The 144,179-nt window shown below is 34.0% G+C and overlaps 2 protein-coding genes across 2 annotated transcripts; one reads left to right on the forward strand and one right to left on the reverse strand.

Annotated features, from left to right (window-relative positions):
• Positions 1–24,627: 24,627 nt before the first annotated feature.
• On the reverse strand, positions 24,628–90,697 carry LOC114336641 (zinc finger MIZ domain-containing protein 1-like). The gene is made up of 11 exons (XM_050651623.1): positions 90,486–90,697; positions 82,364–82,582; positions 49,274–49,502; positions 47,211–47,707; positions 45,785–46,209; positions 45,366–45,709; positions 43,148–43,476; positions 41,437–41,581; positions 41,036–41,335; positions 39,147–39,437; positions 24,628–35,292 (listed from the first exon to the last, which is right to left on the reverse strand). The coding sequence occupies exons 1-11, from the start codon at positions 90,506–90,508 to the stop codon at positions 35,152–35,154; spliced, it is 2,943 nt and encodes a 980-aa protein (XP_050507580.1). The 5' UTR covers positions 90,509–90,697; the 3' UTR covers positions 24,628–35,151.
• Positions 90,698–131,433: 40,736 nt separating this feature from the next.
• Positions 131,434–132,511, forward strand: LOC126885187 (uncharacterized). The gene is made up of 2 exons (XM_050651624.1): positions 131,434–132,354; positions 132,412–132,511. Exon 1 carries the CDS (start codon positions 131,529–131,531, stop codon positions 132,075–132,077), a length of 549 nt encoding a protein of 182 aa, XP_050507581.1. The 5' UTR covers positions 131,434–131,528; the 3' UTR covers positions 132,078–132,354; positions 132,412–132,511.
• The last annotated feature ends 11,668 nt before the right edge of the window (positions 132,512–144,179 follow it).

Raw genomic sequence — 144,179 nt, forward strand, 5'->3', positions numbered from 1 at the left:
GTGCTGTGACCGTTCCAAATTTTTAACCTGTTCCACAATTAAAACTACCCCTGTTCCAGTGTTCACACATATCAAAGTTTATTCGACTAGACACCCTTAAGCTATTAACAAATTTTCAGCTTGCTATTAATCAACTTTTTTTTTCATACGCGGGATCCAGACCTATCTACTTATATCCTAATTCAAAGTCTACCCTATGCCGACGTGCGCTTTTATTTTGGGGGCGGTTCCCACCTCTCCAAGGGTGTGGAAATTTTTTTGGTAAAAATAACCACGGAAGTCGCTAGAGAACCTAATTATATTCTATAATTTTTTTTTGAAAACTCAATACTTTTTGAGTTTTTCAATTTTCAATGAAAATTGGCCATTTTCATTGAAAAATGACACCTTTTCGGACGGTTTTTTGCAAATACCTTAAAAACTATGCCTCTAATTAAAATAACTATATAAAACATTTTTGTAGCTTATAAGAAAACGAACAGACTCGTTCATAAATCTTCTAGTTATAATACAAAAAGAGGTAATGTGGTAGGTGAAAAGATTTTGTTTTTTGGTGCATGCTCAAATCAGTGTATTCAACTTGAAATAACAGAGAGACGGTCGATTTTAGGTGTATAATGCTACCAATACCAATAGTGCTTGAAAAGATCTTTAAAATGAGCAGTATTAAATGTCAATTACATTCAAACTAAGTAAGATAGGCTGCAAAAAATTGATGACTAATGTATTTTAAGAAAAAATGAGAAGTATATTTTTAACCCTTCATCCACCATAATTTAAATGCATTGTTTTCCTTATACCATACCTTTTATTACAGTGTTATTTCTATGTTCAAAAAGTTGAACGGGTTTAAAATAAATGGTTTTTGAAAAACATAAGATAAAATTATAGAGTACATTTTAAATTCTCTTAAAAATCTTTATTTTTCTCCATGTAACTGGTAAATGATAAGAGGTACAGTAATGAAAAATAAAAACAAAATTTTTATCTAAAAAACCCTACATTTTTGTAAAGTATCTTATTTTCGTATCTCTTATTATCATTTTCGAGTTATATGGAGAAAAAGGAAGATTTTTAAGAAAATTTAAAAATGCGCTCTATAATTTGATTTTATTATTTTCAAAAACCATTCATTTTAAACCCTTCCAACTTTTTGAACATAGAAGTAACACCATAAGAAAATCTGTATGTACAAGAAAAACGATGCATTTAAATTCTGGTTGATAAGGCGTTAAATATACTTTTTTCATTCATATCATTTTTTTTTCTTAAAATACATTAGTCATCAATTTTTTTGCAGTATATCTCGCTTAATTTGAATTTTATAGACATTTAATATTGCTCATTTTAACGGTCTTTTCAAGAACTACAAAAGGTATTAGTAGAATTATACACCTAAAATTGACCGTTTTTCTGTTACTCCAAGTTGAATACACCGATTTAAGCATGCACAAAAAAACAAACTCGTTACCTTTTCTTTTGTAAATTACTCTGCGATTCAAAAACATATTTCGATGTGCATTACTTTACGCTTTGACAGACAAAAAAAGAAATTGGAAATAAAAGTTGTCAAAACTTTAAACGCGATTTTCTCAAAAGTACTTTTTTCAACGGCGGTGGACATTGTAACTCAAAAGCTACCTACTTGACAGATCCACCTGAAATTTTTCATAAATTTTCTTTAGACATTTCGTGAGGTAACTCTTTTTTTAGGCTTATTTTTTGTTTAACGATAATAAATATGTTCTATTTACCCTTTTTTACAAAAAAAATTCGTTATTTTGACTTCTGGGTGATTTAAAAATCTCAAAAATCGTTAAAACTAAAAAACTCGAGAGCGTTACCTCAAGAAGAAACTCATTCTAATAAAATATTTTTGAATTTTTTGTTTCATAAAATATGATCCAATTATGAGTTCTGCTGTATATCGCAAAACCTTTTTTTTGAGGTGTCTGTAAAAATTTGCCACCGTTGGCTTATTTTTCAATATTTAGTCTTGAATTTTTTTGAATATTCTTTGAATTAAACTAAATATGTTTATTTAATTTAAAAATAAAATAATTCTACCATAGTTTCAAATAAAATTCAAAAAAAGGTGCTTGAGATGTTGATTTTAAACCATACCCCCACCCCCCTAACAAAATTAGTAAAAAGTTAAAAATTCGAAAATGTTAAGGTAACAAATATTGCGGCCCTCGGTAATAGACAAAGAACATTTTGTGGCCCTTTCTAAAAAAAGTTTGACCACCCCTGATCTAAAGCATCAAATGAACAAGAGTAAGCCCCTTCACTCGCAGTTACTTGGTATAATTTGTGTCGTTGTTCAGAAGTACTTTTCGATATTTTCCGTCCTCTTATAGCAGAAAAACCCATTTATTGTGCGGTACGCTGTAAAATATAATATATTCTCTTCGATCCAGTATCAATAAGTGCCCTTACTTGTTTAGTACCTTGTGCACTTCTTATGTTTACTCGCAGAGTTTGTAAAAAAACCTGTGTATTATTGAAATTAGCAAGCGTCTGATCCTCAGTTCTATTTTCTTCCGAACGGCTAATACCTGAGGTCGATCTATCAATGGTAATAGGTATCCTGTATTTTGTTAATAGGTAAATCAGGACACATCAAAATAGCATGGGATTTACAACACAATACACAATTCAAACGTCCCCTACATTTTTTCGAAAAATGCCCTACTTTCAAACATCGAAAACAGACTTTCTTTTCTAACAATGTTCGTCGTTTCTGTTCTATAGATAATTTTTGTGCTCTAAAACAATTGGTACTGTCATGCTGTCCTTCACAAAAAATACACCTGCAAACCACATAACTTATTAACCCAGCAGCGGTCGCTAAGCTCTGATCAGTTCCTTGCTTAGGTAATTTTGCATTCTTTTTATCAACTAGGTTATTGGATTTGTTTTTATTTTCAGTCGATAAACCAAAACCTTCCGTTTCTAAATAATTTTTTGTTCATTTTGAACTTCACTTTGTAAAAAACTCATTAGCCCACTCAATCTTGTTTCTAAAGTTGTATTTTCTGCAACTTCATCGATATTGTGCATGGATACGGAAGCAGAAGGCCTTAAAAACTGTGAAGATCTATGCCATAGTCTAATCATATCCTCCGGTAAACATGAATCAATAAGGGGATACAATATTGCCGCATGCCGCATACTTGTCAGCAGTTATGCCTAAGGTCTCAAGTGAACGAAGTTGACTCTCTATCATCTCATAAAGTGCAGAAACATTACAAGGACTACTAGAAACTCGACTCAAAATTAACTTTGAGCTCCCTAATGTATACTTCAATTTGGAGATTCTCTCTGCCAAACCTAGACTTCAAACTATTAATAATTTTTGAGTAACTATCGGCTACTGCAGGAAACCTCTACACTAAACGTCTGGCCTTACTACCTTCTACAGCGGCTTGTCTCAAATAAGCTATTTTATCGTGTAAATCAATCGATGGATCTTCGTGCACTACTTTGAACTGCGGCCAAAAGGGAAGCCAATCTTTTAACTCTCCATTATATTTCTTGAACTCGATTGGAGGTAATTTAAATGTGCGCTTACCTTTTACATTTGGTGACTCTGAACTTACTGAACTGGGTCTGTCATCGTATTCGTACTTGTACTTAAGTTCACAGTATCGTGTGCTGTATCTATCCCTTGACTCCATCTCACTGATTAACAGTGCTTCAGAAGCTTTTTGGAACATACTTTCAAATACCATACTTTCACAAAGCTCATTGTACTTTACTTGTACAACTTCTCACTTTACACTAATTTGTTGCCAGGTTCGAGTGTCCACCGATTCAGCTAACAAATTGTCCAAAACATTAGTAGCTTTCGTAAAAGCAGTACGAAGCACTGTTCGGCGTTTTATATCTGCTTCTTGTTCCATATTTTCTCGCTTAAAAAAATGTAAAAACTTCGGCCGAGCCTCACGACAAACAAACTTATTCTTCGGATAAAGTTTTTACTAAAATAAGCGATAACAACTAACTTTTAAGCACATCCGTATAAAAGTCCTCTGTCACGGTCGCCAAAAATGTTACGTATGGGATGTCCACGAGATACTTTACGTGAAGATCCCTAGGTTCATTAATATAAAAATACTCAAGTGCCGCTTAAAAATAAGTTTTTATTCCTTTTTCGGTGAACTTTACAAGATCGACTAACTTTACAAAAATGATTGACGTTATTTAAATTAACTGAAACTTTTTTCAATTTTTTGGAAATATTAATATAAGGCATTCATTTACTCGACAATGTAATTAAAAGGTAAACAATTGTATGTAGTAAATAAAATGAATTATTAAAATGCAGTACTGCAAGCAAAATACAAATAATTAAATATACTTTTATATAATAATTGCATATCATATCAATATTGTGAGCAACATATAATTTTTCTTCTTCAATGACATTAGGTATGAAATATACGTCTATTTGACAATTGCAATTGACAATATGGATTATTTAAGAAAGTTGCAAGATTCCTCCGCTCTTCGCTCACGATCGTTTCTCGTATCCCCTCCAAGTACTTGCACACCGCGAATACCAAATGATATTGTAAAAATAGTGTGACGATCGATTACTTTTGTGTCAAATTATCTTTATTCGCATCATTGATTGGTTATATATTTAGAGTATTGTAATCACCAACCATCTTATACATCTTTAAGTATAAGTCGTTTTAATATGCAAATACCTGTCAAGGAATACATAATTTTCTACGTTCAATGTATAATAATCACGGACGTACGTTTTTTTCTATCACTTCCAACTGTAATGCGTTAGGGAGAATTCGATAATCTGTGACGCACTGAAAAAAGGGTTTGGGATGATCTGCACCTCTGTAACTTTCACACTGAGATTTATCTCCCTTTTTAAATATCGAACATATTACAGCCTCACTCCATTGTTTCGGCATTTCTTCCTGATCCCATATCATCTTTAGTAGGCTACATATTCTCCCCTATTTTACCCCCACGTTTAATCATGATTATAATTATGATAAGTTCCGGCACTGATGATCGATAGGGTCTGTTGTTTTTGTTTTATGGGCTATTTCTTAATTTGGGATTCTGTCTCTAATGTTGGCCACTCACTTACGGATATCGAAGAGGCCGGGCGACTGACAGGCGGTTAATTGAAGCCAAAATCACCACATACACGCAGTTTTCGTAAAGGCGTTGGCACGCTCGATCACAAAACTGCATGTGTGTGGCGTCTCAACTGCAGTTCATTATCCTGACTACTCAAATAACGGCCTTCAGTCCTGGCCTGCATGCCACGGCCTCTTCGATATCCGTAAGTGAGTGGCCAGCATAAGAGAGACATCCAACATCTGGCGCAGGCACGTAGCCAAGGGAGGGGTCCATGGGGTCCGGACCCCTCCCAAAACTGTCTCGGCTTTGGTACCAAGGCAGCAAGTTTATCCCCAAGTCATTATTATTTTTTGGAAAAGTGAACGAAATTATTATTATTTTTTACTAGGATTATTTCTATTTTTATTATTTAGTGTACGGATCAATTTATATCCAATTTAAACATCAGATTTACCAAAAACGAAAGTATTCTATCAGCATTTCAAATTCTTTTACCTTTTCCTTTTTATAGAAGACCAGGTGTATCTACTCTTTTCTATGGAATCCCATATTTCGTTAGTAGTCACTAACATCGCCAGAGACGCTAAACTGATATTAAAGATACAATGGTGAAATTAGGTATTAAAAACAACTTACTAGGGTGAGATTGTCGTCATATATGTAGATATTATATCTTACCCTAGTAAGTTGTTTTTAATACATTAATACCTAATTTCACCATTGTAGCTTTAATATCATTTTAGCGTCCCTGATGATGTTAGTGACTACTAACAAAATATAGGATTCCGTTCTACATTCCGATTCCGATTTCGTACATTCTATCTTGCACTTAGTCAAAGTAATTTGAAAAATTTTAAAAATGTAAGTTTTACATGGTTAAAATACAGTATAGCCCAAAATAAACAGTACTGAACTTGTAATTATTTTATTGTTTTAGAAAATACACATTATTGACACTTTATAACATGCTCTAAATGAGATCCTTCTCTCTCAAGACAGACTTCATACCGACATTCCAGATTTCTCGTAATGTTATGAGATAAAGGTTGGGTCAAGTCCGCGAAGTAGGCTCTAATGGCATTCTTTAACTCATTGATGGTTTGTGGTGTCCGTTTAAAAACGGCAGTTTTAGCCACGCCCCAAATGTATGCGTCTGACTGAAGAAATTGACTAACTGCGACAGCAGTATGGCAACTTGTCCCATCCTGCTGGAAAAATTGGTCTCGAAATGTTAAATTACGTGCACGACAAAATTGACGTAGATCAGGGATAAAGCGTGTTAAAATTTGTATGTACCTTTGTTGATTAAGTGTGACTTGCCTAATATTTTCTTCGATAAAGTATGAACCACTGATTCCGTGTCCCGAAACTGCACACCAGACACTCACTTTTGCGCTATGTAAAGGAACTTCTTGAACTTCATCTGGTCTGGCAAAGCCCAGAAATCGATTTGTGCGACGATTTACATGGCCTGACAAATGAAAATGTGCTTCGTCTGAAACCCACACATTTTTCAAAAACTCAGGATTTTCATACTGTAATGCAAGAATTCTGGCACAATATTCCACTCTACTTTGATAATTCCTGGGATGTAATTGTTGATGTACATGAATCACATACGAAAATGCACCCAGCTCCTTCAGGATTCTTTGCAAAGACGTTCGTTTTAAGCCAAGATGCAACGCTGTTCTTGTCTGGCTGGCTTTCGGATTTTCCAAGATTCGCTAAAAAGCACGTTCATGGTTATCGTTGTTGTTAACTGTCCTGGGACTCCCTGAGTTTCCTTTTCGTTGGCACAATACATTACCCGTATTTCTAAACTTTTTAGCAACCTTCAAAATTACAGCATTACTTGGAGAACGTTTATTAAACCGTTGTGTGAATTGATCACACACGTATTACAGACTTGCACTATTAGGTTGGCCGATTCCGTATAAACGAAAATAATGCTCCATAAGAAACACTTTCTCCTCTGCACTTAACACTATTTTTAACAATTAGGCCTTAACCTTTAACTACACGCGCTGGCGTATTTTGTACGCCAGATATAATAATTCTACTGCAAATATATTTAAGAATTTAATTTTTGACCTTGTTTATGTCTCTAACCTATCACTGGAATCTGCTTTACAATTTGGTTTTAGTTTCGTTATAATCGGGGTTCTGGGAAGATCGTAATTTACAGTTTATTATTTGTTGTTTCCGGTATTGGACAATATACGCCACGATTATATTAATATAAGTAGTAAAATAAGTACATATTTCAATTGTTTGTTAGTCATTATGGCACAAAATATATTTTTCTTTATAAACAATACTCTTTCTCCCGTAAAAAATCACATTTCAAAAAATTTTTTATTAGCAATTTTATTTATCGTGGATTCCAGTTATTCCATGATTCCAGTTATAAAACCCAATTGGCTTACTAAGAAGGAACTCCAAGTATTTACTGATGTCGAATAAGGTTTATAACAAACAACTAAGTGTATTTTTCAAGAAAAAAATAAACAAATCCGCTGTTATTGTGTATTTTCTTGTGGCGTATAAAGTACGCCACGCGTGTAGTTATGTCATAACTTGATGCGCGGGTAGTTAAAGGTTAATAATTACCTGTTTAAGGATTACTTGACAGGTCTATACTAGTTAATTTGAATATGACAGCGCGCACAAAGAGACATCTATGTTTCAGTTTCAGTACTGTTTATTTTGGGCAATACTGTATTTTAAATTTAGAAATATTTGTCCGCAGGTTGCTCATTTACACTGTACACAAAAGTTTGTTGTCATTCATCTTAGACGGCTAGGGCATAAGTAGCATACTGTCCGTTTTCTTTCGATAGGATTATTCGGTTGAGAAACTGATTGTGTATATTTAGGATTTCGTTTATGTCCTGTCGAATATTGCACCTTAAATTTAATATGTTTAATCTTTTGCGTATCTATGACTCAGCAAGGCTTTTTAGTGGAGTCACTGAAGGTTTTCACCTCCGATTTCGTTGAGCCTTCATCGATTTTCATGGAAATTGGTGAGTAGTTAGAAGATACTTCAAGGAACAAAGGTGACATGATGCCAACTTGCGCTTTTACCCTGGGGGTGGATGCCACCCCTTCTCGGGGGTGAAATTTTTTTTAATAAAAAAATACCAGAAATCGATAGAGGGGCAACTTCTAAGCAAAATTTGTTTTATAAAGTTAATAACATAAATCAATACTTTTTGAGTTATTAAATATCTAAAATTTTATTTTTTCTTAAAAAAATGCATGTTGTTCTGAAGCTATTTCCTTGTGGCATTTTTATGATTAATTATTTATATGGGAAATAAGCCACAATTAAAATGAAAAAAATAATTTTATTAACGTTTCGACGCCCAAATCGGGTGCCGTTGTCAAAATACAAAATATTACTGTATTAGTAATATTTTGTATTTTGACAACGGCACCCGATTTGGGCGTCGAAACGTTAATAAAATTATTTTTTTCATTTTAATTGTGGCTTATTTCCCATATAAATAATTAATCAAAAAAATGCATGTTTTAAAGCTGTTTTTCACGTATTACTCAAAAACTATAAGCTTTTGTAAAAAAAAAACTATTATTGCCAAAATTAAAGAAAATAAAAATTTAATACACTCCCCACTTAAAAAACAAAACTAATGTTATTTCAAAGTGAGTTATGGGTAATTGAATGTCTATTTTTTTAAATAAGCCACAATTAAAATGAAAAAAATAATTTTATTAACGTTTCGACGCCCAAATCGGGTGCCGTTGTCAAAATACAAAATATTACTGTATTAGTAATATTTTGTATTTTGACAACGGCACCCGATTTGGGCGTCGAAACGTTAATAAAATTATTTTTTTCATTTTAATTGTGGCTTATTTCCCATATAAATAATTAATCAAAAAAATGCATGTTTTAAAGCTGTTTTTCACGTATTATTCAAAAACTATAAGCTTTTGTAAAAAAAAAACTATTATTGCCAAAATTAAAGAAAATAAAAATTTAATACACTCCCCACTTAAAAAACAAAACTAATGTTATTTCAAAGTGAGTTATGGGTAATTGAATGTCTATTTTTTTCGACGAATACTCAAATCTAAGTATTCAAACCTACATAACGGGAAAACGATGCATTTCATAGAATATACTTGTTTAACACTTGTCAAAGTGCTTCGGAGTACCTATCAAATGAGCTCCACTAGAAGTTAATAGCATCAAAATTAAGCAAGTTATGATGAAAATAAGAGAACCCTTTCGATTTTTTAGGAGAAAGTGAAAAATAAAACATACGCCATTTCCACAAAAACTAAAATTTGTAGTAATATTCACAAGAATTTCTTTAGGTTAACATAGTTAATGATTTCAACAATTTTCGCCGGTTTAGAATGCATATTTTTGAAAAAAGATACAATTTAAAAAAATCGGAATTTTTAAAATTATCGTACTTTTCATTTTCTTTTGATAATATCTCCAAAAATACTCCATATACGTAAAAAATAATTAATAACTAAATTTTAGTTTTTTCTGTTCCAAATATTTTACCCATTTTATTATTTCCGTAGAGTAAAAAATAACCGAGATAGAAACGTTTAAAATATCAATTTTGCTGCGAGAACCATGTAACCGGGACCATTTAACCTTTTATTGTTAAAAAAGTGAGAGGTTTAAAAGACTAATTTTGACAATTTTTAATAGCTCTTGGAATCAACATTTAACTACTTTTTAGGTGAACCTGATATCTTAAAAATTAACGAAGTTACTTACAAAAAAATAATAACATTTTTTGGAAAAATTTTTAAAAGATACAATTTGAAACATCTTTGATGCATAAATTTTAATGCTATCAACTTGTTCGAGGGCTTATTTGATAGATATTTCTATGAACTTTGACAAATGTTTAATAAGTTTATGTTATAAAATGCATCATTTTGCCGGTATTTAAGCTTGCATACTTAGATTTGGGTACTCGACGAAAGAAATATACATTCAATTACCTATAACTTACTTTTAGTTAACACAGAAAGGTTTTTCTATAAAGGAGATTATTTGATTTTTTATTAGCCTCAATTTTGATAATAATAACTTTTTTGTAAAAACTTACAGTTTTTGAGTTATTTATAAAAAGTCGGTTAAAAACATGCATTTTTCTCACGAAAAATTAAAATCTTTGATCTTTAATAACTCAAAAAGTTTTTATTTATTTTAATAACTTTTTATAACAAATTTTGCTTATAATTTGTCCCGCTATCGAACTGTGGGGTTATTTTTAATAAAATAATTTTCACCCTCGAGGAGGGGTGGCATCCACCCCAGGGTAAAAGCGCAAGTTGGCACCATATCACCTTTGTTCCTTGAGATATCCTCTAACCACTCACCAATTTTCATGCAAATCGATGGAGGTTCAACGAAATCGGAGGTAATAGCTCATATCCACCTTCAGTGACTGCACTATTTGCCCAAATCAAACATAAACTGAGAGTGGAAAACTGGCTTCCTATTTGTTTTGCGCGAATTGTGGAAATATATCACATATGATTGATAGTACTTATGTTTATTATCCCTTAAAAAACACACAGTATCCATGGTAATGTTACGGTTGCTACCATGGACCGATTTTGTCAATTCCTTCACATAAAAATTTGTAAGAGGTAATCCTCCGGTATCGAAGTTTTTGCCAAGATAGGGACTGGCATCAATCATATATTTGGAGAATGAGTCGCAAAGTATAGCAATATGTACGTAGACGGCTTATGTTACTATAGTTAACACTAAAGCGTCGTAATATTTACGACAGGATACCTAATTCACACACTTCTGCACAAAATTTAACTGACGTTTATACACCAACGTTACTCTAGTACTAAAGAACTCTGGAACTCTAGTTCTTGGGATTTTCCGTTGCTCAGAAATTTCGCAGAAAGAGTATTAGTATTCTAGGGTTAAAATAGATTTTTCAAATTTTGCCTATGGATCTAAAATTTATTCTGAATATTTTTTCAATACATTACCGCCCAATCGAACGAAAAATTTGAGTTGTGTTTGGACCCCCCTCAAGCACATTTCCTGGCTACGTGCCTGATCTAGCGCTCCATAACCCTCTGATTCACGTCAATCTTCTTCACTACCTTTTTGTGAGTATTAATAATTCCACTCCATAAGTAAGTACAGGTAACTCACAATGGTCAAAGATTTTTCTTTTGGGGCGTATGGGTGTAGGTCCAATTTAAATAACATACATGGTTTAATTTACCGCAAGCTAACCAGTGTAATCCTAGGCGACGTGCAATCAACCGACTTTCATATCCTAAGTACTTATAATATTCGCCATTAGATTCGTCAGAGGGATAGATATTTATTAATAGCTATGAATAGCTATTCTTCTAGAATTTAATGATGCCTATGGAATTGGTCCAGCTGAGGTGGAAGCTGATCTTGCTGCTTATAGGTCCTTTCTAAGTTCAGAAAGAATCATACATCTACAAAAATCAAGGGAATGTCACCGAAATTATTATTCTACTAGCTCTCCGAGACGAAATTTTTAAATAATACGACGTGTTCTGAGGAACTAGAAACCTCGAATAATTTTAGTGGTGAAAACTTTGGTATGGTTCTGATTAATATTCGTTCTATAAGAAATAAAACTGACGAATTATTTTTGTTTCTAGAGGAATTAGGATTTCCCCCGATAGTTGCGGTTACAGAGCACTGGCTTGAAGTCAACGAGCCTTTTTTTTGTAGAAAAATATACCACAATTGCTAGGTATGATCGTCCAAGTTCAGCTCATGGAGGCACCCTAATTCTTTCTAGAAATAATGATTTTTCTCTGATAACAAAATATGACTTTCTGTTAAATGAAGCCTTCTTTGAGTTTTCCCTAGTTTATAATAAAAATCTTAATCTTTACATTATTTGCATCTATAGATCACCTGACTCTCCTGTGGAACTATTTTTTCAGAACCTGCTAAATTTGTTAGATGACTTGCCTCATAAAAACAGAAAAATTCTATGCGGGGACTTCAACATTAATTATGATGCTGCTTGTGCTACCCAAATGTCCTTGGTCAACATATTTGAATCGTATGGTCTCTCAATGCACGTTAATTCTCCTACAAGGATTACAAAAACTTCATCTACCATAATTGACTATATTGTCTCAGATTTCTCACCCCTTGATATCTGCTCTACAATTATTAATGCGGGATTATCAGATCATGAAGCAGTATTTACGAAGTTTAACATCTTCAGCAAACCCTCCTCGAAAACCCGACGTTTAGGTAGGATTTTTTCCGCTCGGAATTTTCATAAATTTCAAAATTTATGCTTAACCTCTGAGTGTCATTTTCCTTCTGCGGACGTGGACTATAATTTCAACGATTTTATAGAAAAGCTTGTCTCTATCTTCAATAAGGCATTTCGTTTAATTTCAATTAAGCCAAAACATCGCAAACCCTGGGCTACCAAAGGTATCCGCATATCAGCCAATAATATGCGCTCACTATTGTATATCAAGAAATTTGCTACCAACGTCTCTGTCACTCAATATATCATCAAGTACAGCTAAAAAAGCCTACTATCAAAATCGTCTGGGAAGCTCTAAAAGTGTTGCAAAAGAAACTTGGTCCATAATAAACGATCTTCGAAACAGAACTCACGCAGTTCAAACATTTGCCCTTCCAGACCCGCAAAACCTAAACGAATACTTCGTTAATGTGAGCAAAAATATAACTTCTACTATTTTGCCACAAAAAGATCCCATTTCCTATTTCCCTATTCAGGAGTGTTCTCGAATTCATTCTTTATAAGACCAATGGACTATCCATAAAAATCTTCTCAAATCTCACAGAAAATGTGTTAAAAATCCTCGTCTCACTAATTAATGATTCCTTTGAAAGAGGCAAATTCCCAGAGTGCCTAAAGATAGCCATTATTATTCCCCTTCATAAGGGTGGTGAAAAATCTAATTCTGGCAACTATAGACCTATTGCCTTACTACCGGTACTTTCAAAAATTATTAAGAGACTCATAAAAACCCGTCTTATGTCCTTTCTCATTGATAACAACATCTTATCCCAAAATCAGTTCGGCTTTTTAACTAATAAATTTACCACTGATGCCATGTTTTCTGTGCTTCATGAGGTTTCTTCTTCTTCTTCAGGTGCCATCTCCGCTACGGCGGTTGGCAATCATCATAACTATTTTAATTTTTGAGGCAGTAACTCTAAATAGTTGTTTTGAGCTGCATCCAAACCATTCTCTCAGGTTCTTCAGCCATGAAATTCGTCTTCTGCCGATGCTTCTTCTGCCATATATCTTTCCTTGCATTATGAGTCGCAGGATGCCATACTTCTCGCCCCGCATCACATGTCCGAGGTACACATGTACACATGTATGAGGTTTACCAAGCACTAAACAATAATCTTTATACTGCCACTGTTTTCTGTGACTATGCCAAACCTTTTGATTGTGTAAATCACGACATTTTGATTAAAAAACTAAATTTCTATGGGATTCGAGGTATTTCTTTGAATTGGTTCCAATCTTACTTGAATAATAGGAAACAACTAGTTAGAGTAAATGATACTGACTCTAGTCTCAAAAACATTGTATGTGGAGTACCACAAGGTTCAGTATTGGGTCCTCTACTGTTCCTTATCTTTATAAATGACATCACTAACTTAAAAATCCATGGAAAATTTTTTCTTTTTGCTGATGATACCAGTATCACTTGGAGCAACTCAACTATTGCATCTCTTCATGCAACTATAACTTCTGATTTGCTTACGATAAAAACCTGGTCTGACTCTAATTTACTCTCTTTTAACGTGGATAAGACAGTAGCATTATCCTATAAAAGTGCTCTTCAACCCCTGCTTGTTAATAACAGCCAGATCTCTACCGTTGATTCTGTAAAATTTCTTGGTATTTTTTTAGACAGCAACCTCAAATGGTCCCTTCATAATATCGATTTGTTAAGTAAGAAACTCGCCTCAGCCTGCTATGCTATAAGATCTGTTTCGAAAGAACTCAATTTAGCATCTTCTAAACTAACATATTTTTCCTTGTTCGAGTCTCATCTTCGATATGGTCTTCCTTTTTGGGGTTCTAGTACAGCTGCCCAATTAGATGTTATTTTTAAATTACAAAAAAGAGCAATAAGGTATCTGTTTGGCCTCAGAAGAACAACACATTGCAGAAATTACTTCAAAGATCACGGAATTTTAACCCTTACATCTTTATATATTTTAGAAACCGTTTGCTTAATTCGTAAACACATGCATGTCTTTCCAGCAAGGCCTCATCATGACTACTCCACCAGAAATTCAAATTTTGATGTCTATTTACCGATCTCGTCCTCTGAGTTAGTAAAGAAATCTATAGTATATTCCGCAAAAAAATTATACAACCATCTTCCTTTACAACTCAAATCTTTCCCCAAGTTCCGTAAAATGACAAAAGCTCATCTATCTAAAAGACCATATTATTCAGTAGAAGAGTTTCTTAATGACTAACTAAGAAATTACAGTAATGTACTAGTAACCAAACTTATCTATATTTGGGTGTCACATGCAGCAGCTTAAACTTATTAGTTCCTATGTCTATAGTTTACTTTGTTGTATGTTCACTTTGCAATTTCTATAAATTGTTGCAATATATCGATTTTGTTTTTTTTTCTTTACTTTATTAACTTATATTTTGTATTTTTGTATTTTTTTATATTGACGATTTATCAAATTTCAGAAAATTGTATTTGTTATTGTTATTGTTAGATATTATTTATTTATTTATTCTGACTTTATATTAAGCTTTGTCCATAAAATTTGTATAATTTTCAGTGACAATAAAGCATATTTCTATTCTATTCTATTCTATTCTATTCTATTCTATTCTATTCTATTCTATTCTATTCTATTCTATTCTATTCTATTCTATTCTATTCTATTCTATTCTATTCTATTCTATTCTATTCTATTCTATTCTATTCTATTCTATTCTATTCTATTCTATTCTATTCTATTCTATTCTATTCTATTCTATTCTATTCTATTCTATTCTATTCTATTCTATTCCATTCTATTCTATTCTATTCTATTCTATTCTATTCTATTCTATTCTATTCTATTCTATTCTATTCTATTGTATTCTATTCTATTCTATTCTATTCTATTCTATTCTATTCTATTCTATTCTATTCTATTCTATTCTATTCTATTCTATTCTATTCTATTCTATTCTATTCTATTCTATTCTATTCTATTCTATTCTATTCTATTCTATTCTATTCTATGGACAGAAGATGTCTCCTTGCAATGCACCTAGAGAAATCTTCTGTCTATAATCTCCTTGCAGTACTTCTGTCTTCTGTCTCCTTAGACAATTTATTTGTTTCTTGTTCAGTCTTCCGCTAGCCATGGCATTTTGGTAGATATATTTGATTGTTAGTGTAGCGATGGTCTATTCGGCATGCTGTCAATGTTTTTAATACTTTTTGCTAGCTTATTGTATCAAATGCTTAATTATTATCGAATGAAGGTTTAACACTGTCGCTAGATATTTGGCAATATTTACATATTTTGCTTTTGGCCGACAGTCGAGCGTTGCGTTAGTAGTGTGCCTGTGTTAATTTTGCCTAATTTACTGTTCAATAGAATGAGCCTGACCAAGTGGATTAGTTTTTCTTAGATCTCTTTTAATGGGGTAGTATTTCACTTTCTCGTAGGTATTGGTTATTGGTGTCCAGTAGTTCTTTATTGTAATTTTATAATACTCGGTTTTTAGTACCACAGTGGCGTTGCCTTTACCAGCAGGTACAATTAAAGTGACCTTCTTCTTCTTCTTAACTCAGGCGAGACTCGTTAGTCTCTGGCACTTGGTCATAAGACCTTTGTACCAAACCCTATTCTTCTCCTTAAACTTTAATAAGTCATGTGGCCTCAACGAAGGCCAACAGTTTTCTTATTGGTAGTTTTAGGATCTCTTCTGGTTCAAACCTCATTTGACCAGTGAAGTCCTGCCTTACATCACCTAGCACACTGCAATGGCATAGTATGTGTATGGCAGTTTCTTCTACCATTTCGCACTTTCTGCACCATGGTTCATTCACCTTACCTACTTTGTATAGGTGATTTCTTAAACGGCAATGTCCAGTCACCATTTCAGTGACCGTTTTGATCTCTCGTTTATTCAGGTTTATCAAACTGTTCGAGAGTTTTTTATCAATATTCTTGATTATTTTTTTAGTCTGGATTTGCCCTTGAGTGGTTCTCCATTTATTTTGATGATTCTTTATCTCGTTTTTCATAGCATCTTTAGTGATGCCACAGAAAGGTTCTGGGCCTTCAAAAGTTTCTCTCGAGCCTTGTTTCGCTAACATATCTGCTCGTTCGTTCCCATGCGCCCCTTCATGACCCGGCATATTAAAGACACTGTATTTTCTTTTGCCAGGTTATTGAGGAGATCTTTGCAGTTTCTCACCAGCTTTGATTTGGTGAGAGGGTTCTTTACAGCCAGAATAGCCGAGTGGCTATCTGTGTAAATGTTGATTCTCTTAGCTTTAGGGTCTTCATCAATGATTTCATCAATGCAGGCGACCAAAGCAAACACTTCAGCCTGGAACACAGTTGTATGTTTACCTAGGCTGTAAGATTTATTATAGTTACATGTTTGCCCAAAGACTCCTGATCCAGTACCATGGGCAGTTTTAGATCCATCAGTGAACCATATTAAGTCCCCATTAATGTTTGGGACTTTTTGTTCTCTAGATGGTATAATTGTGTTAATCTTCTCAGTGAAGATTAGTTCTGGTGTCATCATATCTGAGTTCATCATAAAGATGGATTCCTCAAGTATAGTCCCAGTAATGTTTGTGTGGCTATTCAATGCATAATTTGGCCTCCAAGTATTGTTTGCTTTGAATCTCAGGATGATCATAAAGGCTACCGCCGAAATATATAATTCCAGCGGAGGGAGACCTGTGATAGCCTCTAGTGAAGCCGTTCCTGTACTATTCAAGGCTCCTGTTATATTTAGAAGCGCTTGTCTCTGTAGGGTGGTGAGAGTGGTCACACAAGATTGCAAAGCCGTCTTTCTCCACCAGAGTACTGACCCATAAGTGACTGTCGGTCGTGTCACTGATGTGTACAACCAACATACCACCATTGGTTTCAATCCCCAGGTTTTACCTACAACTCGTCTGCAGTTCCAGAAGAGTCGCTTAGCCCTATTGGTTATATTGGTAATATGAGTATTCCAATTGAGTTTCGAATCCAGGGTTACCCCTAGATACTTAACCTCATTGGTTCTTTCCAGTACCTCTCCAAATAATTTCAGCTCACTCAGTCCAGTAAGCTTCCTCTTATTTGTAAAGGCTACCAGTTTAGTTTTAGAAGGGTTCACGGAGAGGTTCTCTTTCAGACACCAGTTCTCTAGGTTGTGAAGGGCATATCGCATCTGATACGCAACAGTGCTGGAAAATTTTCCCCTAGTTACTATTACGATATCATCTGCGAAACCCTGGACCCAGATTCCTTGGGCGCTTAGCCCATGAATCAGATCATCGACAACTATGTTCCATAATGACGGTGACAATACACCGCCTTGAGGGCATCCCTTAGTTGCCCTCAGATTTATGGTATCTTCATGCATATCTGTGGATATTATTCTGCTCTGAAGCATCTGAATAATCCACTTGCATGTTGTATTGTTGATTTTCTTCCTCACCAGTGCGCTTTGTATAGACTCGATCGAGGTATTATCAAATGCACCTTCTATATCTAAAAATGCAGCAAGGGCGACTTCTTTCTGATGCAGACTCCTTTCGAGTTCCGACTCTAGATTGTGCAGGGCGGCTTCACCTGATTTCCCTGCCTGATACGCCCATTGCCGTTGGTGCAGTGGATTTTCATTTAAATTGTTTTTCTTGATTGTTCATTCAAGATTTTTTCCGTGGTTTTTAACATGAATGAGGTCAGACTTATAGGCCTGTAGGATTTAGCTAAGGTGTAATCTGTTTTTCCTGGTTTGGGAATAAAGGCCACCCTTGCCATTCTCCAAGCTTTGGGAATGTATCCCAGAGCATGGCTAGCTCTAAATATTGCGATCAGGGGACCCATGATTATTTCCTGACACTCCTGGAGAAGCTTAGGAAATATACCATCCGGCCCCGCAGTTTTATAAGGTTCAAAAGTTTCAATAGCCCATCTGACCTTGTGAGAACCAAAGATCTCGTCAGAGGTCAGCCAGTCCCTTTTGGTTGGGCTATTGTTTGCTTGATGATTATTATTACCAGTCAATTGCGTCGACCCTGGAAAGTGAACACTTAAAAGATGCTCTACAGCCTCCTTCTCTGTGTCCGTATACTTCCCATTGAGCAATTTCATTGACTTGGGTTTGTTAATGTTATCTCTTTTGAGAATTCTGTTAACCCTGGCGCTTTCAGGTACATTTTCAATGTTTTCACAGAATTCTCTCCAGGATCTTTCCTTAGCGGATTGGATTTTCTTATTATAGGTTTTCAGTTTAGCCTTATATGCTTCCCAATCACCTGATTTCTTCGCCCTATTGAAGAGCCGTCTTGTTTCTCTTTTGAGATCAGACAGCTCCTTATTCCACCAAGTTACTTCTTGTTCTCGCCCTGGGAGGGCGACTTTCTTTTAACGGGCAGTTTTCCTCATATGAGACGACTATTGCATGCTGCAGCCAGTCTACTGCCATTTCAACCTCAACGTTGTTTTTTGGCCTTTTAGGATAATTCTGTACCCTTGTTCCAAGATCCCTCTTAAAGGATTCCCAATCGGTCACCTTAGGGTCTCTATAGAACCTTGGTTCCGGTTTGATTGAATTTATCTCAAAGCATATGTATGCATGATCCGATAAGGATAACGCATCCGACACATGCCAGTCAGATATCATGTTCCCAATCCCCATAGAGCATAGGCTTAGGTCGATTAGTGATTCTGCTCTTGATGTCCTGAAGGTGGGCTTATTACCCCTGTTCAGAAGATCAAGTTCAGTAGTGCAAAGGTACTCAAAAAGTAACTTACCTCTATTGTTTGTATCTCTGCTCCCCCAAATGATGTGGTGAGCGTTGGAGTCGACTCCAATGATAAGTTCTGTGTGCTTATTATTGGTGTATTCTAGAAGGTTCTCTAGGTTAGTCCCTGGAAGTTGTTCTTTAGTGTCAATAGGAAGGTAAAGAGACGCAACAATCAACTCTGTAACCAACCCATTGCAATTCAGTTTAATTCTGGCAGCTGTCATATCTCCCCTACAGAGCTCCATAACTGGTACCAGGTTAAGGTCAGATCTACAAAAGATACAAGTTCTGATTTTATTGTCAAGGCCGCGTCTCACCATCAAATAATTTGATCAAACAGTTTGAGCAAACTCCGGAAGTACGTCAAAGTGACGTCACAATTGCAGTTTTTTTGAAATTCTAAAAATCTGTGCTCTCACTATCAGTCTAGTTTGATCAAATTTTTTGTATTGAGTTGTCTAACTTGTTTGTCATCATCATAGTCATTAACATCTTCATTAACATCTTGTTTGTACTTTATTTAAAATTAAAATTTTTCATTATTATCCACAATGAACACTCAGGATGTGACGTCACTAACTGTCACTTTCAGTTTGCTCAAACCAGTTTGATCAAATTATTTGATGATGGGGCGCGGCCTTCAGGTACTCCCAAAATTAGTTCCCATCCCTTAACATTTAATCCCCGTATCTTACCTTCATTTATCCACGGTTCTTGAATAAGCACCATATCAATGTTCTTCTCAGCTACTTCCTGGCACAAAAGTGCCGAAGCTGTTTTTTTGTGCTGCAAATTGATCTGTAAGATCTTAATTTTGCAGTTTATTCATTTTTGGGGTCACTAACAGGCCCTCTTGTAATTTCTTCCACCTGCATAGATTCCTCTTCGGCCTCCTGCAGTTCGGAAGTAATTGTTGCAGGTTTTGGTTCCCCAATGTTCCCTGCCTGTCTTGCTTTACCCTCTTCCAACGGTATAATACTTGCTCGCTGTAGAAGGTAATAAGGCTTCCATTGAAGCCTTTCGAGCTGTGCCTCTGACTCCTTATCAGTTCGGAGACTCACATGCAGTCCTCCGTCAGCTGCTGGTTTGGAACTCAGAATTGCCCAACGACTGGTCCTTAGTTCAGGATTTTGTTTTCCAATTCGTGCCAGTGGCACTTTCAGATCCTCATTTTTAGTCTCTGGAAGGTACATCAGTACACGCTTCGATTTTGGGAGTTCTTTAGCCTTAATGACCTTCCACTCCGTCTTTTCTTCCAAGAAATCCTTTGTGATCTTAAAGAACTCCTCGTCAGCACATATCAACCCATAGTATCCATCCATGAGCCGATTTCCTTCGTAACGAGGTGCGCAAGGAACCTCATCGATATGTATAATTAGGGCTTCTTTAATTGCCCCAACGTCTTTTTCCGTTACAGATATGTCTGGATATTCTTTGGGAATTATTGCTGTCTTTATTCCCGTAAGAGCAGCTTTGTAGTTGCTGCTGAGCTCTTTGAAAGAGGCAGCAGCAGTTCTGCTCTTTTTTGTTAATTTCTACTCAGGAGTGCTTCTATCAGACACAGTCCGCTTGACAGCTTGTGTGATTTTGGCATTACCAGGAGTCTTATTTTGAGGTCTAGGAGGTAATTTGACCTTAGAAGTGTCAATTCCCTGCTCTCTCATTTTCCGAAGCATCCTTCTCTGTGCCCCAGATATTTTTGGCCGAGAAACCTCATCCTTCTCAGCATCTTTTAAAGGAGTCCGCATTGCGTCCTCAGTATTTTTATTACCCGATGTGGTGGGTTTATTTTCTTCCAGATTCTGCCGAGCAGCCTCAGTGGAAGTTTGATTATTTGTTGGGTCCTCCTGCGAGACCCCTAGGGTTAAATCTGTTAAATTTTTGCATGGTTCCATATCGATCCCACGAGTATGGGAGAAATAAACTGTCCATACCAGCAGCGCTCCCTGTGCCGGTACAAGGCCTTAAATGAAAGGGGGTGTGGCCTGGTTCCCCCAGTCGACCGTTTGAGACAGTTCAATTTAGACACACAACTGCCATGAAGGCCTGGGCACGGTACAATTGCACCTTTACCTTGTGTGTTGGGGGTGTAGGTTTAGCGGGAAGAAGGATGAAGGAGGGATAGAATTTTCTGGTTGTACTCGGAGTGTAGGATAGATACAACTGGTAGATAATATCGTGTCGCTTGACTATATATTGGCGATGTGAACAGTGCCGTAGAATGGAGATGTGGCAGTGAAGACCAGAGGGTCTTCTACTTAAATTTACGCCAGGGTAGTGGTACAACCAGACATGGGTGGGTTAACTTAGGGCGGGCTACTTCTTGGTCGCTGAAGCAGTTCATGCATTCCTAGTCTCTCGAGTACCTAGGAAAGATTCCCAGATACTCCAGAGAGCTAAGTCGTGATAGGAACCGGTCTAGCGAGGTTGTTTCATATCCTTTCATACTTACCATGCACCAGGCCTTGCCCGTTTATAGGGGGTGCCTTCATTCATCGGAGAGCTTCTTATTAGGGAGATCCCATGCATTCGTACACACATACTTGATCCACTTCCTGCGCCAGACTACAGCCCTATCTGAACAGTCAGCTTAAGCCCCCGAACCAACGTCAAGGTCGTGAAGCCCCTATCGGGGGTAAAGTGACCTTATCAGCATTTAGATTCATAATTACTTCCTCTTCCAAATATATGGGGCTGATTTTAGGTGATTTGTTCGTCATAGTGTGCTACCATTGCCTTATTGCCTTTGATTATACCATTACAAACCTGGAAACGTCTAATGAATTTCTTTGATAATGAATTTGTATTTCATTTTTTAATTTCATCATTATCAGCAATGGCGTTACAACTCTTCATGGGTCTTTGCCGCGTTTTCTATTGCATTTCATGATTGTCGGTCCTGTGCCACTATTTCCCATTGTCTCACTCCCGTTTTCTGCAGATCTCTGACTGCATCTTTCCACCTTTATATTTCCAATACCCATTACAAACCTGGAAACGTCTAATGAGTTTCTTTGATAATGAATTTGTATTTCATTTTTTTATTTCATCACTATCAGCAATGGCGTTAAAACTCTCCATGAGTCCTTGCCACGTTTACTATTGCAGTTCATGTTTGTCGGTCCTGTGCCACTATTTCCATTGTCTCACTCCCATTTTCTGCAGATATTCTCTGACTGCATCTTTCCACCTTTATATTTCCAATACCCATTAACCCATTACAAACCTGGAAACGTCTAATGAATTTCTTTGATAATGAATTTGTATTTCATTTTTTAATTTCATCATTATCAGCATTGGCGTTAAAACTCTTCATGAGTCTTTGCCGCGTTTACTATTGTATTTCATGTCTGTCGGTCCTGCGCCACTATTTCCCATTGTCTAACTCCCGTTTTCTGCAGATCTTCTCTGACTGCATCTTTCCACCTTTATATTTCCAATACCCAGTGGCTACACGTGACTTTTTCTAAAGTGGTACCAAAACCAGATGCAAAAAAAATCTTATTTAAAAACAATGAAGATATGGCTAAATGTATATATACCTAGCTTCAATAATATCATTTTGTATATCACTTGAAACTCTCGAAAAAACAGTTGATGTTTCTAGATGTTGGCTAAATTTTTGATATTTTTTGGTAATTAATGTTAACAATTCCCTGTAATTGCCTCGATTGTCAGAGCCGTCGCTTCAAAATGACCAAGAAACGCTAATTCCTGTTTGGCCAAAAAACATACGGTATCTATTATAAGTGTGCTAAGGGTATACCTATCTATTTTTTTAACAAACTCATTATGTTTAGCAATATTTGCTTTAAAAGATTGGTTAAGAGAATTTTCGATTCTTGTTTTGCCAAACTGAATCAAATTGGGTATACATCTTACATGTAAGTAAAGGAGAAATTTCATGTGTCCTTTTTAAAACTCTAAAACTATTTAAACCGTGAACCCGGTCCACCTATTTTTCTGTAGAAACCAGAAGACATGGCCAACAATACAGTCTATTTTTCTTGCAACCACATAACGAAGGATTTTCACTGTACGAACTAAATTTAAAATATCGTAAAGTATTTAAAAACTACTTTTAATTTTTTTATCTCTTTTTTAAATTGTTTAAAATAGGTCTTTAATTTTCAATAATCTCATTTTTTTCTTCAAAATTATACAAGGAGAATTACTTTTCAAGTTGTTGATCGATTACGCAGAGACACTCATCCATGGTTAACTACACGCACACTTTTTATAGGTAGGTACTGTAACCAGATTTAAATCTGGTGATTAGCAGGGCTACTGATATACACAGTGCGCTTACGCCCGTCGCTCCTTCAAAATTTTCAGACACTAGCCAGCCGGTGCCGAGCGACAGCGAGATAACCATTGTAACCACAAATGAGACTGGTAACAGAGTATAATAAAGTGCAACTGAGTCACATAAACTCGCTAATATTTTCGTGTGTCTACGAGGAGTTCGCTATTTACTGAATTAGGTAGGTACTATTAACACATAATATAATAATATATTTCTATTAGCAAAAATATAGGTAAATGGAATTATTCATCGTTATAAAATAGTTATTTGCAAGATTTTTAACTGTTACCAATGGTAACAGTGGTTACATGGACGCTTCGCCATTGCCAATACCCATTACAAACTTGGAAACATCAAACGAATTTCTTTGATAATTATTTTTATTTCATTTTTAATTTCATCATTATCAGTAATGGCGTTAAAACTCTTTATGAGTCTTTGCGAGTTTACTATTGCATTCCATGTTTGTCGGCCCTGTGCCACTATTTCCCATTGCCTCACTCCCATTTTCTGGAGATTTTCTCTTGCTGCATCTTTCCATCTTTTTCTAGGCCGTCCTACAGACCTTCTCCTATCTGGCCTTTCCCAGAACACATTGTTTTATAAGGTGATTGTCGTTACTGCGTATCACATGCCCTGTCCATCAGAGTGTATTGTCCTTTATATATCTGACTAGATTTTCCTTTTCGAAGAGAGACTCATAACTTTTTATTGTATCTGCAACTCCATTCGTTTGCCACGCTATATCTAGAAGGGCGATATAACATTTGAAATATCTTACGTTCCCACACCAGCAGTTTATTTACTAATCTTTTGTTAGCGTCCATGTTTCGCTTCCATAGGCGACTGATGGTCGTATCATAGTATGGTATAACTGGATTGTGGCACCTTGTGAGACAAGTTTTAACTTCACTAGATGGTGCATTGCAAAGAAAGTCCCCTTTCCTGCCATTATTCGCGTTTGAACTTCTCGATCAATTTTTTAATTTGTGATTAAATTATTAATAGTTTAATCAAGATATTTGATAAAAACTAAGATGCCAAAAAAACGTTTAAAAAAATGTTAGCTATTTTTTATCAAAATTAATTTTATTTTAAGCAATTTTGTTATGAGTTTTTGCAACGAAGAATTAGAGTGTAAGGAAAAGATGAATCGTTAAAGAAAACACAAATTTAGATGCATAGACATAATATTTCTTAATTTAATGTACAATATATTTACATTAGCAAAATCATACATAGTTTTCTTTACTACTGAATAATTTATCCTATACTTATAAGTTTTCTTCATACAAAACGAATATAAAAATGCCAATAATTTAAGTTATCGGTAAATACCAAATGTTGTGAAATGTGTTCTTAGCAAGTGCGTGGAGGAGTTCTGCTGTCCAAAATAAGGTTTACTTGATTTGCGCTCGAATTTTGTAAGGGCATGAAAAAAATTAACAAAATATAAGCCGTATTCGTGCAGCATGTCCCGAACTTACCCAGAGGGAGAACGCCTGCGCATTACAAAATTGATGTTCAATAAGGTTTAAGTTTTCCCTCTGAACGCCTAATGAGTAGGTGATCTCCCTCTGGGTAGGTTCAGGATACGTTCGGGGTATGCTGCACGAATACGGCTATAGGTTAAGCAGTTTCAAAAAAGCTACAGCTGATAAAGTATGATATACCAAGAAGAAATTCTCACAAATTAGCTTAAAGCGTCAGGAACTAAAATTCGAGATTGTTGTCCTCTGATTCAATACAGATTGATGAATTAGTCAACAAGAGGATCTATAATTTCATCAACGACCTGTCGTTCATCGTGATACCAATCTTTAGCGAAATAGTTCCTTTTACACTCACAAAATTGAATACAAATAAAATGAAAGTAAAGATGATTCAGACTTGATTACAGAACAGTGCATCTACTATGTATTTCGGGATTACCTTACTCTCATCGCAGCACCGATATAGAGTGCTTCTACAGAGGTGTTCCGAAGAGGGTAAGGTTAATCCGAAATACGTATAAACACATAGTAGATGCCCTATTCTGTAATCAAATATGAATCATCTTTACTTTCACCTCACATAATTGTTCAATGATTCAGTTTATCTGAAATAATTCATTTACTCCAGAGTAAAGTTTTGGATATTAATAAAGTGACAACATGATGAACGCGTTAGAAACGCTAGGCAAAAAAAGAATTATATAGCCAAAAGGTATTATATATATATTTAGCTTTTTTTGAGGCCTTTTACGCCCAGAGCTTTGTTGTTCTTTTCCATAGCTTTCTGTTACTTGTCCAGTTTGTTATTCCCTTTTCTTTTAGGTCTTCTACTACCGCCTCTCTCCATCGCTTTCGTGATCTTCATCTCTTTTTTTTTTATAATCTGGTACTCTCCATGCTATTTTCTTCACCACTCTGTCATCGTCCATTCTTTCTATATGGCCCAGCCACTGTAACCTTCTTGATAAATTTCCTCATTTGTCCTTCTTATATATCCTTTCTTTGTTCTATTCCCTCCTAATATTTGTTTCTTTTGTTGTTTTGTTGGTTTGGCAAAAAGGTATTATGAATACATAACATGTGAGAAATTGATGTAGAAGATGCATGGTTAGAGAGCAATAGCATAAGTAAACGAAATTCAAAATAGCGACAAATAAAATCATTGCCAGAAAAACGGTTTACATTCACTAATGGATATATACCCGAAGAAAAATAATAATAAATCTCCCTCGAGCATAAAATTAAAAAAATTTATATGTGCTTGAAAATGGTATCCATGGTAAGATACAAATTATATTAACATACTGACTCACGTGGCAAAAAGAAAGTTAGTAGACATAATAAGAAATAGCAAGAGCAACTACAAGAAATAAGGAAGTTCATAAAGTTTTCTTAGTTCCCAAATAAACCTTCAAAAAATTACATAGGTCAAACAGAGAAAACGTTTAAACGATGAACATAAGAACGCAAAGTTTTGGAACAAAAAATGCTCCATATATACAAAAAGTTTTACATGTACAAAAGAAGAGCCTAATTTGACTTTGATCAAAAACCGTGAAACTAATAAAATTTAAATAAAAGGAAAATATGAATAAACAGCATATTGTGAATAATAAATGTTATACTTAATTTATGTCAGCACTTAAACTGTTATTTTTTACATTTGTTTCTATTGTTTGAAAAAGTTTTAATTATAGGTGTTCCAAATTTATTAACAATTCAAAAAAAGTAAACTTATTTTTTGGACAATAGGCTCCATCAATTTGAATGTAAATGTATGACATCAGGGATGTATTGCACCCAGCTTTTATTGGTCCAAATTTTAACAGTGAAACAAAATGATATGTAAAATGTGTTGGTCTGGTTTAGAGCATCAATTTGATACATATGTATATTTTTTATTTGTTTCGAAGTCTTTAAAACAATTTATTTAAACGAAAAATTTATATATTGATAATATAAACCTGTAATACATATATTTTTATGAATGATGAAATAAAATTCATACATTTATTCTGTTGATCATGCCGAACGGGTGTAGAATTAACACTCAAAAATGAGTTGTTATTATATGGAGAAAAAATAAAGGAATAATGTTCATGTAATATTTAATTTGGATAGTAAACAAAGGTCCAGTTGAAGTAATGACCAATGGGAAGCGCCAATAGAAAATATATTGAAAAATCAGAATTTTAGCATGGTAGGATTAGAAAGAATCAGAAGTTCAGAAATTAACACGTGGATATACTACTTGAGCAGACATGAAGTTCACCAAATGAACCCAAAAAATACCAAAGTGGGCAAAAAATAAATTAAAAAAAAAATACCAATCACAAAATCATCCACGTGGCGAAAGAACGATGTGGCATCAGCAAGACAAGAGATGAGAAGAGTAAATAAATATTTTTTCTTTTATCATACACAATCATCTAATTAAAAAAAAGTGTAAAAAATAAGCGTTTGAAACTTAAACGACAAAAATATTTTTACGTTTTTTACTTGACCAATATTAACAAATTCATAGAAAAAAGGCCAAATAGGGAGAAAGGTGAGAAAGGAGAAAATACCAAATGACATAAGAAACAAAAATGTGACCATAATCAGGAGACAACACAAACTAAGAGAAGTACTTCTTAACATAAAAGCACATATCTATCTGAAAGGAATCGGTCTAGAAAAATTCTTAATTTTGAATTTATCATCAATGAAAGAGATACAGTATCAATGAAAGAGATACAGTACATATAAAAATTCGATTCTGTAAAATACTCTCTCTGGAGTCCTAACTTTTAATATTTTTAACATCAGATCTTTTCAAAATAGCACAATTTAGACCATTCAAAGAGAACCAGGAAGATGAAGGATTTCCTGGTTGAAAAATCAGCGTACATGGTTCAACACAACAACCATAAAAACTCCTTTCAGGGCAGAAGTGTGCAAAGTACAGATTGTCATGATGGTCGCCAACATCTGAAACGGATAGGCACTACAAGAAGACGAAACAGAAATCCAACATATAGTCATGAAACTGATAGCTCATAGTGCAGCATAGTTCGGAAATGAATATTATGGAAACATAATTTGGAGACCCATGGACAAGCAGAATTAATAATTATATAGAGGAAGAACAAAAATTTGGAGACTGGTTTGACTGACATCACGTTAGTAAGACGAAAACTAGATGTATTGGCAACTAAACTCCAAAGAATATGACTCAATAAGAATTTATCTTCATTGTATTAATAAAAATTTCATTATATGAAACTACGAATCGATATCTTAACATTTAATGAAAAAAAAAAATTCAACTTCTGAATTTCGTGTGGAATAATGACAAAGAAATGTAGTTTTGAAACGTATTTCAGATATAAAGATTTTCACAGACCAATAAGTAAAAATATTTTGATGAAGTTTGAATTTTTGATACATAAATTAATCTAAATCGAAACCAAATTATTGGCATAATTTTATACTGATTATTTATAAAAAGTTTACAGCTGGAAGCAATTGTTGTGGTATTTTTTAATATTTAATTGTGTATTAATTTTTATAATGTAAACTTTCAATAAATATTTTTCATCTCTACTTATAACATACAACTTATTGACATCTATTCTCTTGTCTAAGTTTTTTAGAATGAGTTAATGTTTTCTTGGCAATTAGAAGTAGAAAAATTCGTGTGAACCTCGTATATAATATTGTTAAAACGTTTAAAATTATTTTATGTTAGGAACTTGGACCCTACATGAGATAATGATACAGACAGACACATTTAAGGTTACTACACAGCGGCGCGTGGCAATTTGGACTTTATCTCGCGTCAAAGATTCATTTCTAAAACGAAATAAGCCAAAACGCCGTAACTAGGTACTGAGCGTGTTTCTAGTTCCCCAAAAACTCACATGAAAACGATGCCTTTTGGTGCAATATAAGTGAGCGGAGTTATTAAAATGTGCGCCATCAACACTGTATGAAATGTAGGTACTAAAGATTTTTTTAAAATATGAGAGAACAAAATGAATAAAATATAATATACATGGAGTTTGTAAATAAGTGCGACAAACGTAAATGTTAAATGACAGTTTGCTCTATAAACGTATGTCTGCAAATGCTTCGTTTCCGAGATACGGGGTGTTGAAATTTTTCTTACAAACTGATGATTTATTTATTGTTCCAAAACCGGTTGAGATATGCATATGAAATTTGATGGGTTTTGAGAGGTAGTTATTGCGCATTTTTTGACATACAATTCAGATTTTCAATATAGAATATTTAGAAAATTCATCATTGCCATGAATACGGATAATGGTCTGAACTTATTTAAAGAAAAAAAGAGTACACCATTGAGATAGTTCAAAATAAAAATCATTTTTGAATGCCTCATAAATATGTGACAAAAAATCTCGAATAATTTGTAACCGTTAACATGTTTTATTTTTTGTATGAAAACGGCGCTTTGTATGAAAAAAAGGAAGATATATTTTATCACAAATTCAATGAGGAACTCCAGAAATGATTTTTAATTTGAAATATCTCAGTGGCGTACTATTTTTTCCTTAAAAAATTCGGACCCTATAAAATTCTTAATTGATGTCAAAAAATGCGCAAAAGCTACCTTTTAAAACCCACCAAATATCATTTGCATATCTCAACCGGTTTGACAGCAATAAATAAGTTGTGTTTCTAAGAAAAATTTCAACAACCCTTGCCTCGGAAACAAAGCATTTGCGGACATACTTTTATATAGCAAACTGTCATTATTTTTCTATGCAGAATTACTCCTTAAAGTCTGTCGCACTTAGTTACAAACGCCCTGTACAAAATATAAATTTGAATATAATATAATCAATATATACACTGAAATCAATGCATTTAAATATGTCAAAAACTCTTAATTAAGCTGTATATACGGTACTAAACATTTTTTTCAATATAATATTCTCGCACATGCTTTTACTCACATAAACAGCAACTAAATGTTACAGTTTTTGACTTAGCCAATAATAAAAGTTGTTCTACAATTAAAAACTGAACACTATTAAAATCAGATTCATTTAAATAGTTTTTACGATTTGTTTAACGTAACTTTTCTGAAAAAGGTATTCAACGTAGACGTCGAAACATTGTCCAATAATATACAGGGTGTCCTCGAAAATAGTGCGTTCCTTAAAAGTACAGGTAGAAGGCACCATGTAGAGCAAAAAAGTCTTATAACATTTTTTTCTAAATGCAACCGTTCGGCTAAAAAACCAAAATACATTTTGGTATGCAAATTGAAATCTGACAACTATGTATACAAAAATCTAAACATAGACAATCACAATTCAAAAATAGTTGCAGCATTTTAGCCATAAGTATTTACATTAAACCCTGTCTTCATTCTAAACAAACAACCACATTCTTGTTTTGTTGGATTTTCAAACATGGGGTGGTACACTTGTTTTGCAGGTGTACCTGTCTGACCTACATTTGTGGTGTCAATAAACTAAATCACAAACAGTTCTTGTACAGTGATGACAAATTAGTTAATTTTATGAAAATAAAAGTTCGCTTATATGGCGAACAATGTAATAAACGGTTAACTTTAGAAAAAAATGTTATAGGACTTTTTTGTTCTACAATGTGTATTATATCCATACCTTAAAGAACCGCACTATTTTCGGGGACACCCTGTATACGTAGATACTTCTTGGACTACAGCTTTTAATGGCACTTCCTACACCAAAAAATTACAACAGTGTTGCCGTGCATCTTGCCTTGGTTTTAGGGAAATAGAAATTGAAATGCTGCATTATTTTTAGATGTAAGTCCAAACTGTCACAAAACCTGGCAATTAAATAAAACGCTTCTTCGAATTTTTTCACCAAAATATATTTTCTATCACATCAAATTTTAACTTAATTTACACAAAGTCCACTATATAACATAATATTTTTCGCTAATTTTAATGTTTAGTTAATATACAATAATTGAATTATGTTAAACTTACTTATAATTAAACTTCATATCACAGTCTTATCAGAGTTCTCATTAAAAAATATTATATGTGGTGTTTGTGTTTTAAATACAAACTACATAGTCAATATATAACAACGTCCGGTCATGTGCAAAGTTCTCGATTGCTACTAAGTACAATTTTTATTGTGTGAACAGTTTTACTAAAATCGACATTTAGTAATAATTGGTGTAATGACGAAATTCAATAGACTAGTACTAAAAACTTATAAATAAGAATGAATAAATTACATAAAAAACTTTCGAATGGTATCTATACGAGGTATGTCCAAAAATTTCCAACTTTCGTTCATAACCTCAGGCCAAAATTTCAGAAGTGTTTTATTCCCATTAACATGCTTTTGTTTAAATTGTGTTTTGCAAAAAACCGTTAAAGGGCAGAAAGGTCGACAGATATTATTAAAAGGGTCACTACTGATGATGGGTCTTCTTAGTGAAGCATCCATACGAGCATCTAGATATATTGATTGTGTTTTTTCTATTAAGGTGTTCCTCTCCAAGAGATCAGACAACCAATTAAAAACCTTACGTTGCGTGAGCACATTGATCAAATCCTGTGGTAAATCCTTTTTGGTAAAACACAAGATGACAAAACTTAGTCAGTCTCCCTATTACTCCGGCATGGCACCTTTCGACTTTTTAGTGTTTTCAAAACTGAAATGCCATTCAAAGGTCATTCAAATTTGGTATTAGATGGAAGTCTCGAAGTCAAAAACATTCTAAAGCCATTGTCAAATCCAAATAGCATTCAAATAACTCGCTTCACTACCTCGAAATAACATTTTTGAAATTTTAGGTTTTTCAGGGATTGTAGCGTTGCAATGCATCTGTTTTCACGACTGGTCAAACAAACAAACATTACTGGTAAAACTAGTCATGCAGAATATTAGCTTGAGGACAGAGAGTAAGTTGAACTTTACCTACTTTTATCTTGTCTTATTCTCTTGTGTATTTCCCAGTTGTGTAAAATGGCAGCTTTTAAGGTAGAGCATCTATTAGCTCCTGAATTAGAGTATGAGTTGAGAGTCCGTCAGTTAACCGATCCATCGTTAACAACAGTTGATGAAAAAAGGGTAGTGTTGAGAGGTGCTTTAAAGCAAACTTCAGCGAATCGGAGTCATGCTGTTCTGTCAGCTTCCTTAAATTTAGTGATAGTGATAAGCTTCCTGAAATAGAAGCTACTCTTGCAGATCTGAAGGTCAAAATTAGTTCATTTGTTGGTTCCCATGCTGCAGGTAGAGTCCATCTGTTAGAATCTACAACAGAGGAAGGGGATGCCATAAAAAAGGCTCTTACCTTCAAAATTCTGAATTTAGAAGGTGAATTTGAGTTCAAAGTAACTCCACAGGCACATTCTACTCCAAACACTGCTAGTGTTTCTGTAAATCCCTTTCCATTTGTTAAGTCTGCTCCTATTCATAAATGGGGTGTATATTTGTCTGGTAAATCGGACGAAAATGTTGTTAGTTTCTTGGAGAAGGTAGAGTGTCTGCGTATAGCACGCGGGAACACCGAGGAAGATTGTTACTCCTCTGCTGCTGATTTATTTAGGGATTCAGTCTTCACGTGGTATCTCAATAACCGACGTAGTGTTGCTTCAAGGCAGTTAGTTGCTAAACTTAGGTCGGATTTTCTTCCTTATAATTATGAGGACAACCTTCTACATGAAATCAAGTCTCGTAAACAAGCTCCACAGGAGTTACGATTTTTATTAATGAAGTTGTTAGTTTGTGTTCAACGTTTGGAGGTTCCTCTTTCTGAGTCCCATATAGTGAGAATTATTAAGAAGAATTTGTTGCCGTCTTATCATTCTAGTCTGACACACAGATGTCAAAAAAACTTAACAACTGTTGATACAACAAACAAAATACAGTTTGTTGAAAACGGTTTGACAATAGGGAACTTGCATAAAATTTTAAATTCGAAAAAAATGTTATAAATCACAACAGAACATAATTTAAATCATGTATCAAAGATTAAAAAGTTTTGTTTGGGTTTCGTTTGGCCCCTAAAGATGATTAAAAATTCAAATTAAAACAGGTGGCCCAAAACGCGTCGTGACGTCATTCGTTTAAATTATGTTTACATTCTTCCAAAAAAGTAAACAGAATTTAAAATAAGACATTTAAACGTCACTAGCAAACACACTTATGTAACCTCACAAGTGTTTTTGATCGTTTGAACTATTTTAAATTGACTAAAGGTTCTCTAAACCAAGGCCAGAAAACAAAAAAATGTATATAGATTTTAAATTTGTACTTGTTATTATGAGGTTTTAAGGCGTGAAATTTTGGAAATCTTATTTTTAAAGGAAACTGAATATTATTATGCAATAAAAAAATGTGCAAGTTCCCTATTAGGTTTGGCATTCGTTTTGACACTGACACTATTAAATGACATTTAAAATAGTTCAAACGATTTAAAACACTTGTGAGGTTACATAACTGTATTTTCTACTGACGTTTATAATGTCTAATTTTAAATTCTGTTTACTTTTTTGGAAGAATGTAAACATAATTTAAACGAATGACGTCACGACGCGTTTTGGGCCACCTGTTTTAATTTGAATTTTTAATCATCTTTAGGGGCCAAACGAAAGCCAAACAAAACTTTTTAATATTTGATATATGTTTTAAATTATGTTCTGTTGTGATTTATAACATTTTTTTCGAATATAAAATTTTATGCAAGTTCCCTATTGCTTCCAAATATACTTTTATGACAACTACGTTTTGACTTCGTTGAAATAGGCGTTAACTAGTATTCAATTTCCCTACTTATGTGATAATCTTTCCATATAATGATTATAATACTGAAAATTTGGGAATTGCTAAATTTGAGAAAATATACATTTTGTACCGAGAGTCAAGACCATTGCACAAGACCAGTTTCTGTATTCCCTTGAAGGTGCCTTGTCTGATAGTTATAAAAGGTTCACGGAATTCTTTACAGCATAATAATACTTGAAGCCTATGCACATTGAGATGCAAAAATGACCGACACAGTCCTAAAGTAGGTACCTAAATTTTGGTTCCAAATTTTCTACTAAGTATATTTTCATTTTTTAGTTAATACTATATATTTAAACTGGCCGTCCTCGTTATTTTTTACGTTTTATTCCATTGGTTGCGATTGTTTTCGAATTATACCCGGTTTATACCTGGCGTTAAGAATTGCTTTATTTTCTTTATAAAAGAAATATCCTAATAAGATACCTAACCAGCTCTAAATACTATAAAAACGAGAAAACTACTTCGTAGAGTAGTAAAATAACAGTTTGTCTTAAATTTATAATTGAGACAGCATTATGTTACTTCAGAACTCTACTTTTTTTAAATATATTTTTTTATCAATTTGGACAATTTTCAACTTCCCCAAAAGTTCTCACAATTTTTTACTGTTTACCTTTACCAGTATCCCCCACATTCCCGTTTTATTTATATTGAGCTGATTATCAGAACTGGTTTTACAGGCCATTTTATATTGACTTTTATTTCAGTAAGTACTCAAAGATTACTACTTCATTGACACAATGATAATACTTGGAAAAAAGTCCTAGAGCATAGTACTCACACACTTATGAGCAGAAAGTCATAGACCGATAATTGCACAACAAATTTTGAATTTAACAAATATTGTTAAATTGTGCTCCCGTTGCGTTTTCCCTATCCTTCAATTTCAAGAATAGAAGTGCCATTTTCATAATGTGCATCAATTTTATCCATCAATCTATAATATGGTCAGCTTAAAATCAATTTAATAAAGAGGAACAATGCACTCAATTCAAATAACTACCTTTAAATGATAATTTAACATAGTATTTGTGAAGATTTGTACATACATTTTTTGGTTATTAATGCCCACTATTTAAATTTAAACGAAATAAATAATATGTAATGCGTTATGAAAATGACACCTTTTGGTCTTGAAAATGATTCTTTCCCATCTAAATCATAGCTATCTCGAACCAATAGAATAAAATACTTCTGCCACTTATTCTCTTCAACACTATATACAAACTATACAATATAATTTGATTTAGACCTTTTTCATAATCAAATAACACGATTGTTGTCGTCTTTAGGTATCACACTTGTTCACTCACTTGTGTCTGATGCGCGGAGTACTTAACAGAGGAGAGAGAATGAATAAGAGAGTGAAAGACAAAGTTCTCTTGACTTTCTAGGCTCATTCGAATAGGGCTAAAATGTCGTCGTTCGTCGACGTATTGGCTTGACCCGAACTACTGCCGCTAGACGGTGGAGTGTTCAAATCCGGTGGGTCTAGATAAGACAGCAGCTCCATTGGATCCACACTGTCTGGTAGTAGCTGGAAATAAACATAAGACAGGGTTAAAATAAAATTCAAATAAAGTTATGTATGAAGTTTCTACTTAAATTTTGACACTGACAAGTAAAAACGTCTGTATTACGAATTCGCCTTTACGGTTTTTATGGATATTTTAACTACATAATCTTAATAATCTAAATAATCCATAATCTGAATATTTTAATTACTTAATCAGATTAGATGTATCCGAGATGAAAATAATAAAATACTAGGTCACGAAAGGGATGTCAAAAAGAGATGGAGAAAGTACTTTGACAGCTTATTAAATGAAGAATTTGACAGACAGACTGTAGAGTCAACGGAGACAGTAGCAGCAATGGTCACCAAAATAACCAACGAGGAAGTGGCTCAAGCGCTTCAAAAAATAAAGAAAGGAAAAGCGGTCGGACCAGATGATATTCCTGGGGAAGTATGGAGAGCATTGGGAGAGATAGGAACAAGGTGGCTAGCAGGTCTATTTAATAGAATTATGGAAGTTGGACACATGCCAGACGAATGGAGAAGCAGTATACTAGTACCTGTTTACAAAAACAAGGGAGATATGCAACAATGTACAAACTACAGGGCTATAAAACTGCTTAGCCACACCATGAAAATATGGGAAAGAGTAATTGATAGACGGATACGTGAAGAGACCGAAATATCCGAGAATCAATTTGGCTTTATGCAGGGTAGATCAACAACAGATGCAATTTTCATTATAAGGCAGTTGATGGAAAAATACAGGAGTAAAGAAACAAACGCTCATATGGTATTCATTGATCTTGAGAAAGCATATGATAAAGTTCCTCGAGAGATTCTATGGTGGGCACTCAATAAGAAAGGAGTCCCTGGTGAATATGTAAAGATTGTGAGGGATATGTATAAGGGAGTAACGACTAGTGTTAGGACAGGTGTGGGAGAGACTGATAAATTTCATGTGAAAGTAGGATTGCACCAAGGCTCTGTGCTTAGTCTGTATTTATTCTCATTAGTTTTGGACCAGATAACAGCGAAACTACAGGGTAACATTCCATGGTGCTTAATGTATGCTGATGATGTCGTGTTAGTAGGAAATAGTGAAAGAGACTTAGAACAAAAACTGGAACAGTGGAGACAAGCTCTGGAGGAAAAAGGTTTAAAACTTAGGACAAAAACAGAGTATTTGGAATGTTCATTTAAAAATGGAGCTACTACAAATAAAATGGTATCTTTGGATTGTGAAATGATTGTGAAAAGCAATAGTTTTAAGTACCTAGGATCGGTATTACAGAGTAATGGAGAAATACATGGAGATGCATGCTGTAGAATTAGGGCTGGATGGATGAAGTGGAAAGAAGCGAATGGTGTGTTGTGTGACAGAAAAATTCCAATGAAGCTGAAGGGAAAATTCTATAAAACAGCCATAAGACCGGCTATGATGTACGGAACTGAATGTTGGGCAGTGAAAAAGAAAGAGGAACAACGAATGCATGTGGCGGAAATGAGAATGCTTAGATGGATGAGTGGAGTGACAAAGAAGGATAAAATTAGAAATGAGTATATTAGGGTAAGTCTAGGTGTGGCACCAATTGATGCCAAAATTAGAGAGAGCATAGGTTAAGATGGTTTGGTCATCGAGACATCGAGACGTTAATCACCCAATACGAAGAATAGCTGAAGTGCAGATTCCTGGAAGGAGTAGGAGAGGAACACCAAAAAAGACCTGGGGGGAGACGATAAGGCAGGACATGTTGGTAAAGGGGATAACATTGATATGACCCAAGATAGAATTGTGTGGAGAAATGCAATTAGGGAAGCCGACCCCGCATAGGGATAAAGCAAAGAGAATGATGATGATGGATATTTTAACTACAAAACAACAATCAACTGAACTTCGTAAGTTCTAGGTTTTCACCCAACGTGACCGACAGTCGACATTTGAACTGTTCTTGTATCTCTCCGTCGCTTGATATACAATTTGACTAATTTTGAGTCATCTTTGCCAAACTTCCGGTCATAACTTTTTAACCGGAAATGACATTAAAATCAGAACTAAATATTCGAGCTCGACTTTTCAATACGCGTCGATTGATATATCACATGCACTATATCTGCGAATATATTGTTCTACTTCCGGTTACAAGTTTTTTTTAACCGGAAGTGATATAAAAACCGAAAGCCTTTCTAAGGCGCGTCGAATAATTATATCATTTGTGCTATTTCGGGGACTTTAAAACAGTACTTCCAATACAATAAGAACAAATTTCATAACTTCCAATACAATCTTTGGGATATTAGCTTTCATTCGGCCCCTCACTTGTCATTATATCGGTTTTAATAACGGAGGAGTTGTATATACGGACGGATAGACAGACATCGATAATTCAAGGTTTTCACATTTTCTTCTTCTTCTTCCTCTTTATAAGCAATTCTGCTTGTTCATTGGCGGATTGATACCCCTATAGGAGGATATCACTCCATCTTTTGTGCGGTCGGTCGATACTTCTACTAACGATTGGTGATATCTCTTACTATTTTGACCACACGTGTCTCTCCCTTCCTGCTTATGTGGTTATTCTTTTCTTTTTTTTTTTCTGTTTAGTGTCCATTCCTTGTATGTTACATTGTCTTCTAATGTCTTCAGTCCTCTTTCGATCTCTCAGCGTGTGTGTTTCCTGTAATTCTTCTCAGTACTCTCATCTCTGCCATTTTCAGTAGTCTTTGTGTTGTGGCTGTATCGGGTCTTGTTTCTGATTCATATGTCATTATAGGTCTTACACTGGCTTTATAAATTCTTGACTTCATCTCAGTGTTAGTATGTCGGTTTCGCCATATAGTGAGTGTTATTAAGACATCATGTCAGTTTGGATCCTGACTATTTGCTTTTTGTACTTGATTTTTCACTTCTTTGTCTGTAGCTTTCTCCGGAGCTTGACAATGTAATTCCAAGGTATTTTATCTCCATTACTTGTTCAATACTGATACCATCAATTTGTATTTTACATCTTATTGGTTTTTTACTGATTACTATTGTTTTATTTTCCTAAGATGGAATTGTGATATTGAATTCTTTTGCTCTTATGTTAAACCTGTGGGCTAATCTTTGCAGACTATCTTCATTTTGAGCTATCTAGATTGCGTTGTCTGCGTATGTTTACTTCTTTGTTTCCCAGTCTGTATCCACTTCCTTTGTTGATGCTTTTGATAATTTCATCCATGATTAAATTGAAGAGCCTAGGATGAGTCTCCCTGTCTTATTCTGCTGCCTATGTCTATAGGTTCTGTAAGTTGTCCATCTATTCTGACGTCAATTTTGTTGTTTTGGTAGATGTTTTCAATAGTCCTTATGATATCTACGGGGATTAATAATGATCAAATAAGTGACTTATTTGATCCAACCTGAAGGTTATTCAAATTATCGCGGTAAAGAGTGACATGTTGTCAATTACTGTTTTTCCACAATTTTCTGATTATTTGTGTCAAAAAAAGTTGTATATTTTTCTAATGGTAGGCTGTGGACACTTTTTTTTCGAACAAAATTTGTTCTTGATAGACCTACACAGCTGACTTTTGTTTTGTCAGTTTTCACCATATTATAGAATTTTTAACATTTCCCGATCTAGTAAATCCTTTTAGTGACACATATTCCACCACATATCCGATTTTGGACGACCTTCACGAAATTTGACTAAGCATGCAACTACATACTACATTTGGAGGATCAATGAAACACTGTCTGCTGGTTGGTGTATCACGAAGTCGAAGCAAGTTGTTATCAGATTTGATGCCCCGTCAGTAATGTTGCGATAGCTCAAAATTTAAATAGCAGCCCTCGTAAAAAATATTTAGCATACAACCATTTCAATACTTACATTAAGTGCCTCTTGTCCTGTTCCCTCTCCGTCAATAACAGCCGCAGGATCAAAGTTAAGATCTGAAGGTATTTCTGGTACTGAAGTATCGGCATTCGTTCCACTTCCCGATACCGATCCGGGACCTCCGTTGTTTGAGCCACTACTGGTATTGTGGGTATCAGTAGACGGTGGCGGTACACTCGGTGGACCCGTCGTACCACCTCCAGGTGTATGCGCCGATCCAGGGGTACCTCCTCCTGGAGTGTGTGGCGTGTGTGGTGTATGAGGAGTGTGGGGTGTGTGCGGCATCTACAACAGGATAAAACATAAGTAATTTACAAATCAAGTTAGTGTTGCATATTATAATTAAAGAAAGCAGACAAATTTAATACAAACTTTGTATTGAAAAAATATGCCAATAGAAAATAGAATGCGCTGATGATATTCTGCCTCTTAGGACAAAGGTTCCAAGATGTGGCTGACCAATTGCAAACACTTTCCAGTGAAGCCAGTAAAATAGGTTTGAAAATCAATATTAATAAAATAAAATCCATGAGAATAAATGCAAGAAAAACAACATACTATTTACTATTAACAATATGCAGATTGAAAATGTGGCAAATTTATGTATCTTGGAAGTGTCATATCAGAAAGGAAGGTACAAAAGACGATATTCGTATGAAGATGCGAAAAGCTCAACAAGCATTCAGAATGCTCATACTATCAAGATAATACTATTGATAGTATACAAGTTTACTTGTGTATTGATAGATACATAATCTTGATAGTATACAAGTATACTATCAAGACAAAGATCCGAATATTCCAGTCAAATGTTATGTCTGTTCTACTCTGCGGATGTGAAACCTGGAAAGTGACAAAAACCCTTACAGACATAATGCAGTGTCTTTGTCTACGAAGAATTGTTCGTATTTTCTGGGCTACCATCATCAGAAACTGCTACACCTGACCGAACAAAAGTGTAGAAAATGAGAGTAGAATGAGAGAAAACACACTTCGAAAAAGACTCCAGTATTGCAAAGACTGCCCTAGAATGGAACCCCCAAGGAAAAGGAGTAAGAGGTCGCCCAGCACAAACTTGGAGTAGATCAATAATGGACGAGATAAGAAGTCAACGAAAGTCTTGGGAAAGCGCGCCCCGGACGCAGAAAAATGTCTTGGCTTAGATACAGCTGTGGACAAAGCAAAAATCATGCGACTGATCGCCAATGTTCTGGAAGGACAAAGCACTTAAAGAAGAAGACAGTGTTGGAATGAGGAGAAAACAGCTGAAAATAGGGGTCGATGGCGCGTTTTCAATGAAGCTCTATGCTCTACTTAGGCGTTCAAGAACCTTATATATGGACCAAATATCGATCAGTAATAAGTGGTCCAAAATTTGTACACCAGTGATATATAGAATTTAATGTAATTAATTTCACTTTTAAGATCTTGGAATGATCGTTACTAGTAAAATAAACAACATACAAATAAATGTAAAGAGATGCGACATAGGTTTCTAAAAAAAATTGGGAATCTATAATTAATTAATTATATATAAAATCAAAATAATCACCTTTCTTATAACAAAACAAATGATACGTTAAAGATATATTAATCCACTAGTACATAAAAAACTAGGCAATTAGACAACAATGCGAAATACATAGAATGTAGTAAACTGAACAAGTATAAGGGTATGCAATGATTGTGCAGTTAGATAAAGTAGAATAAAAACAGGAGAAAACGTGTCTGCATAAAAAATTGATATTTCTCTGATTATTTTAAATACCTTCAAAAATAAAAAGACTTCAATTATTGAAAAAAAGTTTTTGACAAAGTGTATCAAACAAAAGAAAATCGAATCATTTCAACACTATGTCACAGCTATTTTCACATTTCCTCACCTGCTCATTTAGGCTCTTCTCCATCGCATTCAATGGGTCCAGGGAATTGACAGATTCGCTGAGGTGTGAAAGTGGTCCATTACCGCTCAAGTACTCGTTAGTACTCGAATAAGTATTATTGTACGACGGTGGTCCACCATTCATCATCGAACCACTGGCGATGCTATTCATATCTGGAGGTAAATAAGGTGACATTGCTTGCATATCCCAGTTGTTCATGGTCGGTAGGGTCATACTTCCTGGTGACATGGCTTTATTACGTTTGCCTCCACTACAGGAATCATTACCTTCATCTTCCATCTGGAGAAAAATATATTATGTTATGACAGTAAAGTTGTAACTACGTTGAATAGAGAGTAACATAACTACTAAGAATGTTGTGAGATTACAAAATCATTTACCTTGATTCCAGGCATGTTTCCTTTGGCAGCCTTCCAGTTTGCAGAGCTGTCAATAGTGACTTCCTCCACTTCCTGTGTACTTAAGGTATTCAAAATGCCCCACATATACTGGTCAACTTCTAAACCTTCCAATTGTGCAGGTTTACTAGAAAGAAAGAGTTTATAAGTAACATGGAAGTCGTACAAAATGTGATATATAAGCAACAGGCAGATCCGACTCAATGCGCAATTTTACCTCCAAAACAAAAACTTCTATAGACGTTTTTAAACGGTTTTTCACAAATAACTCAAAAAGTAAGTATTTTATCATAAATAAAATATTGAGTAAAAATATAGCTTATAAAAAAGTGAAAAAATGGTGTGTATACGAAGTTTGTAGGCCCAGTAGTAGCGGAGTTGTAGCTAATGAAAAGTAGGTTCTTATTCATCAAATTGCAAATCGAATATTTCAATATGAAATAACCAAAAAATGAAGCACTTTTCGGGGAAAAGTCTCACGATGTTTTAAATTTAAAGTGTTTAAAAAAGCTTTATTTCTGTTTTTTTTTTTTGAAGTTTCTAGTATCCAAATAAGTAAGTTACGCTCAAAATAAAGTCTCTTTTTTTTTGGTAAAAAAAAATCGTACTTCTAATTAGCATTCCAAATGAAATTAATCGTAATGGCTTCACAAGTTACTTTACTTATGAATGTATTGTTTATATGATCTGTAAGTTTCATGGGTTCAAATTGATCATTTTTGAAAAATATTGGTTTTGAAGTATGTATGTACATATTTTTTTTTTAATTTGCAAAAAATATTCATGTTTTTCAAAATAACTTAAAAATATTAGTAATACCAAAAATCTCAAATAGTAAGGTAGGCTTTGCTTTTCTGAATATTTTGGGTTTTTTTGGTTTCCCTGTAAGACAAAAATTGGTTAAGATATGGCTGTTCAAAATTTGCATACACTCGTGATTAGTGACTCGTTCAAGCCCTTTTAACAACAACCTTTTTAAAAATAAGCACCTTGAACCGATGGAACTTACAGATCATATAAACAATATATAAGTAAAGTAATTTGTGAAGCTTCAACGATTAATTCCATTTAAGATGCTAATTAGGGGTTGATTTTCCTGATTGCTTTTACCAAAAAATAAAAGGGATCAACATCATTTTGAGCGTAACTTACTTACTTTTGATGTTAGAAACATAAAAAAAAAACAAAAAAAATAAATTTAAATACTGTAAAAAAGTTGTAATGAGTTTTCCCCGAAACTGCTTCATTTTTGATTATGTCACGTTGAAATATTCGTTTTGGAATTTGACGAATAAGAACCTACTTTTCATTAGCAACAACTCTGCTTCTACTGGTTCTACAGACTTCACATAATACACCATTTTTTTCACTTTTTTATAAGCTATATTTTTGCTAAGAATATTTTTTGATAAGAATCTATTTTTCAATAAAATACTTTTTGATTTATTTGCAAACAACCGTCTAAAAGCGTGGTGTTTTGGTTAAAAAATAAACAAATTCACTTGCAAATAACTCGAAAGGTATCGACTTGGTGAAAAAACTCTATTTTAGAACAAAAGTTGCTTAGAATTAGGCTGTTTATCCAATTCCGGATTTATTTATGTGTATGCCTTTCATGTGAATCCAAGCTGTTGCTTAAAATTCGGAGGTTTTACAATATTTTCCCGTTACTGATATTTTTATAGAAACTTACTTGCACACCGGACACCTCCAAGCTCCCCTTTCACAGTTTAGCTGCAGGTACGACTCCAAATCGAAGCATTGTATGTGTTTGCACTCGTGTCCCCTGGCCGGTAGAGTTATCCTCTTGAAAGTAATCGGACATTTCACAGAAACTTTAAGCGCCGTCTGCTCTACTGCGTCTCTATCACCGTTCCCTGTGGCTGAGCTACCGGTGTTACTGAAATTCCTCTTGATCTTGGCAATGCAGTGGTCGGCTGTTAACAAACGTTTCCTGAGCAAACCTTGAAGAACAGATCGAACACTAGGTCGATGAACAAGTTGAAGAACGAAAAGGTGGGACTGAAATAAAATGAATACTGATTAAACTACATGTGTATTAAAATAAACTTTCTGCTTTTATTCACTCCATAACGTGGAAGCAGAAGTATATGCTTCGGCATTCTATCCACCTACCTCAAACTGATACGAACCAAACTAAGTTTATAACGGTACCAAAGTTATTTTAAATTCCGATGCAGTTTACATTTGTAACACTTTCGCTACGCCCTGTATATTGAATCGAAGAATCGTAGTTCCTAATGGATCTTTCGTATGACGTGATTCACTTCTCACGACGTTGGATGTTTGTTTCGTTGTTCGTACGATTCTCTGAAATTTTGCGTGGATGTTGTTCGTACGATTCTCTGAAATTTTGCGTGGATATCTAAAGTGCCTCAAATTGTTTATATCCTACAAGAGGAGGCGGCAATGCTTCAAACAGGTTCTGATGGTTTTCGGAGATCATAAATTCTCTGATAATGTATTTCTGCCGGCTTTGAGACTGAAAAGTGTTTATTTTATAGAGATAACAGCTTTGAGTAAACAACAAGTGTTACCCATTGAGCACACGTGCGAAATTGCTGACTTGTTAAGACCTTGAGTTTGTCGTGAGAACGGGCTTGCCATGGGAACCTAGGGAAAACTGCTTACAGGGAATCTGGTTTCTTATTGGTGGAAAAATTTTGCATGGCGTCAAATTGGTGGTTTGGCGTAGTATGATTTAGGTTTTCTGATTGGTGAAGATCTGATTAATTAAGAATTGGAATCTGTAATTGGTCGATGGGATGGATCCTGTGATGATTTTGAGGGGGGCGTTGATTTTTAGAGATTATAGTTTGAGGGGATCAAGTTAGATAGTTCCATCGGAGAGTTCAGAGGTAGAAGTTATCGAGCGGTTGCCTCGGAGCGCGAGATGTGGTTACCGGCAAATAGTTAGCACCTAGGGCAGTTTTGTTGGGTCCGTTGCTTGCAGCGGCACCTGAAAGGTGGAAGTTCCAGTTTAGTTTCGAGTATTATTGTGCAATTTTATTGCAGAAGTCTTAGTGTTGGAGTAAAGTGTTTGTTCCAGTATGGTCTAGCAAGCCGCAGGCCACCGCGTTCTTCGCTGTTTTTAGGCGAACGCGGCCATTGTATACCAATGTTGGTATAATAATCTTTTCTTACATGCAAGCAGGAGTTAGAAGTTTCCTTTTGTGTTACTAAGTTTAACATTACAGTTAAATCATGAAGTTTGCTTATATATTTCATTTTGATCCCGTTTAATAAACTTTTAAATTTTTGTTCAGAGTAGAGCTAATTAGTGTTTTTGAGAATGCAGAAAACATACAAAGCTGAATTTTTCTATAAACTATGGATAACCTTATGTACTGTTGCTGTAGCTATTAACATTGTGAAGTGACTTTCGCGTAGTGAAATAGCGTCTTGGACTTACAAACCAACCAAGAAGAAACCAGAAAAATAATACGTAAAGGTATTATTTTTATGTATGTAGAACTTTTCTTTCATTTTTTTTTTGATTTGGTAATCTCGATCTCAATCTGTAATACCGAGAGATCAGAAATTCTTTTTTTTTCGTTTTTTAATAAATAATGTTTGATTTGCAAAATATAAATTTATTATTTCTTTCCTTCTCTCTTGAATCGTAAGAACAATAAAGAATTGGCTGAGTATAGAATATTGAATAGGTATAGAGTAAATAAGGTAAGTTACATTATAATATTTTGTATATTATGTATATTTTCTGTGAGACTATTTATTTTGTTTTATTTTGATTTAGCGATCTATCTATTTTTCTTTCATATTTCTATTTTGTGTAAAGTTTGGTTTCCTTTAGGTAACCAGTGGCGCCCAATATTTTATTTTTTTTATTTTACATCCTTATTTCGATTTTTCTAGTAAAGTTGACTTACACAACAACACGCTGATACAGTAATCTGTATGGTGTTCCGGCCAGGCTGACATACATCTTTTAGGTACAGGGGTTTGTGTGATGTCTTATTCTCCCCTCTGTCGATGATAAGTGGTGTAGCATTAACAGAAACTTGGACTGATGCAGGCCAATTGGTATTCATCTGTCTATCCTCGTGATGGAAGCACTTTAACTGAAGCTCCAAGTCTTGCCGCCACATCAATGTTTGGTGAACAGTAGGCTTAAGTTGGAACACGTGATTGCTGACTGCTAGGTTATGCTCTAATCTGAAAGGTGGGAGAATGATGCCGTCTCGTACCGGGAAGGTTAGCCTCAACTCATCATCTGAAGTAAAACAAAATTAATTAAATAAAACTCAAGATTATCACTGAAATTTTTAATGAAGAAAGTAAAACTTACTCTGCATTGGTAGTGGTGGTTTCAAGTCATTAAAATTAGGTTTAACATCTGGATTAGGACTAATGTATGGTGGCATACTACTGGCTGGAGTCAGTGGAGGTGTAGGGTTCCCTGGAATGGGACTGTGCTGGTAATTCATGTTGTTTCTCATTGCAACATCTTGCTGAAACTGTGCTGAGGAGGTGCTGCCATATTGACTGCTGGAGTTAGCGTTACTACTCATGTACTGACCAGAGTTGTTTGAAGGAAACTGGCTTATAGAGCCACCGTTAAAATACTGTCCTTGATTAGTATAAGGAGGCGTGGCCTGGCGCATTTGTCTGGGATTCCCCATTGACATCATGGTACCAGGTCCAGGGCCAAAGTTACCTGTGGGACCTAACGTCTGCTGGGATGGATACTGATTGAAGTTAGGCTGCCTCGTGCTAAAAGAAAATCAATAACCCCTATAATTATCTGTCGACGAAAAATAAAATAAACGTTAGTAACTAATGCCTGTTTTCTTTTTGTTTGTCCGTAAAGATCACTTCTTTGGGGATCAAGTCTAGAGGCGATATTTAAAGAGAAAAAACAGATCCAACACATAACTGCAAAGTATGACATCTAACAGGAAATTTAAATTGAACGAAGTACAAAACAAATAAAATAAATAATGAAGATGGAACAATCATGAAAGGAATAAGAATAAGTCCAGATATGAAGTGAAAGAGGTTAGCACAACAAAGAAAGATTGTGATTTAGAATTGAGAGGCATTAGAACCGGTTTAATAGTGGTACTAGTGTACTAGTAGTTTATAGAAGTCTTAAATTTAAGGAAAAGCAGAGCAGCTTTGCTGTTCTGAAGCTATTTTCTTTTCGACATCTTATGTAATTTATTATTTTTATTGGGATTAAGCCACAATCTTACCTTAGTCGTTCTCAGAATACAAAACAATAATGTTTATGTGTAAACGATTTCTGAAGTGGAAATCGAAACGCCAAAATAAACTTATTTAAACTAAAATTGTGATTTATTCCCAATAAAAATACTAAATTATTATCAACAGTTACCATAAAGGAATATATATATTCCACAACTGTATGAAGAAAATATGTAACATGTAGGTAATATGATAATTGCAAAAAAATTGATATAGAAACCTGTGTAAATAATAATTGCAGATACAGATTTTACTAGAAATGCTCGGGTTAGATGATGGTTGTCAATAGCATAAAGTTTAAAAAGGTTCTGAACCTCTTTTCTTGTGGCAAGTTTAAGTTAGATTAGAATTAGAATTTTTTGAAAACGATTTCTGGGTTGGAAATCGAAACAAAAACAACTGTAAAATCTGATTTTCATTACATTCGATTGTGGTTTAATCTCATATAAAATAATATTTAGCATAGAAGTTGATAATAATATAAAAAAATGATATATTCAACTTACCTATTATATGGATACTGGCCGCTAGGATTAAAATTAGGATTCATGCTGGCAGCCATACTAGGATTCATACTGGGGTTCATGTTTGGATTCATATTAGGATTCATCGAGGGATTCATTGAGGGATTCATTGAAGGATTCATTGAGGGATTCATTGAGGGATTCATTGACGGATTCATTGATGGATTCATTGAGGGATTCATTGAGGGATTCATTGAGGGATTCATTGATGGGTTCATTGAAGGAGACATTGAAGGAGTCATTGATGGATTCATAGGACTCATACTGGGATTCATACTAGGATTCATGGTAGGACAGGTGTTTGGATAGCTTTGTTGAGTGCCACGTTTTTGATTCATATGCATTGCTGGCGAGGGATATGGGGTCATTCTCCTGGGGTACATGGAGCTTGAGTTAGGTCCGGGTCCGGGACCCTGCATGCCCATTTTAGGCCCCATGCTACTCATCATGTTGTTGTGCATTCCTCCCATATTCATACCCTGAAAACAATTTTCTTGTTATTTATTTTATCAATTTTTTTTTTATTTTAGTTATGAGATTTTAAAATGTGTAGAGTTTTTCTACTGCACATACGCCAAGTGGCGAATTTCGAAGTAGTAGACAGATTTGTATACTTGAGCTCCCTGACAGTCAACAATGGCGATTTTTCTTTAAAAATAAAGTGTAGACTAGCAATGGCTCGAAACACAACAGCTAAATTAACTAAAATATGGAAAGACCCAATAACAACAAGGAATACTAAGCTCAAAATCGATAGAAGCCTTCGAAATATGGGTCTACAGAAGAATTCTAATCGTGTCCTAGACAGAACACAGAACCAACCTACCAATTCTGGAAGAGCTTCCTTACTTACTCCGTGGCGTTACAACCCTTCGTGGGTTTTAGCCGATTCGACAACATGCCTCCACTGGTTTCTGTCTTGAGCAACCTCTATCCAATTGTCCACGCCAATAGCTTTCAGGTCTCCTGCTATATTAACTCGCAGTCCACCGCAGTCGAGAGCGTTCGCGTGGTCGTCTTCCAGTTGGAACTTCCTCCCATACCAGCTTTACTGTTCTTTGGTCACAATGTCTTCTGAGGTGTACTGCCATTGGCAGTACATTGTAAAGTTCTTCGTTGTTATCCAAGGATACCTACATTACTTAGGTCACATGGCGAGAAGAATGGGCACCATAGAACTATTGGTACTAAAAGTAAAGGTAGAAGGCCGAAGATCAAGAAGAATATCTCTAACACAATAGGCAGACCAAAAAAAGACTCTGGTGTGAAAGTCCCAACATGAAGACGTCCATCTAGCTCAGAATCGCAGCCAATGGAGACAGCAAGCTACGAGTGTCACCAGCTCTGACACTGTCTCAAGGAATGATGAGGAAGAAAGTTTAACTATTCTATAAGTAGATATAAAAATCATTGAAATATAAAAACCTCGAACAACATCTTCTGAGACCAAACGTAAATTACTAAAGATCATTTATTTCTGTCTACTTCTGTGCATAACAACAAATTGATCCTGCAAGATTGCGTAATAAATATCAATCTTTCAATATGAGCTGCAAGAATATTAGCCCACAATAGATTATTTCTATGAGATTACTTGCCAAAATAAATAATTATGTACAATTGTACACAAATATCTGAAATCGCGAAGGTCACTCAGGTAACAAATCAAGGAGAGGGGTTTTCAGTTGAACGCTTTAGTGCAAAGAGTAAACATCCATTTAAAATGCATTGTGCGCGAAATCAGTGGTTTTGCGACATTGCTAGATAAAATCGTCGAACAGTTGTTTAGTAAATATGAATATTACAAGTTCCGTAAAAATAGGCCACTAAGTGCACAATCCTGTGATTGTGATTATACACAATGTTTTAAAATTTACGCAGCAGGAAATTTTACTGTGAAACAGGTAACAAATAAAAACCGAAAAACCTTTGAAAACTAATTGATCTGACAACGTCGCGTAACAAAAGTTTTCGATCGGTCTGACCTTGTCGGTTCAGATATTTCTGTCAACTTGTAATTGCAGATATAAATATAGGGATCTTACCATGGGACTCATGCCATTCATTCCGTTCATGCCCATCATGCGTTGCTGATATCCCTGTTGGTATTGTTGATTATTGAACTGGGAATTATCTTGCAGAGCAACAACACTGGCTGTAGCTGTAGCTGTTGCCGTTGCTGCGGCGACCATAGCTGCAGTACTCAAGGCGTTTCCGCTTCCGTAACCCTGATCACTACCATTCATAACATTGCCTGCACCATAACCACTAACACTGAAAAAGAAAACTACAGGTAAAAAAAGGTGTTAAATTTTTCACATGCAAAAATAACAGTATATTTTTCACTGTATCAAATCCTAAATTCTCAACTCAGTATTAAAAACTGTTCCTTAATTCAACCCTGAATAATAATTCGTAGTACCTACTATCCCTATTCAAGTACAGACATTATTGAAGACAATGTAAACGAAAATCCCTCTTTAAACTGTTTACCCCCAAAGGCAGCAGACGTGCAAAGAACTCTCTCTCCTGCTTCGTGTCAAAGTGAAAGGACGCAACTGTCTCTGCTTTGCCCCCGTACAGTATAACATGTTAAAAAATACCGTGAATGTACCGCTTTAAAGCTAAAAACAGTCCACTAAAGACAAACCTCGTTCGAGAAACAAGCGCATGTGAAACCTGCATATGTGACGAGAAACAAGCGCGTGTGAAACCTGCATATGTGACGATTATCGATGAGCGAATGAAACAGTGACATTGGTATTAATAAGCTTTTCTACAAACTCAATTTAGATATTGTCTGTATAACATAATTGTCTCTTTCAATTCCTTTAAACTACACCCTATAATACAGTACACACAACTCTGAACTTATTCAAATTATTTCACATATTAATTGTACAAATTTACGCTATTTTGTTATGTTCAAAAATTTAAAAATCAGAATATTTCACGTTCTCTAAGGCAAATGTTTATTTGAGAGTAGTGCTCTCCTTGGCTTGAATGGGTTTCTCTCAGTTTTTCTTTTTCTTCATATTAGAAAGCGATAATTTGTCAACCTCCGACAATTTTTGGTCTCACTGAGGAATATGTTTTGAAGGATTTATGACCATAATTTATTTCTTTTGACATTGTGTATATGAGATGTGAACACATGACATTATGTTGAAGAACTTTTAGATTATACGTGACAATTAGTTTAAAACCGATGTATAAATGTAACTTTTATATTGAGCAGTGTATTATTCGATTAGTTTTTTTCAAAGCAAATTATCGAGTTTTCCATATTAATCTTTTAACCCGGGAGCAGTTCCGCCGTTAGAAAAAATCTAACATTTTATCCTTTTCCATGATAACTTGATGAAAAATTTTGCAACATAACTTTCCACTCATAAGTGCCTCGAGGAATATTGAAGTAATGTGTAGGAATTTTTTTAAATATTTTTTTATTTTTTTTATTTTTTTTTGTGGAATTTATGGCATTGGTGAGAACCAATTAGCTTTAGAGTTGTTAGAAATAGATATTTTTAACAGAACAAGTAAATTAAATATAAAATAGAAATTTGTTTTTACTTCGTATTTAAATTCGTATTGTTAGATTTTTTCTCTACGCGCGACTGCTTACGCGACAGAAGTGAGCGCGACTGCTCCCGGGTTAAATATACATAAATTAACAAAATTAATTATTAACATCTAGCTTTTAATAAATGTTCACTAATATATAGTTCTCCCCCTGTAAAAAAATGGAATTATTGTCGGATTGAAAAATCAATTCCTTGGGAACAAGCTCCTACAAAATCTCAAAATCCAGTGTGTGAACAGTGACGAACATTTGCGTACAATGGTGAAGGGTGGGTCGCGGCTATATAAAAAAGGGGGAGAGCAAACAAATAATACAAGCACTATTTGTGGAGCACAATAGAGCAGAAAAGTAAGCGAGAAATAACCAGGAACGGATTAAGGCTCCAACTTTTTGTTACAAAGTGTTTATCGATAAAACTGCGAAGTATGAACAAAGTAGATAGGCAGCGTTTAGACACAGCGTTAACTCGCAGCAATTTATAGATATCAATCGAGTTGCTTCAATTTATCGTTGTGTGTAAACGGTACATGGCAGCGATTTATCGGAATTGGAATTGGATTGGAGTTGGTATCGGATTGCATCAATTTGTTATAACGATCAAGTTGTTTCAGTTTATAATTATCGCAGCGTCTAAATAGCTTTAAAATAATTAATAAATCGCAGCAATTTATCGTCACAATAAATTACTGCGATTTATCGCGGCGTCTAAACGCCAATTAAGTGATATTTTTAATTTAAAGACGGGTTGACACGATCCAAGTGTACTTGGTTAAATTATGTTTGGACGCTGCGCGCGCAACACTTGGAAGCTACCTTGATCGTGTCACTTGTTCCTTTAAGTACACTTGTATCCACAGGTTCTATCCAAGATAAGAAGGACACTGACCAACTTTTTTGGATCCAAGTAGTGTCGAATTTTAAAATTAAAATAGTGTCGTCGTCGGAAAAACGAAAACGAGAAGTGTAAATACAAAAAGGAAATGGTTTAAAAGGGAGAGAGTTAGATTAATGGAGTTATACGAAGCTGAGGAAGCATTATGGTGGAGTAAATAAAGAATACAGTAAGAAATCGAAAAATATCTGAAAATAAAATGAAAAATAATATTTTGATAAAAAAATATTCCTCTTCTTCTAATGCCATGACCGTTACCGATCGTTAGATATCATGTTCGCTACCATATTCGCTATCGTGACTTTATTAACAGCAGCTCTGAATAATAATATAGTAGATTTTCCGTACCATTGTCTTAGATTTTTGGCCATGATGTTCTTCTTCTACCATGAACACGTTTACCCTGGATCCTTTCCTCAATGATCAACTGCAAAAGTTCATATTTTTCAGGGTGCCAAAGAATTCCAGCTTCCGGAAATCATATTTTTATTTCGGAAACCGTCTTGTTATAACCGATCAAATAAAAAGGGCGAAATAACATCAAACAGAGAAGATTTACTAAATATCGTAGAAGAATTTTATTCGGAACTATATAGGAACCAAAGGCTAAATCAAAATAATCTGAGGGAAGCGGTTTCAAAGAAAATAATAAACCAAGGCTCCGAAATACTACCAGAGATAACCACTAGTGAAATCCATCAAGCACTGAGAAAAATGAAAAATGGAAAATCACCAGGCGAAGATGGAGTCGTAATAGAGGCCATTAAAAACGGAGGCCACATTCTTATAGGTAAAATAAAAAATCTCTTCAACTTATGCCTTCATCAAAAGTCGATACCTGAAAAATGGAAAAACGCCGTAACAATACTTTTGCATAAGAAGGGAGATAAGACAGACTTAGAACATTACAGACCCATTAGCCTGCTAAACCACTTATACAAACTCTTTACAAAATTAGTGACATCAAGAGTACAAAAGAAGCTAGATTTTTATCAGCCAAAAGAACAAGCTGGATTTCGATTTTTCGATTTTTTGGAACAAACGGCAATCTGCAGGCAGTAAAGTTACTAATTGAAAAGTCAATAGAATATAATAAGCCCCTTGTCCTAGCATTCGTGGATTTTCATAAAGCCTTTGACACGATAGAGGCTTACGATAGAGATTAGAAGCTCTAAATGAATGCCGCATTGACTATCGTTACAGTACACTCATCTATAATATTTATAAAGAGACAACAATGAGTGTTAAGTTACATGATAAAACCAAACAAATGAGCATAGAACGCGGCGTAAGACAAGGCGACACACTCTCGCCAAAACTATTCATAACTGTTCTGGAATATGCCTTTAAGATGTTCAACTGGGACAATAAAGGCATCACAATAGACGGAGAAAAGTTAAATCATCTTCGTTTTGCAGATGACATAGTCCTTATAACTGATGACCTAGGAGAAGTAAAGGAAATGCTAAATGAGTTAGATGTTATCTGCTGGAAAATAGGCCTGAAAGTGAACTTATACGTGAACAAGAAGTAGAACTAGTGGAAAAGTACATTTACTTGGGTCATGAAATTAGAATTGGCAGAGATAACCAAACATGCGAAATAAAAAGAAGATTAACTCTTGCTTGGGCAGCCTACGGAGCTCTGAGAGATATATTTAGGAGCAATATACCGATCGGTTTAAAAAGACAAGTGTTTGATCAATGTGTGATGCCGGTAATGACATATGGAGCAGAGACACTGACTCTAACCAAGGCAACAGCGTCGAAAATGCGGGTTGCTCAAAGGCGTATGGAAAGATTCGTGCTGGGCGTAACCCTACGGGATAAAATAAGAAATGAAGATCTCAGACAAAGAACCGGTATCGCAGATGTTATAGAACGTATCACCAGGCTTAAATGGAACTGGGCAGGACACGTCGCCAGGCTGAAAGATTCAAGATGGACACGAAAGCTGCTGGAATGGAGACCAAGAGAAGATAAACGCAGTAGAGGAAGGCAGCCTACACGATGGACAGATGATATCAGGCGGATTAGTAAAAACTGGCAACAATCAGCACAAAACCGTGAAGTGTGGAAACAATTAGGGGAGACCTATGTCCAGCAGTGGACGTGAATTGGTTGGATGATGATGATGATTCTTGTACCAATTAAATTATTCTACATCTTCCATTCGTGTAACTTCTGGCTCAGGTTTTAGTGTTAATGACTGCATAGTTTAGCCATGACCGATGGCTGTATTGTATATGCCCTCTCGTGCAGGGAATCGAACCCAGGCCGCCTGGCTTATATAAGCCAATACCATAGCCACTGAGCTATGGCCGTCACGGAAATCATGTTAGTAATATTCGATTTAGCAAACTGCAAATAGGATATTTTCAAAAATTTGAAAGGGACAATATATTTGTTGAAGTCCATCCCTGATCAAATTGAAACAAACGCAGAGTGGAAGCCAAAGAGGAAAAAAAGCTTTTTTTTTCATTTGGTTTAAAACGGTGGGTAAAAACACTGAGCGAAACAAAAGGCGTCGCAGAGGGCGATCATCAATTGTCACGGAAATTTACACTGGAGGGAGATGACTGCATAGGGAAATAGTTCTCTACAGTTATAATAACTGGAAAAGTAAGTTCCAAGGAGCACTTTGTGTTGTACAATTACTAACTACTAGATCTTGAGAATAGCAAAAGGTAACAAAGAGTCAATACCCAAAAAACTCAAAGCAATGAAATGTGAGGAATAGAGGACAGAGATAAGGTTGATGAACCATGTTTTAAAGGTATTCTTGCGTGTGATCCATGTACGTGTCTACAAAAACTAGACGATAGCAAACACGAAACCAACTGGGATTTAGAAAAGGCTTTGGCACTAGAGAGGCATTTTACTACACAACCACTCATAGAATGGTGTCGAGATGTCAACTGTGTGTGACGTATTCATATGTCAGGTTGACTTTGAGAAAGCCTTCGACAAAATATAACACAGAAGACTTCCAAACATAATTATTACGGAACACGGAAATAGATGATCAAAAATGTGTACTATCCCCTCTCATCATCCAGCCTCAAAAGTCCACTGCTGAACATAGGCCTCCTCCCCTCGTTTCCAACCCCATCTATCCTGCGCCGCTCTCATCCAGTTTTTATTTACCTTTCTTAAGTCGTCAGTCCATCTTGTAGGCGGTCGACCGACGCTTCTCTTGTCTTCTCTTGGCCTCCATTCCAATAACCTCTTCGTCCATCTGTCATTCTGGCTATGTGTCCTGCCCATCTCCACTTCAACCTGGCTATCCTCTCGATGACGTCAGTCACCTTTGTTCTTCTCCTGATTTCTTCGTTTCTGATTTTGTCTCGCAGAGTTATTCCTAGCATTGACCGCTCCATTCTTCTCTGCGTGACTCTTAGTTTGGTAGCCGAGGCTTTTGTTACGGTGAGTGTTTCTGATCCGTACGTCAAGACTGGGAGGACGCACTGATCAAATATCTTTCTCTTTAGGCATGTGGGCAACTCACTTTTAAAAGTTTCTCTCAGTTTTCCAAATGCTGCCCACCCAAGACCTATTCTTCTCTTCAGTTCATGAGTCTGGTTATCCCTGCCAATCGTAATTTCATTTTTTCCCCTCTACTTTGACTATCCCTTCTACTTTTTTATATATGCTCAGAAGAAATGTTTAAAGAGGAATTAACGGAACATTAGTGAATAATCTCAGATATGCAGACGATACAATACTCATTGCGGGTAGCAGAGAAGGGCTACAAATTTGGGTTGATCGTATTACTCAGTACTGCGAGACGTATGGAATGGCTTTGAACACAAAAAAAAAACAAAAATCATGATTGTCAGTAAGAACCAGATTGAAGAGACGAAACAATCTACGTTAAAGGAGAAGCTTTAGAGAAAGTACCCAAATATAATTATTTGAGATGTGAACTAAATGAACAATGGGTCCGCAGCCTAGAAATAAAACGACACATTGAGGTGGCCAGAAGCGCTTTTAATAAGATGAAAACAGTATAATGCAAAGGAAAACTGGGAATAGAAATTAGAACTAGAGTATTGAGATGCAAGGAAGGATCAAAGGAAGAAGAAGCATAGGAAGAACACGCATCTCCTGGCTAAGGAACCTTAGAGAATGATTTAACTGTAGTTAATTACAACTGTTCAGAGCAGCAGCCAACAAAGTAACCATAGCCATTATGATATCCAACCTCCGATAGGAGAGGGAACTTTAAGAAGAAGAATTGAGATGCTACGTGTTCTCTGTCCTTTTATATGGAGTTAGAAGCCTGGACAATTACGTACGCAACTGAGAAAAGGCAGCTTCGAGATGTGGTGTTATCGAAGAATGTGGAAAATATCACGGGCACAACACGTAACAAACACAGAAATATTAAGAAACATGACAAAAAGGAGAAGAAATGATTTTCTAGATGTTATTTAGTCAAAATTCGATTCTAGGGAGTTGAAATTTGAACATTAATCGATCAAACAATTAAACCATTGATAATAAAGCACATAGTGATGACAACGTATGGCTGAATCTCAGGCGGCTCATTAACTCGGTGTTTTGAAGGATCGAAAAGTAACATTTATCAGACATGAATAACGATCCATCTTCGCTAGTTAGTTTTCATCAAACTACCAGAAACACTTTCGGAAATTGTTATGCAGACAAATGGTTATGCATCATACAGAATTTAGTTTTATAGATTAGTTTAATGGTATGATGGCAATATGATTGATTTTAAAATAAGCAGGTGGGACTCTTTATGAAAGATACTTTACTGAAATTCTGTTGGTTTATTTCGGATTCATACTCATATATCCATGGTTTATCACATATCAAAAACATTAACTGACGACTGGTGTTTTTACACAAATATTTGTTGAGCGGTGGACAAATTATGCTGTACCAGACAGGAATAAAATATTCCTCTTCTTTTTTCTATTCTTTATAAACAATTCTGCTTGTTCATTGGCGGAATGATACAGCTCTTGAAGGCTGACACTTTCATCTTTTGCGCTGTCGACAGATACTTGTTCTACCAAATGGTGGTTTATTCCTTGCTACTTTGACCACACGGGTCTCCCCCATTCTGCCTATGTGGTTATTCCTTTCTTTTTTTCTATTTAGTGTCCATTCATTTATGCACTGTACGTTACATTTCCTTCCAATGTCTTACTCCTCTTTCGATCTCTCGGCGTATTTTCTGTAATTCTTCTCAGTACTCTCATCTCTGCCATTTCCAATATAGCCGCCCAGTCGGGATAGCATTTGACCTTGCATTAGGAGCTGCCCCAAATTTTATTTTTCTAATCTTTAGGGAGGGTCAATATTAGTATAAATTTAAAATCTCGACTCAATTCCGCCGTTGCGTTAGCCGCCATCTTGATTTTAAACGAAAACCGTTTTTGCTCAATATCTCCGCCATTTTCAATTTTTTGACAAAAAGTGTACAAACTGAAATTGTTGAAAATGCGATTTTCTATAGTTTCATTTATTATAATTTTTTTCGTGCGGTCGATATTTTCCGAGTTATGAGGGGAAAATAGTGACAGTTGTAGCATAATTATTGAATTATTGAATTATCTCGTTTATTATTAGTTTTACAACAAATATATACCAATACAAAAATGAAGAGAATTAAATTTTGTATAATTTTGATGCCGTACATTTTTTTGATAAAATCAATATTTAAGGTAGTACGTATGTGGTAAAGGTGCGAGCGTAAGACCTGATTGATTTTGTAGCAATTGTTTTTGTTCAATATCTCCGCCATTTTCAACTTTTCGACAAAAAGTGTAAGAACTGAAATTGTTGCAATTACGATTTACTACAATTTTTCGAGAGAACCAGTGGCGGGTCTACAAGGGGGGGAAATGGGAAAATTCCCCCCAACAGGGTCCAAAATTTAAAAAAAAAATTGTTGAAACATCACGATATATTAGCTGACATAAAACTTAAAATATCGACAGACAAATTCAACCAATCAAACCCGCTAGTTAATAAAATTAAGTGAACTTAATGCATATAATGTCTTTTTATGTCTTTTATATACTTAGTTTGGTTGATGTTTCATTGGAAGTTTCAAAAATTGTATAAAATATAATTCTCTTTATTTTTGTTTATGTACAATTATCTCGTTAAGTTAATAATAAATAAGACAATTCAATAATTATGCTTCCCCTCCGCTTCCATTATTTTCCTCCTTAACTCGGAGAATATTGATCGTATAAAAAAATTGTGCCAAAGAAATTGTAGGAAATTGCATTTCCAACAATTTTCTTTCCCACCATTTAGGTTGAAAAGTTGAAAATGGCGGAGATATTAAGCAACAACAGTTCTCATTTAAAATCAATATGGCGGCTAATGCAACCGCGGAATTCAGTCGAGATTTTAAATTTACACTACTATTGATCTCTGCTAAAGGATAGAATTATAAAATTTGGGGCAGCTCGGAAACAAAATTCAATTCAATAATTATGCTTCCCCCACCACTTTTTACTATTTTCCCATGTAACTAAGAAAATATCAACCGCATGAAAAAAATTGTTAAAAAGAAATTGTAGGAAATTTTATTTTGAACAATTTTAGTTGAATTTAGTAGATATTTAACAAAAACAATTGCTATAAAATCAATCCGGTCTTACGCTCGCGCCATTGCCGCATACGTACTAGCTTAAATATTAATTTTAGCAAAAAAATGAAAGAGATCAAAATTGTGTAGAATTTATTTCTCTTCATTTTTGTATAGGTACATATTTGTTGTAAAACTAATAATAAACGAGATAATTCAATAATTCAATAATTATGCTACAACTGTCACTATTTTCCCTCATAACTCGGAAAATATCGACCGCACAAAAAAAATTATAATTAATGAAATTATAGAAAATCGCATTTTCAACAATTTCAGTTTCTACACTTTTTGTCAAAAAATTGAAAATGGCGGTGATATTGAGCAAAAACGGTTCGCGTTTAAAATCAAGATGGCGGCTAACGCAACGGTGGAATTCAGTCGAGATTTTAAATTTATACTAATATTGACCCTCCCTAAATATTAGAAAAATAAAATTTGGGGCAGCTCCTAATGCAAGGTTAGGCCTGTTATTCGTCTAACCCGACTGGACTAATAGTATTTGTGTTGTGGCTGTGTCTGGTCTTGTTTTTGATGCAGTCATTTTTGGTCTTACATTATGGCCTTTATGGCATTTATGGAATATATTCTTGACTTCATCTCAGTGTTAATATGTTGGTTTAGCCTTATAGTGTTATTATTAAGGCAACCTGCCAGTCTATTTGCTTTTTGTACTTGATTTCGCACTTCTTTATCCAGGTCTCCATAGCTAGACAGTGTAACAGCAAGGTATTTGTATGTCTCCATGAAAATAAAATACCTTGGAATAAATGTCAAATTTTCTTCCAATGTTAAACATTAGCGTGCAGAAATACCGCCAAAGCTCTAATCAGTCTAACGGTAACAGTTCTTGCAAAGCGTCGATAATTTCTGATTAAACATCTGATAGAACCTCCAAGAAAAGTACAAAAATCTAGAAAAACTGGTTAGAATGCGAACCAAAACATTCAAAAATAAAGAGATGGAACAAACGAATGGAGAAAGATAATTGTGGAAAGTATTTTATTAGAAAATAATTGTGGAAAACTATTGCAGTCATAGGCGCCCATACCCATGGGCAGGGGGGCCGTGGCCCCCCTAGCTTTTCGGGTACTTTAAACTAACTATATATTGTTATCCATAGTGTACAAAATGTAATGTGCAAAATCTTTACGTCTGCCCCCCCCCTGAAAATTTTTATATGAGCGCCCATGATTACAGTGACGTACACTGTCCTAACTTAAAGATAATGCAACATACAAAAAATAATAATTATTGATACGTTACAAGATTACTGTAGTTATTACTGATATTGTTGTTTTCTCTATAACGATCTTGACAACATTTTACAGCCTCCAACACCACAAAAACCGTTTAACAATACTCAAAACACGAATTAATTCATCGTTTTCTTTAATCCCTATCAATGTCGTATCGTATCAGTTATGAAAATAAAAGTCTGGCTGTTATACCTTCTATTATGAGGACATTTTTAAAGAATAGGTACAAATACAATAACAACAGTACAATAAGGGTAAATTCATTATTGTTATATGGCTGGCAATCTGCTTTCCTCGTTCGTCAACCGAAATATCAATCCCTCGCTCTACGTACGCATATAATAGACAGTGGCGGACGCCAATATTTTTTTAATTCGACTGAAGTTGACATTAAAATTACGAATAATCGATGGTGAAATGACGCTGCCAAAAGCCAAGAACCCCAACACTGTAATAACTATAGATCAATCAGCTTAATCTCACACTTATTGAAAACATTTTTAAAGCTTATACATGCAAGAAAGTGTGAAACGGATATGAGTAATAGACAGTTTGGCTTTCGTAATGGCCTCGGAACAATAGAAGCTCTGTATAATTTCACAACTCTTGCCCAAAAATGTCGAGACCAACAAAAAGAACTTTTCGTTGCGTTTATAGACTATGAGAAAGCTTTTTCTACAAAGTTAAATACAGCATTCTCATGGAATGTCTAAAGTGAAGAGGATTCGACAAAAATGACATTAACATAGTGGAAAATCTCTATTGGAACCAACAGGCTGTGGTAACATTAGATAGAAATAGCACGGATGCGCAACAGATAAGTAGAGGAGTGAGACAGGGTTGAGTACTTTTACCATTACTATTTAAAATATACTCCGAAGAGTTATTTACCAGTACTGGTGCTAAGGTATAAGGTGCCCGCCTGCAAAACTAGCATTGGCGCCCTTCGGTTTTTTAAAATTATTATTTTGTATAACCCAGCAGAAAAAAAAGCTCATTGTGGCGCCCCCTAAACAGTGCATCCCTTGCAGGCCCGTTATCGCCGGCCCTGTTATTTACACAAGCACTTGAAAACTGTACAGGGAGGATCAAGATAAATGGTGAAAATATAAATAACATCCGATATGCTGACGATACATAAACACAATTTGTGATACTGGGGAACAGTTTGGTTTAACAATAAATATAAGAAAACAAATGTAACTATAAAATAAAGTAAAGAAAAGTAAAGAAAATAAATGTAATTACGTACCATGGTACGTAACGCGATTTTTGAAGATTTTAACCCCCCCCCCCCCACGTACGCACTCTTATGGGAGTTGAACTAATGCGTAACGTAATTTTTGAAGATTTTTAACCCCCCCCCCCCCAACCTGCGTTACATAATACTTAAACGATCCCTAAGAGGAACAAAGTGATTACAAGGATCCAGATAAAAAATGAAGATATTGAACAAGTGGATAAAATGAAACACTTAGGAGTCTGGATTACGGAAGATTTACATCCGAAATCAAAAAGTCGATCATCAAGAACAGAGCAATCAAGAGCAGCCTTTTTGAAGATGAGGAAATTTCTGAGTAACCAAAGTCGATCTGCAAATCCGATATCGGATGGTAAAATGCTATATCCACTAGAGTTGCACAAGTTTGACTTGAATGTTTGAAATTGACTTGAGTTTGACTTAATTTCAAGTCACACTCAAGTCAAACCTTCTGACAAATAATTCAAGTCAAGTCAAACTGGTCAATGGTTACAGGTTTGAAAATTCAAACTGTTTGTCAAACTAGTTTGAAAAATAATTTATGTAGTAGATATACTTTTTTGTCGAGATATAAATGTTAGTTGCCAATTAAGATAACAAAATTAAAAATACAATGAGTCCCACATAAAAATAACTTGATACGGGACGCTATTTAAGTCAAAATAGAGTCGTAAATTCAAGAAAATGATTCATTTGCGTGTCAAATTGCTTGCTGGCAGTTTTGTTATATCGGTAATCGGTGATAATTTTATGCATTCTATCCACTTTTTTATACTTTTATTTGAGTGTTACTAAATTACAACAAAAAATTCCTTGAATGGTTTTTTTTATCATACCAAGTGTAATTTAATCTATTTCAATAAAAATTTATGAAGGAACAACAAAATATAAATAAATTTTTGACAGAGTAGGTTCAATGAATTGTTTGTGCCTTTGCATCAGATGTCGTTTTAAAGAAATAGTTCCACAATTTGTCATTTTTTAAGGCTGTTCTTTATTTTTACATAATATGCACTTTGCAATTTTTATTATTTTGCATTCGCCTGCAACATCAAATTAATAAATCAGTATAATTCTTTCTCTTTAATTAATTCTGATTCGTCTACAGAACGAATTCCTTGAAAATTAGACTCAATTTGTTCTGATACGTATTCTGAGCCGAAGAAGGTTCAGGTTCAGATATTACCGCACAAAGCACATACTTCAAAACGAACGTAACAAACAAGCCAAGTATATACTTCTAAATATGAACTATGTACTTATAACTAATTTGCGGAGTAGCAAAGTACAGGTTCAGATCTATCCAAATAAGTCAAAACCAATTAGAATTGGAAATATACACGTTGCGCATTATGATATTCAAACTTCAAACTGTTTGAAGAAGTTTGATTTCAAGTCAAACCTAAAGATATCGAAATCAAGGCAAGTCAAACTTTTTTACAAAAAAAGTTTGGTTTTCAAGTCAAGTCAAGTTTGTTGAGTAAAATCAAACTAGTTTGACTTGACGCATCTCTAATATCCACTCTCCACTCTATTCTTATTTATGATGCCGAAGCCTGGACTGTTAATGTTGACTTACTGAAAAAGCTGGAAGCTTTTGAGATGTGGCGTTTTAGGAGAATTTTAAAAATACCATGGACCGATCATATTACGACCCGTGTTGAGCTGCCCCCCCCCCCACTTGCAAAAATCAAAAAACAAATAGCCCTGATTTATGAGCTCTCATATTCCGCAAACTAAAAATTTTGAGCTCCTTCCACTGAGCAGGAATTTGATACTTTAGTGGGGGGGCTGACTCAGCCCCCCCCCCACCACTTAAAAATAGGAATATTGAATCGGTTTTTGCGGCAGAATTACGAGCTATTTATGAGCTCTTGAAATTATATAGTTTCGATTTTTGAGCTCATCCCCTTCACCCCCAAACAACCCTTTAATTGATTTAACTTAAGAGAAAAATGCTGAGAAAACCTAAAATATATAGTATTGCAGATATAATTCCTATAACTTGTATACTCTAAGAATAAACTATTAAATCACGTGCATTTCGATTATTGAGCTACAACCCCTTCGCAAGAAAACCACCCTATCTTCCCGGCTTAAGAGAAAGTTGTACTTAAAATGCATTAAACTAATTATTTGGCTACTACATATCATTGAATTATTTATAAGCTTCCAAATTACGCGCATTTAGATCAGTAAATTTTAATTTATTTTGTATAGTGCAGTCACTGAAGGTAAAAATCAACGATTACCTTCAATTTCGGTGAACCTTCATCGATTTTCACGAAAATTGGTCAGTGGTTAGAGGATACGTCAAGAAACAAAGCACGGTACCACCTTGCGCCTTTACCCTGAGGGTGGATACCGCCCCCTAAGAGTTTATTCTTAGAATATAAGCTATACGAATTAAACTACTATTAACTTTTTTGTAAAAACTTACAGTTTTTCAGTGATTTACGAAACCGCTTCATAACATGAATTTTTTTCACGAATATTTAAAATCTTTGATCTTTAATAACTTAAAAAGTATTGACTTATTTTATTAACTTTAAATAATAAATTTTGCTTTTAATTTGTTCTTTTATTGATTTGTGCAGTTATTTTTAATAAAATAATTTTCACCCCCGAGAGGGGGCGGTATCCACCCTCAGGGTAAAGGCGCAAGGTGGTACCGTGCTTTGTTTCTTGACGTATCCTCTAACCACTGACCAATTTTCGTGAAAATCGATGAAGGTTCACCGAAATTGAAGGTAATCGTTGATTTTTACCTTCAGTGACTGCACTATACAAAATAAATTAAAATTTACTGATCTAAATGCGCGTAATTTGGAAGCTTATAAATAATTCAATGATATGTAGTAGCCAAATAATTAGTTTAATGCATTTTAAGTACAACTTTCTCTTAAGCCGGGAAGATAGGGTGGTTTTCTTGCGAAGGGGTTGTAGCTCAATAATCGAAATGCACGTGATTTAATAGTTTATTCTTAGAGTATATAAGTTATAGGAATTATATCTGCAATACTATATATTTTAAGTTTTCTCAGCATTTTTCTCTTAAGTTAAATCAATTAAAGGGTTGTTTGGGGGTGAAGGGGATGAGCTCAAAAATCGAAACTATATAATTTCAAGAGCTCATAAATAGCTCGTAATTCTGTCGCAAAAACCGATTCAATATTCCTATTTTTAAGTAGTGGAGGGGGGCTGACTCAGCCCCACCCCCCACTAAAGTATTAAATTCCTGCTCAGTGGAACGAGCTCAAAATTTTTAGTTTGCGGAATACGAGAGCTCATAAATAGCTCATAAATCAGGACTATTAGTTTTTTAATTTTTGCAAGTGGGGGGGGGAGGGGCAGCTCAACACGGGTCATATTACGAACGAAAGACAAATTGTGTTGCAAAGAATGGGAAGAGACAGAGAACTTTTGACCACCATTAAAAGGCAAAGCATATTTGGGTCACATACTTAGAAATGAACGAGCTTTGCAGCTGATTATGAAGGGTAAATTCGAACGAAAAGGGGGTCCTGGTAGACGACAAAATATCCTCGCTGAAAAACATTCGCGATTGGACCGGGTTAAACACACAGACGGTTTTAAGAAAAGCAGAAGATAGAGACGAATTTGCAATGGTTATAGTCAACCTTCATTAGTGTAGACGGCACTAGCAGAAGATGATGAAATACAAACGTTACGTGTCTTCTTCTTGGGTTCTTCTTCTCCTTTGGAGGTTACCGATCAACATGGCAATTTTAACTTTAGGATACTGTCGCACGGAATAATTCCACTGGCAACAGTCCAAAGCATTCTCGCAGATTGCGCAGTCAGGAATATCTACTACTTTCTACACTTCTTGGGTAACTACTTTACCTTGCATTATAAGTTGTAATATATTATAAGTTAGCTGTGCCAAGAAACTCTAGCTTGTTTTCTTGACATTAAATATAGTTTCCATTTCTTTTCTTATTATCTCAAGCACCTGTTGGTTGATTACCTCGGTGAAACATATATTCCTTGCTTTAGTTTTTTTTATTACTCTGTACTGTATTATCTTCAAGAATAATTTGTGATTAATGATATTGTTCTGTATTCTGTATGCATTGTTTCGGTATGTGTCCTGTTTTGTACACTGTGTTAAACAAGTCTACTATAATGTCTATGCTTTCATCAATTATGCATTTTAATCTTTCTACTGGGATCTGGTCTGGACCTACTGCCTACTGCTTTACGATTTTTCATTCCATTTTAATTTCCTCTTTTAATATCTTTAAAACTATACCATCTTCTATTTCCTCTTTCTTCTGGCCCTTTATATTGTCTTTGCACAATTGATTGATGTACTATAACCTAAAGTAATTTTTGTCCGCCCTGTATCAATATGTTCGTTAAATGTTCATTTAGTTACTGTAAATACTTGTAGTATACTAAAACCACCGGGTCGTTAAAAACGTCCACGTGATGTTAGAAATTGCACCTACAATAGGAAAATAATAAATTTTATATCCGAAATAAATTGCTGAAACCGCATAAACGGTACCTGAGACCAAACTATTTATCCAATTCACCATATAATTCCACAAACCGTTCGCAGCAAACAGTGAATATAACAGCATTATTATTGTGAAAACTCGTAACGGTTGTTTAGCAAAGTCAAAAAATATCAGTGTGTATATATATTTCTGTCTAATATAATAATTCACATGAAACCAGCAAGTTACCAGGTAGGGTGGTATTTTTGGCCGTGTAGAATACACTATTAGGGTCGGTTTTCGATTTAAACAAAGGTGACCTACTGACAGAACGAGGGGTATGACATTGGGAAAAAGGGGGTGGAATCGAGTATTGTCAATAAACGTATAGAGAACGTTATTTGGTTATTAATTAAGTAGGGAAGCATACGAGGTGTGTAAGATAAGTTCTTATAAAATATGTACTTTAAAAACCATTTTATTATCTTCATGTAAAACAGATTCTTTATGACTTGTGAAAACAGCTTACGTATCTTTCGCAATTTCTGGACCAATTTAAAATGTACCAATAGACAGGGTTGATAAATACAAATGCCTCAGAACCTGGAAATAGTAAGAAATGTGTTTGTAAAAATGAAAACAATTATCTGCAATAATGACCTTAGATTAGAACTGAGAGTAAGAAAGAGGTCTGAAATGCTACGTGTTTTTGATACTTCAATACGAACACTGAAGCAAGAACTCATAAATAAGCTACAGTCATTTGAAATGTGGTGTTACAGAAGGATGCTTAGAATAACATGGACAAGGAAGAAAACGAACACGCAAGTATTGCGATCAATGTAACACGTAATGAGACGACAGCGATATGAAATAATAAGACTGATAATACAGGGGAAATACGAGAAGGAAGGAGTGTAGGAAGAAGGAGAGTGTGATGGTTGAATAAGGAACTCGTTTAAAGGTAGTTCCATAGAACTTTTCAGAGCAGCAGCGGTAGATAAAGTAAAGGTGGTGTTGATGATATGAAACCTTCGATTGGGAAACGGTATTTATCAGAATAGTCCAGGGCGCATATGTAAAAATATGAGTAGACTTGGATGTTGAGAGGTGACTCATATTTTTTTGCAGAAATTGCTTGGAAATAACTCATATACTTATGTTTGTAGCCCTATAGGGCTTTTTAAAATAATATACCTTTTACCAGGACCAAAATTTTTTATTAAATTTTACTTGTAATTAATGGTATACAGCCAGCTACAGGAAATTCTTCCTAGTGGATTCATATACTTAGGTAATAATAATTGAGTTATCCTCACACTCAAAAAGGTCCGGAACATTGTTTAAATAAGCAAAATGTCAAAAAATGAAGAAAAAATTCGATTTTTTTCTTCGTAAAAGCGTTCATCTCCGAGAAAAGTTGCACTGACATAAAAGTTGCATAATTAAATGTCCTACAAGATAGGATTGGTTAAAAATTTTAAAAATCGTCACCCTTGTTGTAAAATAGCAGTAATTGCGAAAAAAACCCATAAAAAACAAGTATTTGAATTTTACTTTTTTCAACCATTTATGCTACACCTAGGACCTTCATATTTCACCCAGAAAAACTTTATGATATAATAAAATAATACTGTAAATTTCATTAAGATGGGTGAATAGATTTTGCAAAATAATTTTGCAATTCAGCTTTCGCAAAAAAACTGCAATTTTTCAAATTTTTGCAGGACTGACAATAAAGCAGATAGCAAGTTGAATTTTTTTTACATGTAGAAGAACACTGTAACTTTCATTTGCAATTTGCAAAATTAAAATCGGTTATTTAGCACGGCATCAGTAATTTGTTTAAAAACATTAATTTTTTTGCTTGTAACAAATAAAATATCTTTTAAACTACGCAATCAAATTAAATTTATAAAAGCTCATTGGAAAGGTCTTAAAAAATGCATCTTTAAAAAAAGTTAGGTTATGTTCGGTAGTTTTCGAGATACAGACTTTCAAAGTTGAGCGCCATGTGCATTGGGGATCGAACCCGTGTATATTAGGTTGTGAGTCAAGCACGTTAAAATGTACCCAATTAGATATGCGAACTGAACGTTTTAAAGTTTTTGACAGATGATCATCATATTTGCTTATTGTCTGAATTAATCTAATCAAATTAGTTTGATTTTTGTGGAATTAAAATATTAAAATTCAACGAAAATAGAGTAAGAAAATAATATATTTAATAAAGATTGGTAGAAATTTTGTTGGAAATCAAATTGTGTAAACCGAACATTTTACATTTTCCAAATAGGAAAAAACAAGCGGGAAATTAAAAGGAACAAAATGGTTCGTGAATGAGGATTACCCAAAAACCATCTTGGAACAAAGAAAAATACTTTTAAAGCACATGAAAGAAGCAAGAACAAAAGGATATATGTAATGCGAAGATTAAATATGACAAGCTAATAATAAACGAAGATGAATTTTTCATTACAATACTAAAATATTTACACTTAAGTACCTGTTACTTTTGAATACTATTTAAAAAATCACTACAAGTAAGTATAAACTTACTTTTTTCTCACAACAATAAAAACTAAAACACCAACTTAACAATTATTAACAACAACACATTTGTTTGTCCACAGCCGCAATATTCGATAATTTTTGACGGGCCATTGGAATGCCCAATCAGAGCAAACGAATCCGCTGTCCTGCGCGTAGCACCAAAAATTAATGTTTATTAAAATATTTCTGACGTCGCGCGCGGTGCTAATTAACCGATTTTAATTTTGCAAATTGCAAATCAAAGGTACAGTGTTCTTCTATATGTAAAAAAAATTTCAACTTGCTATCAGTCCTGCAAAATTTTGAAAAATTGCATGTTTTTGCGAAAGCTGGATTGCAAAATTATTTTGCAAAATCTATTGAACCGATGTTAATGAAATTTACAGTATTGTTTTATTATATCATAAAGTTTTTCTGGGTGAAATATGAAGGTATTAACGTAGCATAAATAATTGAAAAAAGTAAAATGCAAATACTTGTTTTTTTATGGTTTTTTTCTATTTTGCAACAAGGATGGCAATTTTTAAAAATTTTAACCAATCCTATCTTGTAGTAAATTTAGTTACGCAACTTTTATGTCAGGGCAACTCGGAAATGAATACTTTTAAAGTTATAATCAAAAAACGAAGAAAAAAATCGAATTTTTTCTTCATTTTGATTATTTAAACACTGTTCCGGCCTTTTTTTAGTGGAAGGATAACTCAATTATTAAATATGAATTATTTCCAAGCAATTTCTGAAAAAAAAATATGAGTCACCTCTCAACGGCCATCGATACCGTTGTTGATAAGTAGTTGTGCTAGCTAACAGCACATGATACTTCTACAAGTCACGATACACTCAACCAGAGATAGGATGGTACACATTTGTGGGCGGATCCTCCTTGGCGCGAAATACGTCACTCACAGAGTTGTTTTAAAAGTTAGCGTGCAGTACACATATAGTTGACATACGTTTTCGCTTATAAATTCGTTTAATTGTGTTTTTTTGGGGTTTTTGGCTTCTTTTTTATTAAAATGAGGTGTGTTGTGTGTACGGTGTAATTCTGACAATCAGTAAAAGAAAAATCCGTGTGATAAAAGCGTCAAGTTTTACCGATTTCCCAAAGACTCCAGTTTGTGCAAGCAGTGATTAGGTACATCCTACAAAAACAAGAGACAAAGTGAACGTTAAAACCGCTGTTATTTGTTCCAAACATTTTCTGGAGAGTGATTATGAAACCAATTTAAGACATAAGCTTCTTAGTTACACTTCCAAAAATTATCGTGGTTTGAAAAACGATGCGGTTCCTACCCAGAATCTACCCCTATCCCAAGTTTGTTTTGATACATCTAAACTGAATCGAAAACTTCTTGCCAAAAAGAGGCAAACGACTCAACTTGTGAGTGAATTACTAGCCTCAACGCCCTCAACCTCAAGAGGAACGTAAGTTACTAAAAATGTTACAAGGTGTACCGTATTTAAAATGCCTATACAGAAATATCATAAATTATACGTAGAGGTCCATTCCCGGGAAATCAGTAAAAAAATGGAAATCCTGATCTGATACCCGGGTATTCTTACAGATTTCCAGGGATTTTTTTAAATATTTCATTTTAAATAGGACTTTTCCACACTTCTTATTTGTTGTGAGCTTCCGTCATATTATTATGTCGTATATTAATATTATACACAAATTATACGACATATGGCCGAAGCTCGAAACAAATTCCACTTAAAATATTTCATTTTTTAGTTACATTTTTAAAGCATAAACATTCTATTGTTTATGCAAAAGATCTGATTCATTTTGAAGGGTCCAGGATTATATTGTAAATATTAATTTTTAATTAAATTTATGTTTATGAAGAATGCGATGAAAAATTATAAACGGTCATTAAAAAGGAGGTCACGTTGTACAACAATTCAAATCAGCTGACCGGACATTTACAAAATTACTCACTGCACTAAAAAACATCAGACCTTTCTGACCTTCATCAACAGAAAGCGAAGGTGTGTTTATAATTTCAGCAAATTTCTGTACAAAAAAGGAATCAGCTGGAAAGATCAAACACTGAACAATTTATGTTTTCCTAAAACTTATTTCAATAATAAAATCAACGAAAATTCAGATTAAACACAAATTTATAATTTTTCTGTTTTTAAAATTTTCTTTTAAATTTTTGAATGTTTCTAAATATATTCAATATTTAATCAATATTATACGTTTTAATACTAATTGCATTGAAAAATAATGAAGATAAAATAGAAAAGTAAAAAAGAGAGTGAAAAATAATTAAAAACCAATTTCTTCTCTTCATTTTTAAATTTCCCGATTTCCGGGAAATCATAGGGGGCGGGAAATGGAGCTCTAACTGTAAAAGATACAGAATGGAGTTAAATGATCTGGCAGGATTCATTTGCCATAAATTTAAGAACGACTTATCATTGCAAAGTTCGTCGAGTGCATCATTTACGTGGATAGATCATTTGAGAGAGGGTGGTTTGTCAAAACCATCTTCTGGCATTCATGAATGTCGTTGAGAGTCTCAACAGGGTATTTTTTGCTGCACATAATAAAGATGGATTAGTATGTGTTGAAAATTTCATAAAAAGTCTTTTGTTGCAAAGTGTAGATATTCAATGCCCCGAAAAGGCAAAACGCTTGTTCTTTAGAACAAGAATGTTCATTCGCATAAAAGAACTAAATAGATCAATTACCCTCCAGAGAGCTACCAAAAGAAAATGGAAAAAAATTTTGGCCTAGAAAACAATAAAAAACTCTTAACAATGTGTATATGGGATTGAGCCACAATTATTGTTGGTGTAACGAAAATTACATTTCTTAAATACTACCGTTTGAGTTTCGATTTCCATTCCGGAAATCGCCCTCAGAAAATTAAAAGTTAAAAGAAAATTAAGTGTTGAAAATTCTGGGAAACTGTAGTAACCGTCTCGTAACCTCGTTCAGGTTACAACAATTTTCCCAGAATTTTCAACACCTAATTCTCTTTTAAATTTTAATTTTCAAAGATTCAAGCTCGACTCTTCAATACGATTTGATTGTTATGTCAGAGGTACTATTTCTGCGATTATATTATATGGCACTTCCGGTTAGAACTTTTTAACCGAAAATTATATAATAACCAAAAGTATGTCTACATTTATTCTCATCTTGCTAAGGCACGTCAAATAATATATCGCTCTAAAACGGTAGGTACTTCCGGTTGCAACTCTAAAATCGGAAGTCCGATGTCAAATGCCTTATCTTTAACACCATCCCTGGGTTATAAGCTTTCATTCGACATCTCATTTGTCATTATATCTGTATTAGTAACGAAGGAGTTATATTCACGGATGGACGGACAGACAGTCATGAAACCGGAAGTATATATTTGTTCTCGTCTTGCTAAAGCGCAACGAATAATATATCGCTTGTACTATTCCGGTGACTTTAAAACAGTACTTCCGGTTGCAACTCGAAAACCGGAAGTCCTAGGTCAAATTTCTCATCTTTAATACCATCCATATGGATTATAAGCTTTCATTCGACACCTCACTTGTCATTCTACCTGGTATAATGACGGAAGAGTTGTGTCTACGGACGGACGTACGGACAGACATACGTAAATAATTCAACGTTTTCACATTTTTTCAAAATTGGGTGAAAACAACATGCATATTTTATTTAAACTACTGCATATGCGCATATTTCATACGTTTTTATTAGCATACTTGCCTAAGTTTAGTAATAAGTATAGGAATAAAACTTTTATTTATACAAACTTTAATTCGAAAACAGCACTTATTTATTTCATGTTCTCTATTCAAACCTAACTAAATATTTAAAATAATGCTCGAACATATTTTGTAATTATGTCCTTGTTTAGTTTTTAAGTTACTTATACAAATTTATTTGGTCTTCTAAATACCCTTTTTAATTTTAATTTGTGGGTAATTATTTTAAAATTTCTTGGACAAAAAGTTGTATTTACTTATATAGTAACTTCTGTGTAAATTTCAGATTTTTACCTTTTGTAATTTGAATAAAATAAGAGAAGTTTGACGTTATTTATATTGGTTTCCTTATATCCCGCCAGCGATTACTCTGTGAGTGACGTCATGCGCTCGGCAGACGAAAACTCGTTTTTAGGAACATCCGGGCCTGTCTACAAGTAATATTCGGAAGCTGCTTATTTATGGCATCTTAGATTTACAATTCATAAATAGGGGACTATTATATTCAAATACGTATTGATATTCTGATTCCTAAAAAATTCTTGAAATTCAGTACATTTTGTTCACCTTCGCCTAACGATTGAACAAGAAATAAATATTCGAAAATTTTAAAGGAAGCATGACTAACTTTTCAAGATAAAAATAATATGGAAAAAACTGACTAAAAGACAGTTTCGAAAATTGTGACACAAGTCACTTTCAGCAACTTAACAAGACGTGACTACTTGAATCAAGGAAATACCTGAATGTCCCTGGTAAAAAAACTTCCGAGAAATCTTCATTTCGGCTATTGTGACGTTCTTTTGACATATTCTATTTAAACGCTTTTAGGGGCAGATAACAGCTGTGAATGTTCTAAAATATTGTAAATCTGTTTTGAAAATAAGTGCATGGGTACTACCTACCTGAGGTACGGTGGAGTATGATTCCTTTGTTGATATGGGTTAACTATAATTGCTGAGATTTAACGTTCAAGTGATGATCTGACGGTAATTTATGACAGACATTACAAATTGCAATGCTTTTTATCATTCTTACATTTTTGGAATACCCGATTGGACGTGTTTAACTCATGTTAAAGACAAATATTTGGAGACAAGTAAAGAATGTTGACATTCCTACTGCGTTCCAGGGTGAATTCTTTAAAGTGAATGTTGCGATAATATTGAATCAGAAAATAAATTATTGGAGTAAGCAAGAATTTGGTGTTTTGTATTTTGTTGTGATACTTAAAAAAATGGCATACACAATACAAGCGTCGATGCAGCAGAAACATAAAGAATACCTAGAATGTTAGAAATTAAAACATAGATATCAATAGCTGCTTAAAATCTAAAACGGGCTCCACACTCTCGGCGAAGTTACTTCGCCAAAGTTGCCGAAGTGCCTCTCTACACACGAGTTCTACTTCGCGAGGAACACATTCAAGCGGTGCGATACCGACAAAGATCCCTTTGACTCGGACGCGCCAGACCGACAGATTTCGGAAGCAGAACGAAGTTAGGCAAAGTTACACAAGGTGGCCGTCTACACTCTCGTACTTGTTGAACCTCGATCGACTTCGAAATATCAATAAATAACGAAATACGAAATCTCTCTAATAATTTTTTTTTCGAAATTAGAACAGCAAAAAATGTATCAAAACTGCAAAAAAGCAGAATACTGGAAATGTTTACTTGAAATGCTGATAAAAATACGAAATTTTCTTACTAATAGAAGGCCTAAACAAAAATAATAAATATCAATAATGTTTAGTATTAATAAAAGGGGCGGACTTAAATAAAGAAATTACTGTGAAGCAGTTAGCCTTCTAGCCTTTAACTTTTCAATTTTTACAGATTTGGTTCAGTTTGTGACTAAACTTTTGGATAAAATGAAGACATCTTCTTCTTCACGTGCCTTATCAGAATTACACAGAAGTACACACCAAACATAGCAGTTAAAACATTATTTGTCTTAGTTCTAAACTGGGATGCTTATTGCAAAGAAATGACTTCATTTTCATAAAAGTAGTTTTAGTCATTGTATTCTGTCTGGATCTAGTTGGTTCGTTATGAGAGTTCCCAAATATGTCATTTAGTGTTCCGTGGGTGGTTTACGAAAACAATTAAATGAAATTAAAATAAGTGTAAGACAACGAACAATAATATATTTATTTATTTTTGGTTAAAAAAGCGTTCTTATATCTCGTAAGAGGGTTTGTTATTCTTTGCGAGACGAGGGTTTGTGTCAGACTGGCCGTGGATGAACTAAAAAACATTAGTTTTACATTTCTGTGATTTTTAAAGAAGTTGAAGACTGATTTATTGACATAAGAAGGCTGGTCCTTTATCGTCCCGTTATCATTATCGAATTTTTGCGTTTCCCATACATAAACTGAACAGGCCATCAACATCTGGTGTTTTAAAAGCTGAGAAGGCATTTTATCTATATACTGATGGGTCTAGGACGTTTCATCGCCGCCAGTTCTTCACCGCCGTTTCGATTCCGCCAGTTCATCGCCGGCCGATTCATCGCCGGCCCATTCATCGCCAGTTAATCGCTATCTGATATATTTCCGAATTTTCGACAGTTACATTTATTATTTATTTTTAGTATTAATTAGGAATTCTAGGAAATGACCATTCCCGTTGCCATACTTAATCTTTTAATAAACTTTTATAATATAAAATATATTATAATGATTATAATGACCTGAAATCCGGGACTTTTTAAAGAAAATCGGGACATTTTTTTAATACGTATCATTTTATTCATTATTTAACATTTTTATACTGACAGTGCTATTTTTGATGTGATTAAGCCACAGTTGGTTGTAATGATTATTTCATTCATAGGAGATTCTGACAAATAGAAAGCTACAGAAATCTGAATTAAATCGATAATTTTTAATAATCTCCCGTCGTTAAGTATATTACGTCAGATGCCTTCGTTGCTACGAAAAAATACATTCAGTGACATTAATGACAATAATTAATGTTTTAAAAGTTATAAAAGTGATGACTTTCAATCGTCAAATATTTATAAAAACTGTGTGTTTAATGGTACTTACATACATAAATTACAATAAAATTTTGGTTTTGAACAGTTTTATTCATGAAATAATCGCAACAAATTGCACTCGACCTCTGAAATTAATATAGAATTTTTGCTCTCGTGACACTTTGACAGTTTTAATTTCACGAGCCGAAGGCGAGTGAAATTATGTCAAAGTGTCACGAGAGCAAAAATTCTATATTAATTTCAGTCGAGTGCAATTTGTTGCGATTATTTCATGAATAAAACTGTTCAAAACCAAAATTTTATTTACTCGGGAAAAATTCAATAATTTCAGAGCTCTTGTGCAATTACTACTGATTATTTCATTTATAGGAGATTCTGACCAATAGAAAGCTACAGAAATCTGAATTAAATCGATAATTTTTGATAATCTCCCGTCGTTACGTATATTACGTCAGATGCCCTTCGTTGCTACGAAAAAATACATTCAGTGACATTAATTACAATTAATGTTTTAAAAATTATAAAAGTGATGACTTTCAACCGTAAAATATTTATAAAAACTGTGTGTTTAATGGTACTTACATAAATAAATTACAATAAAATTTTGGTTTTGAACAGTTTTATTCATGAAATAATCGCAACAAATTGCACTCGACCTCTGAAATTAATATAGAATTTTTGCTCTCGTGACACTTTGACATAATTTCACTCGCCTTCGGCTCGTGAAATTAAAACTGTCAAAGTGTCACTCGGGAAAAATTCAATAATTTCAGAGCTCTTGTGCAATTACTACTGATAATCTTTTAAATTTCACGGTCAACATTTCCAACCAAGAGAAACTGTTTCTTAAATTCGAAAAGAACTCAAAATTTCTGTACAGAAATTTAGGGGAAGTAGAACAGTAAATAATAATATTTTTTATCTTTTTAATTGTCAAAAGTTTTGAACTGAATTTAACAGTAGCAGATGTAATCCAAAACATTGCCATATTAAAAAGAAACTGGGTCGGACACAGGAAGAATGAAAGACAAACGTTGGACGAAGCGAACTGTTGAATGGAGACTCAGAGCAAACAAGAAAAGTAGAGGCAGACCTCAAACTAAATGGACTGGTGACATCAAGAGAATGGCTGGTCACGAATAAACAGAAATGAATTGACACACGACACGCCAAAGGAGGCTTACATCTGACGATGGATGGAATAGCTCTTGAGATGATGATGAATTCACCTTTATTTAAATTCTCCATTTTTTAAATCAATATCTCACTTTTCAATACCATGTTGAGAGCCATTTACCTTGCATGCCTTCATGGTTCATTATTTTTGTCATAAGATAAGCTATAGATCAAAAATGAATATCCATTTTCAATTTTGTTGCAACACGAAACTACAGCCGCATCATTATTCCAGTTCAATAAGAGCGTGCAGCAAGCACCTCTACCGGTTTCGAAATTTATTAGTCTCTCATCAGGAGGCACATATGCTGCTCTCTCTAACCCAACTAGGACAAACCCCGGCGTGCAGTCACGGATTGCAACAAACGAAATAGCAGGGATGCCCTAGCGGCAACTGCTATCAAAAAGCTAAGTTTTCAATCTAATAGCACATAAAACAACATCTAAAAATGTTATTCTACATCCTACCAGACTGAAAACAATGGGAACCTTCTCTATTTAACACCTCCGAGGCTTCTACAATTTGCAAGTCATAACGGATGCTGAGCCTAAGGAAGATGAGGGAAATTTACAATTTATAATTCACATCCCATCTGCTCAGCGCGGTAAAATTCCAACGATGTGCCTCCTGATGAGAGACTAATAAGTTTCGAAACCGGTAGAGGTGCTTGCTGCACTCTCCGATTGAACTGGAATAATGATGCGGCTGTAGTTTCGTGTTGCAACGAAATTGAAAATGGATATTCTTTTTTGATTTACACGTTTACTCCGAATGGAGTACGAAGTTAACCATTCTCGTTGGAACTTTGCCGCGCTGAGCAGATGGAACGTGAATTATAAATTGTAAAATTCTCTCATCTTCCTTAGTCTCAGCATCCGTTATGGCTTGCAAATTGTAGAAGCCTCGGAGGTGTTACCAGAGAAAGTTCCCATTGTTTTTAGTCTGGTAGGACGTAGAATAACATTTTTGGATGTTGTTTTATGTGCTATTAGATTGAAAACTTAGTTTTTTATAAGCTAGACTTCGTACTTTAAACATTATACTTATTCATTTACATTCTCAAACTCGTTTTAATTCCGTATGACTAAAAATCTAAATATAATGTTCCAAGATATTGCATGGCAATGTAAACAAATCGATATTTTCGCAAATATTGTTATTTTTCATTTAGTAGTGTCTGTCTCGTATTCACGGACCCATGTTTGTTATTGAGAGTTCAAAACTGCCGCCATTAAAGGTTGGTGCAAACACCGGCATAAACAATTATTCGTTCACGTACTGTATTAAGGTATGCAGTCGCGACAAAAAACAATAACAAATTAATGGGACGATGATATCGCCAATGATATGTACTTTTTTCATACTTTTTAAAGGAGTTAATATTTGTGCAGTCAATCGGTCAAGGATATCTTCAAGAAATTACTGACTAGAACAATGACTTAAAATAGATGGACCTGAATGATCCTTGATATGTAAACGATATAATTCTTATATCTAATGCAATAACTTATCAACACAACTGATGCATGAAGACTTAATAATATATCGAGTTATAGGTTTATGAGTTATTTCATCCTCGAGCTGTTTTTTATCAGATAATTCCTTCAGTTGTGTTTCCTTTCCTTGCTTCTATTTTTCTTCCGTTTTATTAATTCACCTTATCGTTATCCACTTTATTGTTTCTATTGGACCAATATTATTTTTTTTTTTTTCATTTTGGTCTTGTATGCACTAGCTCACCTGCTTCGTTAGGTTAGTGTAGTAAGAAACCGTCGTATTTCTACTCTTACAGTTTTCTCAGTCTTTACCGCTTTTCTCATTTAATTCCATAGCGTTTCCTATTTTTTCTAATTTTCTTCTTTAATCAAGCTACTTTTGTTCTTTGTTTTGTTTATACCGGGTGTCCACTTATATTTTCCATTTTAACTGCCTATAACTTCTAAACGGCTCCAGATAGAAATATGCGGTTTTCGCTGAAATGTTTTATTTTAGTAAAAGTTTTGTCTGAATGGATTGAATTTTTTATATCACTTTCAAATACGAAATAACAAATGGCGGGTTTTTGAAAAAAACCTTGTTGACTTTTTTTTAATGGAACACCCAGTATATTTTTTGTAAATTGAAAGAAAGGTCATTTACCTATCCAGAGATGTAAAATTTTTCAAAATCGGTTGTCAAATTACTGAGTAATTAATTTTTAAAATGAGGGGTGCAACGTGGATATCACATACCTAAATAACATAACTGAGCAAAATGATATTACATATTTTATGTGATTTCCACATTGCATCTCTCATTTTAAAAATTAATTGCTCAGTCATTTGCCAACCGATTTTAAAAAATTTTATATCGCTGGATAGGTAAATGACCGTTTTTTCAAGATACAAAAAAATATACTGGGTGTTTTAATAAAAAAAAGTCAACATTTTTTTTTTTTTCAAAAATCCGCCTTTTTTATTTAAAAGCGATATCAAAAATGGTCACTTACCTAAAAACTTGAAAAAACGGTCATTTATCTATCCAGCGATATAAAAATTTTTAAAAGCGGTTGTCAAATAACCGAGCAATTAATTTTTAAAATGAGAGATGCAATATGGAAATCACATAACTTGGTTGGTTATGTTATTTAGGTATGTGATATCCACGTTGCACCTCTCATTTTAAAAATTAATTACTCAGTGATTTGACAACCGATTTTAAAAAACTTTATAATGCTAGATAGGTGAATGACCATTCTTTCAATTTACAAAAGAATATACTGGATGTTCCATTAACAAAAAGTCAACAACGTTTTTTTCAAAAATCCGCCATATTTTATTTCGTATTTGAAAGAGATATAAAAAATTCAATCCATTCAGACAAAACTTTTACTAAAATAAAACATTTTCGTGAAAACCGCATATTTCTATCATGAGCCGTTTAGAAGTTATAGGCAGTTAAAATGGGGGAAAATATAAGTGGACACCCGGTATATAGTTATATTTTTCAATGTTTCTGTGACGTATCAATTCCAGCTAAACAGTTTTTTTGAAGATTCACAAATTTTATTTTCCATTACTCCGCTTTTAGTTGGTCTCTCCGTTTTGTTTGTTATGACTCTTTTGTTTAATATTTTCTTTTCTTCCGGCAGGATCAAACTTACCTTTTTCCACGTAGAAACCTCTAAACCAGCTACTGAGTGGAGTGATCAGCTGTAAGTACAATATGAAAAAGTGAGTCTACGCTGAAGATGATATGTGTGACTGCGGCGCTGTAGAAACCAATGATTAACCTCTGGTGTGCGAACAGCACACCAGCACACTTGCACTCAGGGAGGATTTAAAGCAAATCAACTAAAGAGCCCTGAATGACGTAAAGCACTGGAAGCCGGCAATTTGACTAGAAATGAAGAGGCCACGGAAAGTAAAATAAGTAAGGGTAAGAACAGAACAAGTGGGTCTCGGTGGAGGTCGCGGTCGATATCCATGTAAAACAAACACATTGTAGTGAATGGAAGAGAACAGAGCAGGTAAGTCGCGGTGGAGGTTTAGCGCGATGCCATCCAGGAGGTTTACATCGATGCTTTTGAAAATAAAATGAGTTTGTTTTACACGGATGTCTACTGCACGGCCTACAAGAATGCTTCCCTGTGATTGGTCCGTTCGAAGCCAAGTTGTCACCTACGCTATCTGAGTTGATACTTTTTATATATGTAATCCCTTTTTTGTATTCAGTTTATTTTTGAATTTCTAAAGTAATTATATTCAGTAAATTTTTGAAATATGAAGGAGGTCTGATTATTTACAGCTGACATTTAATCACTATCATCACTTCGCGACTGACAAAACATCGCGAAAGCACAGTCTTTTTCTAATTCAAATTTCATTAAACTACTTTACTTGATAGTGGTTCTAGCTCGACTGACAGCGCAGGTGACCTCCTTGCTATGTGCTGTCGACATCGACCGCGACTTAACTAGTAGCATCCACCGCGACCTACACCTCCACCTCGACCCACTTGTTCTGTTCTTACCCTAAGACTTTTTTGCTTTATCATCATCATTTTCTTTGCCTTTCTGCGAAGTTGGCTTCTCTTATAAAATGTCACCGAAGTTTTTATCTTGAGCCTTATTAATATTAATCCCCTTTATTAATGACATCTTGTACATTTATGTACGAAAAACTAGGAACTTATAAACAATAAACAGAAGAAGAACAAGTATGTTGGATGATTAATAGGAAGCCCTGATTTTTACTTGGTAGGCTTCTCAATCCTATGTGTAGTATATTATTCTTAGATAAAACGTGGTATTTAGTGAAAAATACTTACATATAGGACAAGAGTACAAATTTTGGTATCATTATTAAAATATCTTCAAACTATATATCTAGTAACAATTTATAATACAGCACAATACACTGCAGTTATAAAAAATTGGTGATTAAAAAACACACTTTTAATTTTAGCAAAATAAAAATTTAAAGAAAAACTAATAAAAAATATTTGAAAAAATGGTGGATTCGCCGGGAATCGAAAACTGATAAATCGAATTGTGGCTTGGATCATTTTTAAGTCATAAATATTGCATAATAATATGAGTAAAATCATAAGGTTGCCAAAGTTTCATGCTTTTAACGTAATAGTTTTCAAATAAATCAAATGGTTATTGCGTAACAGATAATTAAAAATTGCATGTCCTGGTACGTTTTCTATGAATTTGTCGTTATGCATTATCTATAAACGTTTATTACAAAGGCAGTTTGCGTATATACGAAATTGTAATCAAAACATTGGTATCCCTCAAATGAGATTGCTAGGTACACATCCCATGGAATAGAAAAATATGTAAATAAAGCTTCCATTGACGTTGATTCTCTAAGCAGAATTTAATGCTCTACTGGGAGACGAAACAACTAAATTGTGGAGAAGAAAGTGAGGGTAAAAAAATACAGAAAGCACTAAAAAACTGTTTATATGACTGATGATGTTTCAAATGATATTAAGTGATTAAAATTCTGTCCGAGTGACAGATATTGACTACAGTGACAGATTTTGACTACTAAAAGAGATGAGAATGTATAGAATGTTCTAATAAGTGGCTTCATGAAAATTTTAATGGCGTCTTACGCAAAATGATACCTGCAATGTGGTTTTAGAATAATAAATAATAAAAGTTTCCATAAAATTCCCACAAAAGCCAGTTTAAATTATATTTTTATTTATATTATTAATCACCACAATACTGTGTACCATATTCACACGTTGGGTTTATTGACCACAATGTTTTTCTACCAAAATATTGTCCTTATATTGTTGACAATACTGAGGCATATTTGTTTTTAGTTATAAAATCTTTTTTGTCTGATGATACCTAATCTTATTTTTATTCAAGCTAGAAGTATATCACACCAGAAAAAGATGGGAGGAAGATACAAATAATAAAGAAAATAAATGAGAAAAAATAATAAAAAAGTGCGCATTATGCTGTTTGTGAAAAAAACTAAGGAAAGATAATGTACAAAAAATTAGTTTTTGTGTATATCGTTGGGTTTTATTTGATCTTCTCAGCAGACAAATGAAAAAATAATTGGCACATGATGAAAATATACAAAAATCAAGTAGTAAAAAGTTTAAAGAATGGAATTACTTGAAACGTTTTGAAAAGTGTTATGGTCTCTATGAGAACCTAAAGATTGTATCAGCCTTTAGAAAGCAAATTCATAAGTAATTTGTTCACAGTGAATCAGTTGCTATAAAATCTATAGGTTTTGTTAAAAAAGAATTAGCATGACATGATTCCAGGGCACTTATACTTGAACGAACATGAAAATGAAGAAGTTGGCAAAATCAGTACCGAAATTTATAAGAAATCGTGAGGAAGGACTGATTTTTTCTCACGATTGTTGCAACGAATGTTGACTGACTTTGTTGACTTAGATAAAAAGATAAAAAGCAGAAAAATTGGTCAACACCAGAAATTATCGCAAACCAGAATTTGATACTGCTGTCATAGAAATATGGAGATGTATATAACACATTCAAGCATTTTTTGGATTAGTTACTTGCAAGATATAAAGTACTAGGGACTAGATTCACGGACTCTACATCAGCGGGAAATAAATAAGCTGGTATTTGAAAGGAAGATTGTTAGAACGATATTTGGCCCTCAAAGAGATGAATTGACAGTAGAGTGAAGAAGGCGCCGCAATGCTGAATTGGAGACTGTATGGTACTGAAAATATTATCAGATATATACTAAGAGCTATCCAGTAAGATAGGCAGGCCATGTGGTAAGATCAAAGGAACACATAAGTGTTAAAGACAGTGTTTTTGAGAGACCAGACGGTAGATCAGTAGACTGTCCCAGAAAAAGATGGAAGGACGATGTTGAAGCTGATTTATGTAGAATTGGGGTACAACAATAGAAAATGGAAGCGCAAGATCGTAGAAGATAGAGGGTATTACTGGCTGTAGCGAAAACTCACCCCGAATTGTAAAGTCAGTCAATGGGAAGAGGATATAAAGTACTACACAATTTAGAAAGAAATAAAGCTACATATGCTGGTGACTGCTTACAGATACCAAATTTTGATTAAAACAAAAAGTACTCACCCTGGAGGTACACTCTGTCTATATCCTCCTTGATAACCGCCTTGTTGCACTTTGCCTGCAGTTCCTTGAGCTCCTATGTAGTTGGGGTTAGCGGTAGGCGTCGGGCCGCCCGTATAGGCGCCCCCGTGGGGGCCCGACTGCGTCGTAGTGCTCACTCCCCACACCGTGGTCACGACCGACAACTGCTGCTGGGCGCCAGCTCCCGGTCCTGTCCAATCCCTAAAGCAAGAAAAATTTTGTTCATTACGTAATTCTTAACCTTTAGCTAGGCCTAGATGTTAATTGTACAATGTATGCAACTGGTAGAGTACCTACAGAAGTTTAAAAACCTTCAGTAATGATACTAATCAACAGAATTTGTTTTTTAATGGCATAGACATAAGTCATTCAGTCAGTTGCAATAGTTTCTATAGTTACACAAAGTTTATCACTAGTTCCGGGGAGTAATGTGTGGTGGGTGTTGAGTAAATGTCTTGTTACTTAGTAAAGGCGACTTCATTGTCTTTACAACGAGACGCTTATTGAAGCCGAACGTCTGCGGTCCCTCATCTGTCCCGATCCCATAAGGATAGAAATCATTTTTATTTGTTAGTTTTTTTTTATCAACAGAAATTAGGTATAAATTTAACCAATAGTCATCAATAGACTTGCATGTTTTATCCTTCAGTGTTATAGTAGAAACGGAATTCGGCCAGAATGCCCAAAAAAGTGGTTTATTTGAAACATTACTTATTTGGTTAAAACATCGCATTTTTGTTGGTAAAAAAATATATATTAATTTACTGGACTAAATTACGGTCCTGTTGATGAGAAGACTCGGGCTTCACACAATGTTGCCAAACTGAATTTTGTTATTTTCGGTTTAAATTTTCTAGCTAAATTAGTCTACTATACTTATTTGATAATCTCATTGTGAAAAGCAATATTAGTGTTGTTATACACTTTGTCAATGAATTCACAGTAGAAACTGAGATGGTGAAAGGTCTTTGTCAAATAGGCACTGAAATATTCAGCATGCAGTGGCGGATCCAGAAAGTTTTGGGGGGGGGGAGGGTGTCAGGGGATTTAATTACTTTTCTCTGATGCAAGGTCACTTAGTCTTACCACCCCTAGGATAAGTGGGTTTTTAATTATTTTTTGGATTGGCCCAAATTTTTTTTTCTTTGACAGCTCTCGGTTTTTCTTTTTTTTAAGATTATTGACTTGATATTTATCTTCGTTTGGGTGGGGGGGTCATGGTAATATAGGGTATTTGACAATTTTCATTTTTTATGCTGTTTTTAATCACCTGTAAGTAAAATGTCAAAATTTTCATTAAAAACACAATTATTTTTGTGATAATATGTCAGATTGGAATTTATGTCTCTCTGTTTGCATACTTAATCATGTTTCAAGCTCTGTTGAACTGTATTACTTATTTGCATGATAGTTCTGGAAAGTTCAGTAACAATAAAAAGAAAGAATATGATGGGATTTATACAATGTGATAAAATGGAGAAAATTGTCATGGTAAGAAGACCTGGACAATAAGTGAGAAATCAAGTTCAAAAAGCAAATAGACTGGCAGGATGTCTTAATAACACTATATGGCGAAACCTGGCGACGTATTAACACTGAGATGAAGTCAAGAATTTATAAAGCCAGTGTAAGGCCAATAATGACATATGCATCAGAAACAAGACCCGATACAGCTACAACGCAAAGACTACTGGAAACAGCAGGGATGAGAGTAATGGATACGGAGAGAAGTGAAGACATTAGAAGACAATGTAACGTACAGTGTATAAACAAATGAACACTAAATATCAAAAAGAATGGAATAACCACATAGGCATCAATCTGCCAATGAACAAGCAGAATTGTTTATAAAGAGGAAGAAGAAGAAGAAGACAAAATGGAAAATGAGTTAAGTCACAAAGGGAGTTAAATTGCCAAAAAACTGGAAGAAGAAAACCATTACAGGAAACAGGCACCAAGTAGATTTTTTCCTTCATCTTCTATAAGGCTAGGAACCATCAGTGCTATGTGAACCTTCTTGGCTGTGGCTGGCAGCTTTGCATGGCTGCATGTGAAACATTACTTCAGATTCCTAAGCCAGGATATTTTTCATCTAGCCACATTTCTTTCAAGTAAAAAACTGATATAATTATATCACCATGCAGAAAAGATTGGTTTTAGGAAAAGTCCTATATTAAAAAAAAGAATATGATGATTTTTTAATGATATTAATGGAATTTTTATTCCTTTTCTGAACATTTGTAACCATTGTCCATGAAGCCATGAAAGTCTTTAAAACGTAGTCAACACCAGATTTTGAGATCAGTTTACAAATGTATTGTAATAGAGCCAATGGAACACATGTATAATAAGATAGAGGAAAAATATGTTTCGCATATTGTGTTGCCATTTTTACAAAGACCTATTCTTTATAATATTATCTTTTTTATAATGAAAGAGTTTAAGAAAATTACTAAGCTAGGCTCAGTTTATGCAGGAATTTTGAGGCTAGGGGCCTTTTAAAATTAAAATTTTTATGTATTGTATTCCTATATTGTGTGCTCTGTAGTGAACCAGTGTTACCATTTTTACGAAGACCTTTTCTTTATATTAAATATCTCTTTTATAATTGAAAGAGCTTAAGAAAATTGCCGAGTTAGGCTCAGTTTATGCAGGGATTCTGAGGCCTCCTGAGAAATTAAAATTTTTATGCAATGAACAGTAAAATAGATTGATGAAACAGGAATATTAAAAAAGTGCTATTATTGACATAAAATTAATATTAATTATTAATATAAACTGAAAAATATTAAACTCAGTATGACTTGCAAAATATGGTGTGTAAGTATCACCAGACAGACGAAATTAATGGAATATAATGCATTTGAATGACGCGCAAAAAATAAGAACAATTCACAAACTCAATAATTTTAACTTAATTTACTTAAATAAGTAATTAAAAAAAAATTATATCTATAATTCCAGTTTGTTACATTTTGTAAAATAAGATTTATTTTATTTTGATTTTTAAATTTTAATCAACCTATTCTGGATACGACACTGGTAAAGTCACTTTTTGTAAAAGTGCATCTAAACAAGGTAAAAAATTCAAAAAATCGGCTACTAATAGATATGTAAGTAGGGGTGGGTGTAAACTATTCTATGGCCGTGCAGCTGTACATAGTAGTTATCACTTATCACCTAAACTGGTATAGGGCTTTTCATCGATTGTCATTTGTTTCGAGATTATGTCATATGTTGTATAATCTGTGTATAATATTAATATACACGGATTATACGACATATGACAGGAACTCGAAACAAATGACTGTGAATGAAAAGCCCTATTGTAAAAAAATATACATACTTAGTGTTTGTTTTTAAGATTCAAAGATAATAATTCATTTATACTAGGTTTTTATCACATTCATAGGAAACTGGTTAAATATTTATATGGACACCAACTAGATTGAAATTGGTGAAATTCAAACTGAATAATTTTGTGAAACGGGACTCATCTGTTCAGTGATTTTAAATAATTCAAAAAGTGTAGATTTTAACCAATGTTTACTTTGTATCTATTAAAATTGCTATTCAGTGCTTTAATATGGTAATGATGGTTATTTATTATAATCTTATGGGAATTTGTTTTTGTTTGCAAACTTGATATTGGTTGTCTATAACTTTTAATCCAGCATAATATATTATTCTAATTCTGTTGACATTCTGAATGTGTATCAGCTGCATATCAACTGATTTTATTTCTATACTCGGAGCTACTACATCTGGATAACAAAGAGAAAGACAAGTAGCTGAGAATTTAAAAATACTGTATAGTCCAAATGACACTTTTCTATCTGCATTTCTCAAAATTCTAGCATTTAAATAAAATCCTTAACCTGACACTGTTCATTTCATTTATATAGAAGTGCAATTATTACCACAATGTTTCACTATCACTTATGAGCTTTTCTCTTTAAGAATTCATATTTTTGTGTTACCGACTTTTCATGCATTTCACCTAAAAATCACATCATATTTGAAGGCATTTTGGACGTGTTTAATAGCTTTTTATTTGATTTTCATATACGCGCCAAATTTTTGACAAGCACTTTGACATTTAGCAAATCTGTAGGACACTACGATTTTACATTATTACAATGTAAAAATGAAGGTGTAAACTATTCAGTGACCGCAGCTGTACTTTTCGAAAAATAATCTTTTGATACAAAATCATAAATTAAAATGTTAAATGAAAGTTTACCTAAGTATGTATTATGTTTTTATGGGATTAGGTATGGGTAATGAAAATTACATTAGTTAATTAAAAATGTAATTTTTGATGTAATGTAAATTGATCTTTGATTAGTTGATTGTAACATGATTTACAATGCAACGGTATGCATCACCTTTTACCTCTAGCTTTTGTAAACAATAAGAGAATAGCATAAATAGCTATACAGTAAATTTTAGTAAAAACTGACCATTTCAGGGCATAACAATTCTAACCATAAATATACTGATCATTTACCTACTTATTACACAATAATTATAGATTGTACCTACAAAAAATTAATTTAAAAAATAGTATCTCCTGGTATAAACATAACAGTTTGATAAAATTTTAGTAGGTTTTTCATTTCTATAAACACTGATTGTTCAACATGTAGAGATTGACAAATCTGTGACTAATTTCCCTTAATACTTGGATTTTCTACACAATTTGACAACAGTTAAGTGGTTTTCTATAAACTATAATTTTTCTTAAATTAAATTTCATTATTTTTTTCATTTCTAAACAGTGATTGTTGATCATGTAGAGATCGACAGACCTGTGACTAATTTCCCTAAATACTTGGATTTTCTATGTAATTTGACAACAGTTAATTTTCTATGAATTCTAATTTTTACCCCTCTAGATATATTGAACAGGTATTTAAGAAAACAATTGTCATTTTCAGTAAAAAAATAATTGAATTTTAGTTTAAAAAAAATAGAATCATTGGTAAAGCCAGTAAATCTGCCAGGTAAATATTTTTTAAATCGGTTTCAAAAATTAGCAATAATTTGTAATTTTTGGAAAATTGTGTGAATAAAGATAACATTTTGTAGCTTATAATGCTAGTTCCTAAAATATTTAGCATTCTATTCATAATATGTGCAAAAAACATCATTCACATAAATATAGGTAAGTATGTACTTTTTCTGGTATGTTTGGGATTTTCTACTTCAGTTTTCAATGAATATGATTAGTTTGTTTCTTTAATGTTTTGGAGATAATTTGTCTGAATTTATTATTTTTGTAAATGATGAGGACAACTATAGGTATTTTTGGCGCCAAGATATACTACAAAGAGTACATAGGTAATTTAAAAGTTGTCAGTAGAATAATTTGTCAATGTTATCAATATCCAAAAAATCAAAGACTTCAAACAAATTTGAAAAATTGTAATGCTATTTTGATTTTTAAAATTCTATGAAAATTTAATAAAATAAGGCAGCACTTTAAGATATGTATTGACACTACTGGCAAATTATGAGCACCTAATCTGTCATTTTTTTAATATGGCTATTTTTGAAAAAATCATGTTTTTTCGATCTTCCAAAAATAATATAAGTACCTAATGGGTAATTATATTTTTCCGTCGTCATCAAAACCTTACCCTCATGAAACTCGCTATTTGAATTTGTTTTTTTATTGTAAGTTTTCAGTACAACAGATTATCAATGTTATCAATTTCCAAAAAATCAGAGACTTACAATTAAAATTTTTTTTTTTAAATAATTGTAATGCTATTTTGATTTTTTTAATTCTATGAAAATTTAATTTTTCTGTTGTCATCTAAACCTTTCCCTGATGAAACTCGCTATTTAAATTTGTTTTTATTTTACGTTTTCAGTAGAAGTAGAATAATTTGTCAATGTTATCAATATCCAAAAAATAAAAGACTTAAATTAAAACAAATTTGAAAAATTGTAATGCTATTTTGATTTTGTAAATTTTATGAAAATTAAAAAATAAAGGAAGCACAGCACTTTTTGATCTGTCAATTTTTTTAATTTGGCCATTTTTGAAAAAAATTATGTTTTTCGATCTGCCAAAGATGATATTATACCTAAGTATATTTATGTCGTCATCAAAACCTTTCCCTCATGAAACTCACTATTTGAATTTGTTTTTTATTTTGTTTGCAGTAGAATAATTTGTCAATGTTATCAATATCCGAAAAACCACAGACTTATAACTAAAACAAATTTAAAAAATTGTAATGCTATTTTGGTCTTTTTAATTCTCTTATGTAAATTTAATAAATTTAGGAAGCACAGCACTGTCAATTTTCTTAAATTTGGCTATTTTTGAAATAATCATATTTTGAAAAATTGTAGGTAATGCTATCTTGATTTTTTAATTCTATGAAAACTTAATAAATTTAGGAAGCACAGCAGTTTATGACCTATTGACACTACTGGCAAGATAAATATCAGTAATCTGTCAATTTTTTTAATTTGGCTATTTTTCAAAAAATCATGTTTTTTCGATCTTTCAAAAATAATATAATTTCATTTTTCTGTCGTCATCAAAACCATTCCCTCATGGAACTCGCTATTTGAATTTTCACTAAAATGTTGATGAAGAGATATGAAAATTTTTTGTTTACGTTTGAAAAATATCCCAAATTAAGACATTTTCTTTCCAAAAATTTCGGTATGTATATTTAAAAAAATATATTTGCCAATGCCTGACAATGTTCACAAAGCAAAGAAAAGACTTGGTGGGAAAATAGTATTCAAAATATCAGGAGCGATGGAGAAACCAATATTTGCAAAAATCATTGAAATAAAAAAAATAGTAGGTAAGTAATTTTACCAAAAAATATAAATTATGAATCTTTTGAAAAACCTTTTTAAACCAAAGTACCTATTTCTACATAACTTTCGTCAATAAGATAGACAAAAGTCTGTTAATAGCAGAAATAAAAGATTTCTTATGTTTGGCACTTACAGCAATTAGAATTTTAATTTTTGTTTTGGATTTAAATTATTTATCAAAATATTAGTCAAGACTTTCATCAAGTCATTTTTTTAAATATCGTTTAAAAACCATAATTCATTTGAGATTATTCGAATACTTGCGTTCCAAATTATCTTGTTACGTTTGTTCAATTCAAAGCATGTAAAAACAGTCCTACCTCAATGTTGCATACATTGCATCCAGTTCTGAAAACTAACAAAAAGCTCTAGCAAAAGAAGTCCATATTATCCTAAAATCCGGAGATGCGAGATACTGTATCCAAACGACTTGTCGGATTAGGTGAATAAAACTGTTGTGTGGTGCACTTGATACCAAAACAAATTTGTTTATCGCACCAGTGTTTATTTACTAAGGAAAGTTATTTTTTGCATTGCACATACGAAAAAGCACAATTTATACAGCCACATGTTGTTATTGTCACTTTGTTTTTGCTAATCCTTTGTGGAAACACTTATCGACACTAGTGATTTGAAAAAATCCAAGTTCTCAAGAAATCGGTGCAGTCACTATAATCACTGTCTATTTTCTTTTCAACATCCAGGTAAAAATAATACCTTTTGCACAAGTCACAATAAGAGTCCATAATAGTCACTTCACAGTCCCAAAGTAGTCGTTTTGATTTCATCACAAATCACTTTACACATTTATTGTGAAGTCTACAAAATTGTTTAAAAATGAGCAAAAACAACATTGAATTAAGAATAGGCTAAGAAGAAATCTTGGGCCTACTGAAACTGAAGTAAGCGTTTATTAGAAATTATTAATTCGAAAAGGCATTATTAAAATTTTGTAGCCTACACCATCCAGTTTGTGTTGAATTAGTCCCAATAATCCTTTAATATCACTTAAATCCATAGTAAGTTTAAGGTAGTAATTTTTAAACACCTTGTTTAGAAGTCTTTGGTCGTTTAAACACACAGTTAATCCTTCAAGTACAGTACACATTTTTAAAACCACTGATTTTTGTTGGTTGCACTAAATTAATCCAGGAACTAAATCCTCGAATCCAGTTTTTCACTTCACCAAATTCCGACAACTTGAACTCACATCTCCGAAAACTAAGATTTTTCCAAAAAAAAACAACGAAATTACCTGTAGGAAGTATATCCCAGCATTTGTGGGTAAACATAAAGAATACAAAATTACGTTAACACTGCGGACTTAAAAGCATAGTAATCCCAAACAGACATAGATTTATTATATTCAGTTGAGAACACACTCTCCGTGTGACGCGTACTTCTCCGTTCGAACACGACGTTCAACTGTCTGCCTGTGGGAGAAACAACGGCACGTAGTCCTCGTTGGTGGGGGGCGTAGGGGAAGTTTGACCCGACTGAAGCTCGTTCTCTCCTCCATTCCGTGCGGCCACAATATCGGTTATGCCGAGCGGTGTTGCCGATTCTCTGTGAGCCAGCCGATACCGTGGGTGGGTTGATACTAAGCGAGAACTTCGGCCTTCTATCATAAGCGCCGACAGAGATCGGCCAAGACGGTTAAAATTATTAGTGTTTTAATAATGATGGCTGTGGCTAAAATATGCCATACTAACCGCGTTGAAAATGTTTTGCTGACAACCATGATCAATTAAAGAAATACGAAAAGGATCATAAATAACCCTCAAAATAAAAATGCAGAAACAGTTTGAACAATACCTATACAAAATGACTTGCTAAATCCTTATCTAGAAAGTAAAATTAAAAAAAAAACTAGGAAAAATGTTTAGAAATCTTACGCGAAACACCAGAATATGGTTTAGTCCTGTCGCCAGGGGGGGTACAACGGCCTCCTTTATGCAGATGGACTTACCCAGGTTTTCTTATGTATTTTGACCCGTAGAACACGAATTTTTTGGGTAACAGTTGATCCGGATGTCGATTAGATTGTTATAAGCAAAGAACTTGAGGAATTACATAACAGCGATTTCTCGCAAAACAAAACATTTTTTTTGTATTTTTTGGGTCATTCTAAGCAAAAACTGTTCTTACAAGTTTTTTCGTAGGATGCATAATTTTCGAGATAAACGCGGTTGAACTTTAAAAAAATCGAAAAATTGCTATTTTTGAACCCGAATAACTTTTGACTAAAAAATAGAATAGCAATTCTGCTTACCGCATTTGAAAATTCAAGTCAAATTTTATCGGTTTTGATTATTTGCATTGCTAAAAATTTATTTTTTTATTGTTAAACAAAGCTTTAAACATATAGTGTTTCCCGTGCCCAATACATGCGTTTTAATGCATTCTACGTAGAAATAGCCTCGCTTGCACTTGTACCTACTCGTTCGATTTTAAATGGGAGATCATTGAAAACATCACTCAAGCACTATGTGTTTAACTATGTGCTTTGTTTAACAATACAAAAATAAATTTTTACCAATGCAAATAATCAAAACCGATAAAATTTGACTTGAACTTTCAAATGCGGTAAGCAGAATTGCTATTTTATTTTTTAATCAAAAGTTATCCGGGTTCAAAAATGACAATTTTTCGATTTTTGAAAGTTCAATCGCGTTTATCTCGAAAACTGTGCATCCTACGAAAAAACTTTTAAGAACATGTTTTGCTTAGAATGAAAAAAAAATTAGTTAGTTTTAGGATAAGATACGAAAAAATGACTAATAAAATAAAAACTAGTGAAATTGGCGAATGGATTTAGTGTCCGCAGGCATATAAACCCAAATAAAGAACAAACTAGTTGTGACAACTGTCACATTTAAGAAAATGAACCATAATAATGGATGTCAAATTGTCACGAGGACAATACAAATCGGAAATTTTAAGCGCTCGAGTGTACTTCGGTAAGATTAGTTCATGAATACAACTGTATTTATAAATCATTTTAACTAATATGTTATTGATATCTTCGTCTATATATTTGCTTAACTGTGCTGTTCACATTGACAAGTTGAAAAATGAGTGTCACATTAATTGAGATAATTAAATAAGAAAATAATGCTCCAATTTTTTTCTTAAACTTATTTCCATTCGCCAATAGTCACTCGAGCCCTACGGGCTCTCGTGTCTATTGCCAGGCAACAACTTTTCGAAAAATTGTCGCATTATTGTCAATTTATTCTCACTCTCTTGTGATATTAATGTTGGTTATTTCTTAATGAATTTAATTTAAAATCGTGTAGTAAGATTTTTCATGACGTGTTTAATTCTGTCCGATCACATTATTATCATACCGGGAATATTCTATACAGGGTGTTTCATTAATAATTGTCCATATAGTAACTGGAGAAACCTTAGCACAAAGTACGAAGATTTAACCTAAAACACTTAAATAAAATGTGGTTCCTTACTGAGTTACAGGGTGTTTTATCTAAAATATTAAAAACTATTTTTGCTCAGCATTTTAAAACTATTCAACGTATCCTTTTCATACTTGGAATAAAGTGCGACTACTAGACACCCTACGAAATTATGATAAACAAACGTTTCTAGCTACTACCAGAGGCGTACGACAGGGGATGGTGAATTGTTGACCCTTCTCAAATTCTACACCACTGGAGGAATTACTATTTTAGTGCCATTTTTAGATTATCCAATACTTTCTACGTAAATAATATACTCTTCATTGGTAACGATAAAATCATTCGTTTTCGAGATATTTGAAGTTAAATATGAAACGGCACAGTTATTTTGATGAATTTATAATATGATTCATATGATTAAAATTTAAAAATTATTTGTACCCAGTACTTTAAAACTATTTGGCGTATCCTTATCGTACTTGGCAGAAAGTGTAGGTACTGTACACCCTACTAAATGAAGATAAATAAACGTTTCTAGCTACTACCAGAGGCGTACGACAGGGGATAGTGGCTGGTTGACCCTTCCCAAATTCTACGCCACTGACGAAATTGCTATTTTAGTGTAATTTTTTGATTTTGCAATACTTTTTATGTAAATAATACACTCTTCATTCGTAACGATAAAATGATTAGTTTTCGAGATATTTGAAAATAAATATGAAGTGACACAATACATTAATCAAAATAACCGTGTCGTTTCATTTTAACTTCAAATATCTCGAAAACTAATGACTTTATCGTTACGAATGAACAGTATATTATTTTCATAGAAAGTGTTGGATAATCCAAAAATTGAACTAAAATAGCAATTTCGCCAGTGGCGTAGAATTTGGAAAGGGTCAACCATTCACTTTCCCCCGTCGTACGCCTCTGGTAATAGCCGCAAACGTTTGTTTGACATAATTTAGTAGTTTGTACAGTACCTATACTTTCTGCCAAGTATGAAAAGGACAAGTCGAATAGTTTTAAAATGCTGAGCAAAAATATGTTTTACATTTTAAGATAAAACACCCTGTAGCTCATTTAGGAAGCACATTTTATTTATGTGTTTTAGGTTAAATCTTCGTATTTTGTGCTAATGTTTCTCCAGTTACTATATGGACAATTATTAATGAAACACCCTGTATAGATTATTATACTGGGAATATTTTTAGGTAGATTGTTTATGTTTATTTACAACTACAACCTACAACGAGTTTCCTAGATTTTACTACATTTGAGAAAACGAACCATAATAAAATTTTAGTTCTGCATCTAATGTCAAATTATCACGAGGACAAGAAAAATCGGCAATTTTAAGCGCTCGAGTGTACTTCGGTAAGATTATTTTCATGAATAAAACTCTATTTATAAATAATTTTAACAAGTGGCGGATCTACCAGGAGGGAAAAAGGGGAATCCTCCCCCTAACACGGTCCAAAATTAAAGAAAAAAATTGTTGAAACACAAAAGTATATTAGCTGACATGAAACTTAAACTACGGACAGACAAATTCAACCCAATAAACACGCTGGTTAGGAAAATTAAGGGAACTTAATACATTATAAGTTATTATTTATGTCTTTTATGCAGTTTGGGTTTATCTTTTTTATGTCTATTGGTCGGGTTTCTTTGGAAGTTCCACCCTGAGACAAATTTCCCCTCCCAAGGCAAATGTTTAGATCCGCCACTGATTTTAACTAATATTTTATTGATACCTTCGTTTGAATATTTACTAAGCTATGCTGTTCACTTTGACAAGTTGAAAAAAAAAGTGTCACATTAATTGGGATAAAAATCTCACTGGATGTGTATTTACAAATACTTGAATTTTGTATGTACCTAAGTATTAAAAAATACCCTGTCGAATATCACACGGTAGAAAGAATAAATAAGAAAATAATGCTCCAATTTTTTTCTCAAACTTGTTTCCATCGGCAATAGTCACTCGAGCCCTGGCGGGCTCTCGTGTATATTGCAACAAGTTTTCGAAGAATTGTCGCATTATTGTCAATTTATTCTCACTCTCTTATGATAATTAATGTTGGCAATTACATCTATCTCTCAAACTAATATAACATTTTGGAATAACCAAAACTTCTAAAAATATAATTAGAATTTCTGATGACAATAATTTCTGACTGACAGGCAGATATGGAGAATTCAAGGTTTTCACATTGTAACATTGTAAAATGGGTGAGAACAATAAGACGAATATCCACAAGGAAAAAATTTTCCTGTAGTCGGCTGTATACCATTTATTACAAAAAACCATAAAATCCTTTATAAAAGGTATATTTGTTAAAATCCCTATACAGGGCTACGTCACAAAACATAACTAGTTTTCAATCGGTTGACCAATCATCATCAATGTTTGCTTGAATCTAACGTGCTAACCATCAAATTAAAAAATATTTGGGTAAAAACGCTTTACAATTAATCCGTCATAGGAACATAAAATTAAGATGTGAATTTAAACATGGATGTTTAAAATATCCAATGTTTCATGCTCTATGTACCATTGAGTTCGAATTTGACTTGTTCACATCATGTGGTCACTACTGACTTGTTCACATCACTAGGTATCATTGTTCACTCAATGGTACCTATAGTATGTCCCACCTTGACTTTACAGTATAGGCACAGATTAACCCAACACAGATGCGAAAGCTATGCTATCATGCCGGTACAAAAATTGGTAACCTTGAAACTAAGGAGCGCAGTTGTTGTGCCAGTGTTTGCACCAATACAATTGATAACTTACAAAATAGTTCATTTGGTCTATAATACTTACTTTTACACCTGATTTGATGTTTACTATATTTACACTAAAAATTAAGACAAACAAAACATTGGTCATTTAATAAATTTATGTGTTAAACGAAAAAGGAAATAAAAATACAATAGGTAATTTGGGAATTCTAGGTACATATGTCCTTAACAAAACAAGAGAAAGTTAACTAATTGTTAGAAAAATGACAATCGTTAAAGATTTATATATAAATGGTCATTTATTAAATTTCTGTGTATATTGAAAAATAATAAAAAGTTGCTTGGAAGTGAACACGATATAAAAATAGGGTAATTTGGGAATTCTAGGTAGGTACAAAACAAGAGAAAGTAAACTAGCTACAAAACAAAACAAAACAAAGTTTTTCCTTAATAAAACAAGAGAAAGTAAACTAGGTATTAGAAAAGTGACAGTCGTTTGGTGACAGTAATTTGTGAATTCCAGGTATGACATTCCAGAAAAAAACCAGATAAAGTGTTGTTAATATAATAATTTTCAAGTTCCAGGTTATTTAATTATATAATCTTCTTCTTCTTCTTCTTTTATATAGGCAGTGCTGCCTGTTTTTCTTCAACGGTGCCTTTCATTCTGCCCCTAAGTTGTCATTCCATCTTTTCCTTGGGCGTCCTATACTTCTCCTGCCTAACGGTGACTTGTCCCTGGCTATTCTTACTATCCTTGATTCAGACATCCTGCTTATGTGCTCATTCCACTCTTCTTTTCTGTTCTTTACCCAGGTATTTATATTGTCTACTCCACATATGCGTCTGATTTCCTCACTTCTTACCCTATCCTGTAGTCCTTTTCCAGCAATCCTTCTTAAGATCTTCATTTCGTTGGTTTCCAGATGTCTTCGTGTTTTGCTTGTATCTGGTCTTGTTTCGGCCGTGTAAGTCATAACTGGCCTAATAACTGACTTATATATTCGGGCCTTTGTTTCCAATCTTAGGTGTTTGTTTTTCCAAATTGTGTCGTTTAGGCATCCGGCCGTTCTACTGGCTTTAATTATTTGGTCTTTTACCTCTTCTTCGATATTGTTGTCGGCTGATAGATTAATTCCCAGATATTTGAAAGTCATTACTTGTTGTATAATTTGATTGTCTAACTCCAATTTGCATCTTATTGGTTCTTTGGCAATTATTTACTAAGCTTTTTGTTTTTTGGACTGATATTTTCATATTCATTTCTTTTGCGTTAATGTTGAACTCGTGCAATAATCTTTGTAGGTCGTCTTCGCACTCTGCTACTAACACGGTGTCATCAGCGTAACAGAGTATTTTTATCTCTCTATTGCCCATTTTGTACCCTCTTTTTTTCTTCACTTGTTTTATTATTGCATCCAATATTATGTTAAACAGTAGAGGGCTTAGTGAATCTCCTTGCCGGATTCCTGTGTTTGTTTCTATGGGTTCTGTTATTATTCCATTGACTTTCATCTCTATTTTATTTCTTACATATATGTTTTCTATCAGTTTTATGATATCCAGTGGTAAATTTTTCTCATATAGAAGGTGTATCACATCTTTTAATTGGATTCTATCAAACGCTTTCTCTAGGTCTATGAAACAGAAAAAGGCTGGTTTGTTATATTCTAATGATTTCTCCGCTTTTATAAACTCTAATTATATAATCAAATTTACTTATATAAACAACGTTTAGTTGGTAAATAAAGATTTTTTTTTAAAAAGTGATAAAAAGTGTATAAAAAGTGAAGTTTTGGGTCCAAAAAAGTATAATGAGCGAATTGTTTGTATTCCTAAGAATATCTTCTGGCCTTTGGGACTTTTTTCTGCAACAGTGCCTGAGTATTTACAATTTCGGCCAATGATTTATTAAGAAATTTGTCACATAATTTTTTAAACTGCTCTCTCTTGTTTTGTACCGTTTTGTTTTTTACATATTTTTCTATTCAAAAGTTTTCTTTTTAAAAACCTGATTTTATATTTCAGTTTAGATTCACGTGGCAAGTTATACATAAAAGATGCTAGTGTTTGTAATAATACTGAAGGTGATAACTGGGAAACATCTTTTGTAATTCTTGTAGTAATGTGTCCATCTTTTTTTTATTGGGGCTGATAGAAACTTGTTTAGAGGATATTAACTGTAAATTTTCCGCCGCAGGCGTTATTCTATTATCTGAAAAATCATATCCTTTTATTATTGAAATTATTGATATTTACCTAATTTTTTATCTTTTATTTTAAATTCTGTATCTAGTTAAATCCTCCTCTAACAAATCTTGTCTTTTAGTAGCTTTTAACCATAGCTCACTCCTATAACATAAGATGTTTTTTAATAAAAATTGAATGTCTTGTTAATATCTCTTTTATTTTTTAAAATTATTTTGACTATCTTCAATAACAGAGCGTTATTCATTCTTACTAGTAACTAAAATTTACTGTTTTCAAGACAGGATTTTTTTCAGACTTATCAAAATATTTCTTGAAAAAATACTATTGGAACTATTTCTAACACACATAGCTTGAGTAACCATTTTATGTGTGTTTCGAGATTAATATAATTAATATGATATAAGTAATATGCCGCTTAATCAGTATTTGGAAAGTAAATCAATTTATTAATGACACTACATACCTTATTTTATCCTTTGGCAATCTAAAAAATGATATTCCTTGACCCGTCTTGGATGAACACCCTTCACAAATACACGTATATCCAACCATTTTTAAAATATAACAAAACTATTTAAACACAATTGATAAATAGAAAAAATTCCCAATAATCAGCCCGTCAATTTAACACTACAATAAGCGCATGTACTGTCGAGGTTATTCAGGAACTGACAATAAGCTTAAGCCTACATACTAAGCGAGATACTAAGCGACTACCCTTTTGGTAACTCAAAGTAGGAGGAGTTTACGAAAACTCGGCACCAGAGTTATCGCCAGGGTTTCGCATCTGTGTTGGGTTAATCTGTGGTATAGGGAACATACGCAATGCAGTACTAACTATAGAATATCAAATAAACTTAAACTCATACGAATCCTAAAATTGTAGATTGTCTTTCTAAAACAGTTTTAATTTAGTCCCTCTAATGTTCGATTACAAATTCTTTTTGGTAAAATCGGCATCACCGTGCTAAATACTCTCATAATAACTGCATTGCCTATGTTCCCTATACTGTCAAGTCAATGTGGACGGACTATAGAGCATGAAACATTGGATATTTTAAACATCCATGTTTAAATTCACATCTTATTTCTATGTTCCTATGACGGATTAATTGTAAAGGGCTTTTACCCAAATATTTTTTACTTTGGTGGTTAGCATGTTAGATTCAAGCAAGCACTGATGATGATCGGTCAACCGATTGAAAACTAGTTATGTTTTGTGATGTAGTTATGTTTTGTGATTGTGTGTATAGGGATTTTAACAAATATACCTTTTATAAAGGATTTTATGGTTTTTTTTAATAAGACTAATAGTTACGTATGCCGCAGAAACCAGTCATACTATGACAAAAACTGAGCAATTAAAGTAAGGGAAAGAAAAATACTTCAAAGGATATTTGGGCAAAAACGATAAACAATCAGTGGACACGAAGAACAAACAAAGAGTTATTATATAAGGAGCCTAATCTATTTTCAGTAGTAAGAGCACAAATATTTAGATGGTTAAGGCATGTCCAAAGAAAGATACCAGTCAGAATGCCAAGAATCTTGTTAAGCGCTACAATAGGAGGTAAAACAGGAAAAGGAAGGTGTGGGACGTGGGATATGCGAGGTCGAAACCTAAATCCAAATTTAACCAAACCTAAATCCAAATTTAGGCGACCTGTAGTATGCCATAAGAAGGATCTGGATGAGTATTCCGCAATGTGGCAAAGGCCACTTAATTGGATCAATGCCCCATAGCGTGATATAGACAATCAAGGAGGAGTCACTCATTATTATTTTTTTGACGAGAGTGACATTAAAAGTTTGTTTAAAAAGTTATCAAGTAAAAAGAATCTTCTTATAAGGTATACCTCCATAAATAGATATTTAAAAAAATATTTGTCCTTCTAGGACCTGTTGGAGGAGTTGCATTTTTCTTTGCCATCAGCATTTAGTATGCTACATACACATAGTCCATGTGGTAATCGCATGTTTATGTTTGTAGACATCGCACATATATTTTTACAATGAGCAGACTGTAACCATTGTCAATATAATTATTTAGAAGTATAAAATATGTTTTATATACTTATGTTCCACTGTTATCAGCTACGCACGTGCATTATTTTATCTACACAGTAATGAAGATTACATAGTTCCATAAATAGAAACTAAAAATTTAGCTTGGCTCCGACATATTATTTAAATCTTTATAGACAGTTTCCTTTCTTTTTATCTTATTTTTCAATCAAGTTGTTTAACAATACAACTAAAAATTAACGTTTATAAATTAGATACGTAAGATAATGTTTTGAATTCTACTTGTTCATTTTTTCAATTTCGGGATAAATTTAAAAAATTGCATTTTTTGACAGGTATTTTAATTTTTGTTAATTTTTACAACTTTTTTAGCTTCCATAATAGACTAAATTATCTCTCTGTTCCAGCCTATCTTATCTCTCATTGATTTATGTTTCTACATTCCTTTTCAGGTCTGAGATTATAAGCCATGGTCTGAAAATATTTTTCTCTAAAATTCCATGACGATAACTGCTATCAAAGACGATATACTTGAGTCAGCTTGATTCTGTATCACGCCAGTAGGTATAATATACTAGATTGTCAAGTAAAAACGTATGTCAAATGATAAGTGATTAAATCTGGCTTACTTTCAGCCAATCAAAGCCAAGATCTTTTTCTTCTTCTTTAAGTGCCATCTCCGCGATGAAAGTTGGCAATCATCATGGCTATTCCGACTTTCGAGACAGCTGTTCTGAACAGTTGCCTTAAGCTGCAACCAAACCATTCTCTCAGGTTCTTCAACCAGGAAACGCGTCTCCTTCCTACGTTTCTTCTACCCTCTATTTTTCGTTGAATTATGAGTCTCAAGATGTTATATTTTTCGCCCCTCATTACATGTCCGCAGTGCCGCGTTAGCACGTGGTAGCGCTTGTGTGCAAAACATTTAATGGCGCCCAAAAAATACGTAATTTTTTAAAAATCGTCTCGTTAAATAAGACAATATGAATAAAAATGAACAATTATTTCTTGTAACCAAACAAAAATAACTAAAAATTCTCACACATGCACCAGGAAAATATTTTTATAATATGCTGAATATCAAATTCATCTAATACTGATGACACTGTAGAGATGAGACGATCTTAAATAATTTGTAATAAGTTTCAGTTTAGAAAAAGATCGTTCAGCAGTGGCAACATATATGGGCAGAGTGAGCAGAATGCGAAGAGCTGTTATTAAATTTGGTTAAACTTCAGTTAATTCGTTTAAAATATAAATTTTAAAATTTTACAAACATCATTATTTAATTCTTTTAACAAAGGCTGAAGGCTATATAATTTCTTCAAACAAATCGTCTCTCTCTATATCTAGATGATCTTTAAATATCATTATTTTTCAAATTTCTACACTTAAGTGTTAATTGTGAGTTTTCTGTACTGTCGTTCAAATTATATAAAAATTTGAAAGAATCAACCTGATCTTCCAATATGGAAAATCTTTCATTTACTGAAATTAATGCTTGATCAAGAACACAATAAAAGAAATTAACTTTTTATGACATTTTATGAAATATTTATAATATTTTTTTGAACATCGGTTCGTCTTTATGTTCGTAATCTAACCGTCTGCTATTATTCCGGCGCTGTAACTGTGTGGCTGGTTGAAAACTAGGCTCCACATCCAATTTCTCCGAAGTTTCATTTACTGTAGTAATAATAACATCATTATTATTTGCAGTCTGTCCGAAACTCGAGCAAGAACTGTTTTAACTCTTGTAAAACATTTAAGGCCAGCTGGATATTCATTGTTTTTGATTATAAAATTTTGCTAACGAAGTTAACTTTCATCAGAACTTCAGACCATATGTAGAGTGAGCATATGAATGTAAATGTTGATATTTTAGCTCTTAAACATCTAGCTTGATATTTTGAATCAAGATCAAATTTATCCGAAAGTGTTATATCACATAAAGTACCATAGATTTTTGGCAAATTTTTATACAATCGCTTTAAACCATCAATTCTGATGGACCAATGTGTATCAAATAAGTGTTTTATAGTCAGACTTGCGAAGTGTTGTTTTATGGTATCCGAACGTTTGGTAGAAGCTGAAAAATATTTATATAATCCTTGGATTAAACTAAAACGATTGTTTCGTGATTGAACTGCACAGCATCATCAACTACTAAATTTAACGTATGTGTAGCACATGGCATATAATAGGCTCGTGGATTCAGGTCGAAAATAATCTTTTGCAAACCGTTATTTTTGCCACGCATATTAGAGCCATTATCATAGCCCTGACCCCTCAAGTTATTGATATCTAAATCAAACTTTTTTAATTCCTTTAATATAAAAGAGCTCAAACCCATACCTGTTATGTCGAAAATTGGATAAGAAGCTAAAAATGTTCTCGATTTTCTAATTTTTTAGAGCAGTCGTAAAGTGGACAAATCTAATGTTAATATTTATTTGCTCTATATGTGCAATATCGGGAGTGCAATCCAATATGATTGAAAATAATTTATTCTGCTTGCAAAGCTGTAAAATTGAATTTTGTATTTCTAAGTCAACTCTATAACTTTGTAACAACTCTAGTGGCGCCCTTTGATTGCTGGCGCTTGTGTGCGTCGCACACATTGCACACGTGGACGGCGCGGGTCTGAAGAGACAAGACGAATCATGGAATGGAGGTTCAGAAACTACAAAAGAAGCCGAGGACGACCACCGACTAGATGGACCGACGATATAACAAGAGTACCGGGAAACTGGCTACAAGCGGCCCATTGTAGAGAACACTGGAAATAACTGAGGGTCTGCCTATGTCCAGCAGTGGACGTGATTGGCTGATTGATGATGATGATAGCATTATTTCATTGAATTTACTTTACAGTTCTTACTGGAGTAGAAGCTTTATACTAAGTAGGACTCTGCGCAGAAGGTAAGTCAAGTAAAGGTGGCTAAGTCAATAACAGAGTGTATTATGCCGTTTAATGGATGTGATTAAATGTTCAACATGTGATTAAATATGTTCAACATTTAATCACATCTTGCTTACGTAGCTGTAAAACAAAAAACACAATTTGCCACCCAATAGTAAGGCCAGGTAAGACAATCGAAGCCGATAGGAAGGCGAAAAAAAGGAAGACCCAGAACGAGATGGTTGGATGACGTGGAAGACGACCTGAAAACAATGAAAATAAGACAATGAAGGAGAAGAGCACACGAGAGATCTGAATGAAAGGACGTAGCCAGAGAAGCAAAGACCCATCCAGGGTGATGATGCCAGAAGAAGAAGAAGAAGAAGAAGAAGAAGAAGAAGAAGAAGAAGAAGAAGAAGAAGAAGAAGAAGAAGAAGAAGAAGAAGAAGAAGAAGAAGAAGAAGAAGAAGAAGAATAAGATGAAGAAGAAGAAGAAGAAGGAGAAGAAGGAGAAGAAGGAGAAGAAGGAGAAGAAGAAGAAGAAGAAGAAGAAGAAGAAGTAAGACCAGGTGTCTTATATGCAAGTGAAAGATGGGTCTGTCACGATTGTCACGTAACGAAATTAATTAAAGCTAAATGGCTGGGAGATAAAAAAATTTCAATGAATTTATAGTACGTACTGTTGATGCAGGTTAGGAATGGTCACAAGCTTGAGTTTTTCTCGGCTTGGCTCGTTTGACGAGGCGAGCTTCGAGCTCAAGCCCGTTTGTTTATTACGATCAGAGCTTCCAGCCGAATCAAATTTTATTTGAGCCGAGCCGAGCTGAATTCGAAACGAGCCGAGCTTTCCTTAACGAGCTTGTCAATATTTTAGATAATACTCTAATACTTTTTCTAATTCCATCTAGGCCTACGCCTCTCCGATAATGACTCCAATAAGAGTCGAAAATCGTCGATTCAGAGGGCTGGACTGCGCTCTCTGTTCTAAGTGAAAAATAAAATTGTTTTGCCTTCGCATTGCAACTGAATAAAAATGGTATACTTCTTTATTTTATTTTATATTAGTATTACTCCTATAGAGGAACTAGGTCCATTTTCGATTGGCACTTTACCAAGCTGCAGACGGGGGTTGTGAATTGCAACTTTTTAGAATTCCCTCCATTTGTCTTCAATGCAGCATCCATCTGGCTTGCAAATTTTAGAAGCCTTGGAGGTGTTACCTTTGAAATGGACCAATAAGTTTTCAATGTAAAAATCTTTTAGTAATATTTTTAATATTTTTCTATATTATTAATGTTGCTATTAGGATTGAAAATTTTACCTTTCAATTGCCAGATGACGCTAGTCACCTAATCCATACACGTCAGTTGCAATGTGGGGATAAACTTTCATGGTTTGGTCGCTTCGAGCAGAGAGCAGCAGGCCTACGCCTCTCCGATGATGACTCCAATAAGAGTCGAAAATCGTCGATTCAGAGTGCTGGAGTGCGCTCTCTGTTCTAAGTGAAAAATAAAATTGTTTTGCCTTCGCATTGCAACTGAATAAAAATGGTATACATCTTTATTTTATTTTATATTAGTATTACTCCTATAGAGGAACTAGGTCCATTTTCGATTGGCACTTTACCAAGCTGCAGACGGGGGTTGTGAATTGCAACTTTTTAGAATTCCCTCCATTTGTCTTCAATGCAGCATCCATCTGGCTTGCAAATTTTAGAAGCCTTGGAGGTGTTACCTTTGAAATGGACCAATAAGTTTTCAATTTAAAAATCTTTTAGTAATATTTTTAATATTTTTCTATATTATTAATATTGCTATTAGGATTGAAAATTTTACCTTTCAATTGCCAGATGACGCTAGTCACTTAATCCATACACGTCAGTTGCAATGTGGGGATAAACTTTCATGCTTTGGTCGCTTCGAGCAGAGAGCAGCAGGCCTACGCCTCTCCGATGATGACTCCAATAAGAGTCGAAAATCGTCGATTCAGAGTGCTGGTCTGCGCTCCCTGTTCTAAGTGAAAAATAAGATTGTTTTGCCTTTGCATTCCAACTAAATAAAAATGGTATACATTTTTATTTTATTTTTCTAATTAATTTATTTCTGCTACGACTGATACTTTTGTTTGAGAATACGTAATTCAGACTTCAAAAACTTATTTTCAATATACAGTGTGTCCGTAAAGTATGGAATAAATTGGATATTTCCTAAACTAAAAGCCTTTTGAAAAAAATTTAAAACACGTCGGTTTTTAATTTTGACCTACATTTTACAACCAAATTGAGTTATACAGCGTGATACACGTTAAGGTGATAACGGCATCGGATATTTTTAAACTCTGAATGAAACATTTTTAATTTCACCTACTTGTTTATTAATCTTCTTCTGTTTCTAGTGCCGACTACACTAATGAAGATTGGCTATAACCATTGCAAATTCGTCTCTATCTTCTGCTTTTCTTAAAAGCGCCTGCGTGTTTAACTTGGTTTAGTCGCGAATGTTTTTCACCCAGGATATTTGTCGTCTTTCAGGATCCCTTTTTCCTTCGGTTTTACCTTTCATAATTAGCTGTAATAACTCGTACTTATCATTTCTATGTATGTGCACCAAATATGCTGTTTTCTCTTTTTACTGGTGGTTAAAAGTTCTCTGTCTCTTCTCGTTCTGTGCAACACCACTTTGTTCCTAATATGATCGGTTTGTGGTATTTCAAAATTCTCCTAAAAAGCCACATCTCAAAAGCTTCTAGCTTTCTCATTAAGTCAACATTAATAGTCCAAGCCTCGCCATCCTATAGAAGAATAGAGTGGATATATATCATTTTACCATGCGATATCGGATTTGCAGATTGAGTCTTTGGTTACTCAGAAATTTCCTCATCTTCAAAAAGGATGCTCTTGATGGCTCTATTCTTGATCGAATTTCTGATTTCGGATTTAGATCTTTCGTAATCCAGACTCCTTAGTATTTCATTTTGTCCACTTGCTTATTTCATTTTTTATCTGGATCCTTGTAATGACTTTGCCCCTCTTACGGATAGCCATGGTTTTTGTTTTCTTTATGTTTATTGTTAAACCAAACTGTTCCCCAGTATCACAAATTGTGTTTAGTAGCGTCTGTAGGTCTTTCTCACTTTCAGCGATAATCACTATAACACCAGCATAACGGATGTTATTTATATTTCCACCATTTATCTTGATTCCTTCTATACAGTTTTCAAGTGCTGGTATAAATAACTCTTCGAAGTATATGTTAAATAATAATGGTGAAAGTACACAGCCCTGCCTCACTCCTCTTCTTATCTGTTGCGCATCCGTGCTATTTACATCTACTGTTACCATAGCCTGTTGGTTTCAATAGAGATCCCTCACTATGTTAAGGTCATTTTTATCGAGTCGTTTTCGCTTTAGAAATTCCATGAGAATGTTATGTATAACTTTGTCGAAAGCTTTTTCATAGTCTATAAATGCGACGAAAAGATATTTTTGTTGATCTCGACATTTTTGGGCAAGAGTTGTGAAACTATACAGAGCTTCTACTGTGTCGAAGCCATTACGAAAGCCAAACTGTTTATTACTCATATCCGCTTCACACTTTTGTGAATATTCTTGCATGTGTAACCTTTAAAAATATTTTCAATAATTTATTGACATTAAGCTGATCAATCTACAGTCACTACAGTGTTTGGGGTTCTTGGTTTTTGGTAGCGGAACAAAGGTCGATATGGCTAGCCTATCTCTAGGTATCTCACCAGATTTGTATATTTTTTCTTGTTTCTGTTCATTAACCTAAGAGAAAAATATCTCACTCCTCTTGTCTCCTAACGTTACTATGATAAAGTAGCTATATGTGAAAAAAATTTAGTATACTTCTTATTATGTTTTATATTTGAGTATTCTCTTGCTAAACTCAGTAAAAAAATTTCTACGAACGTTACATTTTACATTCATTATTATGTTTTCGACCTCGGCTCGGCTCAGATTGAATAGTTCGCGTGGCGTGTACGAGCTCAATCTTCAGCTTGACGTTCAAGCTGAGCTTCTATTGTGAGCTCGGCTCGAAATCTAAAGCTCGTGCCCATTCTTAGTGCAGGTGTGATCAATGTAACTGACGGAGACGTACTAGTGCCGAAGTAAGACAACTATAATGTAGGCCACGCACTGAATCGGTATAGAGCGATCGGCTCGACTAAGAGCAATCGGCAGATTTTGCTATACATGGAAATAAATGAGCCACCGCGCACCGCCTAAGGCTACGGCTCCACGGGCGAGAAATTGACGCTAGCAGTAGCAGTAAAATGAACTTAAGGTTCCGCGGAACGGAATGGGAATAGCCGAACTGTACCGACTACAGGACTTGTGCGTAGTCGGTTCAGTTCGGCTATTCCCATTCCGTTCCGCGGAACCTTAAGTTCATTTTACTGCTACTGCTAGCGTCAATTTCTCGCCCGTGGAGCCGTAGCCTAAGAACGTTTGACTGTCGAACGTTCTTAGGCGGTGCGCGGTGGCTCATTTATTTCCATGTATAGCAAAATCTGCCGATTGCTCTTAGCCGAGCCGATCGCTCTATGCCGATTCAGTGCGCGGCCTGCTTAAGGGGTGCCAAGTCTTGTGGCAGAGATCAACAGAGTTAGATTGAGATGGTTGGCATATCTAAAACGCATACTCTGATACAGATCTGCAAAAATAATATATTGGAACATATGTACTACAAGGAAGGTTCATGCGAGTTAGACCAAGATAGGTGGCTAGATGACTTAGCAAACGATATTCGGGAGTTATCTGTAACAGGATAGCGAAGCCGAGTCCATGATTGAGACGATTTGAAGAACCTGGTTCAACCTTAAATGATATTAAAGATGAAGTTTATCTACTATTACTCACCAATGACTCTGAAACCTGCAGCCCCTGCTAATTCTAATAGATATGGGAGCTCGGAACAGCCTGGAACCCAGAAACGTTGAAGATCAGTTCCTTATGGACCTAGTCCCTATGATAAGGGATCCAATAAACCCGTCGGAGGACTAAATGTCTGAAGGGTTCACAAGTGTTACCCTGTCCCGATTTACCATAACCATCCATAACCATAAATGAATTGAAAAAGACTGTATGACTTGTACACACTTCTAAGTAGGTCAAACCGGCAAACAGGTGTATGTTCTCAAAAAAATTGATAGTGTGTAAAAATTTTTTTTATTAATCAGCTAAGTACTTTCAACACATTACGTGCCATCATCAGAGCTTCGTACTATTATAAATCCTTCATAGAAGAGCAATTGCTAAACAACATATTAAAAAACATAGATTCTGGGCAAAGTCACAGATCTCGGGTAAAAAAAAACACTTAAAATTAATAAATTCACATCTAAATTCTTTCTATTTTAAAAAAGACAACATGGCTGCGTCAAACCATTTTTTTAATAGAAAGAATTTATATGTGGATTTATTAATTTCATAGAAGAGCAATTGCCAAACAACACATTAAAAACATAGATACTGGGCAAAGCCCAGGTCTCGGGTGTAAAAACCCCTTAAAATTAATAAATCCACATATAAATTCTTTCTATTAAAAAAATGGTTTGACGCAGCCATGTTGTCTTTTTTAAAATAAAAAGAATTTAGATGTGAATTTATTAATTTTAAGGGGTTTTTTTACCCGAGATCTGTGACTTTGCCCAGTATTTATGTTTTTAATGTGTTGTTTGGCAATTGCTCTTCTATGAAGGATTTATAATAAGACGAAGCTCTGAGGATGGCACGTAATGTGTTGAATGGACTTATAGTAGGGGAGGAAAGTTGGCTAAATGTGCAGTCACTCTAGCGCTTTGTGGACCTATTGGAGGCCCTATTTAAAATTTTAAAGTAACCCCCCACCCACCTCCATGGGGGGTCGTGTTTGGTGCCATTCGATAAATTTTTCAAATATATTGAATAAGTGTATTTTTCAGTTTTTCGATCTGATGTTCATTTCACGAAATATCGCGGGATTCGTATTTAAAATTTTAAATTTACCCCCCACCCCTCTCCGTGGGAGATTGTGTATAGTATCATTCGATAGATTTTTAAAAAATATTGAGCACGTATTTTTTAGTTTTTAGATCTATCGTTTATTTTGCGAAATATTCGCTTTTTTCTTGTGGAATTTTGTGACTCACCCATTTCCTTACGCTCCGCCCAAATCGTCAGATTTTTGAAATATACACTGTTTTGCATGTACTTAACTTACCTTATCTACGATTTCGAGTTTTTCTAAGGATAGATTTTTTTTTCGCCCCCCCCCTTAACGAACGCCCCTGTGTTTAGAGCCAATATATGGTAGAGGTTCATCTACAGGGTACCAGGTTTCTGCCCATATGATAATCTGACGCGCTCGAGTTACTGCAAAAATCCCCGCTTGGGCTCCCCTACAAATCTTTACCGACAATATAGTCATCATCAAGGAATCAATAATATTTATTCAAACAATTTAGTGCACTCGCTAATATTCATTTGCATTCTCATCTAAAAATATCTACGCCGAATCGTAGCGAAGCACTTTCGTTTCGCTTAAATACAATTAATTATAACTTTTACATTCAAAATACAAAAACAGTTCAAATTTAGACGGTTTATTCTTAGCGCAAAGTCAAATACACTAAAAAGCTAATTAAATGATCAAGAGAACAACGCTGGAATTTGAAAATAAGAGTTATATCAAATGCATTGTTTACATTTGTTACATACTGCTTTCAAGGAGGAAAACAAAAAACAAATTTTTGATGTTTGTCTGTTGAGAAGAGGCTTATTTATGAAACTAATTGTTTTTCCACAAATTTGTGCATTTAGGTACTTGCTTTCTGGGGTAATCATGTAGTTACAGATTTTTCTTGAAATTTTAATAATATTCAATACTGAAACTCGCACACATATTTATCCTAATTCTAAGAAAACTCATTTTTATTATACCACATAATATGTCATTCTTTCCCTCTTCCTCTTCGAATGACTCATCCTTTAAGGATATTGGCGATCATCACGGCACACCATTTTACTCTCTCTGCAGCAGTTCTGAAAAGTTCTATTGTTGTTTTTCCCCTCCACTGCTATACATTTTTCAACCAGGACGTGTGTCGTCTCACCGGTCCTCTTTTTCCTTCCACTTTCCCTTGTATAACCAAACTCATGTTTTTCATTGCTTAGTATGTGACCAACGTAGCTCACTGTTCTTTCTTTCGTAGTGTTGAGTATTTCTTTTTCTTTTTTCATCTTTCTTAATGTTATTGGATGATGTGTGCATGATATTTTCCACATTCATCGATAACTTCTTCTTCTTGTGCCACTCCTATCGGAGATTGGAAATCATCAAGGCTACCCTGACTTTGTTTACCGCTGACCTAAAAAGTTTATTATTGGTGCAGTCAAACCACTCTCTCAAATTCCGCAACCATGACATTCTTCTACGGCCTGGATTCCGTTTCCTTTATATTTTCCCTTGCATTATATTTTGAAGTAATGCGTATTTATGACCTCTCATCAGGTGGCCCAAATACTCGAGTTTTCTTCGTTTTATCGTTAACAAAATTTCTGGGTCTCTTCCTATCCTTCGTATTACTTCAAGGTTTGTGATTCTTTCAAACTAACCTATCTTCAGCATTCGACGGTAGCACCACATCTCGAAACTTTCAATATTTTTTATGTTGTTCTGTTTGAGAGTCCAGGCCTCTACACCGTATAATAGCGTGGTAAATACGTAGCCTCTTGGCATTCTTAATCGTAGAGGGATGCTTATATCTCTGTTGCAGAAGAATTTTCTCACCTTTATGAAGGTGGCCCTGGCAATTTCGATACGTGTTTTTATTTCATTGTTTTGGTCTCCAATTTTCGTTTATTAAAGTTCCCAAGTATTTGTAACTTTTTCAATTTGAATGCCGTTTATACTAATATGTGCTGGTTGTGTCATGATTTTACTGAAGACCATATACTTGGTTTTCTTGATATTAATGTTTATGCCGTAATTTTTGCAAGCAATATTTATGTTTGTAAGTAATCGTTGTAATTCTTCTACTGTTCTTGCAACTAGTACAGTGTCGTCCGCGTATCGAATATTATTTAAAACTTCTCCATTGATTACGATTTCTTCATTTGCTTGCAAAAGGGCTTCCTGGCAGATGCTTTCACTATATACATTAAATAGCAGTGGTTACAAAATGCATCCCTGTCGTACTCCTCTACGTATTTCTATTGCTTTTGATATCTCATTTTCTATTTTGATGCTAGCTTTCTGATTCCGATATAAGTTAAGAATTATTAGCAGATCTTTATTATCAATGTCTTTTCTTTCAAGAATGTCTCTTAGCCTATTGTAGCGTACTCTGTCAAACGCTTTTTCAAAATCGATAAAACATACATGTACTTCTTGATTATCGTCTAGGCATCTTTGTGTAAGAACATTCAAACCGAAGAGAGCTTCTCGAGTACCTAGTCCTTTTCTGAACCCCATCTGTGTATTACTAATATCTGACTCCAACTTTTGATAAACTCGGTTGTGGATGATTTTTAGAAATATCTTTAGTAGATGGCTCATTAAAGATATTGTTCGATGTTCTGAACATTCTTTTGCATTGGATTTCTTTGGCAGTGTAACGAATGTAGAGAACAGCCACTCTTGAGGTATAATACCAGTATTGTATACTGTGTTAAATAAGTGCAATATTATATCTATTGATTCATCATTCAAGAGCTTTAGTAATTCAGTAGGAACCTCATCAGGTCCATTTGCCTTTTCAATTTTGGAATTTCTAAGTGCCATTTCTACTTCACATTTTAGGATTTCAGGTCCCGTTTCACCATTTACCTGGACAATGTTATTTCTGTTGTCCTCAAACAAATCTCTTATGTATTGACTCCATCTATTAATTTTTTCTGTTAAGCCTATAATAATATTTCCGTCTTTGTCCTTAAGCAGACGTGTTTGATGTCTTCTTTGGGTTCCTGTAATTTCTTTTACTTTTTTATGTATATTGAATGTGTCATACTTTCTTTCATAGTTTTCCATTTCTACACATTGTTCTTTAATCCATGATTCTTTGGCCTCCTTTATTATTTGCTTTATGTTCTTTTCAACCTCTCTGTATTTTTCTGCATTATTCTTCAATTTACGTATTTCATCGATTAGTTCTAGTATGTCTGGTGTCATCCACACCTTATGTTTCTTTGTAGATTTGGTTAGGTGTTTCTTTCCCGTAGTTCTTATTATAGTGTTTATATAAATACTTCAGTTTTTCATCTATGTTGTCTACATCGTCGATAACAATACATCTCAAAGCTGACAAGTCTTTTTTCATATTATTGAAAGAGCTTTTGGCTAACTTAGTTCATCGTGTTGTTTCAAGGCTGATGTCATATTGTTCATTAAGCTCAAATCCCAAGTAATTGTATCTGGTATCAAATTGTACATTATTTCGTCTTCAATGTTGTTCTTACTGACAAGCATAATTTTTGTTTTCTTTTGTATTCAGAGCTAGTCTATACCTTTCGCAGTACTTCTACTGTGATCAATAAAAAATTTGCAGTCTTTTTTTGCTGTCCGCAAGGAGTATTGTATCCTCTGATGCAAGGTGCAAGCACCCAACCATCTGTAGTTGAGACGGTTGACAGAATGAAATAACAGAATCAACCTTATGTGTTTACCTAAATGTCCTTTCAAAGTGACAGCTGTGTCACTAGCTAAATCTATATGTTATAGATAACTAATATCATGACGGCGATGGTCTCTGATGCACCTGATGACTAAGAGACCAGCCTTGTCTCCTGGAATTTTGTGAAAATTTGGTACAAAATCAGTGTGTAAACTCGTTAATTAAGGGTTTTTGGGGTCACTGATAACGAATATTATGATAACGGCGATGTACTCCGACGCACCTGGTGACCAGGACGGACCTCGTCTCGTGGAGTTTTGTTTAAAATCGATATAAATTCAATGCAAACTCGTTAATCGAAGGTTTTTCGTATTGTTGAATACGAATATCATGTCGGCGATGGTCTCCGAAGCACCTGATGGACAGGACCAACTGATTTTGTACCTAAATTCTATAAAACTACTGCAGAGAGTCCCCTCCTGGGTACCAAGTTTCTCTGAGACCATTGATGATATAATATTCGTATTTAGCGATACCAACAACCTTCGAGTAACGAGTTTACACTAGGGTGACCAAACGTCCCGTAAGAACGGGATTGTCCCGTTTTTTAACGATTTGTCCCGGGGTCCTGAAAAAGTCTCTCGGGACGCCTAAATGTCCCGTATTTACGTTGGGTTGATTTTATGTATCTGACTATATTTTCTCTCTTTAATTATTCTTCAATTTCGGCATTTGTTTTCATTCTTATTTCTCCCTCTCTTGTTACATTGTGGACGAGTATTATTCTCATTATTTTTCTTTAAAATTTCAGTAGTCTATCTTCTTCTTTCTTGTTAATCGCCGTTGTTTTCATTCCATAGGCAACAACAGGTCTTATTAAGGTCTTATATAGGTTCATCTTTGTTCTCTCACTTAGAGTCTTGCTCCTCAGCAGATTTCTATTCATTCCATATGTTTTTTTGCCTATCAGAATTCTTTCCTCTGTTCTCTCTTTTCCGGTTGTAACAAAAATAAGAACACTTCTGTTGGAGTGAAAGTAAAAAGAAAGATATACTCCAACAGAAGTAAGGAAAAAGGAGAGTAACTAAACAGTTGTGGCTATTATGAAAAATGAAGGGGCTTCAGCGTTGAAGCCGAAGTAAGAAAAATATTAAGAAAAAGCTGAAGTACTTGTATTGGGGGATTAAAAGGGGATAGACGTAAAAGTATGAAGAGACAGAGGCAAACTGAATAGATTTGGCTAGCAAGAGATGCAAGAGAACAACTTGACACTCAAGGATGGATACGGCTCGTTTGCATGCCTGTCGAAGAACAGTAGCTCTAAGTAGATAGTAATGATGACTAAAAGGTGAAATAATAAAATAAGAATAATGTACTGAACATAAGTGAAGATGAATAATTTCTAAAGATGAACGAAATAAATAAAACTAACAAATCATGGGCGCCATGAAAATGATCTTCGATCATTCTCCCAGGTATCTTACACTGCTGTCGAATATTAAATATATTAAACCTGTAATAGTGAACATAAAGGAGTAATAAAAATAAATGATATACAAAATAAGTAAATATTTATTAAAATTAACTACCAGACTTTTAACAATCTCTGAGTTAGATCAAATTGAATATATATCATGTGACTCTAAAATGACATAAGTTATACAAAACTATATTTGAGATAACTACAATAATGTTATCTGTTACAAAATTACATAAGTCCCTCTCACTTACATATAGGGTACAACTCACATGAGTCTTCTACCAAATGGTTATAGTACGCTTGCTACGTACCACTAAATTGAAACTGACGAAGATGAAAATAATACAAATAAATAGGCCCAAGCCTCACTAAGAGAAAGTACAATAATGAATAAGCAAAGTTAAATATACAAATGAATAAAAGAAATAGAAATGAAATTGAGATAAATACCGGAACGATGACCTAAATTACCCGAGCAAATGCAATAAAATAAAGTAACGACGAATTAACCGAACAAATGAAATAAAGCGAATAAATAAGAAAATATTTGGGGAATAAGCAAGTAATATTACAAAATAAATATCAAACCAATAATAAAGTATAAAACCTAATTTTCTGTGTCATTCCTGTGCACAAGAAGTTACTGTAGATACAAAGTTTGGGAACCAAATACAATAATATACAAATATGCCATATAAAAAACAAAGGTACGCTAAATCTGAAAAAAGTAATTAATAAACATAATGTATCACATAAATGTCTGAAATATAAAAACCATAGTTACTCTTATCACCACACTAATTGTTCCCAAACGACTCCTAAAGAGGTTGCTGCTGCATCCTCAGAAATGAGCATCAGGGTGATGCAAAATCATGCCTCCTGTAGACCCAGGTGCGAAGACGAAAATTGAGCTGGAATGCTCCCCAAAGCTTGCTCCCAATGACATACTCCCAGATTGACTTGGCGGTGGCTGCAATAAGGTCAAGGTGGCTTCCCTAGGTGGTCAAGGTGGGTACGACTTCACATGAGGGTTAGCTTTCTTCCAAATGGCGGTTAATTTTTATTCCTCTTCCACTGATGGTACTCCCATCCTTACTCCAGGAAACCCGTACTCCAGGAAACACGTGGTGGTAACTTTTCACTATACTTTAACTTAGTTGAAATAAAAATTAATTTTGAAGAAATTAACCGCCATTTTATGGTACTAACTACCAACACCAACCTGTCAACCTCGCAGCCACCGGCCAAGTGTCTCTCATTCCTCTCTCAGTCAGCGAGGAAAACGTCAAACTCTCACGGAACACGAATTAAATGACAAGGAACGGTTCAACAACTATGTTCCGCACAGTGTAACGTCACATAAGGAGTCCTTTATGAGAAAATTAAGGAAATTAATTGGGAGGTCAAGAGAAAATAATTTTTAAAAAATAATTAAAGCGCTACAAATGATATTATAACGGGTGGACCGTTACACGGTGTTCCCTATTGTTACTTCCAAGTAGCTAAATATGGATACAGTTTCAAATTTATGGTTCTGTGTTATTAGATATTTATGAGTTGTTGTGTCGTCCTTCCCTATCGTCATGTATTTTGTTTTGTGCTGGTTTATCTCTAGTCCTATTCTCTTCGCTTCCTTATCTAATTTTCCAACTGCTGTTTCCAAGTGTCATCTTCGTCGTCGCTTTGATGATTAGATCCTCCGCATATGCTACTAGTTGAAGTTGATCTCTAATAATGTTTTTGTTTGCAAAGTTTGTCCTCCTTATGGTTACTTCCAATATCAGGTTCAGTAGTGTTGTCACCTTGTTTCACGCCTGTGTTTACATTGATCTCCTTAGAAATTGTTTCGTTGAAACCTTGCTGTAGTGTTCTTTAGGCTCACTGTTAGCATATTTCTTCATTATTCTGGGATTACATTCTCTAGTTCCTCCATCATTTTCGTCCGATTGATTGTAACAAAAGCGCTTTTGAAGTATATGAATATTAGGTGTATTTTTCTGTTGTATTCTCTCTGAATTATTTGCTCTACTGTATGTATGGAATTAATCGTCGACCTTCCCCGTCTGAACCCATTCAGGTATTCTCCTAATATTCGTTCAGCGCATGATTTAATTCTCATGTTTTGTATGTTTAGTAGAATGGTATATTATGTGGTGTTTAATAAAGTTATTGCTCTGTGATTCTCGCACTCCTCCCGATCTCCTTTTTTATATGTAGGTACTATAATAATACCTGTGTTCCAATCGTCTAGTAGTCTGTTTTATGTCCATATTGTATTAGCTGGTTTATTTCTTTATGTAATTCCGTTTCCTAGGTTTTAATTTGTTTTTGTACTTCTTCTTCTGTAGGAATTTCTGCTTCGTCGTTATCTTGTACGGCCTTACTTCTTAATCACAGTGTGTTTCCTTCGTAGCGAATAGCATGTTTTCGTAATATTCTTCCCATATTCTGCTGACCTGTTTGTCTTCAAATACGGTTTCGCCTTTTTGGTTTTTTAGTCCTGTTGTTTTAATGCTGGACGTATTTTTGGTTGCTCGGACTTTTTTGTAAAATTGTTTTATTTTATGGTTTTGCTATATTTTCAATATCATCTAGCGAAACCAGTCATTTTTCTTCTTTTGATTTGTTGCGTTGGCCTTGTTTCAATAATTACGTCTCGATGGAGGCCCCTTGGTTAGTTGGAGGGTATCGCCCCAAACCCTCCTTGGCAATGACGCACCCAGCGGGGTGCCCTCCCGACATTTGAAAATTTGAAAAATATTAAAGAATAGTAGAAACATGTAACTTGTCTTTCACAAACAATACAAACAAATTTCGGTGCCCAAGCCAACCCTCCCAGAGGAAAATTCTAGGTGCACTGCCGCTCCTTGGATGTGTCCCGTTTTTTCAAGTTTATGATTTGGTTACCCTAGTTTAAACTGATTTTGTACCGAATTTCTACAAAACTTCAGGAGACGAGGCGTGTCTCCGCAAAATTCGTGATCAATGTCCGAGTAAGTTTCACGGTTTTTTGTATCGAGTTTCCATAAAACTCCAGACAAGTCCCATTCTGGACACCAGGTGCCTCGGAGACCATCACCGTCATTATATTCGTGTTCAGCAATCAGAAAAAACCCCGAGTAATAATATTAAGCTCATTTCCTTTAATTATATCCGAAACACAAATTTATTATTTTTCATCACTTCTAAATGCCTTTGCAAAATGCATTTTTTTTGTTCAATAATGCAATTTTCATTTCGTCATCATCATTTTTATTCACAAAATTTCCTAAGGCTCTTACGAATCGAATGCAAAAAGTTTCATTGAGATTCATCCAACTGCAAAAATTAGGTAGATTTATTGCTTTATTTCCTTGTCATTACATTGATTAAAGTTTATGTTTATTTAAAGTGTATACTATTTAGAAATCTGTTAGTTTAAATAGTTTCCGCACCAGTTCGACGAAACTTTCTGGAAAAAAATGTAAGGGGAATTTTACGAATTTTCAGATATTCCGGTTGTATACCCCACTGTTTATTTTGTTATTCAAAATCTAGTGAAATTCCATAGATAATGGGAACTGAGTAATGAGTACTCGTATCTGTGCAACTACGTCACAAGTACAGTATTGTCAATTTATGAGATAAGATCGTTGTGGTAATAACAAGAAATGTCAGTTATTGTAAACATTTCAAGTATTGGAACATGATCTAACAGGCTAAAAATTGAATATTTTGGGCGTGAATATTAATTTGTTTCAGGAAAGATTGCTAAACAATTGCAAAAACTAAATATTTTAAGGATGTGCTAGGTGCATTTATTTATTTATAATAAATTTGATATACATCACACACGCCTTGTGTAAATATGTATTACAATATTCTCATGGAATATTTTAAACACACTTGCTTTATTGATTTTACCAAGATATTTGACAAAGCTCTTTATTGTTAATTGTTGAAAAGAACAAAATCAAAAAGTTATTCTCATTAACATTGTGAGATGTCTGATGTCTGCTGTAGCTCCCATTTTTCTTTTTATAAATCAATAAGTAATTCTATTCACCAAAAAGAACGGTAAAAGAGAAACAATCAAACATTGATATAGACCAGGGCGCATCTGTAAAAATATTAGTACATTTGGACGTTGAGAGGTGACTCAAATTTTTTTGCAGAAATTGCTTGTAAATAACTCAAATAATAATATTTGAGTTATCCTCCCTCTCAAAAAGGTCCGGAACATTGTTTAAATAATCAAAATGTCAAAAAATGAAGGAAAAATTCGATTTTTTTCTTCGTTTTTTGATTATAACTTTAAAAGTATTCATTTCTGAGAAAAATGGTATTGACATAAAAGTTGCGTAATTAAATTTTCTACAATACAGAATTGGCTAAAAATTTAAAAAATGGTCACTGTTGTTGCAAAATAGCAATAATTGCGAAATAAGCATACAAAAACAAGTATTTGCATTTTACGTTTTTCGACCAGTTATGCTACACTTAGGACCTTTATGTTTCACCCAGAAAAACTTTATGACACAGTAAAACAACACTGTAAATTTCATTAAGATCGGTTCAATAGATTTTACAAAATATATTTTGCAATCCAGCTTTCGCAAAAAAATTCATTTTTTCAAAATGTTACAGGACTGAAAATAAAGCAGATAGCAAGTTGAAATTTTTTTGCCCATAGGAGTGTACTGTACCTTTTATTTGCAATTTGCAAAATTAAAATCTATTAACTACCACGGCGTCAGGAATTTTTTTAAATAAACATTAATTATTGGGCTGCGCGCAGGACAGCGGATAGTTTGCTCTAATTGGGCATTCCAATGACCTTTGATAATGATTGATACATTTTAATTTTTATTACATTTCGATATAAATAAATAAATTTGTTTATTGCAAAATAAAAACACATACTCTATCCTTGGAAATAACACTTTTTTAGCAAAAACTTTCTTTGTTCATATATTTTAACTTAGAAAATAAACGTTTATTATTTTTAAACATATGCAATTGTTTATAACAATAATAAAATTAGTTTGATTTTTGTGGAATTAAAATAATAAAATACAACAAAATATAGAGTAAGAAAATAATATATTAGATAAAGATTGGAAGAAATTTTGGTGGAAATCAACTTGTGTGAATCGAACACCGCTGTCCTGCGCGTAGCACCAATAATTAATGTTTATTTAGAAAAATTCCCGACGCCGTGGTAGTTAATCGATTTTAATTTTACAAATTGCAAATGAAAGGTACAGTAAACTTCTATAAGTAAAACAAATTTCAACTTGCTATCTTCTTTATTTTCAGTTTTGTAACATTTTGAAAAAATTATTTTTTTTGCGAAAGCTGGATTGCAAAATTTATTTTGCAAAATCTATTAAACCGATATTAATGAGATTTACAATGTTGTTTTACTATATTATAAAGTTTTTCTGGGTAAAATATGAAGGTCCTAGGCGTAGTATAGATGGTTGAAAAACGTAAAATGCGAATACTTGTTTTTGTATGTTTTTTTTTCGCAATTATTGCTATTTTGCCGCAAGGCTGACTATTTTTTAAATTTCTAACCAATTCTATATTGTAGAAAATTTAATTTCACAACTTTTATGTCATATTTTCTCGAAAATGAATACTTTTAAAGTTATAATAAAAAAACGAAGAAAAAAATCGAATTTTTCCTTCATTTTTTGACATTTTGATTATTTAAACAATGTTCCGGACCTTTTTGAGAGGGAGGATAACTCAAATATTATTATTTGAGTTATTTTCAAGAAATTTCTGCAAAAAAACTTAAGTCACCTCTCAACGTCCATCTCAAAACAGATGGGCCCTGGACTAATAGCACACATTAAGATTTACTTTTGCTTGTTTAACGCCCATGGTTATTTTGCATTGTCTTATTTATTTTCTTGGGGATAATCATACGATAATTGGATCGAAATAATCATAAGAAAATAAAATTTCGATCCTATAGATCAGGACATCAGGACTACACTTCCGGGGTCCGGCCACTGAGCACTAAACCAGACCACCTAGACCACACTCGTTTAGGGAATGAAATAAACATAGAATCTAATGCTAATGGAGATAGCTTACGGCCTTTATTTTGAATGTGAAAAATTTGATACTGTTTATTAAAAGAATTGTGCGTACGTAGAATCTGTTTTTCTGTTATTGAAAACCCTTTTGTGTGCTGCTATACGATTGTCAAATGTTTGCCACTTTTCCTCATCTTCATTTCCTCATCTTCAAAAAGGCTGTTCTTGATTGCTCTATTCTTGATCGAATTTCTGAAGTTCATTTTTTATCTGGGGACCATATTAAAAATTTCGTAATTTTACTGGGAACAAATGGTTCGCATGTACACACCAGAAAGGCAATTTATTATTATTAACAGTCAACTGTCTTTCTCCAAATGCTTTAAAATGATACTTATAGTATTTTTCTCAAAAATTTCTTGGGCAGAGAAAAATCTCCACCAAAAACATTAGCGTACATACTGGGTATAGTCCTCCGGCACGGGAGACATTTTGAAAATTTCATTTTGGCCCGCGCTTAAAAGTATTTGCCCACCCCTGATTTAGATGTCAGAGACCTTAAAGTGTAGACGCATAGTAAAAACACATTACTTGAGAAAGGCACTCTGCCGAAACAGTTGTAGTGGCATTAATTTATAATAAGTCTTGTGGAAATATTAAAAATAAAAATTTTTAGTGGTAGGGGAGCCCATGCGGGGATTTTTGCAGTTACTCGAGCGCGTCAGATTATCACATGGAGAGAAACCTTGTACCCTGTAAATGTACCTCTACCACATATTGGCTCTTAATTCAGGGGAGTTCGTTAAGGGGGCCTGAAAAAAAATCTATCCCTAGAAAAACTCGAAATCGTCAGATTAAGATAAGGTAAGTTAAGTATATGCAAAACAGTGTATATTTCAAAAATCAGACGATTTGAGCGGAGCGTAAAGAAATGGGTGAGTCACAAAGTTTCACAAAAAAAGCGAATATTTCGAGAAATGAACGTCAGATCGAAAAACTAAAAAATATGTGTTCAATATTTTTCAAAAATCTATCGAATGATACCAAACACGACCCCCACGGAGAGGGATGGGGAGTAAATTTAAAATTTTAAATACGAACTCCGCGATATTTTGCGAAATGAACATCAGATCGAAAAACTGCAAAATACACGTATTCAATATTTTTCAAAAATCTATCGAATGGCACCAAACACGACCCCCACGGAGATGAAGTGGGGGATTACTAAAAATCTTAAATAGGAGCCCCCAATTTTTATTGCAGATTTGGAATCTTTACGTAAAAATAAGCAACTTTTATTCGAGACATTTTTTCGAATTATGGACAGATGACGCTATAATCGGAAAAAACGATTGTTGGAAATTAAATTAAAAATGGAAAGTCCCCCACTTTATGGAAAACTTAACTTAACTTTTTTTGGTTTTAGGACCTAATCTTCACAACCCAATAGGTACCCATAACGCTTGAGTATCTGCATATTTAGCATACTTTCCTTCCCTACTATAGTGTTTTATTTCTAGATACATATTTTAAAACCGTTAAAATATGGTAGCAAGTATTTGTCAGATGGATACGTGTAGAAACCGAAAATCAATTTAGACTTAAGAAAAGTAGATGAAATACAGAAGCACTAACTAGAAACTAACTAGGAAATGTAATGAAAAAGGTTTGGGTCATGTCATCAAATCACATTACTACTTTATTATTCTGTCATTGTAAAATGGCCAATAGATTAAATTAAGCCTCATAAAGTTTTGTTGTAAACTCGTTCAAAATATAATGACAGGGTACATTTTTATTAAATCGTATCATTAGGGTGCTCAAAAAGTTCATTAGTTTCGCCAGTTTTCAACCAGTCAAAGCGAAGTGTTAAAAACCTGACATAAACACTTCAAAAGCCCACTAAAACCGTCGAAAATGGTCCTCTATTCAGCGAGGAGCAGAATATTTGTGTCAGGTAAATAATTTCGGGGCGTGTTATACTCTTCCATTGTAATTTTTCAAACAAGTCAAGCCGTATTTAAAAATATGAAAATGTAAATCCGGCAGTGGGGCTCGTTTCTCGGAATAAGGGAATTTGTGCTGCATGCTGTGGAAGGAGATGGAGAGAGGAAGCTAACGAGAGAGGGATCACCAGCTAACAATAGCGCTGTACGACACTTTTACCAGGGTTGGTCTAATTCTACCGAGGGAAGCTTTTAAGTAACAGACGATAATAAATATATTATAACCGTTTATAACTATGAATAGATCCGCTTAAAACTGGTGGATTGAGCAATAATCTGTACAATTTGATAATTTTACAGAGATGCTATAAGGCCAGGAGAGCCAGAGTGGCCTAACTGATAACAAAATTATTTTACAACTTTACGTAATAAAAAAAATGATCAGAAGCTGACAATGTCCGAATGTTTTAGTAATTGTATGTTGACCAAGAATCATTCAATGGCCACTCTGCCTCTCATGGTCTCATATATGAGTAAGTAGTGCCCAGTGTTGTTGGGCAACACTGGGCAACAAGAAGAACTAGTAATTACAGTGGCACAAACAAGAATAGAACAAGTAAAAGAATATATATATATATATATATATATATATATATATATATATATATATATATATATATATATATATATATATATATATATATATATATTTACTCCCAGCGTATGAAGTGAGCCACATATCAAAAGAAACTGCGGTTGAAGTGAGGTCCTGTACAAAGTGAGGTCCAGTATACGGACCTCACTTAATCAATCAATGTAAGACTTTTTCGTAGACATGTACTGATAGCAAACACTGTTTTTTTACAAAAAAAAGTGGGACCTCACTTTGTATGGTCCACATCAATTTTTAGTTCAGAGATTTTCCGCATAGAGGCGCTGACTTTGGCGTATATTTTCTAACCATGTATATTCTATGCCCTGTTGAATAACTTACGATACACATAGTGAGGACCATACAACTGGCAACATCTGTTCAACCAATCTTTAAAACAGTGGATCGTCAATCGTCGCATAAATTCAAACAGTACAAAAATGTTTAATACTTTAATCCTTTTTGAGAGCGTAGGCGCAAAATTTCGGTCGAGTTCTTTTTAAACGCATTTATTTTTTTCGAATCCTGAGATAACTAATAGGTATTTTAAAAAAATTTAAACGCAAAATAGAAAACTACATTATTCCCGAGGGCAGAAAGTCCCTTATAATGAACAAAAAGTTTCTTTTGAATGATATATTTAAAATTAAAAATCAGACTATTTTTTTTCACCCCTGTGACTTATTAAAATAAATATTTATAGAAGTTCTCAAGGACTTTCGACCATGGATAATACAGTAATATTTCTTTCTGCGTTTAAATTTTTTAAAAATACTTAAGGTTTTCTCAGTATTCGAAAAAAATGAACGCATTTAAAAATAATTCGAACGAAATTTTTGCGCATATGCTCTCAGAAAGGCTTAAAATACTATAAATTTTTGTAATCAGTATTTCAATAGTTATTTATGATATAAGTGTTAAAAGTACACGTTTAAGGCACGCATGTGAAAGTTTGCAGAATGAGCGACAGCGAGTTCTGCAATTCACATGAGTGCCTTAAAAATGCACTTTTTAACAGACATATCATGCAATATTTTTTCTACAAACGTAATTACAGGACAATATCTACAAAAACTTTTACTTGAACTTGACTGACATTCCATTTTTATATTTTTTTGACATTACATCAAAATTGCCTATACGATCAATACGAATTGCAGTGCCATAAAAATTTTAAAGCACTAGTGCCTTAAAGCAGCTCCGGATAAAGGGGCGGGCGAGCCGGGCGACCGCCCGGGGCGCCAGAATTTGGGGGCGCCAAATTTTGAGAGACGCTGATATATAAATATAATATTTACCCCCCTCCGTGGCTCAGTGGTAAGAGCGCCTGCCTGTGGATCTAAAAAATCCGAAAGGTTGTGGGTTCGAATCTCACCAGGGTCGGAAATTTTTCATTTATTATAAATTAATAAATGAATATAGTTTCTGTCCTCGTGGGATCGGTTCTGACCGGAGGGACCGCAGACGTTCGGATACAATTAGCGTCTCTTTGCAAAGACAATGACGTCGACATTGCAAAGTAACAAGGCGCTTACTCAACACAAACTACTTACACATGACACTAGGTACCTAACTGTTCAAAATTACCGTACCTACCATGCCAATGGCCATTAGTTGTCGAGGCATTAGCTAAACAAAAAAAAATATAATATTTTTTACATTCATTATTTTTTTGGACTTTATAGATTATCTTTGGGCTAAGATTACTCCTAAGACAATTAATATTAAATAATTGTAACAATAAGAAAACTATTTCTAGCTCACAAAAATTCTCTAATAAAAATAATGCAACCTAAAAATTGTTATGGCTTTTAAAGGTCATTTGTCAGGTAATACCTATCACTTTTATGGTATTACAATGTTATACATACATACTTAAAATACACGAAGATCAGATTTACGAAGTATCAACAAATTTATGAATAGTCAGTGATATTATTATACTGCTGCTTGTCATTATAGCCTCAATGGTTAAATAGTTTTGTCTTCCTGTTCTGTAAACTTTGCTTTATCAACATTGTCGTGTGTCCGTGGGTGTGTAATTTGAAATAAAAAAAACAAACCAGGTATATCTATATGAATTAGAATTGACAAGTTCTTTTTCATAATATGAATATATAGAAATTTATTTCGAATACTTTGTACGCGTTAAGATGTTTCACTTTTTGCATAAAAACGGCACGAACGACGTATGAAAAAAAGGAATAATAGATTTTTGTATATATCATAAATTGAACGAGTAATTCCAAAATGATTTGTTATTTGAAATATCTCAGTGGCGTACTATGTTTTTCTTTAAAAAAATTCACACCATTTCAACAGTAGATATAAAATTATTAATTTTATGTCAAAAAATGCGCAATAATTACCTCTTAAAACACATCCAATTTCATTTGCATATCTGAACCGGTTTTAGAACAATAAAGAAATCGTCAGTTTGTAAGAAAAATGTCAACACCCCATATCTCGGAAACGAAGTATTTGCTGACATATGCTTATAGAGCAAACTGTCATTATTTTTTTATATAGAATTACCCTTTAAAGTTTGTCGCATTTATTTAGAAACATCCTGTTTTTTCTTGACCACCCTGGATTTCCATAGTTTTTCCTGTATTATTTCACTTGACCGTTATTTTCAGTTCTTTCTGTTTTTCCAGTCCTGCAGGTTTCTTTTCTAATATTGCTTCGTCCATTTTATCTCTAAAAGATTTTCGGGGTCTGTCTCTCTTCCTTCTTATATACTCGATAGGTTATAATGTTAATATAATGTTATATGTTACATACATTTATATTGCAATTCAGTTTGCTCAATTTTCCTCCCGAAAAATTCCCCAACCAATTCAACCTATAAAAATTTTCCCATGTGCTTTCAAATTACCCTAAAAATGGGCGAAAGTACCCCAATCTGGCATCTCTGATTCGTCGCTCGTTGTAGACGGCGTCGGTGTATATTGCGTTGTCAATTGGGATATTCCCAAAACTCCCAAAAGTGATGATCCTACCGATCTACCGACATGTCCCTAGGATCTATCGAGTTTAAAAAAATATCCAAATGACATATTTTACTTAAGAGGAAACAGTAGCGATCAACAGGTAGCGAAAACGCGTTCCAAGATTGCGGCTGTAATTTTGAATATTTTTTCGAGATATGTGGCACACGTATTCGTAATATAATAAAGAATGGCGGTACAGAGCCCAATTTAAAAAATATATTAATATGTGGAAATTACTCTGTAATTAAATACAATAGATATTAAAAAAACGAGCCTGTACCGCCACTAAGAAGAACAAAAAAATACACTTTCTTCAAATAAACTTTTTTATCCGATGCCTAGATTTTGTGTCATTTTGGAACTACTAAAATTTTTTATTTCATTAGTAGTTCCAAAATGACACAAAATCTAGGCATCTGATAAAAAAGTTTATTTGAAGAAAGTGTATTTTTTTGTTCTTCTTAATGGCGGTACAGACTCGTTTTTTTAATATTGTATTTATTTACAGAGTAATTTCCACATATTAATATATTTTTCAAATTGGGCTCTGTACCGCCATTCTTTATTATATTATAAATACGTGTGCCAAATATCTCGAAAAAATATTCAAAATTACAGCCTCAATCTTGGAAAGCGTTTTGGCTACCTGTTGATCGCTACTGTATCACCTTAAAAATAAATTCGATAAACCAATTCATCATTTATTGCCATCAAAAAATTTCAGTAGGTAGTATTTTTTAACACGTTTGTATAATACCTTTCATTTCCTAAGAATTATGTATTACATATTTAAAAATTACATAATGGAGATTCCTAATCGTATTTCGGTATTCACATTTCATACAAGAGTCTCAAAGTACTCATGTATAAACAATTTTTAGATGATTTTGGGAATATCGATTTCAAGCAGATCACATACCTTTTTATGTAAATATTCATGTGTTTCATAAAAGCTGATGTGACACTTTCGTCCAGTTCTTTATTAGTAAATAAAAGTTGAATTATGGTTGTTTGGGTTAATAATTACTTCGCATATTATTTATAATACATATAGTAGGGGAGCAAAGTATGCTAAATGTGCAGTCACTCGAGCGCTTTGGGGACCTATTGGGTTGTGATTATTAGGTTCTAAAACCAAAAAATTTAAGTAAAATTTTCCATTTTAGTGGGGACTTTCCATATTTTAATTTAATTTTCCATTTCCAACACCCGTTTTCTCCGATTATAGCGCCACCTATCCGTAATTAGAAAAAACGTTTCGAATAAAACTTGCTTATTTTTACGCAAAGAATCCAAATCTGAAATAAAAAAAGGAGTTCCTTTTTAAGATTTTAAAGTAACCCCCCCCCCCACCCCCGTGGGGGTCGTGTTTGGTACCATTCGATAGATTTCAGAAAAAATATTCAGAAATTGTAGTGTATTACCTATAAGCAGTTACCGTTAAGCCGGGTCCAGACTATGTAACAAAACATGTTAAATAACAAAGTTTTGTAACTTGTTACAAAATTTAAAAAAAACAAGTTTTAAAACACAGTGTTGTATAACATTTTTCTGGTTATATAGCATGTTTTATGTTATCCAACAGATGTCGGTAAACATCAAAGAAAGTTATAAAACCGCACCGCGACTGATCTACACCTAAAAACATGTTATTGAAACATTCTCTGGCATAGTACCTACGCGAGCAGCAACCGTTGGAGTCATATCGCCTTGTTCATTCTGGAGTGATTGTGCTAGATTTTTCTTTGCTCTGTTCACGTAGGGTCATTTACGCGATGAAATTGTCGAAAGAACTGACTACTCATTTAATTGAGCTATTTCGTAAGTAACGAGTATTATGGGATTGCTATGGGATGAGCTACATTTATTGATTTAAAAACAAATAAAAAACACGATGAATAGACTGAAATAGAAGTGAAAATAGATACAGAAACTGTAGTTAAAACTAATGCACGTACGCCTATAACTCAAGCCAACAAAAGAAAAGCAGTACGCGGAACCTTAACAGCAAATCGGTGCAAATCAAAAATCAACTCTAAATTTGACATAAATACTATTCTCTACAGAGCAGAGTGTTCAGACATAAAACCTGTAACATTCACTTCATTCGCTACACAGATGCAGACTGCTTCATCAGCTACTCAAACAGGCACTCAATCATACAATATATCTGAGCCTTTCTATTCCGTCCACTACACCTACATCCGCTACTTCTCCAGCTACACCAATTCAAACAGACAGTGACACTCAATCATGAACAGGTGAAGACGATAATACTGAGGAATTAAATTTTACACAAATGTTATACTTCCTCTCTGAAACAATGAGTAAAAAGTTTAAAAAATATACTTTGCTAATAATATAACTGTTAATCTTTCTCTTATTGGAATTGCATCTCGAAATGTCTTTCCTGCCTATTTTATGGCCGATGTCATTTATAAGAAATTCAAAATCAGAACTTTCTATTCTTAAGAAGTTTTTAAAACTGCCATCACATTTAATGTCTCCTGTCGATGGGTCTATGTTATCTCTTTCCAGATCAGCTAAAAGAGCTGTACCACTACCTATATTTTGCTCGAGCTGCTAATGAAGGACACATCCAAAATATTAATTTAACACGCCGGTGTCGCCTCCACAATATTACACAAGCTGCTGTTGCTATGAAGAGATCCTCCATACTTATATGACGCAATTCTATATACTACCTAACCTACCAGCTATCCATCTAAAATGCTGCAAAATTTATGCGCATGTTGTTGTTTTGTTTTTTGTTATATAGTCTGGATACTCATGCTATATTATACCAAGTTACATAACAAAGTTGTACAACAAATTTGTTGTACAACTTTGTTATTAGCATGTTTTGTTACATAGTCTAGACCCGGCTTTAGAAGTTCCCCGTTTCAGGAAAAAATATTGTCTTAAGAGCGATAGCCTAGTGACCTAGTGGGTAGATCTCGGATTCGTAAAGCAGAGGTTTCGATTTCAAATCCGGGGTGTGGATCTCCGATTTTTTTATTTATTGTTACTGCATTCATGTCTGTAGACAATGTTGCAATCTATTATGAGCACAATAAAAAAATATAGTAATAAAATAATAAATAAATATTTCAAAAAAAAAACAAGAAAAAAAATACAATCACTGGAAGCGAAACTAAACAATACGGAAGAAATATAACCACTGGATTCGGAACTGGATATGGAACTGGATAATATTAGAAAACTGATATTATAATATGTAAGCAGTACGAGCCTAGTAGGCCCATGGCTTGATGTACTATTCTTTTCCACTCCCTTTTGTCAGTCGCTTTTGTTTCCCAGTTCCTTAAGTTAATTCTTCTCATATCTTCTCTAACTCCATTACTCCATCGTGACCTCGGTCTTCCTCTTCGTCTTTTCTCTGCCAATGCACTAGATAGTACCATTCTGGGAATTCTAGATGGAATCATCCTCTGCACATGGTCCAACCATCTAAGTCTTTGCGCCTTAATTACTGCTAGTATGTTAGGATCTTGATAGAGCTCAGTTTCCCACCGGGTGGAACAACAACTCTTGATGTTTTTTTGTTGTGACCCATGTTTCAGAAGCATACGTTACTATCGGCCTTATTACAGTCTTGTAAGTTCTTAGTTTTGCTCTTCGTGATATATGTTTACTTCTTAACAACCCATTAAAAGCAAATATAGCGCGGTTGCCCGACATAATTCTCTTTTGTATTTCTTCTTCACAGTTAGGATCTCTTGTGAAGACAGTTCCTAAGTACTCAAATCTCTAAACTTCTTCGAATTTATACTGTGTTCCCTTCGCTGTTGTCATTGTTATGTATTGCCCCCGAACGAATTGCTTATTTGTTCATTCCATATACTTTGTTTTTGCTTCATTTATATACAATCCTTTGGTTGCTGCCCTCTCCTCGAGTTTCATGACTGTTTCTATAAGTTCTATTTTGCTCCTAGCCAAGATTACCAAATCGTCTGCGAATGCCAAGCACTGATGTTTTTGTGGTAGATCAGACCTGTTCTATTAATGTTTGCTTCCTGTATAACCTTTTCTAGTAATATGCTAAACATTATAGACGATAATGGATCACCCTGCCGCAGTCATTGTTTGACCTCAAAGCTTTCTATTATAGTATTGTTTATCTTGACTTTATCATACTGATATATCATACTGATATTGCTTAAAAACACTAATAATATTGATATAAAATGTTAATCAATTTTATTTATTGTTATAAGAATCAAAGGAAAATATGATTAGGCGAATGAAGCCTTAGGTTTCGCAGTCAATATCCCAACCACACACACATGTTGCAATCTATTTCAATACGGTTTATAGTACAAACTATACACTTAGTATTAAAATAGTCTGATATATTTTTTTAGTTGAGGACACTTGTTCACATTGCATTGTTTCAGGATAAGATGAAATATCTTCAATAAATGGAAAAAAGCATGTATGTCATATATTATAATACTTTCTATACTCTTAATATGTAGTCTCGTATAAATTTGTAGTGACATGATTTTAAGTATAAGAACAAGAAGCTTGCAACAATTTTCAGAGAAAATAGAAAACTAAAACTATTTTAAAATGATTATTCGAAATAAAACATATGATCATATTCACTGTATTTGCCATCTAGTGGAATAACTGTAAAATTAAGTCAGTAAAAAAGGTACATTAAGTTTAATTAAATTAAGTAAATCATCTTGTATACTAAAATTAAGGTTGGAAAATTGTCGTTTCAAAATGAAAATCGACAGGGGCAACAGTACCTATACTAAAATACACTCTGTATAGATAATTATGTCAATGTTAATAATACTGGATAGAGAATTGAATATCGTTTCAAATGAGCTAGCACACGCCCCTATTCCCTATTTAAAAATAAGGGGTGGGGGAAATGGCAGGGAGGGGATTGACAAATGACAGATATGTATGTACCGTAAAAACTGTGTTCCCCTTAGATCAAAAGTCGGGCTTTTATATTTATATGTTAAGTTCAATATAAATTTCACATAACTGAACTATCACTGTATCCTCCATTTTGATTATTATTGTTCTCAACTAACGCTATTTTCAAAATTCTTGCGTTCCTATCCATCTTTAACGTAAATTATTAAAAAATATAAAACTATTTCTTTATTAACGCTAGTCTCCGATAAGGCTACCGTGATTTAATGCTGAGGTACTAAAATGTTATAAAATTAACAAACAGTACGAGCAAGAACAAAGAGTCCACATCCTTCTTATAACTACAAGTGACTGAAACAACGAAACAATAATAATTCTTACTGTGTTATACAGAAAAAGGCAGTAGAAACGATTAATCTCATATTTATCGACAACACTGTATGGTCCTCACTTGATGAGCTGTAAGGAAATATACACGTAAAGTTGTCCTCACTTTGTGCGCATAACGAAAAAGTATATACAGTCTCACTTTAATAGCTGCGTGTAATTGCCTCACTTGGGTGGCAATATACTTGAACAATACGGGGCACATATACGTAATCTTTTTTGTGTATACTCGTCATTTTTTAATTGCTATTTACTTGTCAAGGTCACTATGAAGAGTTGAAACGATTATGTCTACGTTTTCTACCGGTCCTCACTAAGTGCGCGTAATGTCAGGACCTCACTTTGATATCTGTGCATAAATATATATATATATATATATATATATATATATATATATATATATATATATATATATATATATATATAAGATGGTGGTATTCTTGACTGTATATATAAATATAAAGTAGTAACTCTTGAGGATGCAGTCAGTCTATTTATTGGCCCACAAGACAAAGAAAACTCTTTGACTTACTGTCAAGCTTTCGAATTGCTTTAATTCTTTTTCAAGACATCTACAAAAATTTCAAAATATAAAAATGATGTACTTACAATTTATTTTTCTAACTTACTAGTCGTGAGATTAAAAGATAAAGTTGTAACTTTACAAAAAAGGACAATCACACACATATTAAAATATTTAAAGCAATCTAAAACATTATGTTGTTTCCATGGTTCGTTGTTCAACATTATATGAATTGTTTACCATTTCTTTATCGTTTATGAAATTACTAAAAACAAAAGAACCTTTAATTACTATGTCATTGTTGAAATTGTATGCATTTGTTAAAATTGTTGTAATAAAATTAAAAAATAAATTAATTTTTAGTACTGCAACCTCTCCAGTTTCCATCACATTGACTGAAAATCCCAACAATAAAAAACAACCCACAGTGAAAACGGCAAGCCAAGTAATGAACAATAGTCCAACAGTTGACACCTTAGTACCAACAACACCACAAATATTTGGATCTTTACCTTATATTCCTATCTTAACACCAAAACTTCTTAAATTATTTAAAGGATTCGAAAACATAAAAATTGCTACTAGAAACGTCAAAACTATAGCACATTTATACACCAAAACTAAAGATCCACTAACAACTAAGGAGAGTTCAAAAGTAGTGTATCAAATACCTTGCTCAGACTGCGATAAGGTATATATAGGAGAAACTTCTCGTACATTACACAGCAGAATCATTTCGCACAGAAGTGATATTAACACAAACAAATCACAAGCTTGTGCATTAGCCGACCACTCAATTAATCTGAATCATTCATTTAATTTTTCACAGGCGTCAATTTTAGAGAGGGTGAAAAATGAGCAGAAGAGATTATTTGTAGAAATGACACACATCCAGAAAAATAAAAAATGCATAAACAGAAAGTCAGATATAGACAAATTGAGTAACATTTATTGCTATATATTAGCATATCAACAAACATTTGGCACAACATCATAATCTGATTTTGTATCGTACATTCCATCATTAAAAATTCATAATAGGCTGAAAACAAATTGACTGGACTAATTTATTTTCATCAAATTAACAACTATAATAAAAACAACTATTGTTACTGGTTTTGCTTTCCTCCTAAAGAAATGGTAAACAATTCATATAATGTTGAACAACGAACCATGGAAACAACATAATGTTTTAGATTGCTTTAAATATTTTAATATGTGTGTGATTGTCCTTTTTTGTAAAGTTACAACTTTATCTTTTAATCTCACGACTAGTAAGTTAGAAAAATAAATTGTAAGTACATCATTTTTATATTTTGAAATTTTTGTAGATGTCTTGAAAAAGAATTAAAGCAATTCGAAAGCTTGACAGTAAGTCAAAGAGTTTTCTTTGTCTTGTGGGCCAATAAATAGACTGACTGCATCCTCAAGAGTTACTACTTTATATATATATATATATATATATATATATATATATATATATATATATATATATATATATATATATATATCTAGGACAAATCACTAGATTAAATAAAGAAAACCAGACCGAAGAAATAAAGAGAAGAATAAGGTTGGCCTGGGCATCATTCGGAAAACTGTCTTATATTCTAAAGAACAGAAAATACCCGCAATACCTAAAAACAAAAGTCTTCAATCAATGTATACTCCCTGTTTTAATATATGGCTCTCAGACATGGACGTTTACAAAAGAGAATATGGAAAAAATAGCAAAGACAGAAAGAGCCATGGAAAGACAAATGCTGAACATTAAATTATCAGACAGGAAAAGAAACGAATGGATCCGTAACAAAACAAAAGTGAAAGACGTCTCTACCCAAGTAGCAAAGCTTAAATGGAAGTTCGCCGGACACATCCTACGACAGAAGGATGAAAGATGGACTAAGATGATAATACATTGGAGACCATGGAACCACAAACGAAAAAGGGGAAGGCCACAGATGCGATGGTCAGATGACCTGAAGAAACACACTGGGTCAAAATGGATGCAAATTGCCCAAGATAGAGAGGCATGGAAGAAGGAAGAGGAGGCCTATATCCAAAGATTGATGTTTAGGGCTGATTAGATAGATAGATAGATAGTGCCCAGTGAGGCCACCTGTCGAGTGTCACCTCGAGTACAGTGTTCTGAAGTTTCAAGAGTATTTTTGACGTTTTTGCCAAAACGGTAAGGAGCGCTTTGTTCCTTTTAAACCCTGGGAGAGATATTTTTTTATTGCAAGCAAAGGTTCTGGTTGACAACATTTTAAAATTCAGTCTTGACTTATCAGTGTTTACTTGTTAAGTTGAAATGTCTTCTGATGCAAATAAATCTGTGAATTAATTTACTTTACCTGCGGCGGTAAAGTAGTACCAGCTATCTAAGATACTCATTAATATTCAGCTTAGGGGGTGCTCTTGTAGGAGGTGTAGAATTCCATAAAAAAGGGATCTGCCTGTTTTTTATTATTGTTTCAACAATAGCACCCCACGCAGCTGACTATTAATGAGTCTCTTAGTGAGCTGGTACGGGTATACAATTGAATAATTTTTATACTGCAACTGTTAGGGGACGAACACCTCTTTTAATCCATCATCTCTTCCGATATGAGTAATAATCAAACCACGTCCCTTATCGCTTTTTACTAAAATTTTCATCCAGTAGACAAACCCTCAGTAAACGCCTGAAGAGCGTTTGCAACCTGTTGTTCTTTCCAAACAGGACGTATAAAATATCCTCTATTAATCCATTTTTCATCCAGATAATAAATATTGTTTTTTCTTCTCAGTTTTCGAATTTCTTTAATATAACGCCCTATATGGCAAATTATTTCTTCTTTTTCTATAAGCACAAATTTTCTATCGTGCGTCTCCCAACGATGTCAAATTCGTGCAAAATTTTCCACAATTTGTCTCTTGTTGTGATTGGCAAAGTTTTGTGACCATTAAGGCTGCTAATTATTTATCCAAATTAGGCATCTTTTATACACCAAGAATATTGCAGATTGCAGCACGAATTTTATACTACAATAATACAGCTAAAGGATGGTAAAGTAGCAGGCCCCAGTAATATACAAGCAGAACTACTCAAACTAATGGATTCATAGCAATAACCACAAAGATACTCAACAACATATACATCTCTGAATAAATATTAACAAAATGGCTAAAGTCTGCATTTATTGCACTTCCAAAAAAACCAGGAACTAAGAAATGTAAAGAATACTGTACGACAAGTCTCATTAACCATCTCCTAAAACTGTTCCTAAACATGATCCATGAGAGAATTTACAAGCAGTGTGGAAGTCAAATTTCCCCAACTAGTTCGGGTTTATAAATGCTGTTGTTACGACAGAAGTTTTGTTTGCAGTAGAAGTCTTATTCCAGAAATGCAGAGACATCAATGGCGATGTATATGCATGTCTGGTCGATTATGAGAAAGCATTTGATACAACACGCCAACATGATGCAAATACTAAAAGAAGCAAAAGTTAACAACAAAGATCTAAAAATATTTAAAAACCTTTACTGTAATGATACCGCAAATCTCAGAATTGAAGATGAACACACCGACTCAATACGTGAAAATTATGCGTGGAGTGACGCAAGACTGTATTTTGTCTCCTCTAATCTTCAATCTCTACTCTGCATTTTGGCAGAGTATGAATTATATGAATATATATGAATTTTTACTCCATTGTGGCAAATATGCTAGGAAATGGCTGGCTGATTTCTACACAGATATATTAAAATCAGGAGAAATCCCCCATTCCCTTAAAAAGGCCTCCATTATAGCCATACTGAAACCAGGAAAAGCAAATGATCAACCCCAAAACTACCACCGATTGCACTGCTGAGCTGTGTCTATAAACTGTTGGAACGCTTAATCCACAACAGAATTAGTAACAGCATATTGGGGGTGATACCTATTGAGCAAGCAGGGTTCAGACCTAACCGCAGCTGCACAGATCAGATCCTATCCCTAACAACACATATTGAAGCAGGTTTTCAAAGAAAGCAAAAAACATCCGTTGCTTTCATTGACCTATCAGCTGCATACGACACCGTCTGGAGACAAGGACTAGTCTGCAAACTGATCCGTGCCATCCCATGCCAAAAGGTAACCAAACTCATTGATAGCATGCTCACTTACAGACCTTTTCACGTCACAATGGGCAACTTAAGAAGTGTCCAAATGAAGCTCAGCAATGGACTGCCACAGGGATCTTTTTTGGCACCCTTACTCTTTAATTTATACATCGCGGATCTACCTAGGACAACTTCGCAGAAATTTGGCTACGCTGACGATTGGGTCATTGCAGCAAGACATAATAACATGAATGTTACAGAAACAATACTGACGGATGACCTTGCTGTTATGGGTGAATATTTTCGCAAATGGAGGCTACGGCCTAATGCAACGAAAACTGAAGTGTGCTGTTTCCATCTGAATAATGCCCAAGCCAACAAGAAACTCTCCGTTCACTTTGAAAACAGACTACTCACTCATAACTCAACACCAAAATATCTTGGAGTGACTCTTGACAGAACTTTAAGTTTTAAGGAACACCTACAAAGAACGGCAGAAAAACTGAAGACGCGAAATAATATAATCCAAAAGCTATGTGGCACCACATGGGGGTCCTCAGCCTCCGTACTCAGATCATCCGCTCTCGGACTCGTATACTCGACGGCTGAATATGCTTCGCCGGTATGGCTCAATAGCAAACACACGAAGATCATTGACATCCAATTAAACTAGACAATGCGAATGATGTCAGGTACAATTCGACCAACACCGAACTATTGGCTTCCCATTCTGAGTCACATTCCACCGCCGAAACTAAGAAGAAGTCATTCTCTTCTCAGAGAATATCAAAAATCGAGGCTAACCATCAACTACCCATCCACCATGATAAGCTTGATATCGAAATGAACAGACTGCGCTCCAGATATCCCCCATTATTAAGGGCCACCTCCCTACATCAGGAACATTTCGACCTCACCAACGCTTGGAGAAGACAATGGGAGAGCGACTTATTACAGGAATCACACCAAATGACCTGTATCGATCAGAAACCGCCAGGCTTTGAACTGCCCCGCAATACATGGACGGCGCTGAACAGAATAAGAACAAATACCGGTAGATGTGCTGACAGCTTGCATAGATGGGGAAAGGCCCTTACTCCTGAGTGTGACTGTGGTGCGCAACCGCAGACCGTCCGCCACATTATTGAGGAATGCCCCCGAATGCGGTACCCTGGAGTTTTCGATGAGTTCCTGAATGCGACCGAAAATGTTTTTAGATGTTCGTTTGTGATACTTAATGTAATGCTTTATATACGTTTTTTTTTAAATTATGTGTTCTTATTGTATCTATGCCATACGATAAATAAATCTACTTTGCATATTTATTAAATCTTCAAGAATTCCAATCTTCAAATATAGAGGCATTTGAGATATGGCTATATCGAAGAATACTTAAGATCCCGTGGACTGACCGAGTCACAAATGAGTAGGTCCACAAAAGACCCATAGGTACTGAGCACTATCAAATCTCAAAAGCTGCAGTAGAGTAGTTATATACTTCGGACACATTATGCGAAATAAAATCAGATATCCCTTTCTATAAGCCATCCTACCAAGGTTCTGCACCAAGGTTCTGGTACCTACACCAAGAAGAAGAACGTATCTTATCAAAATAAAAACAATACGCTTTTCTTCTAATTGCAATAGCTCCTTGTTGTTTAAAAAGTCTGTATAGTGTAGGAAACAGAGGTTGAACCTCGCAAAATGGACACAAGTCCGGTATTGGTAAGGGGTGCTTATTATGAGACTAACTTTTTCTTAAAAAATTTCGCCCCGGGACCTTCCTTTTCATCCCTTTAAAGGGGGTAATTTGTGGTTTTTGCGAAACGTAGCCCTTTCTGTACGTTTTGCAAAAAATTTACTTAATAGTAAAATGAAGAGGATTATATTTCCTATTTATTTCCCGACAGCATATGTCTATCACCCACCATTTAGCGGGCGCCCCAAAATTGACAAATTTTAAAAAAAGATGTTTTAAAAAAAATATTTTTCCCATTAAGTGGCTGATTTTTTGGTATAGGTTTCATATAAGGGCAATTGCAATTTTTTTAATTACAGGGTGTTACATTTTAATAAAAACTACTGTACTGGTGTAATTTACAAATTTGTATAATGCACCCCCATATTTTCCCCGGAACCACTGCAAAAAGAGGAGAATTAATAAAGAAAATAATCAAAAGTTGATTTTTTTAGCCACCACTGCGGCTTTAGGGTGCAAATAAAATAAAATATGCATGGGTTATAATGTGTAGCAGACGATATGTTCTTTTATTTTCCATAAGTACGTTATCAATAAAATGAATAGGTGACGAAAAAAAATAAAAACTGGAGCCCGCCAAGCCTTTCTGAGATTTACGGCGTTACTGTGCCGTAACGTTTGCTTATACAAAAAAAAATGCATAGTAGTATGGTATAGTTAGACCCAAACCCAGACATCCAAAGTGAAAGTTATCCTCCAACACCAAATTGTTCTATATGGTCCACATAATGTTCAAAAAAAAGTCACACCATTTTGAGCGTCGGGTTTGGGGGGGAGAGGGGGGAGAAATCTGCAAATTCGTAGTTTTTTACGTTTTTCGTCAATATTTCTAAAACTAAGCGGTTTAGCATGAACAACCCTCTACACAAAATTGTTCTACATTAAATTTGAAATAAAAAAGGCCCTATGCATAACCCTTCTAAAATGAACGGTTCCACAGTTACGGCGGTAGTATAGTATAATTGGTCCAAAAAAAGGCCTAACCCAGACATCAAAAGTAAAAGTTTTCCTTCAACACCAAATTGTTCTATATGGTCCACATATTCAGTAAAAAGTTACACCATTTTGAGCTTCCGGTTTGGGGGGGGGGGGGGGGAGATGGGGGAGAAGTCGGTAAATTAGTTGTTTTTTTAAGTTTTTCGTCAATATTTCTAAAACTATGCTTTAGCGTAAGGAATGTTCTATAGAAAAATATTCTACATAAAATTTAAAATAAAAAAGGTTCTATACATAATTGTTATAAAATCAACGGTTCCAGAGTTACGGAGGGTGAAAAGTGGAGGTTTTCGATACTTTTTATATTTACCGATTCCTCCCCCCTCTCCTCCCCCCAAACCCGACGCTCAAAATGGTGTGACTTTTTTCTGAACATTATGTGGACCATATAGAACAATTTGGTGTTGGAGGATAACTTTCACTTTGGATGTCTGGGTTTTTGGTATAGTTATATCATAAATATAGCCCAAAAAATATAAAAAGTATTGAAAACCTCGATTTTCACCCTCCATAACTCTGGAACCGTTGATTTTATAACAATTATGTATACAACATTTTTTGTTTTAAATTTTATGTAGAATATTTTTGTATATAACATTGTTTACGTTAAAGCATAGTTTTAGAAATATTGACGAAAAACGTTAAAAAAAACTACTAATTTACCGGCTTCTCTCCCTTCTCCCTCCCAAACCGGACGCTCAAAATAGTGTAACTTTTTACTGAACAATATGTGGACCATATAGAACATTTTGGTGTTGGAGGAAAACTTTTACTTTGGATGTTTGGGTTAGGCCTTTTTTTGGACCAGTTATACTATACTACCTCCGTAACTTTGGAACCATTCATTTTAGAAAGATTATGCATAGGGCCTTTTTTATTTCAAATTTAATGTAGAATAATTTTGTATAGAGGGTTGTTCATGCTAAACCGCAAAGTTTTAGAAATATTGGCGAAAAACTTAAAAAACTACGAATTTACCGATTTCGCCCCCCTCTACCCCCCAAACCCGACGCTCAAAATGGTGTGACTTTTTTCTGGACAATGGACACTTTGGATGTCTGGGTTATGCCATCTTTTGGATCAACTATACTATACTAATAGGACCTTATTTGTAGAGAAAATAGTGGTCTTTAATTATGTGTAAGTTTTGTTTTAAAAAAATGCACAGGTAATGAGAAAATCGTAAAAACATGCTCTCCAAGGAATAGGGGTAGTTTCTGCAATTTATTTTCAAGGATAGGGGTAGTTTCCGCAGGGATGTTGCAACAATCATATATATTTATGAAAAACCCAATTGATGGAGCATATGCCCATATTGCCCATATGGGTCAAAAAGCAAAAAAAAAAAAATTTCAACCCCCCCTTTATTTATTTCTTTTTGGCTACAAGGGTTGCATCAGGAAATCGCTTTTGGTGTCTATGCATGGGTAATAAAAACGTGCACAAAATGATATATGAAGCATTTTAATAAAGGGCATGGTGTGTGAAGGATTCCAAGAAAATCCCTTTCTTTATTATTTCTCCTTTTTTGGGGTGGTTCCGGAAAAAAATGGAGGTGCATTATAGAAATTTGTAAATGACACCAGTACATGGATAATCGCTGAAACTGTTTTTACTCTAGCATAGGCGATTCAGATGGTATAAAAAGGGGTTTTTTAAAATGTAACACCCTGTAATTAAAAAATTTGCAATTTATTACAATTAGGGAAAAATAATTAAACATATTTTCTAAAAATTTGTCAACTTTGTGGCGCCACCCCGCTAAACGGTTGGTGATAGACATATGCTGCCGGGAAATAAATAGTAGGAAATATAGTCCTCTATATTTTACTATTAAATAATTTTTTTGCAAAACGTACAGGAAGGGCTACGTTTCGCAAAAACCACAAATTACCCCCTTTAAAGAGATGAAAAGTGGGGTCCGGGATGAAATTTTTTAAGAAAAAGTTAGTCTCATAATAAGCACCCCTTGATATACTAGAAAAAAAAAATAAAACCGGACTTGTCTCCATTTTGCGAGGTTCAACCTCTGTTTCCTACACTAGTAACTATCGATAATTTTTAAAAGAAGTATAAATTATATGTAGATTCATTACCAGGAGCGTAATTTGAAATTTTGATAGGGGGGGGGGCAAGCATTATATATACAATACATTTATATGCAAACATAATACAAAATTGATCTATTTTTTGTAAATTTCAGTAATTTTCAGGGTCAGGGGGGCAAATGCCCCCTGCCCCCTATCAAATGACGCCCCTGTTCATTACAATAAAGATACTTTGCTCTTTTTTAAATTCATCCTATTATTTCATCAGAGCTATCAATGTTACTGCTAACAATAATCCTGTTATTATACTTATCTAGTTGATTGGTCCTATATCCTTCCTGTGAAATCGGCGTGAACAATAGGTATACTTACATTTCTGTAAAAAATGGTTGAAAGGAGTTTAGTAATATTCCTGTAAAAATAAAACAAATCCTTTCTTAAAAACACACTTTTGTACTTTAATGTTTAGATCCTGAAAAAATCAATTAACATTCTTGTTCTAATGGACTCTGTAAATGTGTTTATAAACGTAAACCATAACGAGCAAAATCCTCAATGAATACTATCTCTACTCAATCGTCGACACTTGGCAACACCGCACCTCGGCTGCATAATAATAACCTCATTAATAAAATTCTTTCTTGAATATGGGAGCTAAAGCTAAGAAACACTTTTTCAAATTCGTCGAGTCACGTTCTGTTTCTAATTCAGTTATATGATGACATGGTTTCGGTATGGTAATTTCTAAGACTGTATTGTCACAACTTTCTGTCCATCTATTTAACTGTTGTACGTTTCAAAATGTCTAATGTGGCAATTTAACCTCCGTTAGTGTCTAGTTACCTAATTAATTTAATTAACAAATCTCGAAATTACAAATGAAGATCTTGAGGAACATGTTGGTGATGTATAATATTATGTTCTCAGTTGGTTCTAAAAAGATCTTTAATAAAAAAAATTTACGGGTTTAATGTGTAGGTATAAGGTGTTGATTAAAACAAAGTATCTATTTTTTATAGACATTATTTACAGAAACAATTACCTATACCTACGATATATAGTCTGGGTTAATTATCGGAGAATAGGCCATTTTTGGGAAAAGTTATTTACCAACAATTTTATTGCTGGAATCGAATCTTATGATTGTATATGCAAAGTCCGCAGATAGTGTGCTACTTTTTTTATAAACAAAATGGCGCCCGAAAATCGTGTTTTTTTCAATTTTTGCTCTATAACTCCAAAGATTTTAACTTTAGACCAAAAACACCCAAATAAAAATTCACCACAATTAAATTATGCATAGAGACGTGTTTTTTCCGATTTACTTCGACGAAAACTTTCCCCGGAAAAAGCGGGTTTTTCCAACAAAATCTTTAATTTTCAACTAAACTTTTAGATAAGTAGTTGTTAATCAATAATTAAATAACTTATTAACGTAAAAGCCCTTTCCGTATATATTATAATTCCAGAAGCCGATGGAAATTGAATGAACAGGTTAGCAACAATGGAAATGTTAATTAAAAATTTACGGTCGCTATAATAACGACAATAATTATGATGCATAAGAATAACTATGATTTTTTTATAAAAAGACACTATACCTATCTAATGTACTTTACAGAATTGAAATTGGACTATTTAAGCGGCCTCAGGAATATTTTAAAATTATAAACAATTTTTTGGCTTATAAACAAATAGAATATCTTGGGAAATACTAAACTAAATTAAATTGTGAAAACGGTATTCGAAAGACAGCGGCAGGACGCTTTTTTTAAAAGAAAAACGTTTAATTATGACGAGTGGTTCCTGAGATACAACCGGTCGAAGTTGACCGAAATTTACGGCAAAGATATATACAATAGGATCATAATTTTCAAACCATCACCTTTTTATTTTTATCCTCTTTCTCCACACTAATTTTCATACCTTTAAAATCCTCATAACATATATTATTATAATAAAAACTATCGATAATACGTGTGAAAATTGACAAAAATAGCAAAATTCCAATCAAAAATTAGGTTGGAGAAAATGTAACCCTCAAAGTTCAAAATCGGTATACGTTAAAAAAAATGCATTTTCTCGGCTTCCCATGGAGCAATTTCCTTCATTCTTTTTTTGTTCCCAAGTAACTCGAGTAGAGCCATCGAACTAACGCATTATTAAATGTCAAACTTGCTTTTGTTTTGTTATAATAAATTAATTTATTTATTATAACACAATATTTTATATATATATATATATATATATATATATATATATATATATATATATATATATATATATATATATATATATTCTATAACACTATAAAACAGTGTTGAAATTATCGGGAATTGCGGTCTGTGGCTTAGATTGAAACTACATTTAATTCTGTTGAATTTCGATATTTCGATGAGTATTTATTAATTTTTCATCTTCATCAGGAACAAACTACAAAATTAACTAACAGTTAGGTACAAACATAATATTACAATGATATAACTTACGAATTGTTGTAGGTATGTTATATAAAGCAATTTAACTTAAAGCTATGCATGTCGTTTCACGAGAACGTCGAGGGCGGCACTGAGTCAGGTATCTTTTCTCACATGTGTTAAGGGTCAAAAGTTCCAATATCGAGCCATCTGTTTAATATTCTGCTATTTTTCGAATTTTAAAACATTGCAGTAAATTTCGCTTAATCTACTTGTGTCTGATTTGTAATTAATTGAACGTTTATTACTGTTTATGTGGTACATCTCGAGGAACAATCTTTTCTTATAATTTCTTTCTGAATCTAAGATCTTGATATCTGACAAATTAAATTGGTGTCCTGTTGTTATGGAATGGTGTGCTGCTGCACAAGTATTTTTGTGTGTTTTACAATCACTTTTGTGCTGCGTTATTCTTTGTTTCAGCCACTGCGATGTTTGTCCTATATACTGCCCATCACATTCGAGACAAGAAAGTTGATAGATGATATGACTCTGATTTAGAAGCGGTGTCTGGTCTTTAAGCTTCGAGAATAAGCTGTAGTTGGATATGCTATTGTATTTCGCTATTTTGATTTTAGGAATTCCGTTCAGCAGCTTGATTATATTGTTGGTTAAGCCATTTATGAAGGGCAACTTTTTGTAAATCACGGGATCTGATGGTCTGTTGTCACGTTGCCCGTCGCTTACCGAAGTCGCTTAATTTTCATGCTAGAAACTTTTTATTATTTTTTTTGAAAGGTCTAATTGTATACTTGAAAAAAAATTATTTAAGTTTTCCTCGAAAATTGCAAATTTTTCCCATTATGTGGCTTTGAATATTTCAAATTGTGCATTTGACGAAAAAAGCTAACCTTTAACATGCCGTATCTCGGTTTGTATTGGTCTTAAAGATATTATAGGAAAAGAATTTGGTTTGTGTTACTAATAGATACAATTTCGATATCTACAGTTTTTTTGATTAAATGCATATTTTTCGAGGTATTCTCAAAAAACCCTCAAGTCGATTTTTTCGTCGAAAAACTGTTATTTTTAAGCGCGAATAACTCGAAAAATATTAGTTTTACGAATAAAATGCAAAAAAACATTTTTTTCTTAGAATCACATTTTCCATCGAATTACATGGTTAAAATGTAATAAAAAATCACCACCCCCGAGATGGGGTGGCAACCACCCTCAAGGTTTTAGCTTATGATAGCGGCATGATATAGAAAATGATCCTTGGACTATTCCCTACCTTCTGTGAAAATTTCAAGTAAATCCATGCTGGACAAAAAAATTGCGAGCCAAAATGCTTCATTTCCTCAATCGACTATTGGGGCCGACCGACCGGCTCTGTCCCGTCATACAGCTGACCGACTATAATAACTTTTATTTATATTTAATTTAGAATGTGTGTACTGATTTTCAGCCTTAGTAAATGGAAATAATTACCTTCGTAGGAAAGCAACTTTGGTACCCTCTCAGTAACCCATGTTCTACGTTTCACTTGACCGACCGTAGTATGTATCTCTACACAATCACAGTAATCAACTGTGAAAAATCTAGCTTTAGTAAATTCAAATAGATTTTTCAGCGCTGCCTCTTGGTCTATAAGTTGTGTAGATCGAATAAGAAATTAAATAGATTTACATCGAATGAAAAAGAGCACAGCAATAAGAAAAACAATAAAAATTCGAAAGTTACAATATTTCGGCCATGCAATGAGACATCAAGAGAGGTATAACCTTCTA

This window comes from Diabrotica virgifera, chromosome 5 (assembly GCF_917563875.1).
Source record: "Diabrotica virgifera virgifera chromosome 5, PGI_DIABVI_V3a".
NCBI lineage: Eukaryota > Metazoa > Arthropoda > Insecta > Coleoptera > Chrysomelidae > Diabrotica > Diabrotica virgifera.

Excerpts from the sequence above, each read along its gene's own strand:
- LOC114336641 (XM_050651623.1), bottom strand. The coding sequence starts at position 90,508 with ATGCTGGGATATACTTCCTACAG. Across the intron at positions 82,583-90,485 it reads CTGGGATATACTTCCTACAG|GGATTGGACAGGACCGGGAG; the intron begins GTAATTTCGTTG and ends TTCTTGCTTTAG. Across the intron at positions 39,438-41,035 it reads AGAAGAGCCTAAATGAGCAG|ATGCCGCACACACCCCACAC; the intron begins GTGAGGAAATGT and ends ATCCTGTTGTAG.
- LOC126885187 (XM_050651624.1), top strand. The coding sequence starts at position 131,529 with ATGAACAATAGTCCAACAGTTGACACCTTAGTACCAACAACACCACAA.